Source organism: Amblyomma americanum, chromosome 1, assembly GCF_052857255.1.
Source record: "Amblyomma americanum isolate KBUSLIRL-KWMA chromosome 1, ASM5285725v1, whole genome shotgun sequence".
NCBI classification, from domain to species: Eukaryota; Metazoa; Arthropoda; class Arachnida; order Ixodida; family Ixodidae; genus Amblyomma; species Amblyomma americanum.
In genome coordinates this window covers 103,551,480-103,695,658 of record NC_135497.1, presented here as the reverse complement: position 1 = coordinate 103,695,658, position 144,179 = coordinate 103,551,480, and the positions used below count along the sequence as shown (strand labels likewise).

The 144,179-nt window shown below is 47.5% G+C and overlaps 1 protein-coding gene and 1 pseudogene across 2 annotated transcripts; one reads left to right on the top strand and one right to left on the bottom strand.

The window, feature by feature from the left end:
* Window positions 1-38,476: 38,476 nt before the first annotated feature.
* LOC144113379 (uncharacterized) lies at window positions 38,477-125,948 on the bottom strand. 2 transcript variants are annotated; one of them, XM_077646427.1, is made up of 12 exons: window positions 125,658-125,948; window positions 114,934-115,051; window positions 109,204-109,438; window positions 104,622-104,768; window positions 90,556-90,789; window positions 89,567-89,734; window positions 80,728-80,883; window positions 74,528-74,683; window positions 67,855-68,106; window positions 56,550-56,760; window positions 45,849-46,015; window positions 38,477-39,379 (listed from the first exon to the last, which is right to left on the bottom strand). In XM_077646427.1, exons 1-12 carry the CDS (start codon window positions 125,869-125,871, stop codon window positions 38,768-38,770), a joined length of 2,670 nt encoding a protein of 889 aa, XP_077502553.1. In that variant the 5' UTR covers window positions 125,872-125,948; the 3' UTR covers window positions 38,477-38,767. The 2 variants fall into 2 exon arrangements, with proteins under 2 accessions (XP_077502553.1, XP_077502554.1); XM_077646428.1 differs by lacking the exon at window positions 125,658-125,948 and adding an exon at window positions 124,405-124,486.
* On the top strand, window positions 39,394-41,487 carry LOC144113380 (uncharacterized; annotated as a pseudogene).
* Window positions 125,949-144,179: the final 18,231 nt, after the last annotated feature.

The window sequence follows — 144,179 nt, the reverse complement described above, 5'->3', positions numbered from 1 at the left end:
GTAGGCAGGCACGTGCTCTTTCCTTTTCCTACTTCCTCTCAGAAACATCAGTCACTCCGTCAGTAGACTGTCGGAGACTAGAAACGGTTGCCTACCCGCACCTGCAGAAACTAACCAAGATTTTCTGTACACAATATGTAGACGAATAACCGTGGTGCCAGGGTAAACCTACACTTGAGCATGCGACATGGACTTGCCGTAAGGCAGACTTAGAGCCTCGAATACACCACCCGGTGTGACGCAGTGGGAGCACTTCCTCGCCAGCCAGGACATGGAAGCGCAACGATTTCTCGTACGCCGATCCACGATGGCAGCTGTTGAGTGCGGCATCCTGGACCAAGGATCGACCAAAGCGCCCAGTGGTCCGCAACGGTCAAGAACACTTTAAATTTTCAGAAATAAAGTTTTTTCCATCCATTCATTCATCCCTTTCGGCGGACACCTGAACCACGCTGGAAGAGAATACATAAAGGGGGGACTAAAAAAGAAAGGAAGAAAGGGGTGTAGTAGTGGAGGGCTCCGGAATAATTTCGACCGCCTGGGGATCTTTGACGTGCACTGACATCGCACAGCACACAGGCGCCTTTGCGTTTCGCCTTCCTCTATAACATGGGTAATTGCGAGGAAAAGGAAAAGAAAGGCATGAGGCGAAAAAGTAGATTACCGAAATGGAATAAACTAGAAAAAAGAAAAAATAATTGCAGAAAATACAAAACATAAAGCAATTTTGAAGTTGCACAAATAAAAAAACATACGCTTAAGCACGGGGAGGAATTTTGAATGAGGTAACAAGATAGCTTTCCAGGTGCAATAATGTTGTCGTCGAGGGTTCCGCAAATCCTCAACGCGAATCCCTTGGCGCTCGCATCGAGGGAGAGAACAGAGAAACACAAGAAGTCAACCTTAAAACAAAGATCTCCAGATATTTTTTCTCATTAGTGCGAACCGCCGCAAGAGGAGAAAATGTTCTATTGATTCAACTTCCCCTGATGTACCACAAATGTATGCCGCAGCGAACCCGCATCTGCACAAATACAAATGTAGGTGGGGATTTTATGTTGCAGAAGAGTCATTGCAGCACTCCACATTTATTTATTATTCTATATCTGTACTATCAGCAACGACTGAAACGCCGACAAGAAAACTGAGGTGGCAAGAAAAAAACAGCAACAAGCCCTCCACTACAGCACCTTTTTCTTCCTTCTTTCGCTAACTCTTTTGTCCCTTCCCTTAAGGCGTGGTTCAGGTTTCCGCCGAGATGTGAGAGAGATGCTGTGCCGTCTATTTTCCTCAACAACCAGCAACCAATTAGATCCTGGAGAGCAAATGTTAGATATTGAAACTTTTGAATAGTGCTTGCATTTTCCAAGCGAAGTCGCCCTCTGCAAGTACTGAGCTTCCCCCGGCTAAGAGCTTCTTATTTTGCTGTTCGGGGCTCAGTGCACTGCTCGCGTTTGATTTTTTGCTGATTGTACATAAACAGTGTGTATTACCCCCTATCCCTATCCTTTCTTACTATCTCTCCCCCTTTCTTTCCCTCTCCCTGTCCTTTTATTCCCGCTAGGATGGATAATAATAATAATAATTGGTTTTTGAGGAAAGGAAATGGTGCAGTACCTGTCTCATATATCGTTGAACACCTGAACCGCGCCGTAAGGAAAGGAATAAATGAGGCAGTGAAAAAAGAAAGGAAGCATGAGGTGCCATAGTAGAGGGCTCCGGAATAATTTCGACCACCTGGGGATCTTTATAACGTTCAGTGACATCGCACAGCACACGGGCGCCTTAGTGTTTTTCCTTCATAGAGACGCAGCCGCCGCGGTCGGGTTCGAACCCGGGAACTCCGGATCAGTAGTCGAGCGCCCTAACCACTGAGCCACCGCGGCGGGTAACCTCTAGGATGGATGGGAACAACTTTTATTAGAAAAAAAAGGAAAGAAAAATATTTTTAAGTGTGGTCTCCTACTGGTCCAGGAGTTCACGGGCTTGTGCCTCACATAAGGCCCAATCCAACATCCATTCCTGGCCGGCGGGCTGAGCGGTCCGTAAAGAAGCCTTCAAGGAAGAATAAGTGGGATTGGGGATGTGGGGTAATGCCTGTGGGAAAGGATATTCCCAAAGTTAGTGGAAAAGTGTGGATCTGGGCACGCCACCAGTGTTACAATGAGGAGGAAAGGTGGGGTGAAAGCATGAGAGACGGCAGGATGAAATAAAGCAGCCCGTCTGTAATTGTCGCCATGTCACGCAGGATAAGGGCGACAAAGTATTGGTGGAGGTAGTAATGTCATGCGGCTGAGTTTGTAGAATACGGAAATTTTATGATATGTATAAAGGACCGATGGGGCCACTTGCGCAGGGTTGGGTGCCTGATCTTCCGGGGTCCGGGAGGAGAGTTCTCGGGCCAGCGCATGAACGCGCTCATTACCGAGGATCGAGGCATGCCCAGGGACCCACGACAGAGTAACCGTTCGGTCGAGAGAGGTTGTTGCGGCAAGAATACGATAGTGGCGGTTTGCGGCCTGGGAATCTGTGCAAATTTCTGTTATGTTCTTGCCAATGGTAGAGTGGGCCAGCGCAAGTGCGATGACAGCTCCTTCCTCCTCTGCAGGTGAATTAGTTCGGATAGTGGCGGTAACCTCCAAGGTGCCGTCTTCATAGGCTGCGGCTGGCTTGAAGAATCCTACTTTAGAATTTTCTTCCATGTCGACATAAAGCATATCGGAGCGGTTGCTGTATGTTTTGGTGTAATAGCTCTCTCGAGCCTGCCGCCTACCCTGATGGAGGTTAGCGCTCACACTTCGCGGTAAGGGCTTCTGATATTTGTGATCCTGCGTGGGCAGAGAAATCGTGTAAGGTGTAGGACTAGTTGGGGTGGTAATGGGTGGATTGAGACGGAGCTGTCACAGTAGGCATTGTCATGTTTCCGTGCGACTCAGGCGGACTAATTGGTTGGTGAGTTGAGCCTCTATGAATTCGATCACGGTATTGTGGGTACCAGTGGCCAGGAGACGTTTCGTGCTAAGCGTCCGTGGAAGACGTAGGGCGGAGGTGACAGCCGTGCGTATTAGGATGTCTGCCTGTTGTGCTTGGCGCTGAGGGAGTATGCGGTATGGGAGGTGGTATGTAACGCGGCTGATGATTAATGCATTAGTCATATTGAGGATCTCGCGTTCAGACAGCCCATGATTGCGGGATGCCACCCGCTTGATTCGTTCAGCCACCTGTTTGGACTGTCTTTGCAAGAGCTGAAGGGTGGCGGTAGCATCGAGTGTGTTGTTTATGAGAAGGCCGAGAATCTTCACCAGAGACACAATGGACACCGGTTTCCCGTACATGTGCAGTTCAATGGGGGGGGGGGTGTCACGGAGCAGGGGTTTCAGCTGCAAGAATTCCAATTTATTTGGAGATCAACGGAGGCCTGTGTTTGCTAATTGGGTGGTGGTGACGTCTATGACAGATTGCAGGATATCCTGGGCTGTTCCAATGGATCCTCCCGTTGTCCAGAGGGTTATATCATATATGGCTGCGTATATGGCTGTGTGGAGCCCTGGGATAGCAGCAAGGGCCTTCGCCAGTGGCGCTAGGGCAATGCTAAAAAGTAAAGGTGATAGGACCGCCCCTTGTGGGGTTCCCCGGTTAGGCAGGAGGAAAGGCTGGGAGGCGACATCTCCAAGATACAGCTTTGCCGTGCGTCCCTGAAGGAAGGCCCGATCATATTGCTATATGCGGATGCCACAGCGGGTGGTGGCTAATGTCGTCTGGATATGGTCATGGCTTATTGTCTCGAAAGCTTTATGAATATCCAGGGCCAGTATGGCTCGCGTAGCGGCTGTACGGCGCTTGGTGTAAAAGGGAGACTCTTTCAGGGCGAGAAGTACGTCTTGCGCCGAGATGTTTGGACGGAAGCCAAGTTGAACGTTGGAGAGGTAGCCTGTTGTTTCTAGGAACGGTTGCAGGCGGTTGTGAATAACATGCTCGAAGAGCTTGCCGACACAGCTCGTTAAGGAGATGGGGCGCAAATTTTGAAGGATGAGGGGTTTGCCCGGATTGGGTATAAATCGCATGCTGGCGTGGGTCCAGTCTGACGGGAGCGTCCCAGCGGGCATTGGGTATAAATCGCATGCTGGCGTGGGTCCAGGCTGACGGGAGCGTCCCAGCGTGCCAGTGGTTATTAAAGAGTTCCGTGAGTTCCTGAAGCGAGACATCGTCCAAGTTGAGTAATGCCTTGTACGTTATGCCATCCGGCCCTGGCGCCGTAGAGCGGTGAATACTAAAGAGTGCTCGGCTGACTTCGGTTAAGGTAATGTCGGCATAGAGGTCCGGGTTAGGTGGAGGTAGATTGGGTGGATCTGCTGACTGAAGGGATGGGGGTATATAAGTGTCCCGTAGTTGGCCAATTACGTATGTGCCCTTTTGATGCTCTAGTTGTATTAAACGTTTTGTGCTTACTTGTGTATCAGATTTAGTGGTTTTTGGATTTATGAGAGCGCGTAGGAGGGACCACATGCGTTTAGTGCTTAATGTACCCTTGAGGTCGTTACAAAAGGTTGCCCAGTTTGCGCGGGCTAAGGTGGTTGCGTATTCTTCTGCCTCACGAGTGAGGGCGGCTATGCGGAGTCTCAATTTACAATTGTGTCGCTGATGACCCCAGCGCCTGAGAAGTCCCTGTCGGGCCTCCCATAGATGGGCCAGATGCGGATCAACCTGTGGTACCGCAGGGGTGTTTTTAATGCGTTTGCTGTTCGCCTGGATAGCCTCCACCAAACGGTCTGTCCAGTAGGTGACAGTACGGGGTTGGATAGAATGAGCTGTCAAGTATGAGCACAATTTATCCCAGTCAGTGAGGAGTGGTGAACGAGGGCTGAAAATCTTGGAATCGTAAGCAATAGTAGTGGAGACTGGAAAGTGGTCACTCCCAAGGATGTCTTGGAGCACCGTGTGAGATTTAACGATTATGTTCGGTGTGGCCCATGTGAGATCGAGTGTGGTGTCGCGTGTGCCAATGCGAGTGGGTACGGTAGGGTTTGTGATCAGGCCAAGGTTGCAATCAGCCGTTGCGGTAGAAATGAGGTTAACTTTGAGGGTATCCGAAGTGTATCCCCAGTGAGTGTGACGTGCATTAAAATCACCCACCACAGAGAGCTTTGAGGAACAAAAGAAGCCCAGGATGCCCGGAATACGTCTGCCTTTATCTTTGGGATTGCTGTGTATGTTAAAAATAGTGAAGCCATATGTGTGCCCGGGTGAGCTGAGCTCTATCGCGGTATACTGAGTGTCCGTGCTTGCGGGCGTGTTTGTCGGTGTGCGGTCTAGCACCGGCATGTATGCGAGTGTAAAGATTGCTGCATGTGGCGTAAGGGCTGCCGTGTGATAACCGCGGATATGAATGCGATTTGTTTCCGTTTCTTGCAGAGCGATGACATGGGGGGGACTAGGGGAGTTTGCAATATATGGTGCTAGTTGCGCTTGTTTTCGGCGTATGCTGCGACAGTTCCATTGCCATGTAATTGTTTCTTTTGGTGTAGTGGACTGGCGTCGCCGCCGACCTTTTCGCGTGCTATTGTTCTGTGCCATGTTGCTGGTCTAGAGATACTGGATCAGGACAGGCAGCGGGTTGAACTGCGCGTTGCTTGCGAGGCAATTCGTCATGAGGTATAAGTTCGGAAAGCTTATTGATGCCGGCTTCATGTTTTTCCAAGCGTGTGTTGATCGTAACTTCTATTCTGTCCGTCATGGACTGTATCAAGTGTGCCTGGGATTGCATGAGCTGTTGCTGCATCGCCCCGAGTTGTTCAGCAGCTATAGTGCTGATTATGCTAGTGATTTCTGAACTAATTTCAGCGAAACGTATGTATTGCTTTACCGCATCTTGAAGTGTAATAGGGGGTCAGGGGTTGGGTGAGGGGTACTAGGGGAGGCTGCTTGGATGGACCACTCACCCTTTTTAGCAGGGCCGGCTCCTTTATCAGGTGTAGCGTTCCGGAGTGACTGCGCCTCCCTAGTCTCCTGGATGCGGGTTGCGGATTTTCATTTTCGCTCTCAGCGCAACACGAACGAGACACAAGACGAAGGACTAGCACAAACAGGCGCTGACTATCAACTGGTTTTTTTATTGAAGAACCAAAGGCGTATAAATACAAACAGTGAACTAAGTAGAGAAGCCTTCGAGACCTTGCTGCAACGCGCGGATCCTACCATCCAGCGACGCACCATCCATCTGGCGGAAGAGGCCGCAACAAGACAAGGGCTCCCTGCCAGCCTCTAATCCGCGCGCGCACGACTCCCAGTCTTCCCAGATCTGCGTGCCAGGGGCGAGGAGGGAGGCGCCTTTTTTCTGATGAAAATAAAAGTTGTTTCAATCTATCGCAGCAGAATTGACATCTGAGCTAGTTGGTTTTTCATTTTCAAATCCAATCTATCCATCGATCGATCGATCAATCGATCAATAAATCAATCAATCAATCAATCTTCTTTTCCTGCGAAAATATCAAAACACAATCTGTAGCGAGCCATGACGGCCGCTGCGCCTTTTCGTTAGTGGCGCATGTCCTTTGACTCCTCTCGCCGGCACTCACTCGCCGGTGTCAGCGTTCCCGTCACCATCAACTGGTGCAATGCTCCCGAGCTTCACCCCAGCGGCTGCTTCCAAGCTGCTGCTCATGCGGGCCCCCGGAAGGCACAGCAGACGCCGTGACGTGGCACTCCCGCCGGCCCGCCGATCTCGAGCCACACGAACGAGACGACGGCGGCGACGACTCACCGGCGCTGCAAGGCCCGTTCGTTGGCCCACTGGTTCCTTGGGTTCGTTCGGAGCGCCGTTGATTTGGACGCACTCGACGCAGATCCCGAGCCGGCGCTCGCGTCACTGGTGCTGCCTGGCGACTTGACGACTCGCTGGCAGCACCAAACTAGAACTGGGAAATTGTCGGCGAGCTTTTCTTACACGTCGGGTATTCTGACAGCTGCTTGCGGGACCGAAACTTTTGCCCGTGCGGGCTGAAGATGTACACGTCGTACATTCCAACTGTTAGGCCACTCTTACGCTGGTGAACTTTTCGACTCCACCTTTCGGGAATGGGTGGCTCATCGGACATGGCTTCGGCTGGCTACGATGCAGGGAATGGAACAAAACGGGGGATGGAGTTCACGGCTGGCGACACAAAACGGCGGGCAGTGCACAACACGGGCTGTCCAACCGAAGCGATGTCTTCTTCTTCGTCTTTCATCGGCGCTTCGTCAGCTATCTCCTAGTCAGCATCAGGCGCGGCCGTCATGGTTTGCTACAAATCAAACAAAAAGAAGAAACTCATATTCTCAATCGCAAGAAATGCTACAACGCTTCTTTTCTTTAACCAATTTTTTTCGTTTGGCCATAACCAATTTTTTTTTTGTCGTAAGAACTTAGAAATGGCATGTGAAGAAACGACACACTTCAAGAGCGTCCGCTTGAAGCTAGAAGAAGGTGAATGCAACCCAGCTGGCAAATTTCCTGCTATTTTACAGATTTCTTCTAGCCTTAACAAGCTCAATCTTCAAATTCATCCGTATTTAAAAAAGAAATTCAAATAACTTCAAGGCCACGCCAATTATCGGTGTAGGAAAACAATCCTTAATTCACTTCCTTTTCCTTAGCAGGGATATCGAATATTCCTCAAAGACGGTTCTACCCAGACACATCGTTCCTCGAGATGGCCCATTGTTCCCGAAGAGATGGAGCAGTTCGTTTCCAAACGATTTCTCTCGCTGGGTTGCTAAATCCGCAAAGTGAACTAATGCGGCTTATTTAGCTCACTCTTGATATTTTTTTCTTTATCAATGGTTCATTGCAGAGAGTGTAAGAAGTCTTTTGATGGTCACAGACACCGAAGCACTGAGAAAAAGTAGAGTAACAGAAACAAAATGGCGAACGAAGGCGCGAAATCGCCCAAGTGTGCGTTATTTCAATGGGTTACTGCCCTATATGGAGCATCACGCTCTATTATCTGCAAAGCAGGAAAAAAGAAATATAAATATATAAAAAATATAAAAAGTTGAGGGAGGAATAGGCAATATGCCTTGCTCTCAGAACTGTTTTCTCTGGTCATGAGCAAGAAAGAATGGCAGGGGGAGGAGAAGGGCGCATGTGGAAGCAAGCACGCAAATTGGCATGACCTCAGGCGATGCAGTCGGGGTGCTGTGAATTTCAGTAGGGCTAGGACTATGATCTCTGATGTGTGGAGAGAGTACCAGGGTTTTCATTTATACCGGCCTGCACAGTATTAAACTGATATATAAAGTATGACTCTTGTTGCTCACGCTCACGGATATTTTGGAAGCCGCTCTGTAGCAGCGTAACTTTTAGTTTGTGAAACTCGTGACCTTCCTGGGAAAAATGTTTCGACAGGGGCAGGAGAGAAATAGATCTGGTGTGCGCGCGGTGGTTGTTGAATCTAATTCGGAAAGAATTCTCTGTTTGGCCAATGTATTGCATCTGACAATCGCCACACTCGAGCATGCATACTACGTTACTACTGTCACAGTTTAAGTTTTCACGGATGGAGTGTGTGCTTTGAGCTAGTGTTGTTGTCCGCATGTGCTGGCAAACTTGACAGCGATTCTTCCTGCATGTTTTTTGGTAGTCTGTAGGTAACCTGTAGAACTGTTTGAAAATTTTTTGACAGTCGATCGTTTTGTTCGATTATGTTGAAATGTTTTTTTAGAGTTTTGTTGACATTAGGAAGGTTGTTTGCGAAGGTTAAGACGAGATTAGAGCGGTGTTCATTTGCAGTTGCTAATGGGGGATCCCCAAACATTTCATTACGATCTGTTGCTTCCGCTTTCGTAACGGCATCATCAATAATAGAGGCCGGACAGCATTGGTCCCTCAGAACCTCCCGCATACGGCTAGAATTTTCTTCGAAGTCTTCTGGTCGTGAGCAGATCCGTTTGAATCTGATGGCTTGGGAATATGGAATTGAAGTTTTGCAGTGGCGTGAGTGGCAGCTCTTCTAATGAAGGTACTGTTGCCTATCCGTGGGCTTTCTATAGACACTGGTGATTAAGGTACCCTTCTCCATTCCAATTGAGACGTCCAAGAAATTAATTTGACTGGTGGATTAAGGGTGTGTGAAACAGATGTTTGGATGTGCGTTGTTAAATGCTGAAATAAACTGGATGAATTGGTCCTCTGTTTTCGTCTATACCATGAATATTGTGTCTAGGAAGCGGTTGTAAAAAGCCGTTTTTGTTGGGTATGAGCGGATAAACTCCGATTCACTGCTATGCATATATATGTTGGCATAGTTTGGCGCCATTTTCGTTCCCATAGCGGTACCACTCGTTTGTGGGTAAAATGAGTTGTTGAATTCAAAAAAGTGGAGCTTGAGGACCAGATCAGTAAGTGCAGCGATGGTACTTTGGCTAGGAGCATCAGCGTTTTTGTGTTTTCTATAGGATGCGACCAGAGCTCGGATGCCATAATCATGCGGTTTGTTGCTGTACATAGACACTACATCATGGGTAACTAAATATATATATGCAAAGTTGAGAGACGCATCATTTAGACAGATCTATTTTGAGTCGACGTTTCGGACAGAGCATGTCCTTTCTAAAGACTGAAGTTACAGCGATCTTCCTCCCGTTCTTGAGGAGTTGTAATTGGCACACATGTCCGCCACATGAAAATAGCAACAAGCAATCGGGTGCTGGAAAGAAGATGGACAGAAAAGAAAAATACTAGAAAAGGGAGAAAGAGCAATAAATAGAAAAAGAAAACGCTCTGTCGCACCCTGTCCACCGAAAAGCCGCTGGGATCGTGCAGAAAAAAAAAGAGAAAGAAAAAAGGAAAACGAGGAGCGGGAGGGGAGAGAGCCGGGTGTTGGACGGTGCTGACGTGTTCTTGCTGGTGCTTGGCTTCGAGCTCAACTGTGGTGTCCTGGTGGTGCCTACGTGGTCATCTCTGGTGAGGCCGTTCTGCGTGGGGGATTTGGCCAGGTCTCAGGTAAGGTCTGTAGGCCAGGTTAATGTGCATTTGAGGGTGCGTTTGGCTCAGGTATGTCGCTGACCTCCCCGGGTGGAGGTTCGGCAACCTGGTTTGCCAGCTTGCCCACCCAAAGCTCGCCGCTAGAAAATTTTCGTAAAAATGGAATTGACATCATCCCTGTGGCTCTCGTGCCGATCGGTGAGGGAACAATCAAGATGAAAAGCTCCAAGGTCCTTCAGCAGGAGCTAAGATCTCTCACTACCCACTACCTCCAGATCTCTGAGGTGCGACCGTTCGGCCGGAGAGGCATTGTTTGCAGGTCCGCTGACATTTATTGTGTCACAGACCTGCTCCAGTGCAAATTTTTTCAGTCATTAGCGGTTAAAGCCTTCATCCCGGAACAGCTCGCATGTTCCAAAGGTATTGTTCGTGGCGTGGACCCAGCATCTTCCCCGCAGGATATACTGGAGGAGTTTCAGGATGCAGGTGTGGGGATTCTTTCTGTCTACCGGTGCAGTAGAGAATTCAATGGTGTGCGTGTTGCGACAGAGTCAGTTATCACTACGTTTGCTGGTTCCTCCTGTCCTTCTGAACTCAAGGTTTGGCCGATAGTGTATCGTGTGGACCCTCTGCAGCCCCGTCCTCTTCAGTGCAACAACTGTTGGCGTTTCGGTCACAGTGGTAAAGCGTGTAAGTCGGCGACCCGCTGCCGTGTTTGTGGAGAAGGGCATTCAGATGACAGCTGCGCCTCTGATCAGCCCCAGTGTTGCCTATGCAAGGGCAACCACTCAGCTGATGATGTCAACTGCTCGAAACGAGCCGACTAACAAAGCCTGCTCGATATCATTCAAGCGAAACGATGTTCGAGAGCAGATGCTTATGCACTTCTGGATCGGAGGGATACTACATATGCCAGCCGTGCGCGAAGCTCTGTTGCTGATATACCGTCAAGTTTGACTACTTCAATAGTGTCCTCAGTAGAACAGGCTCTTTCTGTGGTGGTCGAGCGAATGCTGGGCAGTTTCACCGAGGCTCTATCTCAACTTGTCGCTGGCCAATCTCTGCCTACTGAATCACATGTTTCGGCGGCTACGCCGGCATCACTCCCAAGTGCTGCTAGTAAGAGTCATTCCATGTCGCCTCCTACCGTGCCCCAAGTACCGTACCGCCTGCCAACAGCGCTCCTGACAGTGTCGCTCACGTAGATACTTGTAGCATGGACGTTGAAATGCTCACCACTTCCCAGAAGCGTCGAGCTTCTTCCTCACCCTCGAAGTCAGCTGTTCCGCAAGTCAAAGCAAAGAAAGGACCCCCCAAATTAATTCCCCAGACTGATGTGCTGAAGGAGGCTGTTGCTGCCTCTTTAACCAGTCGATAATCATGGCGGGTCTAAACGTTATGCAGTGGAATTGTCGCTCCGTACTTTCTTCTTTACCGGATCTTGAATTACTTCTTCATAAACATAATCCAGATATTGTGATTTTACAAGAAACGTGGCTCTCTCCACTTAAATCATTCACATTAAAAAAATTTCGTGTTTTCAGGGTAGATCGCGTTAATGGCAGGGGTGGTGGGTTAATAGCTATGATCTCTACGAAAATATGTCACCGGGCATCAATCTCGCAGTTATGCGCCCTGACTGTGAGTTGTTGGCGGTTGAAATCTCCCTTCCACAGTGCGCCAAAGTCACTATTGCTAACGTCTACTTCCCAATCGGTGTTCACAGGACAGACTGTTTGGATACCTTACTGAACGGCGCAAGCAGCACAGTCATTGCAGGAGATTTTAATTCGCACCACAGTGTCTGGGATAGTCACTCTGACTCCTGCGGCCAGCTTCTGTGGTCCTGGATGTCAATGAATGCAGTGCGCTGCTGTAATTCCGGAGCAGTAACCTTTATGCGAGGAGGATCCCGTTCAATCATAGATTTAACATTAGCATCTCGTGGGGTTGGCGTATCTGCATGGTCAACTGAAGACTCAGGTACATCTAGTGACCACTTTCCAATAACCTTTTCTATTATTTCCTCGCCTATCAGAAAAGGTGGTGCAACCATGAAATTTGTAAACCACATTATGTACAAAAAATTGATATCTGCCTCACTCCCCTCCATAGTTAGCTCCGGTCGAGCACAAAGAGCTCAGCGGACAATTACCTTTATGCAAGATGCTGCTGAGAGCTCTGTATTCTCGGTGTGCACTACTGCTCCTGCCAGACAGCCGTCTCCTTGGTGGAGGGAGGAGTGTGAGAAAGCTTATTGTCGTAGAAAAGCAGCCTGGAAAACCCTTTCCTATAATCAGAGCCCAGCTAATTGGATAAATTATAAGTTCTTCTCTGCATGTTTCAAAAGAACTGTTAAATAGGCAAAGGAGGATTATAATCAAAATTTAAACACGTATCTCTCAAAACCCCAGAATAAGAAGGCTCTCTATAGATTCATGGCGCAGAATAACCGCTCTCCGGCCTCCAATCGCATAAGGTCAATGGTAATGTCTCCGCAGGAGGCTAAGCAAAACCTTGAACGCATCGCGCAGGGGCTGGACTTACGTTTCCAGGTACAGAAAGCAGAACCTTTGCACACTCTCACCCCCAGCTCGGACTATCCTGAGGTCGACGTGTCGGAGCTCCTGCAAATTGTTTCCTCGATGCACTCTGCTGCTCCGTGTTGCAAATGGGTTGCAAGCCCCAAGGGTAGCGTTGGCCTGGTGGCCTGGGGCAAAGCTGGAAACATCCGAAGGTCCCGGCAAAGGATGAGTCGACTGGCAACAGAACAACTTGTTTATTCTGGCATCGCAAAAGAGCAGCCGGTCAGAGCGACCACGTTACTCGAAGGAAGAAATCGAAGTCTCTTTGGCGTCCGGGGCAGCGGCTTTTTATACCCTCGGAGTCGAGGGCAAGAAGGAACGGCTTGGGATGAGGCTCCCTATACGGCGACGCTCAGACATGTTCAGACGTGACGTGCGCGTCCGCCGGGCCGGCGCCGGTCAGACCTCCTCGCCTCCCAGTTGGGGAGCTCCTCTCCCCGGCTGCCGCGCTTTGACAAGCGTGGGCACCAACATGCACACACACACACGCACACACGACGACACGTGGCATTGAAACCTGCCTGGACGCGCTTGGCGAGAGGCGTTACGGCAGCACTGAACGGGCCCAAAATGACCGCCACATTGAACGAAGCCGCGGCGTCCGTTGCATCCGCGCCGGCTATACCGCGCGTCGTAGGCGAAACGTAACAGACCGCCCCGCCAGGAGAAGGAGATCCCGATGGTCAGGGGACTGCATCCGCTGTCCAGAGGGATGTCGCTCGATGACGCTCGTAATCAAAACCGGTCGTCCCTCGACGTTGCTTGAGCGCAGCGCACAGAGAAGGCCTCGTTCTCAGGTTCAGGATCACACAGGACACTGCAAAGTGACTTCGGGAGAGTTGCCATTTTTGTGCTCGTTCCCAGCAAGCGTTAGAACTACGCCGAAACGCAACCGCTCAGTCAGCAAGCACGAGACAACCCTCACTAAGCTCTGCCAGGCTCTTTCCCCTTTTATACTACTGCCTAGTTCCTTACAGTAGTCAAGCAGCACTCAGAACGCGTCCACAAATTGGAAAATTGCACTAGAAAGCACATAATAACTTTGAAACACTAAACAAAAGCAATGTTAAAAATCCTGCCTCAGGAAGAAAACATCAGTAACAAACAACTTTGAGGTGGATTCCCACGTTAGGGGCTTCGACTTAAGCCATCGGCGTTACCGTTGAGACTCCCCTTTTTGTAACGCACCTCAAAGGAATATTGTTGCAAAGCGAGGCTCCAGCGCAGGAGGCGGCCATTTTTGGGAGAGATGGTCTGCAGCCATTGGAGAGGGCAGTGATCCGTCTCAATGACAAACCTCGAGCCGGCTAGGTAGCATGACAATTTCTGAACGGCCCACACGAGACACGCACACTCTTTCTCGGTGGCGCTGTACGCCTGCTCACGACAGGTCAGCTTACGACTAGCATACAGGACGGGGTGTTCCACTTCTCCATTGTCCCTTTGGCACAGTACAACGCCCATGCCTCGCTCACGAGCATCGCACTGAACAACGAACCCTTTTGTGTAGTCTGGCGATCGTAGCACAGGCTGGCTTGTTAGGGCGCTCTTTAGGGCGCTAAAAGCTCTTTCCTTTGTCTCGCTCCAGACGACTGTTTGGGGCTCTGTTTTTCTTAGAGCATCCGTCAGGGGAGCCGCGATATCGGAGTACCTGGGGATGTACCTCTGATAGTAGCCGGCGACACCTAAGAACGACCAAATATCGGTCTTCGTGCGCGGTTGCGGGAAGTCTCGCACAGCGGCCACTTTTATTTCAGAGGGGCGGCGACGACCCTGTCCAATCACGTGACCGAGGTAGACAACCTCGGCCTGTGCTAATTGGCACTTGGGAGCCTTGACTGTCAAGCCAGCTTCGCGCAGGCGGGTTAGCACTGCCCGCAAGTGTGCCATATGCTCAGACCAGGATGCGGAGAATATCGCTACGTCGTCTTAATACGGTAAAGCGAATTCTTCCTGTCCCCGCAACACTTTGTCCATGAGGCTTGAAAAGCAGTATGGCGCGTTCTTCAAACCAAAACTCAAAACTTTAGGAAGTGGAACCTGCCAATAACCCCTGACAAGATCTAGGGTGGAAATAAACTGAGCGCTACTAACTTTCTCAAGGCGCTCCTCGATGTTAGGGATCGGATAAATTTGATCCTTAGTGATGGAATTAAGCCTGCGGTAGTCGACGCAAGGACGAGGTTCCTTGCCCGGTACCTCAACTAAAATCAAAGGGGAGGTATAATCATTCTCACCCACCTCAATAACACCGAGCTGTAGCATTTTCTTTACCTCAGCCTCCATAATATCGCGCTGGCGGGGTGACACCCGGTACGCCTTGGATCGTACTGGCTCTGGGGAGGTAAGTTCTATATCATGAGTAAGGACAGAAGTCCTACCAGGCCTCTCAGAGAACTCACCTTGAAACTCTTGTAAGAGTTGGTGTAGTTCGGTTTTCTGCTCAGCCGACAGCGGTGCTTTAATGATTAAGTCACTAATGACCTGATCAGTGTCTTCCCTGTTCGTCACTGCGCCTATTCCCGGAAGCTCGACCGGAAGCTCTTCTAACTTGCCCGTGTCGGGCATTTCCTCTCCAGTACCTGGTGCCTTCAACGCTACAGGCTCAATTTTATTCAGTTCGGACGTGCTCTGAATATCAGCTTGTTGCGCCTCCGACCCTTTCTCATTGTTCGACAACGTCGGCCCTGCAACTACCGCCTTTGCAGCGAGCTCCCGAACTCTCGATCTGGTTAAGCCCTGAACGCTAGCCTCACCAAACAAAAGCCCCTTCTCGCGCAGGAGGTGATCGGACCTGTTCGAAAATAGGTACGGGTACTGGGGGGGCAGCATAGATGACACTACGGCCTCCGTCTCAAGTGCTCCGAAAGGTCCTTCAATAAGCACTTTTGCTACGGGCAGACACACGCTATGAGCTTCCAAGGCTTGCTTGATCCATGCGCACTCGCCCGTGAACATATCGGGTTCTACGTAAGAGGGGTGAACTACATCCATTGTAGCTGCGGAATCACGAAGCACTCGGCACTCTTTCCCGTTCACGAGGAAGTCTCGCATGTAAGGCTCGAGAAGCTTCATGTTCTCGTCAGTGCTACATAATGACAAACACACGACTTCTCTTTTTGTTTCTGGACACTGCGCCGAAAAGTGACCCGGCTTCTGGCACGTATAACACACGCGCGCTTGCCTCGTCTCGAACCGCTTTCTGCGTTCGGCTTCGGCTGCCGCCGTCTCCTTACGTTCGGTCGGACTGCATTCACTCGCATCCGCACTACGTGTGTCCCCCCTTGCTCTCATGGGTGTAAACTTCGGCCTCTCAGACTTGGAGCCAAATTCACCCTTTTGACCGTCCTTAGCTCCGCGAGCCCGACGCGTCACAAACTCCTCGGCTAGCTCGGCGGCTTTAGCCACTGTACTAACGTCTGGCCTATCCAAGACCCAGTACCGCACGTTCTCAGGTAACCGACTATAAAACTGTTCCAGCCCGAAACACTGCAGAATTTTCTCGTGGTCACCAAACGCTTTCTCTTCTTTGAGCCACTCCTGCATGTTTGACATAAGCCTGTAGGCAAACTCTGTATATGACTCACTTCTGCCTTTTTCATTTTCCCGAAACTTCCGACGGAACGCCTCCGCTGACAGCCTGTACTTTTTTAGCAGACTCGATTTCACTTGGTCGAAATCCTCTGCCTCCTCTCTCTTCAAGCGAGCGACTACGTCGGCCGCCTCGCCGGGTAACAAAGTGAGCAAGCGCTGTGGCCACGTTTCCCGAGAGAACCCCTGCTTCTCGCACGTTCGCTCAAAGTTAACCAGGAACAAACCAATGTCCTCTCCAAGCTTAAACGGCCGCATCAGGTCAGTCATTTTGAACGATACTCGTTCTCCTGCACCGTGTGCCTGACTTCCATTACGAGCGCGTTCCATCTCTACCTCGAGACGCTTCATTTCCAAAGCGTGTTGGCGGTCGCGCTCTTCTTTCTCTTTTACGTTCGCGCTCGTCTTTCTCTATTTGCTCGTTACGTTCGCGCTCGTCTTTCTCTTTTTGCTCTTTACGTTCGCGCTCGTCTTTCTCTTTTTGCTCTTTACGTTCGCGCTCCTCTTTTTGCTCTTTACGTTCGCGCTCGTCTTTCTCTTTTTGCTCCCTCTCCTCAATGGTCTCAAGGCATTCCGACAGCTCGTCATCCTCAGCCTCCAACTCAAGAATAGCCCTTAGCAGTTCTGGTTTTCTGAGTTTGTCTGAGACATCCAGACCCAACTCTCTTGCAAGCTCCAGCAATTTCGGTTTGCGCAACGACTTCAAATCAATGGCTGCTCCGAATGCTGCTTTCTCTACTGCCTACTATTGTCATGCCGCAAACTAACCCGGCAGCAACGACAACCACAATTACCAGCTCTGTTTCTGACACTAACAAAAGCCTGGCAAAACTCAGAAGAAGAAAGTCCCGCACTCACCAAACCTCGCAGCCAAGAATTCAGCGCAGTCGTTCCGCTGCAGGCAGCCAGTCATCACACAGGGCTCGTTGCACTGCTCCCGGATGGTCGTTGTGCTGCTCAGCATACAGTTTACCGCATATCTTCGCTGCTGGCCTCCGTTGTCGGGATCCCACCGCTGGCAACCAGTTGTTGCAAATGGGTTGCAAGCCCCAAGGGTAGCGTTGGCCTGGCGGCCTGGGGCAAAGCTGGAAACATCCGAAGGTCCCGGCAAAGGATGAGTCGACTGGCAACAGAACAACTTGTTTATTCTGGCATCGCAAAAGAGCAGCCGGTCAGGGCGACCACGTTACTCGAAGGAAGAAATCGAAGTCTTTGGCGTCCGGGGCAGCGGCTTTTTATACCCTCGGAGTCGAGGGCAAGAAGGAACGGCTTGGGATGAGGCGCCCGATACGGCGACGCTCAGACATGTTCAGACGTGACGTGCGCGTCCGCCGGGCCGGCGCCGGTCAGACCTCCTCGCCTCCCAGTTGGGGAGCTCCTCTCCCCGGCTGCCGCACTTTGACAAGCGTGGGCACCAACATGCACACACACACACACACACGACGACACGTGGCATTGAAACCTGCCTGGACGCGCTTGGCGAGAGGCGTTACGGCAGCACTGAAGGGGCGCAAAATGACCGCCACTTTGAACGAAGCCGCGGTGTCCGTTGCATCCGCGCCGGCTATACCGCGCGTCGTAGGCGAAACGTAACATCCGGGATCTGACGGGATTACTGTGGGCATGTTAAAGATTTTAGCGCACGACTTTCCAACTCACCTTCTAGATATTGTAAATGCGTCATTGGAAACCTCTTGGATTCCTCACAGTTGGAAAATTGCGAAAATAATTTTACTTTTAAAAAATGCAGACAATGGATTTCAATTAGACAATATTCGGCCGATTGCTTTAACCTCAAATTTAGTAAAGCTAATAGAAAGAGTAGTACACAGTCGCCTCACAAAGCATGTTCATCATATTAACGGCCTCAGCCCCGCACAGATTGGCTTTCGTCGCGGTTGTTCCATATGGTCCGCGCATGTGGATCTCGAGAGCCGAATACGACTCTCAATGCGCCAGAGAGAAGTTTCGGCCTTGGTGACGCTTGACGTTGCGAAGGCCTATGACAGCGTGGAGCACACAGTCCTCATTAACAATCTTGCTCAACTACAACCACCGCATTACCTCTACGCCTGGATTTGTGAATTTCTAAAAGATAGATTTTTCTTCTGTACAGACGGATCTTTTTGTTCTAATACCTATGGTCAATCAAGAGGTGTGCCGCAAGGCTCTGTTCTTTCTCCGCTGCTTTTCAACATATTAGTTCGGGACATCCCCATTCATCCTAACGTTACACTTTATGTATACGCAGATGATATAACTTTTTTCGCATCAGCAAAGGATATTCATGTGCTCTACGGGTATTTGCAGGCACACCTGAATGCTCTTGAAGTCTGGTTGGACCAAATCAATTTATCACTTAATGTCAGCAAATGTGGCGTGGTGGTATTTCCACCCGACGCTCCTATGTACATCTCGCTAGCCTACCGCTCCACTCCAATTCCGCAGGTGGAGTCGGTTAAATACCTAGGTGTTACTTATGACCAAAATTTGGACTGGCGACACCATATTAAGAATAATGTTATTAAAGGCGAACGTCCACTGGGCCGTTTGACCCGAGTTGGCAATAAAAAGTTTGGCATGCGTCGTGACACGCTACTGTTGCTCTATAAGGCTTATATGAGACCGATTCTGGAATTTGGTTGCCCCTTGTTCTCTGGTAGCGCGAACTACAAGCTGCAGCCATTAGCCTTACTGGAAAGGCGTGCCCTGCGGCTGTGCCTCAGGCTCCCAAAATCAGCTTCCAACGCTGTCCTTTATCTGGAAGCCCGTATCCCCAACCTCTATCCCCGCTTCCAACTTCTAACAGTGCGTACTTTCCTCAAGTCTTTTGACCCGGCCCCAGGCGTTAGTATTCCAATTTTTGTATCCCAACCACACCTTTTTTTGACTAATCACTGGCCACGTTATCAGCTTCCGCAAGTTAGGTTCACGCAGAATCTGTTAGCTCCGCTTCAGGTTGATCTGATCTCCTTGCAACGAGTTGCTGACACGCAGGCTGATCCCGTCTTCTATTACGACTTTATTTTCCCGTCCCATGCGAAGCATATGCCCGCACATACCCTAAATGGTCTTCTCTCTGAACACCTACAGAATTTTCCACATCATACTGTTCTCTCCACTGATGCCTCCGGCAGCTGTGAGAAGGCGGCGATTGGCATATATTCGCAGGATCTAGCTTGGAGCTACTCCATTCGTATCCGTGATTATACTCCTATATTCTTCGCAGAGTTTTTGGCCATTGGTTTGGCTCTTCTCAAAATTCCCAGACATGTCGCACGGGTTCTCATTCTTACAGACTGCCTTTCAGTTATTGTCTCTCTCCAAAATTCGGAAAAATCTTTCTTGACTCGTTCACTTAGGTTTTTTGTTCCGAGCACAGTGCGCGAGATCCGTTTGGTCTGGGTACCTGGGCATTCAGGCGTCTATTTTAACGAGGTGGCTGATTTATTGGCAAGGTCAGCTCTCAGCGCACCTGTAATATATCCCGTCCCTCACCTCATTCTGTTAGCAGCTTCACGTTTCCAGCGGTTCCAACATATTTCAGCCACTTTGAGTGATCCGTTGCTCAATACCGTGGACTTTCAACACCTAAAGTACCCATGGAATATCCGGTGGTGTAAGTCAAGGCTTTGTGAAGTGTCCATGACGCTCCTGCGATGTAGAATCCCTCACTTAAACTTGTACTTATGCAGGTGCGGGTTCGCTGCGTCAAACCTTTGTGTATCATGTGGGCAAGTTGAATCAATCGATCATTTTCTCCTCTCTTGCCGGCGGTTCGCGGTTCAGAGAAAGCAATATCTGGAGGTTCCTCTTTCGAGACTAGGACTGCCTCTGTCTCTTACAGTTCTTCTATCGTTCGGTGCGAGCGCCAAGGGATTCCCGTTAAGCAGTGTATGCGGCTACCTTCACGATTACATAAGTGCAACTAATCGATTATCTTTTAGCTATATACAAAATTCTTTCGCATGTCCAAAAAAGGCTAGATTGATTCTATTCCGGATGACTCATACCTCTTGAATTCATTTTATTTTTTCAATTTTTTTTATCTTGATTCTGTCTTCTGACGTTTCCTTCCCCGCGCAAATGCTTCATTGGCATTCTACTCTATACCTTGGCCAATCCCCCCCACGTGGGTATGTGCCATATTACTTGAGGAGAAGGAGAAGAAGAAGAAGAGAATGGTCGCCCCTTAAGGCCGAGCGGCGGCGAGTACAGAAACAGACGGTGGCGGATTCGCGGAGATGCGTGTACTCGCGTGCCCCTGGCCAAAACGAGTAAAAAAAAACAATAAAGCGCAGACATGGCAGGACACTTCCCTGGAGCCTCTTCGGCAGGAATACTCAATGCGGAATCAGCGGCGCAGTTAGCTTAAGTAGAGACACGTGCACTGTGCATGCAAACACAAACACAAAATAAAAATAAAAAAGGCGACAAAACATCCGAGTTCGGGAAAGTGTCGTGGGGGGGGGGGGTGTAGGCGGGGGGTAAACGTGAATGGCGGGAGCATTTAGGCAAGGGTTCTTCAACTGCACCCCGCTCGGCAAAGTGGTCGAACTGGGTGGGGTGGACGTAAAGATGCGCTTCTTTATCCCGCGCACGCTGTCACAAACGTGGGGAATTCCGAGAAAACTCTAGAGAAAATGTCTGTCCCAAACCGGACATGACGTCATTAAAAGTCACGTGACCATGACGTTACAGGCGTGACGTCATTTTTTTGGGCCAATCAGCGTTTCCAGCCTACCGACCCGCAATCGCTTGTTTGCTCGCTCCGGCCCCCAAGGGACGCTCGGGCCGCCGCTAGAGGCGCCCGCGTCGGCGCAGGAGTTACATCTGCAGGGTGCCTATAGTCGCGAGTAAAAAAGATTAGCACTAGTGAAGTGCCACCGCAGCAGCAGATAGCAACGCTCGGCGCTGCGGTTACGAACACGCCGGTAACAAATGTGCCAGGTGTGTTCGCAAAGCACGCGCTGCGCCAGCCGCACGTTGCGATTTGCGTCCCTCCAGTGACGTCATTCTGGTAACCTTTTTTCCTCGCGACTGTACTATTCCAGTAGTAGCAACCCCGAGCAGAAATCCTGTGTTGTGTGTCTTGCCTTGGTCGCGAGAAATTGCTCGGGAAGACCAACGTGGGTCGCACAGACCCCACCGGTGGCTGTGGCAGAAACAGCCACCTTCCACTGCAGTGGCGCGTCTCTTAACTGCTGCGCTGGCAGTGGCATGAGGACTCGCCGCCTTCTATGAATGTGAAGTACACAATGACCAATTTTGCATATATGGGCGTTAACCCACTAAAGATATCGCGTCATACTCTTAAGGCGGTTAAGAATCAGTAACCGATATCAACTGTCTCACTAATTAATGTTAAACACAACGTAAACACTAGTTAAACAATGTTTGGTTTGGTTTATGGGGGTTTAACGTCTCAAAGCGACTCAGGCTATGAGGGACACCGTAGTGGAGGGCTCCGGAAATTCCACCACCTGGGGTTCTTTAACGTGCACTGACCTCGTACTGTACACAGACCTCTAGAATTTCTCCTCCATTTCGACCGCCGCGGCCGAGATCGAACCCGCGTCTTTCGGGCCAGCTGCCGAGCGCCATAACCACTGAGCCACCGCGGCGGCTAGTTAAACAATGTGCTAAACCAGTGCTTTCACGCGGTGTAATCAGTATAACGAAGTTAATCCTGGCTAATATTTTTTAGCATTTTCACGTCTCATGTCACAAATTTATGCCGTAGTAAATTCAGCACCGTACCGACGTGCAGATAAAGCTACAGCACTGATATTCGTGTCAGTATATTCCTTACAGAGCCGCCGCGGTGGCTCTGTGCTTACGGCACACAGCTGCTGACGCAAAAGACGCGGCTTCCATTCCGGCCGCGGCAGTATAATTTCGATGGAGGCGAAATTCTAGAGTCCCGTGTACTGTGCAATGTCAGTGCATGTTAAAGAACCCCAGGCGGTCGAATATTTTGAAGCCCTTAACTACGGCGTCTCTCATAGCCTGAGTCGCATTGGGACGTTAAACGCCGTTAACCAACTATATTCCTTGCAGGCAGCGTTTCGAAATGAAAACGCAAAACGCCACCGCCGCTAAACTGTGTGGAGAGAAGAGAAGAATATATGGCAGGGATGAGATAGAGAGGAGCGCATGTAGGACTTCTAGCCAGCGTTTTATTACTGGTCATTTCCCGCTTTTGATGAAATCTTTGGGGGAAACCAATGACAAGATGATCAGCGAAAATAAATTGCTGACAGCTGCTTTCTGATTGCACAATGCCGCTGTCTCTACACGGCGTTCCAAACGCTTGTTTGTTATTCATGCTCCTCCGCTTATGGTCTCTCACGAATTTGCGACAGGGGACATTTGAGGCCTTAAGTTTCTCTTCGGAACGGTATACTGAAACGTACGGCTCTGGAGGTCTGTGAAGAATCAGTAAATACAGTTTGGCTGTTTGGTCAGGTGTCCAGCGAAACAAGCCACCGTCATACCTCTTCACCTCGACAGGTGCTTCGTCACAAATGTAATGTCATCAGATTTCCCGGCGCTGTGCATAGAGGCATCAAATTGCACAGAAACACTCAGGTAGAAATATAAAATTTCAGAGAAAATTTGAAAGCGAATGAAATGCTAGATAAGCTAGTGATAGAGCTCCGTACGATGTTTAAAGATAAAAAGTTTTTTTAAAGAAAATGCAAGAAGGCGACAACGTTTGGAAGCTATGGACTAGCTGCTTGCTGCACGAAATGTTGCCGACAAAAATTTTATGGCATAATCTATTCTTTATTTTTCACTGTATGCTGAACATGGGAATGAGAGAGCATATTCTTATTCAGTTTAAGGCCACAGAACTCTACGTACATGATGCCAGCCCTAAATTCTGATTTCTTCTGGGTTTACAAAATAACCTATTGTAATTATTTTCTGAAATCGGTCATTAAACAGAGAGTAGGTATTTAGAGATTGAGAAGCTGGAGTTGAGGTTCCTTACCGAGGTAGCGTGATCATCAGTATGGACTGGAAGGAAGCATAATAAAAGTTGCTTCAACTATCATCGCACTAATACAGACTGTTTGCTACCAATAATATATTACATATATATGTTCATTTAGGTGGGCATAGACAATTAGAGGTAAAATAAGGCCCTGGCCACACCGTCTGTAACGTGTCCCATTGGTTTCTTCGGCATTCAAAGAGAAATAAAAACGCTGGGCCAAGCCAGCACTATTGCATATAGACATGTTACGGGGGCTCTAAATAGAAAGAGAATTAAAAGAACCTTGCCTGCAAACACTTCAGTGCAAAATGGGCTGCTATTACATGCACAGCAAGGCCTCAATCACAGTGGCTATTAGAGAAAACAGTATTGCTTTTATTCAAACCGCAAATAGACAGTTCTTGATGTTTCACTTTGCTCAAATATTCAGTATGTCGCCATTGATAGATAACGTGCTCATTTTGGCAGAGCTAGTCTCTCGAAGTGCTCTGAGTGAGACTTGGGCTGCAACGCACAGATGTGAGCAGAAATGGAGAGACGACGGGAGAGGTGACAGAACTGCCCCTCAACGCTATCGAACGAAACGTGTCTGTTCTCGACGAGGACGACAACGAGCACGAGCGACAGCGAGAGCACGCGTTTTCGAGGCTCACTTAGTCGCCTCACACTCAACCCAACCGCCGGAAAGTAAGACCTGTGCCAAAGCAACGCGGGAAAGACGGGGTAGTGTTTCTGCATCACGTCAACGCGCAGTCACTGGGCACAAGCAACAGTAGTAGAGTCAGAACCTCCTCGCCTGTTCCGGGAAACGATGCCTCGAATGGGGGAGCGGGGAGATGCGTTAAATGTTCGGTAGAGAGCTTCACATGTCAACGAGGGGTTCCCCACAGTGGGTGTGAGGACCTGTTCTCCGTTTGGAGGAAGGGGTTGGGGAGGGACAGGACGTGCAAAGGTCGACAGAATAACCATAGGAAGCCGCCGCAGTGGCTCAGTTGTTATGGTGCTTGGCTGCTGACCCGATGGACGCCGGTTTGACCCCGACTGCGGCGTTCGCATTTCGATGGAGGCGGAATGCTAGAGGCCCGTGTGCTGTGCGATGTCAGTGCACGTTAAAGAACCCCAGGTTGTCGATATTTCCAGAGCCCTCCACTACGGTATCCCTCATAGCCTGAGTCGGTTTGAACTTTAACGTGCACTGACATCGCACAATCCACAGGCCTCTACCAGCTCGCCTGCGTCGAAAAGCGTCCGCCGCAATCTTGATCGAACCCGCGTTTTTCGAGTGAGCTGCCGAGGTACATGACACTGAGGCACCACGGCAGCCGGAGAAAGAAAGGTGACGGTACACATAAGCCCTGCCTCACAAGTCGTGTTTTCATTGCTGATACTACCAATATAAAGCCTCAAAGAAGATTTCGGGAATTCTGAAAATAATGGCTACAGACTACACCAAATACACAGGTTAGAAAATAAATGACAGCAATAACTGCTGAAAAATGTTATGACATCCTATGTTTTTTCATGCACGAGGTTACTGCATCATTAAGATATTAATAATCATACGTCAGTACGCTACGATATCTTACATCATTTATCTATGATATCATGCATCAACAAGCTATTATGTCATACATCGTTGAGCTACGATGTCATTAAGCATGGTCTATGACAAATCATTCATCGTTAAAAATGCTGTCATTCAACAGAAATATATGCATCACTGCTCAGCTACAATTTAATATACCATGATACATTGATATGAATTGATGTGCTTGCACCAGAAATGCGCTGTCGCCAACTGTAAGGAAAGGCACGTATTATGTTCAGATTGGCTAATAATGTACAGTCATGACAAAATATTACTAGATGCGATATTGTGACTAAAATTGCAATCAAAAAGTGCAGTCAGGCAAAGAAAGATAATGAAAAGCAATGTAGCATGAGGACGCATGCATCCTCCATATTCCGGTATCCTGAAAAATAGCAGCGTACTGACCAGTAAGGAGGCCACAAAAAAAACAATTTTTCAGCGAATCGCACTGTACAAACTTTGGTTCACGACTTCACATGCATAATGAGCTTCCAAATGATCATAGCATTTGAAATTTCAGCCCTTTATGGTATTTAACTAACATCCCGCAGCAAGCGTGCAGTATACTTGTTCATGCTTCACAGTCTGTCTTCGTCTGCCAGATTTGCAACTGGGACTGGCTGATGTAAACGACTACGTGAAAACAGTTTTGGTTACTCATCAAGTACGGAGACAAGGGAAATCACTTAAATCATTATCATCACCATTGGTTGCCCTTTCTGCCCGGTGCAATTATCCTGCTTATCCGTGTTCATGGCGGCAGTATAGCTGCAACATTATATTTGAAGTGTGAAAAGGTGAGAGCAAGCTATCGCTTTCAAAACCTGCAACGCTACGCACGTTTGGCGCCGGAGCACACGTGCTCGCGACTGATCGGGAACGGGCGCGATTCGTACGGACGTGCACACATAAACGCCACAAAGGAACCGAACGCGCCACTTATAGCTCGTAAAAAAGCGGGCAAACAATGCAGAATTGTGTGCTATGTACTCAAGCTATGTATCCCTTTGCTGTGTACTTACCATTTGTATGTAAAGTGCTTTATTGCATTTTTAACTAACGTACGTAAAGATTATGTATAGTACTGTTTTATGCCCCCTCCCATGTAATGCCGGCTTGGGCCTTTAGGTATTTAAATAAAGGATATATAATTGTATCTTTGTACCTAATGGTTCAATGCTAGAAATTATTCACTGTTGCGCGAATGAATGGCAAAAATCTGAAGTCAGCTTGTGGTAAAGCTGCAATGCCCTTGATCCCCTGCTATCTTTGATAACATATGACCGGGAAAGAAAGAGGGGAAAATTATATATTTTCTTTCGAGAGCGACCCTCTCAATTCAACAGCGCAGCTGCAATGTCCCGCGCACGGCAGACCAGCAGAATCCGATGACTGGGCAAGGGAGGGTGCAGCCAGTGCTTCTTGATGTTCCAATGAGGTCGCAGAGTTCGCAGCTGGATTCAAGAGCGTTTCAGTTGCGTCATTATTTTGCGCATGCTACCATTGCCGTTAGGTAAGAAACCAGCGCGAGAATTAATTCCACCGCAGAAAAAGAATCCAACAAACATATTTTCGTGGCAACTGCACACCGCATGGTCGCGGTGTCATTGAAGTTGGCAAGGCCGCATACATCGTCAGCAACGCAATGCGTGAAATTTTACAGGCCTGAACTGAACCAGCACGACGCCAGACACCCATGGTGGATGCGGTACTCACCTGACGTGTTGGCGCCATTGGTCCACCCTCTGGATTGAGGAGACGTGCAAATGGGGTTACAGCGTCGGCACGACAACAGTCAGGCCCGAGGTAGCGCTTCGTTTTAATGCCGAAGCCGGGAGGTATGCAGGATTGAGCTGCATGCAGCTGAAGTCGAAGTGCAGCGAGCACATGGCATTCAACTTGCCCGGTGTCCAACAGTGGCGCCCACACAAAGGCTACACACGATTGCCTCTACGCGGCATCGGGAGGAAACTTAATTGTGCAAAGCCACTTGTGTACCCGTCTCGCTGAAGTCCAGGACGCAGGAAACGGCGGTCATTCCGATTAGTCTCTCGAAGCCACTGAAACCTCCTAACACGCTGCACAGTGAAGCCAGCATACCCTGAGCTTTCAGCAGTTGGCGTTTGTCCACGGAAGGCGCGAAAAGAAAACAGTGCTCTGCAACTGGCAGGCGCACCACTACACCGTGCCGCTAGTGGGTGAGTGTCGTGCATGGTTCGTGTGGTGCTCTGTGCCGCCCGCGTAATGAGTCGTACCAGGCTGAAAAAGGCAAACGGGTAGACCGTAGAGGCATGGTGCTGGCCCTTGGTAGACGATGCTCGACCCGAACAGAGGAGCGTCAAGGCAACGCGCCAAGCACACTTGTCAACACGTCGCTTCGTATGTCTCAATTCTGCGCAGTGACGTCACTGATACTATACTTTTTTCGCCAGCTTCCTACGTCACGGCCTTCCTGCGCTGGCGATGGGTCCTGTTGTAAGAACGAGCATATGGGCAAACTTTAAAATTCGAATAAAATATATTCTATTCCTCACTTCAATTCAATACTTGCCTGCGATTACCTTTACGTAAAGAGGAAGCATACAAAAGACTTTGCACAGCGTTGGAATTTGGTGTTTCTACACCTTAAGAAATCCCAAAGAAAGTGCGTGGAATTCAAAATGTACTGCATAACAGTGGTGCTACTTGACCGCCCCAGATAAAAATTCGCTTATCATGTATCCAGCGACCCGTGCAAACACAAAGCTCCCTCACATTACCGTTTAGCTGGAACCCCTGGTATATGGCCAAATGAAATAAAACCCTCGGACACTCTGTTTTCTGGCAGCGGGCGCTTTTCGGGCGTAAGACTTGTGGGCATCTCACGACGGAGAAAACTTCGTGCCCGCGCCGTCATGCACCCGCACAATGCCGTCAAAGCCGCGACGCTCGCCAGCGCCATCTCTCGACCGCAGTATTCAAGCCATGGGTCACGTGAAGCGAGCTCGCGCTGTGACTGGCGCGTTCTCCATGGGGAGGTGCTCCGTCGCCCCCGCTTGACAGAAACCCAGGGCCCAGCTCGAATGTTTCTAGGGGCCCTACCAGCGCGTGCCCACCGGCTCCGGCCGCCTTATCTCGTGGAGCAAGCGGCCCAAAAACACCCCCTTGCCTTGCCTTTGTCCCACCTTTGTTGCGCTGTTCACCCACCATGAATGTTTACCAACTAGCCTAAATTTCAGCACCCTCGGTCAGTTGCCGGTGAGACGGAGCAAGGGAAAAAGCGGTTATGAGAATGTGTCCATACACGTAATATCCGGCAAAATTGCCTCACTACGCGACATGCCGGCATGCGCACGCAACATCTCCTACACACATTTACAGCAATAGCTATACTCGATGCAAAAGTCGATCTCCGCGATGTGCACAAGTTTGACATTGGTGTAACCTTGCGAGCAACAACTTTTGGCCCGGGCCATCCCCGAAATTTTATCTTGGCCGATTCCGATCGAAATTGATGTCCAACCACAACTGACTGTGCCCGACACGACGACCTCCAAATTTGGCCTAGGCTACACCAGAAATTTGACCTTGGTCACCCGCCGCGATTGCTCAGCCGGTTAAGACGCTCGTCTACTGAGCCGTAGTACTCGGTTTCCAGCCCGAACCCGTTTCGATGGAGGCGAAACGCAAAAGGCGCCCATGTGCAGTGCGATGCAAGTTCGCGTTATAGATCCCGAGGTGGTCGAAATTACTCCGGAGACCTCTACCACTGCACTTCTTCTTTAACTCCCTCCTTTATCCCGTCCCTTACGGCGCGTTTCGGGTGTCCTGTAACTGGGTGGATAACCCAGTTACTCGGTCATTCTTTTCTCAAAACCAACTTTCATTTTAAAATTTGGACGAAAATCGATGTCCAAGCATCGTGCCCGACATGATGACGACCTCCAAATTTGGCTGGGTCATTTCCATGATTTGGCCCGGACGTCTCCCGAAATTTGACCCTGCCCGATTTGGATCAAAATCGATGTCCAACCATAATTAAGCGAGCCCGACACGACGGCGACCTCAAAATTTCGCCCCAGCCATTGCCAAAATTTGACCTTGGCGATTTTGGCACGCTAAAAATTAATAGGCAGAAAACCTAAGTAATGTTCATGTCTTTCTAGGGAACAGCTAACAGTTCAAAAATGACAGCGAGGTGCTGGAAGCGGTAAAGGTCTACTTAGGGCAGGTTAGGTTTACTGACAGCGTATCCGGATCGTGAGGGAAGTAACCAAAAGGATAAGAATGGAGTAGAGCGCGTATGGCAGGTTCTCTCAAATCATGAATGGCAGTTTACCAATATATCCCCCTAGAGAAAACTGTACAAACGCTGCATCTTGCCAGTACTCACCTACGCAGCAGAAACGTGGAGGCTAACGCAAAGGATTCTTAAAAGGGCTGTGAAAAGGGGTCTCAACAAAGATATGCGATATGCCTAGGCTAAAGGACGCCGCTTCACGAATATCCTCTAGCAAGCATTTTTCAGATGCGCTTCGTAGAAGCTGAGTTATCTGTAACCAAAATCTGAATTTCCGCGTCTCTGCGTCTTTCCCTCTCCTCTCGTCACTTTTTTGCACGCTGAAAATGTCGGCGCTCCACCGCCGGCCCCTCGCGCTCGCCCCTCCGTCGGCTGCCGAAGTGGGCGAAAGCAGTCCGCTACTAACGTAACGACCGCTACATGACGTAACGAGCGCGGATTAGGGCGAAAGCCCAGCACCGCATATCGCCGTTAGGCGCGGAAGCGGTAGTATTTAAAACTGTATTCTAAATTATTGGCTACATCTGTCAGGCGGAGACAGATCACTACAAGACTCGGTCCAAGGGCGTTCGGAGGCAAGGCGAGCGCACGCGCTTCACATGCGCTCCGCAAACTTTGTCCTTTACGACCGGATTTACTCATTCTAGCCGTCTGAAACTAGTGTCACCAGCCTCCGCTTCTCGTCAGGAATCTGCCGATACCAACCTTTCCCGATTTGGACCTCCACATTAAGAGGCAAGTCCAAATCTTTTCATCACCCCGCTGCGCTGAGGCTAAGCCTCGCGGCGCAGCAGCCGCCGATACCGAACGCCGCTAGAGACGCAGCTCGCAACACCGGCGCGTCGGCGCCTCGACGGCGGCATGGAAACCATTGTAGTAGAGGGAGAAGACGTATCACCCTCGGAACTTACCTCTACTAACGGCTGGCAGTCAGCGCACGACAGGTGAAGCTCTAATCGCAAATCGCCTCCCACCGTTACTCCGAATCTTCCTCAAGCCCCGGCCGGGCGCAGGCCCCGGCCGCCCCAACTGTCTTCCCTACGCCACCCCAAGCTCCCCATCGACGACCACAAGATCATCCTCCGTCCCCGTGGTGGCCTCAACATTCCGACCGTGAGCGGCGTTGTGCTTCGCGATGCCATTCTGCAAGCAGCCCGCCTCGGACATCAAGAGGCCAAGCCCGACACAGTCATCAACACCCTCCAACATCTCATCCTCATCAACACTCCCGACCCGCAGCGCAGATTCCGCTACCTCAAAATCAAGTCCGTAATGATCAAAGGCATTGCCTATGACATATACTCCTACCAAGCGGCACCGGAGGACTGCGCCCGCGGCGTGGTTCACGGGGTCCCTCTGGACCACTCATACGAAGACATCAAGGACCTTCTCAGTCACGAGCGGAACCCTCCCATCCTGGACTTCAGACGCATGGGCTCGACAGAGTCCATCATCTTCCTCTTCGAACAAGACTGGGTGCCCAAGCACATCTACTACTCCTCTGTACTTTATAGGTGCTACCTCTTCAAAAGGAAGATCGAGCACTGCCGTAACTGCGGCGCACTTGGCCACCGTGCGGATGTGTGCCCGGCTCCCAAGCAACGCCGCTGTCCTGGCTGCGACCAAGTCGAACCCCCTGAGGACCACTCCTGCACGCCGCAGTGCAATGTCTGCGGTAAAGCCCACCTGACGGCGGACAAAACGTGCAAGGCGCGCTTCCGCACGCCATACCTCGTCAAAAAGAGGTACTGGGATGCTAAGCGAGCCACCGAGGCAAACGCCAGCCAGACTCCCATCAGTCAGGCTCCACCCCAACACCGCAGCCGCTCCTCGACACGCAAGCCCCAGGCCCCGCAGCTCACATCGAAGTCCTTTCCGGTGTTGCAGCCTGCCGCACCAAAACAGCTGTCCACCCCTCACAAGCCCAAGGCCCGGACCCGCTCCTGGACTGGAACCAGGCCACCACCACCTCCAGTCCTACCGAGACCACCTGCCCAGGGCTCCGCCAACCCCCTCTATGAAGAGCTGCTGCGTGTCCGCGCGCAGCTCGCCTCCCTCCAAACCACCAACCACCGCTCCCAGGCACAGCTGCATGCCCACCAGCAGGCCCAAACCCCTACCCCGGCACCAGCGGCCCCGGCCGCTCCTACCCCCACTCTTCCACAGCCACCTCTCCCTACTCGCGAACAGCCGGCCAAGAAGCGGTCCGCAACACCCACTACCTCCCTGACCACACCAACCCCGACCGAGGGAACGCCAGCCCTGCCTCCCAATTTCGAACAACTCATAGAGGCGAGAATTCAGGCCGCGGTATACAGACGGCCATCCAACCCTTCACAAATCAATTCGCCAACCTCACTACCCGTCTAGACGAATTTGCTCGCCAAACTGATGAGCGATTTAAGGAGCAAGAGTCTCGCCACGCGACAGCCTGTGCTGCCGTGCGGCCTAAAAAGAAAGCCCGGCTCCACAACGTCTCCAACTCCTACACTGCAAACGAAAGCTTCAGTGATGGCAAGACCACGCACTATCCTAACCATCTGGCAGTGGAACTGTCGAGGGTTTGGTTCCAAGCGGGGGCTGCTTCACCAGTTCCTTGCTCGGGCAGACGGCCCCGACGTGCTCGCGCTGCAATTAAGAGCCTTCCAATCCCCTCACCGTACCCAGCTACGTGCCCATCGTCTTCTTTTCTCCTACACCCCCTCGGGTTGCATTTCTTGTACGCCGTGCGCTCACTACTATCTCCCAACCCTTAGACGTCCCCGAAATAGATCATCTCCTCATCGAACTCGTGCCGCAGCGCGCTCGGGATACTGGTCTCTTCATCATCAACGTATACAGCCACCCGAAGTGCCTGCGGCATGACTTCGACCGACTATTCACGCTTGCTAAGCGAGCCGCACACAAATGGCCCCTTCTGATTGTAGGGGATTTCGACGCCCCGCACACGGCCTGGGGCTACACAGCCGACACCCCCAAGGGGCGCAGGGTATGGCTCGCAGCTCAGCAGGCCGGCTTCTCTCTTCTCACAGACCCCACCAACCCTACTCGCACCGGGAACAGCGTCTGCGCAGGCACTACTCCTGACCTCACCTTCACCCACCGCCTATCTCACGCTGCGTGGTGTAACACCCAGGAGAATTTGGGTAGTGATCACTACATTATCGAGATTCTCCTACAAGCAGGCCGAACACGTAGACCCTCTCGTGATGCTACCATCACGAAGTGGGACTCGCTCCGCACCTCCAGAGCAGCCCGCACTCTACACACAATCTCAGACATAGCCACTTGGTGCGACAAACTCCAGTGTGACGTCCGCGCCGTGAGTCGCCAACTACCAGAGGCTGCCCTGCAGACGCGATGGATTCCCATCTTAATAATAATAATAATTGGTTTTTGGTGGAAAGGAAATGGCGCAGTATCTGTCTCATATATCGTTGGACACCTGAACCGCGCCGTAAGGGAAGGGATAAAGGAGGGAGTGAAAGAAGAGAGGAACAAATAGGTCCGTAGTGGAGGGCTCCGGAATAATTTCGACCACCTGGGGATCTTTAACGTGCACTGACATCGCACAGCACACGGGCGCCTTGGCGTTTTTCCTCCATAAAAACGCAGCCGCCGCGGTCGGGTTCGAACCCGGGAACTTGTGCACCTATGGGACGCCAAGGCGGGTCTCGAAGGGAGATGGCGGCGTCAGCGCTGGAATAGAACACTCAGGCGCCGACTGGCCCGGCTCAACAAGGAGATTGAGACGCATGCTGTAACTCTGTCTCGCCAAATTTGGGAATCTCTCTGTAACAAGCTGGACGGCAACATGAGCCTGCCCCAGACCTGGAACCTATTCCGCCATCTCATTGATTCGACTCAGTCCAAGACACACCAGAAACACAACCTCATAAAACTCATACACACATCCGAGGCCTCCCCGCAGGAACTTCTCGAGGAGCTTCGTGATCTCTACTTCCCGGCATATCCCTCCGCAAACCACCCTGACTACACAGGCTCCCCCAACGACCTTCTCGACCAACCGATCACCGAGGCGGAAGTGAAGGCAGAACTTCAGCGCCTCAACGCGTCCTCAGCTCCTGGCCCCGACGGAGTGCACAACAAGGCACTCCGCAACCTCGATTCCCCCTCCGTCAAAGCCCTAACCGACTACTTCAACGAATGCTGGCTGCGCGCCGCCCTCCCACCTCAGTGGAAAGATGCCAAAGTAGTCTTTATTCCCAAATCCGGCAAACCACTTCTCCCCGCTAACCTCCGTCCCATCTGTTTTACGTCGTGTGTGGGCAAGCTCATGGAGCGCGTTCTCCAGACCAGACTCAACCGGTATTTGGAGAACAAAAACCTTATGCCGTTTCCGCCCGGGCTTGTCCACTCAGGACGTCTTTCTACAGCTCAAGCACCACATCCTTGACTCCCGCGCGGGCGACACCAAGGCTATCTTCGGCGTCGACCTAACAAAAGCTTTCGATAACGTTACCCACGCAGCCATCCTAGAGGGCCTCCACGCCCAAGGTGTAGGCCCGCGGATGTACAATTACGTCCGCAATTTCCTGTCTGAACGAACAGACACACTCACCATGGGCGACCACCGGCTGTCCGGTGTCTCACTGGGAGCACGGGGAACCCCTCAGGGTGCTGTACTGTCTACTATCCTCTTTAATGTAGCCCTTCTCCAACTCCCCCACCAACTCGCCCAAATACCCGACATACATTTCAGCCTCTATGCTGACGACATCACTATCTGGGCTAATCGAGGCAGTGATGCCGACATGGAAAAAAACCTACAGTCGGCCCTCAACATCATCGACTCATACGCTCGCGCGCGCGGCCTAGCCTGCTCCCCTTCTAAATCAGAACTCTTCTTCTACCGTCCCAGGCCGCACGAACCCGCCAACCCTCCCATCTCACTCTAGGAAACCACCCCATTCCCCTGGTCTCCAAAATTCGCATCATGGGCCTCGTCCTTCACTCCCACGGCGCGCATATGGCAACGCCATCCAAACTCTCCAGACCCAAGCCCAGCAAGCCACCCGTCTCATTCGGCGCGTGGCGAACCGGCGCGCGGGTCTGCGAGAGCGGAACACTCTCCGCCTCACCCAAGCTTACATCACGAGCCGCACGGCGTACTCATTCCCCTACCTCCCCCTAAAGCAGAAGGAGCGGGACCGCATAACGCGCTCCTCAGGAGCTGCACGAAGGTTGCCCTCAGCCTACCCCCCAGCATCTCTACTACCCGGCTGCTCAACCTCGGTACCCATAACACGTTTGAGGAGCTGGCAGAAGCCACCCTAACAGCACAACTGACTCGCCTGTCCAGTACCGCGGCAGGCCGCACTCTACTCTGTCAGCTAGGCATCACCCCGATCACCCATCCTACCGAGGGGTTCCCATACCTCCAGACCTACGCTCCCATCTCATCATCCTTCCAATCCCTAAGAACATGCACCCCGAGCACGACAGAGAACGCAGGACAGCCCGCGCCAAAGCCCTGCACAAGCTCTACGGCAACAGTCCCGAGGTAGCCCACGTGGACGCGGCAGCGTACTCGTCGGGCTTCCGCATGGTTCTCGCCGTCGCTAATTCTCAGGCCCGACTAATCGCATCAGGATCCGTCACCACAGACTCATCGGAAATTGCAGAGGAAGCGGCCATTGCACTTGCCTCCACCTCTGCCACCAAAATTATCTCCGACTCAAAATCCGCCCTATTCAATTTCGCCAAAGGCCTGATATCCCGCACCGCGACTCGGCTTCTACGCTTCTGGCACCCCACCCACCCCGTAACCCTCATCTGGACCCCCGCACACGCAGGCCTCCCGGGTAACAAGGAGGTCCACTCCCTCGCCGGAGGTCTCACTTTCCGGGCCGGAGTTGGACCTCCTCCACCATCCCGAGAGCGTCTGCTTACGTTCAAAGATGTTCTTGCCTACTACCGAGATACCCTCCATCCCCCACCACGGCGGAGTCATACTGGGAGACTCTCCTGGCCAGCTCTGCTGCTGCTGACCAGCGCCGGATAATTACTGACGCCCTGAAGCGGATAGCCCTCCAAGGACTGTCCTTTGCCCTGTAAGGGCAGCCCCCTAAGGGTTGCCTCGTGCCATGTTAGGGGGTTTGCCCCCTCGGTATTTGGCAATAAATGTTTCCACCACCACCACTACAAGACTCTCCGCGGTCTCCGCTGCTGAGAGCAGGGTGGGGGCACCCCTCCTAATTGCTGCGCCCAGACCGTGAGGCCCCAGGATGACGAAATAAATTTCATTTATTCATTCCTTCATTCACTCCTTTCTGGGGTCGTTTACGCGGCATGACCGCTCGTTGGCCTGTACTCTACATAATGTGAGCATTTTGTAGACGACCTATAATTATAATTGGTTTTGGGGGAAAGGAAATGCCGCAGTATGTCTCATATATAGTTGGACACCTGAACCGCGCCGTAAGGGAAGGGATAAAGGAGGGAGTGAAAGAAGAAAGGAAGAAAGAGGTGCCGTAGTGGAGGGCTCCGGGATAATTTCGACCACCTGGGGATCTTTATCGTGCACTGACATCGCACAGCACACGGGCGCCTTAGCGTTTTTCCTCCATAAAAACGCAGCCGCCCTCAAAAACCCTTTTAACGCGACATCGTTAAGGAGCCCGTGTCGCAGAAAAGCCGGTGTCGTCGGCGTCTTTGGCCGTGAGCGAAAAATGGCGCATCTCAGTGGACACTTGATCGCGCCGTAAGGGAAGGGATTTTCCTTCTCTCTTAAGGCGCGGTACGGGTGTGCAAAGGGAATGGTGAGACAGGCCTCATTTCCTTTTCTTAAAACCAATTCTCATTTCAATTTCTCTCCCTTACAGCCCGCTTCGGGTGTCCACCGAGATATCTGAGACACGCGTCCTTTCTTTAAATTGTCCAACGGGCCACGCGTCGCGCCGAAGGGGCGTTGGTGTTCCGTGCACCCCTTGGCAGCGCTGCAAATCGCTGTCGCGTCTCACTCTTAAAGACGAAGTGTGCTCCAAATTTTTCAGGGACCTTCTAAGCTAAGGACAATGCAGCGAGCCACGGAAAGAAAAATTATAGGTCCCACGTTAAGAGACCCGAAGCGGGCAGAGTGGGTGAGGGAACAAACGCGGGTTAATGACATCATAGTCGAAATCAAGAGGAAGACATGGACTTGGGCAGGGTACGTGATGCGAAGGCAAGATAACCACTGGTCCTTAAGGGTGACTGAGTGGAATCCAGGAGAAGGCAAGCGTAGCAGGGGGCGGCAGAAGGTTAGGTGGGTAGATGAGATTAAGAAGTTTGCAGGCATAGGGTGTGCGCAGCTGGCAAAGGATACGGTTAATTGGAGCTACATGGGAGAAGCCTTTGCCCTGCAGTGGGTGCAGTCAGGCTGATGATGATGGTTAAGCTTCAAGGCCTCGATTTTCAGTGAACAGGGTCCAAGAGCCATGGTCTCACTTGACAAGTGATGCACCTCATGTAGCACAAACTGAGATATAAGACATCTTCAAAGCCACTACCCGAGGCAAAACAAACGGCAAGAGAACATGCATGGAAAATTTGTTTTCAGCTGGTTAAGGTCTTAAATTAGTCATATAGCTCAGGGTCAAAAGACATTTCAAAATCCGTCTTCTAGCCAAGTCAAGAAACTTATTAAAGTGGTCTATCGAATACCAGTTTTAAACGTTGTAATAGAACATCTATAAATGAGCAACATGAAGACATTTCCCAGACGAATGTAAGCAGTTTATAAGATGTTTGCAATATGATTTGTTTGCCCCCATTTAATTTGTTCCCGCAAAACTTGTGCGTTTTCTCCAGCAAAAGGGGAGCTAGCGAACTGCGGGTCTACATCAAGCTTGCACTGTGCACAGCACAACCCTGCTGCACATGCTGCAAGCGTGATGCTGGTGTGAACAGCCGCTATTACGCGTAAATGAAGAGAAAAATATCAAACCAACGCTATTTATAATGATAAATAAAAGATCTTATCAAAAACAAGCGGCACAAGCAGCACCTGAGCAGGTTGAACTAAATGGGGTAGCGGAGAGAAAAGAGCACGCCTGGAATAAGTTATATCACCAAGATCTGATGAGATGAATGGTGCATCAGAAAAAAACCAAGAATTATGACACAAGCAGCTAAGACACCATTCAAAATCTTCTGCGATGTACAACTTTACTTTGTCGCGGTGACATGCACATGTACGACCGCGCTTGTTATGTCGCGAAACATTCCTTATATGGTGGACAGACCAAGAAAAAGTAAAAATAAAAATGCTTCGACGAGGAACTGTTCGGTCAAGCTCAGTTGTGCTGATTATATAGTGTCCGCACGCACCTAGATGACTGGAAGAGAGTGCACACATTTTAAATGGCTTAAAAGGGGGCCATAGAGCCTTACAAACTATGTTAGTAACTCTGCACATCTCCAACCGAAGGTTCCAAAGGTTGGAGATTTGCAGTTTATTATACGCCTTCAAAACCAACAAGACAGGCAAATCTGTCAATATGTTCAGTTTCCAACCTATAAACTCTGCCCACAAACTTTTTCATTCAAACGCTTAATTGTAACAAGAGCTGTGGTTCTCCAACAAGCTTGGAGTTTTGCAACGTAGTTTTACGACATGCAAAGCACAGCGTTCTAATCAGTTATATATTTTCTTGCGATAAGCTTTCAAAGAACCCGAAGTGATGGAAATTTATCCATAGCCTTCCGCTATGCTACCTTTTCTGTCTACCTTTACTCCCCATTTATGCCGAATTGGTTTTTGGTTTTGAAGAACTTTCTCGTTTCTGGGTGGACACCTCGATCACTCTGTGAGCAAAAGTGGGAGTGAAAAAGAATGAGGTGCAGTAGTGATTGATTTCTGCATAATTTCTACCACCTGGGGACCTTTAATGTGCGCTGACACCACACAGCACATGGCTTCTTTTTGAGTTTCATGTCCATCGAAACCTGGCTGTCACAGCCGGGTTCGAACCTACCTGGGGTAGTGCAGTATTGGGCTCTCGCAGTCCGACCTACCTGCCCTTGCTAGTCGTCGCCACAATGCTAGTGTGTTTGCTTCTTAAGCTACAACCGGAACTTTACATCTGCGCACCCTCACCACGCGTCTCCCTCTGCACCTGTCATGAGCAGTAGGTATCACAACCTCAAGCCCACACAACTACATTCTCTACGTCATTCTTCCACCAGACGGCCAGCAACTGGAATGGCGTTCCCTGAGAACTTGCTGCTATCACCTGTCCATCTATGTTTCTTGTCTGGAGTGCACATGTAGTTGCACAAAGAAAATCTTTACTTTGTATAACTTGCTTAAGAATTATCTTTACTTGTTTTGTATTTGTGCCCTGCATCACTTATGTAATCTTTAAGGTAATAAAAATGAAAATCCCCTGTGTAGTGATGCCACATCATCACTGATATCTATATAGGGGATGTGTGCCCTTATGACAGCAGTTTCCAACACCAGTCTTGAAACAACATTTTTTATTTTCCCATACTTGCACAGAACATACAAAACTATTACGCCAAAAGACCTATGGCAATGGCTGGTAAAAATAAATATTCCATGGTAGTATAAAGAGTAAAGCTATGGGTGCTAATGCTTTATGCGCAAACAATAATATTATACTATAATATTATACTATAATTTTCTTTCCATCTATGATGGAGAACACTGCGGATAAATCCTGCTTGCGGACCAAATGACCTGACTTAATTCGAAAGCCTCTAAGCAGGACAGCATCTCAGAGGTAGATACTCAAGTCATGCCATTGGTCAAAGAGCTCTCGCCCCAGGATGCGCTTGGCACGGCTCCATCTGCACTGCTTTCAGCAATGGCCGTGTCGCCATCGCGCTCCTCCTGCCCTCTTTCTTGGGACCCGTTGCCAGACATGGCAGCTGCTGCTTCCGCAGCTAGCCGCTTGCGCTTTGCCCATGCCGCCTTTACCCATGGCTTCTTCACTTTCTTCGGGGTGTAGTAAGACTTGGCACGTTTGGGATGAGTGCATGGAGGAAGTGCCACAGTGTCGATAACATTCTGTTCATCCACCAACAGTGGCCAAAGAAAGAATGAGAGAAAGCGACCGCACAACAGATCGTATTTTTTTCGAGTGTCTCGTAGCTGTTCACACCGACGGCAGGCATGCTGGTACAAGTCCGGTGCCCACTCTCGGCTGGCAAAGGAGCAGAGCTCATCCTCTGAAAGAGCTCTCGAGTGGCAATAAGTGCAGCGAATGCTGTCAATGTTTACTGCGTCAAGGGCCTCGCAGAGTTCCGGAAAGGCAGAGCCGTCACATAGGTAAAGCCAAGAGTCTGCGTGCTCTCCGTCTGCAAAACGATCCACGAGACGTCCAAACGTAGCCATGGTTGTCTGAAAAAAAACAAGGGTGGCCCCAAACATTTACATTTTGACATAAAGCTCACAAACTTAATGATAAAGAGGTTAAAATCAAACAAGACAACAAAGTCACGCAAAGAAACAGGAAACCACTCAGTGCCTACTTGCTGCCGACAGAAGTGACAGTCCACTCACTGTAGCAGAGAAGTAAAACTTGCGCAAAAGTTAATCAATACATATGCATTTATTTTTTTGGTAGGCCAATGTTGCCTATGAACCAACCACACATTTTTCTTTCCTGCTATTAACAAGCTTTTCCCTTCAACATTACCTACAAGGTAGGCTTACTTCATTGTGATGCAACGTGCCGACATACGCAGCATCAGAGTGCGCTGCTAAACCTTGTTAGTTTTGACTAGCATATTTCAAATCACTTACAATATTCTCATGGTAACATTTAAGCAACAAGGCACGTTTGCATCCAAATACACAGAAGTAGCCTCTTATATCTTGAGTGTTTTGGTAACCACTTTCTGAAGTTTAAAGTTAGGGTGCTTGGAAAAACAATGTTTTCAGGGAAAATCTAAGCTGTGACGAACATTAGTGACTTCGAAAATCATGCTTAACTGAAAGCTAAGCAGCTAAATTTTAACAACACTTTAATTACTCCAGCTTCGAGGTCAGTTTGTCATCTTCGCAGCCGCAGATATGATAAGCCATATCGCTTTGTAAAACAGAAAATATCATTCTCTAAAACCCTCTACCCCAAGGAAACCTTACGCTTCTTTCTGCACAAAACTGGAACACACCAAACAAGGTGCGTATGTACCCATTGGTGACAGGTTGCAATCTGAACTGCGCACAATTCGAATCATCTGCATTATTAGGTATACAGCGGCATACGGTTTCTTTTCTTTAGTCACATGGTACAGATAAATAGATTCATCATCGCAGCTGTAGTGTTTGTAATTGGCATTAAGCTGAATGTCAATATTAAGATGGCAACTAAGGTCAATAAAAACATGGCAGCTTAACGAACAAGCTCGCATCATCTGCATCCTGCTCAGTCTAGACAATCAGACCCACTCCTGGTCTATAGGAACACTAAAATGGTGTCAGAAGTGTTCTTTAACCTCGTGTGAACATCAAATCGACAGCCATTCCGTCGTAGCATCCCCCAGAAGCAAGCAGCAACCAGTAGTCACAGCCATGGCGCATGTGCTCCCACCCTTCCCAAGTTTCGACCCTCGTGCGACCGACGCCAAAAACATAGGTCACGAGTCAACGAAGTGGATAGCAAGAATTGAGAACTTTCTTTTAGCGTGTGATATCACGACAGATGCGTGAAAGAAAGTGTTCCTCCTGCAGTATGTCTGTGAAGAAGTCTTCGACATTTTTTGCTCACTCCCTGACAGCGCTAAACAAGCTGCAACGGCAATAAGCACGACCCAGGCCACGCAGAGCACATCGGCGCCAGAATACGATGCCGCACGAGCGAAACTGAACTCCTATTTTGCTCCACGAGTGAACTCAACATTTGCAATTTACAAATTCTGTCAAGCTCAGCAGAACGCTGGTGAGTCACTGGACGCCTTCTACGCGCGCCTCCGTCAGCTTTCTCGCCACTGTAACTACGAAAATGTCCACGCTGAAGTGCAGAACCAAATCATCCTCGCCACAACATTGTCTCACCTCCATAAATATGCGATGCTCCATTCCCTCACTTTACCGGACTTACTTAACCAAGGAAGAATGTTCGAGGATGTCGAACGGGATGTGTCCGAAATCGAAAAGAACGTCGAAAGCAATGCGGCGGTATTTGCAATGCACAAGGAAGGACAGCACCATGGTCAACACCAAAGAAAGGATCAGCAGATGCCACGACAGACCTTCGCACCGCAACGGCCTCGTGTTTCATTAGCAAGTTGTCACAACTGTGGTGGCAAGTGACCTCAACAAGGCGGACGATTAAGCTGGCCCGCATGGGGCAAGACATGCAAGGCATGTAACAAGATTGGTCACTTTGCATGATTCTGCCGTTCAACGACGAGAATGGTACAAGCAGTGGACTATGACAGTGGTCCAAACAGAAACTGGTAGGCAGCCTGCAGTAGGAAGAATTCGAGTACTAAAGAGCATGCAGCCACCTGTGACACCAGTTCAAGCAGCGACGAATATGTTTTTGCTGCTACGACTTCCCTTCACGCAAGCCCGTCTCCAAAAGCTATTAGCACTGTCAACAATGTACCGGTCACTTTCGTAATTGACACAGGTGCAACAGTGTAACTGACACAAGTGCAACAGTGTTAACTGTTGCTCAAAATAACTTCAAGAGCTATCGCCTCAATGTGAATCTCCAGGAAACATCCACCAGAGTGTTCCCACACAAAGCAACATATCCCCTTGATCTTCTAGGCAAAGTCTCTGTCACAATGAGGTACAAAGGTAAGTGCAATAAAGAAGACATCTTGGTCATTCCAGGAAACTGTGCGCCACTCTTAACCTTCACAGCAGCATCCAACCAGGGTCTTGTCAAGACCACGTACCAAGTTCACAAGCAACCAGGTGACAAGTCGATCGTGGAAGCATTCCCAAAGTTGTTTAGTGGAGTTGGAAAACTCAAAAACCAACAGATCCACCTTTTCATGGACGACACTGTCCCACCCGTTGCACAGCCACATAGGCATATTCCATTTGCCTTACCTGATGCCACAGAAAAAGAACGTGAACACCTCAAGTCAGAAGACATCATTGAGCCAGCCATTGGACCTACACCCTGGGTGTCCCCTGTGGGCTTTGTGCCTAATTGTGCCTAAACCACATCAGCCTGATGAAATTCGAATCTGCATTGACGTGCGTGTTGTGAACACTGCCAATCAACGTGAACGACATTTGTCTCCAACAGTGGATGACACCATTGTTGCCTTGAATGGATCAACAGTATTCTCCAACCTTGATCTCAAGAATGGGTATCATCAGTTGGAACTTGACACATCTTCAAGGCAGCTCACAACATTCTCAACACATGTTGGCTTGTTTCGCTACAAACGCCTAAACTCTGGCATCAGCAGTGCAGCTGAAATCTTTCAGAACACCATCCGCCACGTGCTGAATGGCATCCCCAAAGTCCTAAATTTTAGTGATGACATTCTTGTCTTTGGACAAACAAAACAGCAGCACGACGCCTCTTTAGAAGCCGTTCTGCATCGACTCCAAGAAGCTGGATTGACACTCAATGAAAGAAGTGTCACTTTCATCAACGAGAACTGAACTTCTTTGTACTTATTTTTTCAACTGATGGTGCACGTCCTGATCCCAAGAAAGTAGCAGCCTTTCTGCAAACCAAAACACCGGAGTCACCTCAAGAACTGAACAGCCTGCTAGGAATGGTCAACTACTCAGGAAAATTTCTAAGAAATCTAGCCAACCTCACACAGCCCTTACGTGAACTGACAATGAAGAATGTTTCATGGGAGTGGACAGAACAATGTCAGAACGCCCTTGAGAGCATGAAGCAAGCCATGTCCAATGCCTCCAACCACCTTGCTTACTTTGACCCATCCAAACCGACACAACTGGTAGTAGACGCAAGTCCACATGGACTAGGTTCAATCCTCACACAGCGTGTCACGGAACACGCTGCAGTGACTGCTTTAGCAAGCAGAGCACTTACACAAGTTGAAAGCCGTTACTCCCAAATAGAACGTGAAATGCTCGCAGCTGTATGGGCCATGGAACACTTCCGCCTTTATCTTTGTGGAGTTCACTTCCTTTTGCTGACTGATCACAAGCCTTTAGTGAACATATAAGGAAATCCACGATCATCACCATCTGCCCGCATTGAGCGCCTCGCTTTATGTATTCAACAGTACAAGTTCGATGTGCAACACACTGCTGGAAGCAGCAACCCTTCCGATTATCTTTCCAGGCATCCGGTTTCTGAGATGCAGATGTGTGCCCTCATCAACAAGGTGCCCAAGGAGTGTGTTAACATTATCCAGCGCCACAGCATCCCAAATTCCTTCTCGGCTTAAGTCGCTGAAGAAACTAAAGCCAACAGCTACAGTTGCTTACCAGTGCTATCCAGCACCCCACACTCAACAGCTGGGTCTCAAACGAACTGAAGCCATTTGCACCTGTAAAGGCAGAGCTAACAACAACACCTGAAAGCATCATTCTTCGAGGAACACGCCTAGTTCTTCCCAATAGCCTGCAGAAACAAGCAGTGCTGCTGGCCCACAAAGGCCATCAAGGGATCGTCAAAACAAAACAACTGTTGAGGGAAAAGGTCTGATTTCCAGATATGGACAAGCTCGCGCGCACTTTGAGTAAAAGCTGCCTACCATGTCAAGCAGCTGTTCGCCGAGCAAAGATAGAACCACTTGCCATCACTGAACCACCCAATGGTCCCAGGAAGGAAGTGTCGGTTGACTTTTGTGGTCCTTTCCCAGATGGAAAATATGCCATGGTGGTAATAGATGACTTTTCACGATATCCAGTACTGCAAGTCATACACTCCACAAGTGCAAACAACGTATTTCCTGCCCTGCGACAAGTGTTCTGCCAGTTCAGAATCCCAGCACAGGTGAAAAGCGACAATGGACCACCATTCCAAGGAATAATGTTTGCTGCCTTCTCAAAGGAGCTGGGATTTCGACAGCATCGAGTCCACACCTTTGTGGCCTCTGGCTAATGGTGAAGTTGAACGGTTTATGAGCATGTTCACACATTCAGCTTGAGAACACAGATTGGAAAGTAGAACTCGACTCTTTCCTCTTAACATACAGGTCTTCGAAACACCTCACAACAGGAAGATTACCATATGAACTGCTGTCCGGCCGACCGATGAGACATCTTCTGCCTTGCTACACTGAAGCTCCTTTGGAAACTGAAGACTTGAAGTTGAAAGTAACTGTGCTCAAGAAAAACACTTACAACAAACATCACGCTGATACACGAAGGCATGCTCAACCACATCGCTTCTGTGTTGGTGAAAGAGTCTTGTGTAAGCAGGACAGATACGACAAGTTCACTCCGTACTATGATCCAGACCATTATACCATTGTCAGCGTTCATGGATCACAAATCAAGGAATCGAGAGGAAATAGAGTGATAACGTGCAATTCAAGCTTTTTCAAAGATGCCTCTGGCCTTTGAGAAGCACCAGCCACACCACTCGACTGTGATATCGTATATCCACCACCTACTTCAGTGCCAGGTACTGCACCACCTGTATTGCACCAGAGTTCTCTAATGCAGCGCTACCCAAAGAGAAACAGAAAGCCTCCTCGTCATCTGTCAGACTTCACAACATGACTTTGTGACTGTTAGTTGCCAGGAGACATTCACGATCTTTCTGCAGTGAACTGTTTTTACACCTTGTGCACATTCAGTCAACATTCCCCAAGGAGGGTAGTGTAGTGTTTTTAATTGGCATTTAGCCGAATGTTAATATTGTGTTGGCAACTAAGGTCAATAAAAACATGGCAACTTAACGAACAAGCTCGCATCATCTGCGTCCCACTCAATCTAGACAATCGACCCACTCCTGGTCCACGGGAACACTAAACCCGCCTCCACAGCAGTCATTTTCAAGAGCATTACATTTATGTAACCATGATACCTCACTAGGGCACTCTCCAAAAAAGCATTTGCCACCAAAATACTGCACCTCTCTTGTTATGAATTTGCACAGGCCTACAATCCGCAACAACTATCCTTGGCAACAGATTAAAGCACCCAGGGCCGAAACACACCCTCTCTTCCTACACAGCGAAATACAGTTTTAGGTTGCAGCTAATACTTTGCAGTTCAAATAGAGTGCATAGTGGAAATACCGATGATTTCAGACATATTTCTGACATAACTGCAGTTTCAGCATTACAGAGTCACAACAGAAACAACTTTTTTGATCACAGCAAATTTTCTTAGGATCCTGAGGTTAAGAGATGCTTCCATAGATGGCACGAGTTTTACCAGCAACGAAAGAAAGCAACCACGCAGCTGAAACAGTTGTAGATGCTCCGGCCCTGCAGCATTATCTTCACTGTCAAGAAGAGTTGTCACGGAGCATAAAGAGACAGAAAGCTGGGGGAAATGCGGTGTGGAGAGACGAACAGCCTTCACAAAGGAAATAGCCACGATGCAATTCCAAGCCGGTTCTGTTTGTCTCCATTTGTTTCTCCCTCCTCACTTCCACAATTGCTGAGTTATTGAAATGCCCTACGGCTGAGCTCGATTCGTGCAACCGTGTTGCTGTGCATGTTGTCAAACGAAGACAGCCTCAAGCTCTGCACAAGTAGCCAACTGTATCTGTGCGCCATCTTTTTATCCCTGCTTCCATTTGCTGCAGTGCAAGGCTGGTGCCTACCCTTGGCTAACCTCCTTGCTGCTCCTCCTCTGCTCTCTCTCTCACCATTAATACCAGTTACTGACGTTCTCACCACCCCGCACAAGGCAGCAGGCTGAGGTATATATGTTAGAGCAAAGCGGCAGTATCCACCTCATTTGGCGAAAGCAAGGGAGCCAGGTGGCTACTCCCCACGTGGTAGTCTGCGGGCACGACCAGCACGCTCATGCAGAAGAATTCCTCGAACGCAGGAAGGGTGCCCACTTCCTCAACCTCAGGGTCTCCCGGTGGTCTCTCCAGGCCGTATATGTCGTGAAGAACTGCAAGAGAGAGAGGTGTAAATTTCGATTCAGATGCACCCATGTATGGCACATATATCGATAAACTAGCACACAATCTGCTTCTGTGACAACATTCACGTGCCAGAGTCGCTGAATCTTTGACACACACCTGCGAGTACAGACGAAAGTGTGCAGTACGATAAGCGGATGGTGATGAGCTGGTGCAATTGGCAGCACGATGCTCGCCACATAATGAGAGCCCAGCAGCCGCGATTATGCAAGAATGCCAGAACCACAAGAGAGTATTAAATCTCAACTCTAGCCCCCTTTCATGAGCCAACCAGGTCGCCATTAAGAACATCCCACACACCTGCCACTTAACTCCCTGAGTGATTCACTAATGCATTCACTGCTTCACTCATCCGTTTATCGATCCCTGTATGCATATCTATTCACATATTTATCTGTTTATGTGCTCATTTACTTAGCTGGACAACACTGCCAGCCGCCTTTTGGCAACCAAGGCAGAGGTGTTCAAGAGAGGTATTTGTATGTTGCCTCAGGATTGCACACCTCAACATGGGAGCCAGAGACAAAATGACAACATAAGGCTATGTGCACCAGAACTGCCCTTTACATTCTCTCGGTGCAACACCTACTCGATGGCTGCTGCACCATATGTGGGCACAACCCGCGAATATGACACAGCTCTCGCCTTGCTCACACAGCAGACCTGCGCTGACTGCCTCCAGCTTGCGGAACATCGAAGCTACCTCTGTAGCTACCTGACATCAGCTTCAGCAGCATCTGCTGCTGATCAGCATAAAGCAATGAAAATGAGCACCCGTACAGATGTTATCAGTTCCCAAGAACGATTCGGGGTGCTCAGTACACTGCAGCATTGTCCCTCAGCATGGCGCCTTAGCAAGGGGCTTTCCATTCGTGTTCATGGAAATGCTCAGAATCATGTCAGGCAGCAGAAGAGGTGCAAGGCATGCGAGCTGGAAACCTACTCAGGGGCTTATTTTCCTCGCTTCCAATGAAACTTCAACGCTAGCGCAAGTGTGCGCAAGTTTGGAATGACTTTCAAAGCAGCAAATATGCCAGTTCCAAGCAACCACTAGCATTTTTGGCGAACATAGCAAAATACACCAGAGTGCAACATGGATCTGCAAGCATCATTGAAGTGACTAAACAATATTAGTCAAATCTCAATTATGCAGGCTCGAAAAGGATCAGATTATTTTTTTCAAATGTAAGCATAATTCAATCCAAAGATGGCCCAATAAAATGACAGAATGATGATATGCATTGTGTGAGCACCTGCTCCAGAGAAGCATCTGCTCTTTCTGTAACCTATTCGAGTATATTTGACCACTCAACACTGAGGATAGCTGATGAATCTGCAGTGGCCTTCACTCGTCATGACCCTGCCCGAGCCACTCAGCTGCCTCTTCCTCACAGCCACCACAGTTCGCAAGGTTCCTTCCTCGAAAGGTGCGTGCAAAGAAAACTGGACAGACGCCCATGTACGACCTCAACTTCAACACAAGAACTACGTATCTCAAGCTACGAAGTCTCAACACAACATTATGACTTACATCAGGCCGCCATAGACAGCAAACCACACTGTACGGCTTTTTGACAAAGGTTCTCAGACCAGACCAAGTGCCACACACATGTACATGTTGTTTGAATTAACAAATTTTTTTTGTTATGGCAGCATAACTACTACAGCACAAATCGTCGGCTCCAATAAATCTAGTAATTAGGCTTAACCCAGTAAACCAGATTTCACTGCAAAAGGCAATATCCATGCACTGAGCAATTAAACAACTGTAGGCCAGTTGCCTGAAATGAGAAAGAAAATCACAGCATCACCACAAGCAAGAGCACACATTTTGGGCATATCCTGCTAGATGTTGTTCAACTTCCACCGAGTGGAGAGACGAGTGATTAATTGTGCTGGAGATGCGCCCAAAGCACCAGGTATCTCGGAAAGTGAGAAGGGCCAGGTACGGATCGGAGCTTTTCTCAAGCAGGTCCTTCACTGTCCGCACCATACGCTCAGCCTCTCCGTTACTCTGGGGGTAATGAGGGCTGCTTGTCTCAAGACGGAATCCATAAGATTGAGCAAACTTGACGATATCATTGGATACGAACCGAGGACCATTGTCTGTCCGCACGACGTCGGGAATCCCGAAGTGAGCAAAGCAACTCTTCACAGCAGCAATAAACGCCGTAGCAGTTATAGTCCACAGTGTGATCACTTCAGGGAATTAGAGTAGTAATCGACAATCAGAACATAGTCACATCCTTTAAACTAGAACAGGTCGATACCGAGGTGTTGCCATGGCCTCTCCGGTGTGGGAGTTGACATCAGTGGCTCTGAACGTACGACTCGAGTCTCGACACATTTCGGACACTGGGCCACAAGGTGTTCAAAATGCAGGTTGCAATTTGGCCACCAAACGCACTCTCGGGCGCGTTCTTGACAGCGGCGTATCCTTTGATGCCCTTCGTGCAGCAGTGCGAGAATGTCGAAATGACAGAATGACGATACAGCGATCCAACAGAAGCAGACCCTCGTACACACTCAGTCTGTCTCTCTCCTTCCAGTATGGTGCTATGTGGGTTGGTACTCTGTTCTTGGAAGGCCAGCCTCTCGCAGAGTAAGTCATGACTGAGGAACACTCCCCATCTTGAGCTTGCTGTCGGTGAACATCATCTAGCCAACTTTGCACTCAAGGAGGTAGATCCTTCAAGACCTCACTGATGAAGATTTCCAGGCTGTTAACGGCTTTCGAGGTTGGCGAGCCACAGGGTGCTCGTGATAGAGTGTCGGCCGTAGCTACGAGTTTCCCCGGTACATATTTGACAGTGTACTGATAGCGCATCAGCTTTATCCGCATTCGCTGTACTCGAAGTGGCAAGATTTCAAGATCCTTGCTCGCAAAGAGGGATACGAGAGGAAGATGATCCATCTCGACCTCAGAGCTTAGACCGCGAAAATACTGGTCAAACCTAGCCACGGCGCATGTAACTGCCAGAGATTCTTTTTCCGTCTAACTGTAGCATCCCTCTGTAGGAGTGAGGGATCTAGAAGCGTAGGCCACAACACACTGAAGTCCTGAAGGCTGATCTTGGACCAAGATGGCCCCCAGACCGTGAGAGCGTGCATCAGCTGATACTACAGTCTGGTAATGCGGGTGGTACTTTGCCATACACGTTTCCGAGCTGAGCGACAACTTGATGCGAGTGAAAGCTTCCCCAAATCCAGGTGCTGTTCTTGTTCAAGAGAGAACGAATGGGTGTCGTGATATCAGACAGGTTTGGAATGAAGCAAAGCTATTACAGGGGCTAGATGGCTGATCATACTGAGAACAAATGCGCTACAAGCGACACAAAAGGACACATACACACGGCACAAGCGCAAACTAACAACTGTTTATTCCATACGGAAGGTGCGTTTATATACGCAGCGTCAGTTTTTGAAAGAAGCAACCATCCCATCATCAAACACATGACCATCACCACGACACAGCATCTGCACTTATCAAGTCAATCTCAGTTTTTGTAAGTGCAATAGAAGGAGTGCTTACACAATTTCCATTTTCCACCTTTTTGATTAAAAATGCTTCGACTATCTCTCTTTCAATCCTTTCTTTCTGTTTTCCTCCAATTGTGGTCCTGTGGAAAATTGGTGCGCACTTCTTCTTACACCTGCAGCAATGTTGCGCTAGATTTCCCGGGTGGTTAATTTTGTTGCAGTCATTGTGATGCTCCAAAAGTCGCGTGTTGACACATCTTCCCGATTGTCCAAAGTATTGTTTTCCGCATGATATTGGTATTCTATATATGATGTTCTTCTGGCATGGTACGAACCTTTCCCTGTGGGCAATGTCACATTCCTTGCGCTTGTCACTCTTTCCTTTTGCGTTTACCTTGTTGCACAGGCTTATCAACTTTTTTGGTGCGCTGAATACAACTTTCACTTGGTGTTTGTTCGCCACCTTCTTCAATCCGTGCGATACCTTATGTATATACGGTATAACAACCATTCCTTCTCTATTACTCTGTTCTTTTGACTTCTTTTTTTCTTTCCTCGTCAGAGATTTCAGCACTTTTTCGCCCACTGACGCGATCATGTTGTCAGGGAACCCACTATCGGTCAGCCGACTTATTTGCATGCTGATGCTCTCAGTCATTTTGTGCTCGCAGGACTTCGTCAGGCTCTGCATCATACACGATTGGGCAACACTCCTTTTGACAAGCTTAGACTTGCTGGAATCATATCGCATGATGCTTTTTTTCACTTTTTGTATGCTACCACGTATGGACAGGGGTTTCCTGTATTTGTAGATCAAGGAATCTTATCATCCCTTTTTCCGGGAGTTCATACGTGAAGTCAGGGCCATCAAATATGCGTTTATAAAGCGTGACCATCGCCTACGCGTCAACCGCGCCTGCTTTTTCCGCACTAAAACAGAGCAAGAAATCGTCTACATACCGAAAGCATGCCAACACGTTCCTGCCTTCGAGCTCTGGTTTGAGGGTGCGATCACCCTTTGCCATGTACAGGTTCGAAAGCACAGGGGCCAGACACGAACCAATGCTTATGCTGCCTCTCTGTGCGTACACTTTTCCTTCATACTGCACGTAAAGGGATCTTAAATATACCCAAAGTAGTTCAAGGAACCCACTGACGCTCGTCCCACATTCATTCTGAAAACTTCGTCGCTCCGTAGCTGTCAATACTTTCCTCTACTGCAGAAATCGCACCGTCTTGAGGGATTGAATAAAGCATGTCTTTAACGTCCACAGACAAGCAAGTCACCGGTGTCCCATTCTTCAAGAAGCAGATGACCTGCTCTGATCCTTTCACCATGTATGGGTCATCACAAGTCAGTTTAGACAGTTGGACCTGCATGTATCTAGCAACATGACTTTGCCATGTGCTCTTGTCCTCAACGATCATCCTGAAGGGGTTACCTTCTTTGTGGGTTTTGACCGAAAAGAATGGCCGCAGTGTGAGCCCCTTGCTTCCTTTGACCGCGTTCGAGAGCTTTTCCAAACCAAGCCGGGCACATGATTTGGCCGCTTCCAATCTCATTTTCTTCAGATCTTTTTCCTCCACATTCAATTCATCGAAATTCTTTCGAATGGCATCAATAGCTTTTCTCTCATGTTCTTCTCTTTTCATAACCACGAATTGACCGGTTTTGTCCGAAATTTGAAGCGTAAGTGCGTGGTCGATTAAAAATTCAAGTCTTTTTGATTGAAAAACGCTCCTTTCTTGGTTGTGGCAGTTTTTTGACGCAATTTACACCTCCAGCAACGCAGGCAGCTTTCTCCAGCCCAGGGGCCCTACTGGCAATGGTGTGTACCATTCCTAACAGCTGTACTGCAGTGGCTTTGACCGCAACGGCAAACTTGGGACCTCTGTCTAACATGGACTGTACCTTGCTTGGTAGATGGCTCCCAGACAAGTCGATGTGACCTTTTCTCTCACTTGGCCGATGCTGCTTCTTTGGTAATGAAGCGAAAGTCCTCTTCGACTTCTCTTCTCCAATTGACCCTGCCAACTCAAGGAAGTATTTCACCATCACCCTAGTTCCTTCTTTGTCGAGCGTTTGAGCGCAGGTCGATTCGATGTGGAGACGGTATAACCCAATCTGCCTCCAGCTTTCTGCTCGGACGATTTTGCATATTCTTCGAGCCGTCCTCTCTCTGGGCGCCATAGCTCCCAACACAGTCTTGATTGCAGCACTCGTCAGGCCGTGGTTCAGGGCATACGTGAGAGTTCGGGTCCTGGTCCTTTCCTCCGCAATGCAGTTCACGAGGTAGTAAACACGATGTAATGGTTGCAGGTGTGGAACATAGAAGCCCGTTGTACTTGAAATAGAGGCCAGCAAAGCTATTACAGGGGCTAGTTGGTTGATCATACTGGTAACAAATGCGCTAGTATATCGTCGATCATATTGTCAACTCCGGAAGTGCATTCTAACAGTCTTGACATGAAGTGCTGGAAGTATTCAGGCGCCGTCACGAGGCCAAATGGAAGACGCCTGTAAAAGTAGCGGCCAAAGGGAGTGATAAACGTCGTCAGTTCTTCACTCTCACAACTTAATTTGATTTGGTGGAAGCTGGACCTTGCGTCGAGCTTGGAAAGGACTTGTGCCCCATTAAGTTGGCCTAAGATGTCTTCCACTGTTGGCAAGACGTAGCACTCCCCCGCTGGATGACCTTGTTAAGCTTCGTTAGGTCGACACAGAGCCGGTACCCCCCAGACGGCTTCGGCACAATGACAAGGGCCGAACACCATGCAGTTGGCGTATCCACTTTCCGGATGGCCCCTTGGGTTTTCATGTTGTCCAGTTCTTTCTTCATGCTCTCGAGCAGAGGAAGGGGTATTCGGCTTTGGACGCCCAGTGAAAAGGAACAAGCATCAGGACAGAGGTGGATGTGGTATTTCTCTTGTGCTTCCCCCAGCCCACGAAAGATATTGAGCTCTCGACTCAGTGCACAAACTGAACGATGCCTGAGTCTTCGATTGCCGGTAGTCCAAGAAGGTGGGTAGTCTGATTCTTGATGACATACAATGTCTGGTCACAGTCACTCTGTTGCGCCACTCCAGGTTAGCAGGGAAAGTTCCCAGCACGCCCGACCGATAATTCCGTGACCAGATACCTCGGCTTCTGCTTCATTCAGCACATGAGGCAATCCTGGGAAAGAAAGCGAAACTACCGTTACCTCTGCTCACGAGTCTATTTTGAACTTTGCAAGGTGGCCATTCACGCGTAGGTCGGTGTACCTTGCCCGATGCGTACTGAGCGCATCAAGTTTCATAGAACCGAGCAGCTCTTTTCGTTGCTTTGCCTAGCAAACTTCTACAAAATGACCCTGCTTTCTGCAGAAATGGCACGTAGCCTTGCGTGCGAGGCATTCGTTTCGCGGGTGGATACTACGGCCGCAATAACTGCAAGCTGACCCATTTAGCAGCACTGGCTTGCCACTGCGTGACGATGCGCATGCCGTCGTTATTGCGTCGCACCACGTCGACGTTCAGACTATCGAAAGCAGTGCTGTCACGTGAGCTTGCGCGGGAGAGACGCTCTTTTTCAGCGTCCTCACGCAGACGTGCTTGACACAGTGCTTCTTCTGCCATGAGTTTTGTGCAGCAGCACAACTGGTCAGATAGCTTTTCATCCCGCAATCCCATGACAAACTTGTCCCAAACTAGGCGGTCTTCCACTTCGGGGCTTTTGTATCTGCAACGTTTTATGAGATTGCGAAGCACCATGAAGAGGTCATCGACTGACTCACCCTGCTGCTGTGTTTGGCGATGGAACTGACGGCTTCCGTAAATCTCGTTGATGGGGTGCACGAAATGCAAGGCAAGCTTATCCTTGACAACCGAAAACGAGAGGGTTTCCGGAGTTGAGTCTCCGAAAGACGACAAGACGCTGCGTGCTCGAGGCCCGATACAATACAGAAGCGTGCGCACCTGCACGTCGTCGGTGGCTGTATTCAGACCAGTGGCGAAGGCGTAGTCTTCGTATGTCGCTACCCATGTTGGCCACTCTCCTGGGCTTGTAAAGGTGAATGGTGGAGGGGGTTGAAGTCCGGGCGAACCGACACGCACGACGTTGACCTTGGAGGCACAGGCCTTGTGGTCAGAGCACCTCCGCTTGCCGCTCTAGTGCCATTGCATTCAATCCGGTCATACCGATTCCTCGAATAACCACCACAACGTGTCTTTTCCGAAACAGGATTAGCAACGACAGAGCTTGTCAGGCACGTCAAGCAAGCCATGCTCCATAAATTGGCAACGTTGACACCAGTTTGCCATGTGGCAGCATGGGCATTAGACGATTCATTCAAGTAAGTGGCACCATGGGACTGTTCCTGCCAAGACCAATGTGACATCAACCCTCATGGCCAACGTCATCAGCCATGACCTATATGGCATAGGACCAAATAAAATCAAAATGAAATAAGTTGCCAGAAACTCATACCAGTGGGATTACGATAACACTCTGCAACCGAGACTGCTTGCTAATCTCATTCATTCCCATTATTGCACCCATAAATCTCCATTAACCCACAAATCACTCATTAATCCCTGCTTATCACTTTCATCCACCCATTAATCCACCCTAATCCATTATCAGGGGTGGACCAACTTTAAAATTCTATCCCATTTGCTTTTTTAAGAATGTGGTTAAAAAGGGCCCCCAGATTTTCATATCACTCACCATTACACAAAGGGAGGGTCACTCAGTATCTCAAGACTTTTGTAGCGATAGCTACATAACGGTAGCATTTCGAGCCTTCAGCGTGGCGGTTCCGCCACCCTGTGGCTGCACCGCCACCCTGTGGTTGTGCTGCCATGCTGTCACGTGGTTGGTCACATGGTGCGGAGCAGCTGTTGGCGGCGCAGTGCCGTGGCTGATCACGTGGTTTGTCACATGGTTGGTGATGTCACCAGCCGTGTGGTGCGGAGCAGCTGCTGCTGGTGGCGGCACAGCGCGCCGGCGAAACCGAGCTGCACCAGCGGTGAGCGTGCGCCGTGTCAAGTGGGACGAAGATGAAGGAACACCCAGCGAAATGGACCAGTGAAACACTGACTTAAATTATAAACAAGTTCCACCCGGCCAGCTGTAGATATAACGTCACTCTAGGTTTAATCACAGCTAAACCACTGCCAATTTCTTTTTAAACCCCAATCACCCCCCAATATGGCAACAGATGGAATCAACAATCAAGATTATCTGCCACCGCTCTGCCTCCATCCCTATAAAATTCCTCCTCATCGGCCCAGCAGGAATAAAAAGTCCATAGTCCAGGCCTCTCATAAACCTTATTATTACAGCTCTTTCTCTTCATTAGCAATGCTTGCCCAGCAAGAAAACACGCGAGTAATTACTAGTAGACTCGTGATAATTCAAACTCTGTTAATCCAAACAAATTTTAGAATTTTGTTTGGCTGGCTATATATTCAATGCATTTTAAAGGCACTTAATTCATACCGCGATTTCTCTTCAAATCGGTTAATTCAAACTTTTTTAAGGTTTATGGTTTATTGGGGTTTAACGTCCCAAAGCGACTCGGGCTATGAGGGATGCCACAGTGGAGAGCTCCGGAACTTTCGACCACCTGGGGTTCTTTAACATGCACTGACATCACACAATACATGGGCCTCTAGAATTCTGCCTCCATCGAAAGTCGACTGCAGCGGCCGGGATCGAACCCATTCAAACTTAGTGTTGCTGACGATGCTCTCGGTGTGCGAAATGGCAGCGACTGAGGTAGGATGAGTCAGGTTTGAGGCGTGTGTGAACTGAAAATCCGGCCCCTCCAACCGGTTGGCTCTGACGCGAAGGAGGGTTGAGTAGGTCGGAGGTGCCCCTTAGCTACACAGTTTCCATTTTTGAGCTCGTGAGGCAGAAAAGCCGGCTGCCCGCCTGCCGCGGCTCCGTCACATCGCTCCAGCAATGCGCAGAACCGGCATCCCACTCTCCAAGGGCGGCTGCTGATAAGCGGCGGCGGCCCGATAACACTGTCGTGTTCTGCTATTAAAAACGAAGCTTAAGCGTCCTCCAAGTCTTTTTTTCTTCTTTCTTCTGGAAGGCACCTGGCTGTTCCAGCACAAATGTGCATTTCCCTCGCATCCGTCCGCGTGGTCCTGTGCGTCGATAATTCACGCTTGTTATGAGCTGCTCGTTGTGTGGTGAAGCCTCTTTACATGGACACCGATACATGTGAGGAAGCTCCATTCCTACTGCATCGCTCCTGTGAAGAAGACTGCGGAAAGCCAAACTGTTTTGGAGCAGTTGTGCTTTGATATTTTCAACAGTGGGCATGCACTACAAAATGACAGTATTGGCGAAAAACCACCATTGCACTGCTGCGCACTTTTTCACTTAAAGTGCGAAACAGTTTCAGGAATTTTTTTTTTCTAGCCAATCAACTTTTCCACCTTCCGATGATTCGGACCTTTTTTTTTTGTCCCATGAAGTTTTTATTTTTTCTCTAACGTGAAACCAAACCATTATTGACAACTTACTTTTGATCACACTTCAGTAAACCAACTTATCACTGCTTTCTACTCATATTTTATGTTGTGCTAAAGCATTTAGCTACATTTGCATAGACAAACATTCAAAATACTATTTGTATACATAGATATTGATACCGTGAATTACAATCAGTCTTGCATCATACTGAGGTGCACTTATGTTAATTCAAACTTACTGATAACTGAAAAAAAAACGCTAGTTTGTTGAAGTTTGAATTAACGAGAGTCTATTGTGTTTACCTTTCTCATGTAGTAATTCTTCTTTTTAACAGCCCTTCCAATGGCCGCAGCACTATAGTATCACTGTTTATCTTATTTTATTTTCTACAATGCAAAGTAATTCTGTACCTGTTATTTTTGGACTGCTAATTAGATTAAGTTCGTAACAATTAGTGGTACCCCAGGACACAATTTTCTCAGTATTTTTTAATAGCCCCACCAGAGTATCAAGCCGTCCAGCGGGCAAGCTGCTCAGCGCGTGGACGCACGCACCATTTTTCACGGCCTGCCACTCCTGGCGCTCGTAGGCGCCCAGGTTGGGCGCGATGGTCCGCTGCCCTGGCTGCGCATATTGGGCAATCTCCTTGTTCAGGGCCTTGGCCTGGGCAAGCTCATAGTTGAGGGGGCGGCCATTCAGGAACAGGTAGCGCATCCGCTGGTACAACCGCAGGCAGGCTTCTCGGTCCAGGTTCTGGCCCTCGCCCTGCAGCGTATTTTCACAATATAACACCTGGCACCACTCCTGGCCTCAGTGTGCCTTGCATTTCAGGCACACTTTGGATCATATGGTGGCCCCAGTACATTACAGACAGAACGATACTCAGGATGAATTGAAGTTTGACAGTACGAAAATACGTATTACCTAGTTCTCGTGAGCAAGAGGCCATTTTCGCTAAAAACAGAATGCTCTTAGGCTAGAAAAGAACAAAATTAAGAAGGGCACTTACGGAACTTGCATGGGAGTAATGCAAAAGCATTCCAATTCTAATCAAACTCTATTCCAATTACATTCTAAATCTATTCCAATTACTTGCTATTCCTTTGGGGCAGTTCTAGTTCTGTACTGGCTAACATTTCGTATTTTCCCACCTTTGATGATGTGACACCATTTCGACCAACCGTGAGTTTTATAACGTAACTTTTTGGGTGACGCTGGATTTTCGTGTCGTTATGCCATCTAATGCTGTCATACAGAAATATAATGTACAGGTGTCGCCGCTGCAGGCTTTCTTGAAGAGCAGTTTGTCGAGAAGTAAAGGTAGCTTTTACAGGCGTAGCGATAAGCCAAGGATACACGATCATTCACTACTAAAAAGGTGACCTCTCAAATCCTATTTAATGCTGGCATCAGTAGCTTCTAATGACTGGCATGAAAACCAATAATTCTATTATGCAATGCGCTTTTGACAGCAATAAATCTGTATTTTGCTGCCGAACAAACCTGACAGTCACAAAAAACAAACACATATATTTATTTTCTCGAAACAAAGATATGCTCTTATTTTTCAAAAGGTGATCATCGGAATTATTTTAAGCCCCAATATATTGAAGCCGAGGGTTGGACGTAAATGCGTCTGGTCGGAGGTGTACATGAAGAAGAAGGCAGAACATAGACCAAAATAAAAAATGAACTTTTAAATGACATCTCGGCTCCAAACATCTCAAAAAGAGCCGAAATGTCAATTAAAAGCTCATTTTTCATTTTTATTTTGGTCGGCGTTCTGCCTTCTTCTTTGCCCCAATATACTGATTTTACAAAAGCAAGCATTTTCTCATTGCACGCAGTTCTTCATTACATGCAGTCTTTGCATCAAGACCCGAGGCTATTAGCGATTATACCCATTGCAATACGATGAGCACTAGCTGTTCTTTTTGTGCTTTTACAACTGCTGCATCTGCCATGCGTGAATTTGTAAAGATTGCATTCCCTTGTGGGAGTATTCGCGCAAGGTGCTAGGCATGAGCTGTCCACAGAGACGACACGTTATCGTGCCTCCGCAGAGGGGCACCCCACATCTGCCTTCCAGTCAAGCTAGGATTCATGGACGATGGATAAACACGGCAACTAATATGTTTCAGCCAGGAAACTTGCTATAACAGCTAGCGCTGTAAAAATCAGGCATGGACCGTACAGAAGGTACATTTATCTTCTACACTATTTTTCGATACATTTCGTGTACCGTTATTAGGTATTGCTTGAAAAAAGCGAAAGCATTGCAGTATTAGCATCAAAAATAAATTTTCAGTGTATCATGTATTTTAGCCATACTAGATACTCAAAAATAAAATGTGCCGCAGATTTTGAAATCACCAAGTTGGACACTGGGCCAGCGGTGCTCACTCAGGTGGTAGCATACTGAGAAAAGGAATGAAGTGCAATTAGAGAGACAGAATGCCAATGCCGTCAACCAAGCCAGTCTTATTTCGTCCTACATTTGTTGTATGGCAGGCAGATGAGATATACCATACGCCTCTGCACACTCGGTGACAGAGGGACTAGGAGACATGCTCTGTGTTGTGGCAGAAACAGCAGCCCTTCATTCTTATTTCAGGTTGCAGTTGTTGCCAACAAAAACAGACAACTTGTGCCACCATGGTCAGGAGTTTACAGAAGATTTGTTGTTAACTTTGTCAGCACAATAAAAGTGCACAGATGGGTCAGTGGGGTCATCGGCGCTGGCAGCGTCAAATGGATCAGCTGGAGCATTCCTTTCTTTTGAAGAAGAAGGTGCTACAACAAGCCATAGTTCTCAAGAGGCACGAGCGAAACTTGAGTTTCTTAGCCACAACCATCAAGTCGACCTGGCTATTTGCGTCACTCTCATTCTTTGATAGAAAGCACCTTCATAAAGAACAACATGGCAACGAGCTTGTCTATTTCTGCAAAGAGGATCTTTTCATTTTTGCTGCATGGCCGCATCATGGGGCTTTCTCGAACCGGCGGTGCGAGAAAATGCTGTTACTTAAAACTGTTATGTAAAAATAGCACCTAAATAACAAGATTAGCAAGACCTATTGTGCCTAATAGAAACTTTCAATCCATTTATTTTTGTCCCTTTCCTTCCACATTTCAACCAAGGGTGTTCAGCTTCAGAAGTCTGTTGAACAGAGTGCTGGAGAAATAACTTTGGTTCTCCGCACCTTTTAGCACAGGGCAAAGGCAGAGGCAACTCAGTAAATACTGCAGTAAGAAACAAAAACAATGATAGTCGATTTCCATAGTTATGCCAGATGTAAATTAGATGCACTAGCACTACGTGGTCAATGTTTTGCATAACAGTCGAGCCCACATATAACGGCCCCACTTAAGACAAATTTTCGCTTAAAACGAATGAGACCTGCGTGATTGTCAAAATATAGATTGTTTCAATGGCACAAAATCACATGCATAACGAATGTCATTAAGCAGTGCTGATCGGTTATAGCGAACGGACGGCACAAACCCGGCGCCTCGATGCGAGATAACCTGCCTCTGACCGCCTTGCGCACCCGGCACACGGCATGTTTCCCAAGCCTCATCGCAGGCCAACTGCCCGCCCCGTTTCGCGCTGCTCTTGAGCAAGCTACCCTTCCCCGCCGATGCGACTTCCAACATCGCCCTCCCGGCCCCCTCTTCGCAACTCCGCTTCCCTTTCCTCACTCTCGCAAATCCGCACGTGGCCTCTGCGATCAACCGAAGGAGGCCTTCCGTGGGAGCCAAGAGGTGGCCGCACTGGCGCTCATGGACGCCCCTCACTGGTCTCTCCGCTGGCGCTGTGCTTCTGCATCTTTAGCTTGGCTGGCTTGATTGCCGCCTGCGTACGTTGCACGTCTACCCTATCAGGCACTTTTGTCACCTTTGTTGCGGTGCGGACATTTCGTTGGCTTCGTTCAAATCTCGGGGCCCTGGTTGTAATTCAGGATGGCGGACGGGAACACGGTGCCCATTTCCATTGTATTCATCGGTAGAGATCATGAAAATGGCCTGGACGGACGTGACGGCCACTGGCGAGCGGAGCTGCTTCCGCAAGGCCGGCATCGTCGACGCAGTGTCTGATGCCGAGCCTGATGCTTCGCAAGATGACCAACCTGGCGGCAATTTGTGGCAGTGCGTCGTCGACTCTGACATGGGGGGGTCATGACTTTGGTTGGAATGATTTTATTTCTGTCGATGACGATGCCAACACCGTGGAACCGTGCATGGACGAGGGCATCGTTTCTGAAGTGTCAGATGAAGTTGAAACTTCAGAGCCAGCACCCATAAGCGTTCCTGTAGCAGTGAGCTACATAGAGAGCCTCAGACAACTTGTCTATGCCAAGGGCCTCGGCTATAGCACGCTTCTGCTTTAAATAAACTGGAAACCTCACTCATTGGATCTGCGCTGCCGAAATAGACGTTCATCACGGACTTCTTCGCAAAGAAAAAAAATTTGTGTTTTGACAAGCAACTGTTTCTAAAGCTGTGGTCCACTTACTACGAACTTCGGGATATAACGAACGGACTCCGCGTGACGCTCATGTTCGTTATAAGCGGTCTCGACTGTATCATAATTATGCTCTGTTATGCAATATGATATTGATGTGGGAATAAAGTTTCATATCAGCCAACGCGGTGGCTCAGTGGTTATGGTGGTCAGCTGCTGACCCAAAAGATTAGAGTTCGATTCCGCCTGTGGCAGTCGAATTTCGATGGAGGTGAAATTTTAGAGGCCTATGTACTGTGCTATGTCTGTGCACATTAAAGAACCCCAGGTGGTCAGAACTTCCAGAGTCCTTCACTACGACATCTCGTTAAAACACCACAAACTGTAAGGTGTAAAACTTTCAGAAAACAGTGTGCTATGTTGAATAAACCAAAGATTCCAGAAATCATAGACCTTAAAGGGGCCCCGAAACACATTTTCAGTGCATTCTTTTGCCTGTTGGTTGCATAGAATGTGTTATAGTGATGGTATTAGCACTGGTCGTACAGCGTATACTGCAGTTTTAAATATTTTAATTAGCTTGCAAAAACAAATTCTTGGTGCTGACAGTGTCACCATACAGTGGCGGTATTTAGCAGTGGATATGACATCACTTAGTGGGAGCTTGATGATTGGATAAAGAGTAAATATAGTGCAAAATGTGTTAATAACTAGAGGTACGTTTTGTCAATTTTTTGTGTTTTATATTACATTAATAAAACCAACTTGTTTGCCCTAGATAAAAGCACTGTAAATAAAGCAAAACAAAAATACACCACCAAACGCTCTGGCTACTTTTTGCATCGAAGAACTTTGCGCCTCTCTGTAAACATCCTACGGCCTAGCACTCAATACTTACATACATACATACATACATCTTTATTTTCCAGAAGACAACTGGATGGTCTCTTGGGCTAAAAGCTACACAAAAGCTTGACGAGGCCCAAGAGACCATTACAAGGCAGCAGCGTAAAGAATAGAAACATAATAGATGAATAGTACATAGGTAGACAGTAATAGGGAAATAATAAAACAGTTACTGTGACAGGTAATAATGATGTCAATCACATAAAGCTACCAGTAATGAACTGAAACCAAAATAAAACAACTGAAAAGCACATACGCGGAAACAACAAACAAAAATAATGGATCACAACTGCACAAAACAGGAATGTAATTGTTTTTTGTTCAAGCCCACTGTGTGTCTATATTTGTTTAGTATTGTAGGGAGGTTATGGGTAAGTGACTGATATTTATAAAATCGCTACTCTCTATGTATCCGAGGGCGGCTTTGCAGAATCGATCCAATTAAGCCATTGCACTTTAAAAGCGTTCGTTTCGGTTCGAAGGAAGGATGCGTTCGTTTCACATTTAGCAGGCAGTGCGCATCGTCAGCTTGTGGAGGATCACTAGCTGGCGGCACCAGATGGCGCCACGTTCCCATCAACAGCGCGCGCTGGTTGCTCGCCGTGACCAACCAGCGCGCTAGGAGCGATGAGCGATGGTTGGCGGTAAGCACTAGTGGTACGCACTATGCTAAATGTGTCTGATATTTTGCGCAGGCTGTCACACCGTTGCAGTATCTTGCGCTCGAGTTCGGATCCATAAGTAAGGGAACATCACTGATCAGTGTTCACTTCTGCGCCGTCGACGTGACGGTGAAGCATCGCTGGGTCAGCTGGGCGTTCACGTGGTTGTTGTAACCATGCAAGCGGCGCTGCCAGCCTTGGCATGAATGAATGGGAGAGTGAAATGGGAATGGGAAGCTTCGCGAAAATCGAGTAGAGGGCAGCACTGTTTGCTTGTATTTCGAAATTTCTTCATTGAATAACTCCCATTCCTATGCATCGATTCTAGTAATTCTTTTTGAGTCAGCATCCGTGTGACATTAAGAATCCATCTGAAGCACAACTGGCATCTGTTCAAGCGGTGTTTCGCAGCCCCTTTAAGAAAGTTCTCCACTTACCTAATCATATTGCCAGCATTATTAATACTAGTGAATACAGTGATGTATCGAAGTACTGAAGACACAGTATCAATTATCTATATCGGAAATCAATTTCGGTTATGTATCTTGTATCACTATTAGAAATGCAATTTTTCAGGGTACTGGGTATCGGTATCGTGTATAGTTTTGTGAAGTGTCGTGCCCAGCCCTGGTAAAAATCATAATCAGAAGCCAACTCAGGTGAAATCCAGCAAACCTTCATGGAAAGCCTCCATATTTTTTGGGGCCCTAAAAGTATTGACAGGATTAAAATTCATTGACAGCTATTAAGGTATTTATACTTTATGATATACTGCGGTAGAGAATATGAGAGTGACTTCACATATGCCTGGCTATAGGGCACTCTTTTTAGTTTTTCACACAGTCGTTTTTCGTCCAGGTCTCCTCTCCAGTCCGCTGCTCTAGAAGCACAGCACCGCCGATGATCCTTCCTTCGGGCAGCATGTTTCGCAGCAGCTGCTGCAGGTGGATCGTGCTACATTCCTCTGCTCTCGCCTTACACTCATCCTCTTTCCATGGTAACCATGTTCCGGATGGTTACTGTAGCAGGCCTTCCTACATTCTCTATATATCCTTCTTCACTCATCGTGCCCTCCTACTCCTTCTAGGGTAACTACTCTTCAGCTAGTTCCTGTGGCACCAGGTTGCGCCTTGTAACTCTCTCGCCATACCCACCTCCTGAAATGGCTATCATCCTCTGGTTGGGAATTTTTCTGCTCTCCCGATACCCTCCGCCTACCACGGTAATAACCCTCCGGATGGTTCCTGCCGTAACCACCCACCAGTTAACAATTTCGCTGCTGATGTCATTTTCCTCCTTGCATGATAGGCACCTTCTGTGAGGTTTCCATGGTAATGCACCCACCAGTCATGCCAACGATTATAACATAATACTGCTACTACTACAATGTGAAACCCAAAAATCAGTGCTTAACAGCTATTGCTGTAACACATAGAAATATTCCCAGATAAGTGTAGATTGAAGATGGGCAAAGTACCAATTGTATCGGACATGTGTAGCAATTGTATCGGACACGTGTAGCGATTGTATTGGACACGTGTAGCGATTGTATCAGCGCAGATGTGTATCAGTGATGCGCAGTATGTACAGCGTGCTAGCTCGTACCTTAATAAGTTGTGCCCTCAATAAACATACATTTCATTTTTGCACAGACTATGTTGCTGTAAGCATGGTCCCACATGCCTGATACTTGCCCACTGATACTTGCTGATATTTGATACTGCCCGGGTCGAAAGCTGCGCAACGTGCAGAAAATACGCATGCAGACAAGCACAGGAACCACTTCTAATGCGACCAGTTCCCAAATGTGCTTGGTACAGGGTTGGAGTGGTTATCTTTCTTATGCGGCAAAATCATATGTGTTTGGCTGTGGTGCCTTTTCTAATTTTCCCGAGGTCGACAACCTGGAAGACACAACTGTGGAAACCACGATTGCAGCCCTTAGCGCCATGTTTGCCAGGTATGGTGTATCAGTGGAAGTCTGCACAGATAACGAACCCAGTTGTCGAGCCACGAATTTGCCACCTTTGCCAAAACGTACAGCTTCTATCATAAAGCCTTGAGCACCCGTTATCGACACTCGAACTGCAGATTTTGAAAAATACCCTCGAGGCACGGGAGGATTTCTGGCTTGGTCTTCTAGCATATCTCTACACCTCTTGAAGATGGGCACTCTCCGGGTGAGCTTCTTCAGAGGAGGCAACTTCGTTCTCACCTTCCCGGCTTTGGAAGGGTGTCCGGGACCAAAGTGAGGAAACACCACCAAGCCAGGGCTGGAAAGCCTTCGGCAGTACTATACAGAGGCAAAAAGGTGCGGCTTCACAATGCTGCGGGTTGGTCACGGAATGCGACGATCATAGCTGAAAGCGCTCCCCTATCTACTTGGTACAAACCCAAGATCATCGTGTGCTGCGGTGAAACTGCCGGCACCTACCTAGGATGGAGGAGCGATATAGCAGTGACAGCGATGACAATGACGAGGAGAGTCTCAAGGGGTTCCCACTCCCACACACAACAGTGTACGACACCAACGGAACTAACTGCGCAAGCCTGTCGAGTAACTTCATGAAACAGCGAGGGATTGATGCTACCAGTAAGTGGCCGCGATCCTCCACCGAGCATCCCATCGCAGCCCCCTGTGAGAAGGTCAACTCGTAGCAACCAGCCCCCACAGAGTTAAGTTATGACAAACACAAGTACCAATTAAGTGCCTTAGCTATGACTGATAGTTATATTTATCTATGTGTTTAATTTTGTTCATTCCCGAGGGAGGATGTATCGGACACATGTAGTGATTGTATCAGCGGAGATTCGCATCAGTGATGCGCAGTATGTACAGCGCGCTAGCTCGTGCTTTCACATGTTGTGCCCTCAATAAACATGCATTCCATTCTTGCTCGGGCCATGTTGCTGTAAGCGTCGTCCCAACTGCCTGATACCGCAATATGTTCAGTCTACTGCCAGCCTTCAAGGCTTTTATCAGCAGGCTTTATTTTCATCAAGTGCATTCCACTAAACAACTCGAACAAAAATCAGTGCAGCACTGAACACAGCAAGGTAAGCAACGCTGCCGAGAGAAAGGAGCATGCGTAAATTTGACTACAGCAGCAGTGGCCAATATGTCTGCCACTGTTCGAACGATGCTGCTAACCGTGGGGTTGGAGTACCAGGCAGGAAGAGGAGGCGGAGAAGTCGGAGAATGCCACCTTTCTCCTGTATGCACCCTCCCATCCGTCGACTCTGAAACGAACTCGCTCCTCGCTTCGCGTCCGCACTCCCGGCAATCGTAGTATGCTGGCGCCATAATTTCGCAAATAACCCATACTGCTAGCACTGTGTGAAGGCTATGCCTTGTTGTTTTGCGCCACCCTTGTACCCAGACTGTTGGAACACCTCTTGATGTGTCACTACAGAAGCAAAAGCTGTGGAGACTGCTACATTCGCCACAAGGTAGTGCTTGTGGCACACAAACACAGCATATTGTGTTTCTACATGGCTCAATGAGATCGTAAGTAGATTTTTTTCTTATGGCCATTCAAGTCGTATCATTATTTTTGTTATTATGTTATTATCGTTATGGTTTGGTCAAATTTCTAGCAACACTGCATTAGCTATAAATGTTTGGCAGGGTGCGTTTGCTACATTAAGGTCAACTGCCGCAGCGCTTCTGTAACATGTACACAAACTTCCATGAAAGCCATGTTCGATATTCGAGAAGCTTCGCAATATCGAGATTCCCTACAAGGAGGGTCAACTATACATACAGGTTTAATAGCACTACATTGCCTATGTGCTGTAATCAGTCTTCTGTCCCTGTATAAAAGAGCCTGCGAATAGCTGCACACCCTGGAAAAGATGGCTTCAATAGTGCAGACTTGTTCCTTTGCGCCAGACATTCTGAATTTCGTTCTACTGCTCTGGTCAGAAAGGAATGCAATCCTTTGCATCAACTGTTCCCAGTTAATGGCGTGTAAAAGAAAAATCCAGCCAATTTTTGTTTTTTGCACTTGCTCTGAAGTTATGAAATGCCCTTGCTCACATGCAAAGCAGTCTTATGGGCTAGCAGGTTGAAGCGAAAATGACGATGATGACACGTTTTAAGGCGATAGCCTTTAATGGCTCATACTCGCGGTGACCGTCCGTCTGTTACATCACCCATGTGACCTTGTGATGTCACATGATCTTAAGGTCACGTAATCTATAATTTGGGTCAAAATTGCAAATCAGTGCGATGAGTCACAAACAGTTTTCACCTTCCTGCAGTTAAGAGATTATTAAGTGCCTCCCACGAATTTATGTTAGGTGTGGAACAACAGCGAAGTGCACTGTAACAAGACTAGATGGGCCAAACAAGCGATCTCCCCACTCTGCGAGTGGCCTCGTTGCTGTTGTGTGTTGTGTAGCTTTGGCAGTGGCCAGCTCTGGACTAACTCGTGGCATGAGGGCATTCAGTTCCTTTTTACGCGATAGTGTATACAGCTCATTTGGTTGGAAAGCCATCAGTGTAGTAGTAGTCGGCACCGCGTGTCGGAAATAATCGGGGGCGACGTAAAAATATCGTATCATGGTAATTTGTGGTTCTAGAGGCTGACGAGTGATTGCTGTGTGATAGGCGATGAAGTGTTAATTAAATCGTTCTAACTGATTAACTAAAGAAATAAAAAATGGAAAAATTGTTCAAAGGTGTAAAAATGCTAAGAATTAAAAGCCAATGCTTGACAATGCTAATTAAGAAAATTTAGAGTGTAATTGCTCAATTATTTCATTAAAGAATTGAAAAAGAAAAAGAAAATTACATTCAAAGATGTCAAACTGCTCCAAATGGAAAGCCTACCCCACTACGCTTTTGCGTCGATGCGGAGCATAAGTGTCTTTTCCAATCCAATTTTTTCTTCAAGTCTTTATGTAATGCTCCCGACTTTTTATTTTTCTATATCTTAGTTTTTAAAAAACACATTATTAATTATTATTGCAGAGAATAAAAGTTCCGACCACCACTGACAACAGGAATAAAAAAATGGTTGCCTGCTACAGATTCATCCAGTCCTTATATTGTAGCACAGGGGGTCTCCGATCCCTTGTCAGTACTGATGGGGAGGTCTGAGCACCCTCGAGAGCCCCCTGATTATAAGCACTGAATTAATCTACCAAACCAGTGAGCATGGTAGCACGTCCTCCGCCATTTTCTCACAGACATATTTTGCCAGCAGCACTAATGTAATTTTTTTACTGCGGAATTTCTAACGTCATGTGCACATTCTAAGCATTCAGTAAAAACTCTGATATGCGAGATAACTAGGTGTGAAATATGACACCACACAAAGTGCCAATTTACAATTCAGCACAACTCAGAGCTCACCTTGTACGTGGTAAAGGAAGTAGCTTGGCCCACTTAATTCCTAAGGTCTCACTCTCCTTCTACAACGAACAAAACTCACTAGATATTTCTTTGCTAGCAATGCACACAGAGCAACTCTATGCCAGGCTGTCCTCGTTACAAACTTGCAGTGTGCCCCCTTAATCTCACACCATCATTTTGTAAAACACTGTGAGACTTCACCACACCAACTGCCCAACCATATATCATGATCGCACTAAAAGCTTTTCACGTTCTTTCATCTTCCCCACAGAGTGACAAATTACAACAATTCAATCCAAATAAGTCCCTGCAGTCATCATTGTTGAATGGTTCAATGTGACCTTTTTCTTGTACTCACACTTACCATCTCCGCTTCATTTACAAATACCGTCACTCTCTTGAAACCTTGACAAAGCACTTTGTGCAAAACAAAAAACAGCTCCATGCAAGGAACAAACAGGACAAACCTTGCACAGCTTCAGCGCAACCTCCCTCTGCGTTGACGTGGTGATCATACGGCAGATACGCCGAAACACATCATACCGCCGGTCCATCGCCGAAGTCATGCCACGGCGGTCCCTCGCCACCTTGTCACCGGATGTCGCGTAGTACTTTTGCAGGTCAGCCACTGTGACTTCATCCTTCTCCATCAGCTGCTTGAGCCGCTTGTAGCGCAACAACACTGAGCCGGGTGTCCGCCAGGGCATATCTTTGGAGACCTGAACATACATGTATCACGCCAACTGGCCCACTGCAGCAGCGCAACGTGCCAACTATGCATAGATTTTAATGGCGCAAGGACGGCATAGCAAGACAACAGGCCGGCACCTTGGTAGTTAGTAATCAAATAGTGATTATTTTAGCTTATGCAAGAAAAAACTTGACCACGTACGTGTAGGCAAGCCCAAATCTAACAGCCCGACTTAAAACAAATGCTTCCATAGTACAAGTGAAACTAATGTGACCATTACGATCCACATATGGGCTATGTTACCGAGCATCAATAATAGCGAACACTTGTAGACATGGGACTTGGTTCTAGCAAGCAGACAGGAACCACAAACTTGTGGAGGATGGAGGAGCATTGAAAGTTCAACCGAAGAATCAAAACCTCATCGGGGGACAATTTCAACTTGATAAACTTGTCAAAAACGTCGGAAGCATAACAGACAGATGCCAACAAGCCCTGCCACTTGTGCACAACGCCACCGTAGCCTACTTCGATGGCAACGTATGGCTTGCCTGCAGATGGAAGCAACCTTGTGGCAAGCAAGGAATAGGCGCAATGTTTACACATGGGAAAACGCTAGCTGCACTTCGTCCGCCCAAACACAGGCCTGCAATTTTATGACAGAAGAGACGGCAACGCACCACGACCAAACAACGGGAAAATCATGTGAACCCCGCTTACTTTTTCACACATTGGCCCATATATGCACTGAGCAAGTAAGACTGCCAATCCAAGAGTCACCCATAAATTCGCCCCTGTAGGCAGAACAAGATGGGAGAAGTTCTCCAAAATAGCTGCCACCTGAACTGCTTCGTGCATCATCATCATCATCATCAAGCCTTACTACACCCACTGCAGGGCAAAGGCCTCTCCCATGTCTCTCCAATTAACCCTATCCTTTGCCAGCTGCATCCACCCTTTGCCTGCAAAATTCTTAATCTCATCCTCCCACTTAACCTTCTGCCGCCCCCTGCTACGCTTACTTTCTCTTGGAATCTACTCCGTTACCCTTAAGGACCAACGGTTATCTTGCCTTCGCATTACATGCCCTGCCCAAGTCCATTTCTTTCTCTTGATTTCAACTAGGATGTCATTAACCCGTGTTTGTTCCCTCACCCACTCTGCCCGCTTCCGGTCTCTTAACATTACACCTACCATTTTTCTTTCCATGGCTCGCTGCGTTGTCCTTAACTTAAGCTGAACTCTTTTCGTTAGCCTCCACGGTTCTGCCCCGTAGGTGAGTACCGGTAAGATTGAGCTGTTATACACTTTCCTCTTGAGAAAAATTGGTAAACTACCACTCATGATCTGTGAGAATTTGCCATATGCGCTCCACCCCATTCTTATCCTTCTAGTTATCTCCCTCTCATGATCCGGATCAGCTGTCACTACCTGCCCTAAGTAGACGTATTCCATCACAACTTCTAGGCTTCCAGCCGCGGCAGCGCACTTTGATGCAGGAAGAAGAATGCTAGAGGCCTGTGTCCTGTGAGATGTCAGGGCACGTTGAAGAACCACAGGTGGTCAGAATTATGTAGAGCCATCCACTACGATGTCCCTCATTGTCTTAGTCACTTTGGGACGCTAGTCTCCATAAACCAAATATGACATTTCACGCAAGATGAGCATGAGACCCGCTGGCTTAGCCCGACCCACAGAGCAAGATAGGCAGGAGTGCCGACTCCTCAGATAAGAGGAGATCACTTTTGCTACATCTCAGAAAGCTTGGTGGGGAAACTGTGAGATGGTGCTGGGACTTGGGCTCTGCACTCAGGGGAAAAATTTTCAGGGTAGCACAATCCACCTCTCCCCACATTCAGACTTGGAGGGTATATGGATGTCGCTGCCTGATGCTCCTAGCATGACAGTCACGTACGTGGTGCCCTGTGTATCTGCCTCTGATGTGTCGTTATTATAAATGACAAACTTCTGCGTAGTTGGTAGAGCCAGCTTCAATGACATCAGGAACAAATGCTCACAGGAAATTGCAAAAAATAATCTTTGTCACTCGTTTAAGCAGCACTTCACGCATGTTTGCAGGCCCCAAAGGTGAAATCAGGCTGAAAAGCCGCCATTCTATACGATTACCTGCAAGTTTTCGTATTCAGCCTTCTGGCAACATTTAGCCACAGTGGCCATGTTCCTCCTAAGTCCGGCCGTGTGGGGAAAAGGTACATGATGCTCTGAAAATTTTCATACTGGAGCTGCACAGAACTACCGCCGAGCCACCGCTACGGTGGTTCCGGGATCCATGGTAGAGACACTTCGTTCCCTTTATTTAACAAGCATGCGCATGCAGCGTAAGATTCATTGCAGTTGTCTGCTTCATGTCGCTGCAATAGCTGTGCTTACATGAATGTGACAAAATGCGACAGTAGCGCATCACGGGCAATGTGATGCACCAGCGTTTACATGAAGCGCATTATCTCTGGCGCGATGGTGGCAGCACACAGTGTCGCATGTCGAAGGCAAAGCAGTGCTGCCGGTGAAGCTGGTTTCCACTTCTTTTTGACACTTCCTGCCTGCCTTGTCAGCTGCTGTGGCGTTGAACTCCCGATTCTGTCATGTCCTTAAATGCAACACTGCATGCATACGTTGTGCTGCTTTGTCGGTGCTGACGAAGTTTCACGTCCCTCTTTTCACTATAGCTTGCATGCAGCATCCGTGGCGTCACCACCAGATAAGGTTAGCTTACTGCTAAGAATGTCTGCATGCAACAGTAGTAGCGGCAAGTTCGACCATAATAAACTGGGCTGTTATACAAGGTGAGAACATACAACTAACACTCACAGACCGACGAAGAAAATGCATTTTAAAACGCCCAAAGTCTTCGCTGGCTAAGCGTGCTCTTGGAGAAAAATACACCTGTGTAGCGCATCTTGTGGAGGGATCCGGTGCCACCATCGAAAGCACCATTTTATCACCGTTTTCTCTCCCGGAACTCGGGGAGCGCACCAGACTCGTAACAAATTCTCTTCTGACAATTCCTAATGCGCTGCAATCTTGTTTGCAAGCGGTGCAAAAGTCGACTTACTCGTCTCAATCCACCTGTCTGGCAAAATGATGTGGCGCGCTTTCCTAGTGTATCCTAGTGTATTATCGCTGTTTAGATGAATGCGATGCGCTAGAAACTTTATGCGATGCGATGTGCCAGTTGTGGAATTCATGTAAACACTGCTAATGATGCGTCACCGCATTTGTCATCTGCTCCTGCTTGCTTCATGTAGCTCACCTGTCACATTGCGCTGGATCCTACATGCGCACGCTCTTCATGCAGAAGTGTTTCGCGCCTGTTTTTTCAGTCTTTTCTCTTGCGTTCCAATGACGACCTTGTAGTGAGTATTAGTACTGCATCATGAAAATGGCAAGGTATATGCCAGATTTAATGGCCGATATCTGCACATGGGCTAACGGAGAGAGCGCACTGGAAGCTTTCAGAATAATTTCAGCCCCTGGAGTACTGTAATGTGCATTCATAGGTGAAAATTTCCTTTTGGGAATCTGCTGGTTTGTGTTCATTTTAGTTGGTCCCAATAGAAACCTTGCTGGTTTTGTGCTGGGCCTGCTGGTCCCAACAGCAACACTTGCTGGTTTCAGTTGATCCCAACTGAGAATCTGCTGGTTTTTAGCTGGTTGACATCGCACAGGACTCACATAATGTGCATTTTTAGGAACTTTATGCAACTCAACTTAGAAGCAGCAGCACCGGCGTCAAAGCGGCTCTTCACTGCCATGCGAACAACTTTCCTTCTTCATATCCTGGTACAGCCAACGACGAAACAGTTCATTGTCTACTCTCTATGTACGCAGCACCAGTATTCATATAATGCTGCACAGTAAGCGCTTCTCACATTTGTCGCGCCGTCTGTATACCGGCCCTCTTGTAGGTCTGTCGTCTGCGTGCCCCTCGAGCTATGTTCACAGGCCCAGTACACCCAGATGACAGTCCCAAAATTACAAGGGCAGTGCTCAGACAACCTGGCATCATGTGAGATGAGCCTGCTTCTTCCTTCATTGAACATGCATATTGAAGAGGGGGCTCCAATTTACGTAACATCATCAAGAGATGAAACTCAAATAAGAGAACTACCATATTTACACGATTGTAAGTCAACTCGAATGTAAGTCAACCTCCCCAAATCACATTTCCGAAAAATAAAAAAACTTCCGAGGTTGTTTAAGCTTGGCCTTGAATAGTTGAATGCGATAGCATTATCCAGCGGCCGTTGTTTATCGCCAGCCGCAATCGGCTGCTGCACGCGGGTGTGCCCGTGGGCACATTCCAAAACGAAAATGTATTAGTCACTGGACTACTCATCCACACTTGCGCCATTGTCCTCACTAGCACTGCCGTTGTGATCGCTACTGTGGTCCCACAGCACGTCGTTCTGATGTTGTCGTGCAGTGAAATCCTGCACTTCGCAAACAGCCACATCCTGACATCGCGTGGAACAGCTGAAAATTTTCCTCGCTGCGGCTGCCACACCTCTACATCCATTGCGAACGTCGAACTTGTGGCCTGGCGTGCGGCTGTTCGTTTCTTCGGTGTAAAAAATGGCAGCAATCTTGAATGTAGCCATGAATGAGCGCCGGTCGCTTGCCGGACCTGGAACACAAATGATGACTGACGAAGCCCTACATCAAAAACTTGTGAAACGCGGCCAGCTGTAGTCAAATGCATCAGAGCCAAAAAGAAACTACGTGTGAATGGCGTCGGGTCTTCCAGTCGACTTCTGACACTCCCTGGCGCTGCTGCCATTCCGAGTAGGGGTGTCGGCCTCGATTGGAACAGCGGCCCTTCCATCAACTACCAACGCTCCCTCGAAAGCCGAGCGCACATAAGAAAACTTGTTTTGGGTGCTTGAGCTTCCCTTAGAACGCGATCGCATTATCGGGCCGCCACCGTTTATCAGCAACCGCAGTCAGCAGCCACGTGTGAGGTGCCAGTTTGGTGCTTATCGATAGCCGTCATTGGCTGCTGCCCGCAGGCCCGGGGAGGGGATGACAGTTCTGTGCATTGGCATAGCAGCTGCTCAAGGCCACCATCAAGAGCGATGCGATGCAGCCACGCAGCAAAAATGCAACCACGCTCTAGCATGCGTGACATCTCATTTGTCTCACCTTTACTTATAGTGCAGTGTTTTCATTTCGACTGTAAGTCGACCCCCCACTTAAGATTTCCAATTTAAAAAAAAAATAGGTCAACTTACAATCGTGTAAATATGGTAATATACAGACACATAAAACCATGTAAGCTCCTCGAGGGGAAACGGAAGCGAGTTTGATTAACACTTCTAAGCAACATTCTTTGGACCTTCCAAGCAGAATTAGCCTGCAATAGTACTGAGCTTCTCACTGCTAAGATCATCTCATTTTAGTGTTTGTGTTTCAACTGTTTTGCTCGCATTCTATTTGACACTGATGATACATCAGCAGATCCATCAATGCAAAATCGGTTGTGTATGCACAACGATAAGCCTGATTCCCCCTGTGCATTTCCCGGCTAGCACAAGCTACTGCTACTATATATGGGAGCATAGACAGGAACACTAGCTATTTCTAGAGCCACCAGAAGCTTTGCTAGAGTACCGCACTCTTCCTCACCATGCCTGCTGATCAGAAGGGTATATGTGGCAGCAGCTGCCAAGTGTATCCAGTACAAAAGTCATCTTTGTGGTGCTAAGTTTATGTGCCCTCTTAAATGTAATCATTTCCAGTGATAATTTAAAATGCTGTCCAGTTGTCACAGCTCAAACTGGCGATATCATGAACCAACACTTACAATTAAGGAACAGGAAACGAGAATTGCTGCAACTGGTGCACTTATGCAGGCTCCAGAGGACAGTCCAGAGCTGTTGGAAGGGTGCTGCTCCATGCAATTGACCTGCTATGGTTCGTTTCACTCTTTCTGGCAACACTCCATGGGCTGTAGTAGCCAACCTTCCAAGCCCTGGTGGCACGAGGCATACGAGCACGATACTCTGGAAATTTTAGGAGTAACTATTTCTACAAGGACGATAGTGAGCACAGGAAGGCATGCACAAAGCCACGCTGATAAGCAAAGGGGAGTGGAAAGAGAGTACAGCGCAAAGTTGAGCCCCGGTCACGTGCTGGGCGTTTGTGTAGCAAAATCGCTCCTGCTGAGTGCATGCACTGCCACGTGTAAGGGTCGGTGTTCCAGTCTACCTCACTCCATGGCACGGCCGGAGCACACAGCACAAGTGAATGAAACACACATTCGGGGCAAGTGTTCTCCACCAGATTTAGACACTCCGTTTTTTAGAGGGCAGACCGTTCCTGGCTTGCAGTTAGGATTCACGAGCAAGGTTGAATAATCCTTGCTGCTCCAGTGGCTTTTCTGGCTCTACTGTGCACCTGCAGTATCATGCCCCTGCCCCAGCATCACTCACCGCAGACCAGCATCCCTGTCCGTGCTTGTCCACCAGCTCCACCAGGGTCTGGTCCTCGCAGGGAGTGTATGGGCCCGAGACGACTTGGTATTCAAAGAAGTTGAGGAAGTGCTCCCGGCACTGATTGTTTGTCCGGCTCGGCAGGAGGGTGGCCACCTAGGGACAGAATTACAACACCAAGATGGCACAGACAGTTCTGTCCACTGCGATGGTAGCACAAACTTCCACCTCCCCATCATCCTGGGGTCACGTAATGTAGCCTAACTATTTTTCCAACTACAACGTAAGGCGAGGAAAGGAGAGGGGGAGTGTAAAAACACAGTGGACTCCCATTAAAACAAACTCAGTTAAGACCAAGTTCCAGATATAAAACCTAAGAACATTAGGTTGGTTTCTCATGGGCTCAGTGTAAAAAAAAAAATTCTCTTATGGCTAAATCTTCGCATATTGTTTGGTTAAAACAAACTAACGCAGCGACTAAAAATGAAACGGCACTAGCGGAGCACCTGCAAGGCATTCTCAAAGCAAGAATTGATTAAAAAAAAATGAAATAGCTTGCCCGCAAAAACACTCAAAGGCACGGGGAAGCTCTGTTGCGGTGATATGTTCATGTATAGTGGGGCATTTTCTTCTGTGGGGATGTGTGGGGCAGCAACATGCAAGATCTCGGCTTGATGCACGCGTCGATTGCTGCGTGTTGCCTCTGCCAAACGAAAAGGCATCTAGTACGTGCGGAGTGCACTTGCTACCTTACTTTAGGCTTATCGGGATGCAAAGCTGACCAAAACGTGCTACGAGATTATGGCAGAAATGAGATCTTGCCTCATATTGTAACAATGGGTGCTGCAGTGTTGAAGAAACAAGGATTTATAATTTTATTTTGCACTACAAATTAAATAAAACAACTTGTGGCACCATATCCAGCTGTGAAATTTCGTCATTAGCATATCCCAACACATGACCACATTTTGGTAAACTATCACTGATTTTTATTACATGCGTAGTATTTCTTATTGCGACCAAAGCAGAAGCCCCAGTCAAAAAATCTGTCCGTTCGTCTGTCTCAAGCCTCAGTTGGAATGTGGCAAGCTGGAGAGAGGGAAATCCCCTCTCATTTTCAGAGTACAGGGGAGCAAGAGGAAACCAAATGAAACCAAACCGCAGACAGCAAGTTTACTGTTGCGCAAAAAAAAAAGAAAAACTGAGTGGTTATTGAAATTGAGCTTCGTTCCCTGTAAACAGTTGGATAGGAGCCCAAATTTTATTTGCAGGGTGTCGCATCCGGGGACGTTGCATGCCGTAACCAAAAATTTCCTTACATAAATCTAAACTTCCCAACTTGGAGCAATTTTTTCCTGCAGGAGAGAGAGTGTGTATTGTGTGTGTTTTATGGTGCATAAGCAGCTCTGGCTATCATGCACCAAACACAGGGTTAGTAGGATCTCACTGTTGGGCAGGCGGACAACTAGTTCATAAAAAAATTACAATTTGCTGATGAGGAAATATCCCTCTTTTACAAATCTAACTACTCGTGATAAGTTTACTATTGCATTCTCTCCTAAAAGCAAGCTGGGGTGGAAAGGGACGTGTTTATAGTAAAATATTGAGAAATGCTTTTTTCATATTTTATAAGTTTCCTGCAATGAAAACAAAGTATGGTTTACTGTGACCACTTCGCCACATCCAGAAAGGGGATTTCCTTGTTTAATTAGTATGAAGATATGTGTTAGATGCCTATGTCCAATGCAAAGGGACACAAGATAACTCCAATAAGGTGTTCTTGGTGTTGGCACGACTTCCATTCACCAAGGATCGGATTCACCAGCTGCAGTTTGTTGTTGATTTCATCATTCCATGCAGACTGCCAGTCCGAAAAATCCCCACATTTATGCCCGAAATATCTTATAAAATTCTTTCCAACAATTCCTGCTGTTCGTCGCTTTTAATTTAAAGAGCAGGAATTTGTAAAACATTGCTCATTGCAAGCGAGTTATTTTCTTGTGTTTTCTCAGCTGTGTACTTCATGCAAGAGCCACCCAAGAGATAAGTTAGCCACCATCATTGCCCGAGGCTGTACGTGTTAAAGGAAAAGGCAGGGCAGAATCTGATGAGAAAGTAGAACGCATATAATGAAAGGTCAAATGAAAAGCGGGATCAAAAGAAAACCAGAATAAAAATTACATTCAATGAGAACGTATTTTTTGATGGAAACAAGAAAAAAAAGCACATAGTAAATAAACTTGCATCTCGTACGTGACTTTTATACCTAGGCAACCACCAGCTCAACGTGACTACTGCAACTGCACCGAAATTAGCATATCTGTTGCATGTATCGACAATTAAACTTCTGGAAAAACTAGAAAAACATAGAGTTGGGGGTGAAGTTTCGTATGTAGGTTGGCTAACGGAAGTTCAAGCCGCCAACATGCAAATAAGCTGGCTGGCACAGAGTATGGCTCATTGCTGCACAGCAGCATGCAATGAGGAAAGCGTCCCCGGAGACACCCTGAGCCCAAAGACAAACGAAAGACACGATCATAGGAGAGCACGAGAGAAGGTGCAGGATGGAACCACGCCTTCTTTATTGTTTTTTCTAATTCTAATAATGCTCGGCAGAAAGCCTCAACATCATCAGTAACATCAATGTCGTACATTAAAAGCAGTTTTTATCTAACAACGGAGGACCAATAGTGCGAACGCACCATAGGTAAGGCAACGGCAATGTGAGGCTCAGTGCCACAGTCGTGTGGGTCTTACCCAGAAACGTTTATTGCGGCTCTTTTGGGAAAAAAAATATACGCGTGGGAAACAGCTCAGTAGCAGTAGTGGCAATCATTGTATTCTGAGAAGGCACGATGTTAGTGGTATGAGCAAAGGCTGTCAACGGCTTCTCAACTGTGGCTTTGGCTCCCTTTCTGAGCTAAAACTACTATAAATCTCACTCACCACATAGTAATAGCGAAAACACTACTTAACACAGTCTCAACCAAGAATCTTATATGAAGCCTTGGAAGTAACTTGGGTAAGCTTGAGGGGGACCTTGGCCAAATATAGCATAGCAACAGCCCATGCAGAAATAAAACAAATATTGCCACGAATGGGTTTTAAGCCACCATCGCGTGAACAGAGCAGCTTTGCTGGCCACTGAGCGAGGGCACCATGATATTGCCACAGCTAATCATGCTTTGCGTTGAACTGCAACACACTCTCAAGCTGTGTATTGCGTATGGCATTGTATTCCTTAACTTCTATCTGCAGCCCATACAGATCAGAGCAGCTTAACCTGATTCTAATATCGTCGCCCGGTGTGCAAACAACCAAGCAAAGCACAAAGACAACCAAGCTAAACACGTGCTTTTACACACCTACTCAATTTAACTAAGTTAAAACCTTGCCAACTTTTTAGTATAATGTCCATTTTAGTTTCCACACCCAAAGCTGTTATGGCACTGTCATGTATGGCTTGTCCAAGAAAGCTTTAGTTGACCATATTTGCTGCTCCATCAAAGAAATTCAAAACACTGCGGTGCCATCTAGTTACAACAGCTAAAGCGCATGGTAGACAATGCAATGGCATCATTGTTTTCCATTGAAGGTCACACTGGAGAGAGTGTTAGCTATAACATGACATGACAAACACTCCTGAAATTTTTGAAAACAGTGTGCACTTAAAACCAATACAGTCAACGACCGATTTTTCGGACTCTCTAGGGACCGCGAAAACGACCGAAAAGTCAGGCAGTCCAGAAAATCAAATTTCACCGAAAAAATCGCGGACTTATTACCAATATGCCGAAGGAAGGCGTCAGTTGTATTGCTCATATTCTAAACCTCCTCATGACTAAATTTCGCCCCGCGACATGTGTACGGACGAGGACAGCGACCGCTTTCATGAGCGCGGCCTGGCTGTGCTGCCCGCGGCATGTCGCCGAAGAATGCAGGGGTTGGGATAAAGTCTAAATTGGGAAGCAAACACGCGACTGCGGGAACTGCCTTGCACCTGCAGTACGATGAACCTGGAACGAGAACGCAAAGAGGGCAAAACAATAAGAACCGAGAAACAGCCGAAGCTAGCGCTCCATCGGCGTTGGCCTTCGTCATTAGCCCTAGCGAGTAGAGCCGAAATTGGCATCGTATCCGGCGATATGCGCTCTGCGGTGGCGTCTTGCCTGTCGTCGAAACGGCAGTTGTTTACGGTTTTACGATAGAAAAGTCAGGGTTGCGGTGCGTTTTGCTGCGGGTACGCTGACCTCGCTTTGAGATGCACCACCATTTCCTCCTGCGCTCGCCGTTTCCGTGGAGCCGTACGTCTCCCAGGCGCTTCGCTGCTACCTCTTTCCGTATCCAGGACAAAAGACTCGGCACAGATGAGTCCCGCAAACTCTGACTACAATCAAGAACAGTACGAATTCAAAACCATGCGGGCGCAATGTACAAACTCGCGCAGAATTTCCGCATCTGATGTTAAAAGCTTCCTTTAAGCTTGAATTTAGTTTTGTTTGATCAAGTTTTCGATCTCTCCTCCAGTTTGAATTAATGAGGTTCCACTGTACGCATTACCATATTTACTCGCGGTGTGAGTCCATTCGCATATTGAACCGCCCCACTTTTGTCGGTCAGAATTTACTTTTTTTTTTTCAGTCTTTAGCTTTTCGTAGCTGGTTCCTCAGTTTTCGCGCGGTCCGCAGCGCAGACCTTGGCAGCACACCAAAATGCTCCTGGCCGCTGATAATATCACTTGTTTATCTTTTCAATGCTGCCCGCCGCCGACAACACCACCACTTGTTTATTTTTTGAGGAGAGCTACTGTCAGAGGGGTGGCAGAGGGGAGGGGGAGAGCGCGGCACGCTCAGCGAACTTGGCAGAGCGCCAAGGCAGAGTCATTCGTATTATGCACTCGTCACCATCCTGTGTTTTTTCTTTAACCTCGCTCAAAAAACGCGTGCCTGACCTTCAGGACCGGTGTTCGGCATGTTCACGTTATCTCGATGACGCGAATGGCCGGCGCCGTGGGCTACCACTAAATTGCCGGATCGCGTCAAAGTGAACGATGCTTAATAGCAGCGGCACGAACACAAACCCGTCTGACCGCGCGCATTTGTTGATGGTGGAAGGACGGACGGAGGGACCGACCGACGGAGGTACGATATGACATATCGACCCTTCGAAAAAAATCTGTTAAAACTTTTTTTCCTGCGTAATGAACCCTCCTCCCAAACTGATGTCAACTTTTCTGGAAGAAATGTGGGTTCAATACGCGAGTAAATACGGTATATGGCAGCTTGGGTATTGGCAGCGAGTGCGAACAAGATATCGAGCAGTCAGTTCCGGTGTGTCCAAAATTTCAAGCGCTCTTACACATTGGCTCTATGGGCCATGTCGCGGTGCCGCGAAAAAGTCCGAATAATCAAGGATGACCGAATAATCAGGTGTCCGAATTTTCGGTCGTCGACTGTAATTAATATTTTATCGAGATGTGGCCACATTGTAGAATACACTGATAGTGGTGGGTTTCACAGCAAGATGGCTTTTTATTGATTTTAAATGACCAAATTAAAATTATATATACTTTTAAAATATATATACTTTGATATTGCAGTGCTCAATTCTTACAATACGAAGCACAATTTTTTCATTTCCACCATGATCTCATAACATGTTTCGGTCAGTAGTCAGTCCCTTTACAAGCGCAATGCAACAGCGTCAGATTTCACATCTGTTGCAGCTTCTGTTGCAATTTGTGTGCACCTTTGCATCAGTTTCTTTGCAGCTGTCGGCACATCAAACACCATACTTGGACAGCTAGCTGCAGAAGCAGATATCCACTATGCTGTGACAGTGCCAACATTTGCATAGATCACACTGTTTTTTTGATTTCGATTCTGTATCTTGGTTACTGTCTAGAAGCCAGGTTTCTCACAACCCAGTAATCAGATTGTGACGACGTCACAAGGTCGCATGACCTCTCTCAACCAACCATAAATTTAATTTCCCCCTGCCACAGTGGGAAGGCTGCGATGACGTCGCAAGCTATCATGGCATCTCTCAACCAATAAGGGCAGACTGTGCTGGCGTCGCAAGGGCACATCACCTCGCTTGACCGATCAGCGAATTCTGTGACACCGGACGTTGGTGGGGTTTAGGTTGGATGACAACTCTAATGCTCTCGCGTTAACAAAAGCGCAACAAATAAGTCCTGCCTTGCTCCAGTTATCACATCCATACAGCTTGACGGCCACAAGGAGCATCATGTCTTCTTCCGCCGCCCAGTGACCGTGCAGCACCTGCGGGTCCAGAGACCGCTGGTAGCGGTTCATCAGCTGCTTCTTGGACCGCCAATTCATGATGTGCGCCACCTGCAGAAAGTCAGCAGCACGAATCAATTGGAGCGAAGAAAGAGTATCTCCGTGGCGAAGGTTCAGTGACTACACACAATAGTCAGACATTTAAATGCAGTGCACATGACAACCACATACAAAGACTACAAAAGCTGCCGCAAACCATTATATTCAACGAAAATCGTCGTGGCACAACAGGCTGCACACTTGAGAAATGGAAGGAATTTATTACATGAATCTTTGCACAACAATCCACTCAATAGTTTGAAGCACCTTTGGAACACCTATGCAGTTTTCGCATTCGCCAACAATCCAAGCTCTCAATCCTTAGCTGCTCCAATAAAATTTCCGGGATTAATGTGAGTCGTTCTTTCTGCCACTTCAAACGACAAGATACCATCGCCCAATGTTAATTGCAAGCCCCTGCTGTTTGAACAGTGAAAAATGCTGCTGATTTTTGAATTACAATGAAACATACTGTCAGCCAATTGCTGTAATACTGAAAGACATGCACAATGGATATAGCAGAAGGAGTTTACAGGAAGACTCGTACAAGAGTTCAGAGGAAGTGCAGTTTTGAGCATATTTGCCCAATTTTTTTTTATTCCAGCTGATTTTCATGGGCTTAGTCAAGCTTCTAGTCAGTATTTTAATTTTACTGGCTGATTGTACATTCTACTCATAAAGGTTCAGCTCTGCATTTCAGTCAGAGCCTCCGTTTATGCAATTTATTATGACAGTGTCTGTAGTAAGATAAAACTTAAAAATGCAGCAGAACCACGTTCGGCGGTGTCCTGTAATACTTCGCTAGCCAATCACAACGGTAAATCAGCTGCTTAATGTTTAACTTCATTCAACATGCCAGGTATCAACATTCTTGAGCTTATAATTTTCTTTCTTGTGATTAACTTCTTTTTTAGGTAACAATTAAGAGAAGCTTAAACGGACTACTTTTTTTGATGTGGAGGAATTCTAGCTGCATTCGACTCAGTGCTGGTTCACGGCACCAATTCTGAAAAAGTGCCACTGATGCCAGTGCAGTGCAGAACCAGTTCAGTGGTGCAGGTGCAGTGCGTCAGCAGCGCCACACCTCATAGATACGACAATTTTCAATCGATCTAGTGCAGGCAAGTTTTGTCGTCTGCTCGCCGTGGAGGTGTTCAGTTCTCTCATGTGTTTTTTGTGTGCGGTCGCTTTCGTGCCCAACGACATTTGAGTCGGCCATGGATTTGGCCAAGGTCGAAGACGACATCGCAGAGTTTCTTCTTATGGAGTAGTTCTGCCCTTCCCAAAGTGCATATGAGGAAACAGACTTCGTGCTGTCTTTTGCCGCAACTCGCTTGCACCGACGGCAGTCGAATTCCGAAGTGCTATAAAAACGTGGTTGCAAGCTACTTCAATTATGAATTCATGAGGCTCTTCAGACACTTAGAGACGTTCGTAGAACTTTGAGCGCTCTTCAAGGCCCCTGCATATTTTCCGACGCCTAGGGGAGGGCACCCGGAAATCACCGCCGAGAACCTGCCTCGCTCATTTAGACCTTCATAAACAGTGAAAAAAAAACAGCTTGGCAGCACCAGAGGGCTTCCTCGCTGCTTTGCACGTGCCCCGGCGTGCCTGTAGCCGCAGCAGAATGGCCAGACAGCAGCGAATCAGCATCTGCAGCCTGCATGCTTAGCACAGCAGGCACAGGTACTGGTGCCGGTTGTAGCAAAACACGCTTGGATTTTCCCTGCCCGCAGTTTGCCAACAGCCAACACACCGTTGTTGCGCCGTAAGTTTCTCGTGCACTCGCACACGCACTGACGGCCTGTCACAATTAACAAAGCAGCTACAGCACAAAACACAGAAGGTTGCCTGCTGTGGCATAGGTTTCAGCGCAATTTTCTCGCACAATGACATCGAATCCGTCGATGACAGCGAGAACATCACTCAATTCACGTTCAATATTTACGAGCTAACATGCGTCGTCCGCTGAAAGTTGTCAGCACGCGCACAACTTCTTCGCATGGCGGCTGGCGCCGTGGTTCCTTGCACCAAAGCGGCACCAAGGCTGCACCCGAAGCAATCGCGGACGGTGGTTCAGAGAGCGCAATGAATCGAGGGCTTTGGAGCAGTGCACCATGAACCAGTGCAGGCGGTGCAGTGAACCACAAGTGAATCGAATGCAGCTTCTGTGCGGCAGTCCTGAATGTGCGCAGAGTTTCACTACAGACTTAAGCTGCATCTGACTAAAGAGTATTTTCTTAAAGCATCCCGACTAAAAGTTAAATCCACTGTCCAACACTAGCTGATGCCCACTTTCCAAGACTATACGACACTGCTCAGCCATCTAGTGTGCCGAGCAACTCTCATGCCACACAACAGCCATAAGAAAAGCCTTATATTAAAGCTAAGAGTAGCTGTTCATGTGTTATATGCCCTCCAAAAATGCGAATTTATCACTGCAAAAAAGCAGAGCTAAGCTCTTCACCTCTTGCAAATATTCAGGAAGCAAAAACTGGAGGGGACATTCAAGGTCTGCCTTGAGGATATGACCTGATAGGTTTAATGGGTTTAATGGCCATGTATGCGGAATTGGTCATTTCCTACTTTACATTCATAGATCCAAAGGAGACTTCATACCATTTTTTTGCACAGTGGTGCCACAGTTAAACAATGCACCACTGCAGGCCCTGCGATGGCAAGTACTGCCACCTGTGGGACTTGTGGAACCCAGTTTGCTCTTCCCGAGCAAGCTCTCGCCGCTAATTGTTAACTGCCACTCACCACAGTAGGCAGGTTGTGATGACGCTACAAAGTCACGTGGCCCACCTCGGTTGCTTCTCTACGGATTTTTCATGCATTTTTTACTCACGATGAAAGACACTGACACCGACAACGAACGCCGACACCAATGCCTGCTTTTCTGCGAAATAGGCCCCTTAATGCTATCGCGCTATTATGCTAGTGTTTCACCTCACACATCTGTACTAACTGCTGTCGGTATGCGCACACTGTGGCATTATCCTTCCTGGCACAAATATTTCTGATATATCAGCTAAATATCTGCTTCTTCAAAAGTCAGAATGGCGGTAGCTTATCAGGCTGTTTTTGTGAGTGAAAAAGTACTTCAAACGGAATGCCACGCAACAAGAGAGAAAGAGGTGCAAGACTGGGACATAACGCATGCAAGTTAAGCTCCAGATATTGCACAAAAAGATTGAAAAACATCTTCTCGAACAGCACTCAGGAAGGAACTGGCTCTGTTGAGTAAATCGAAAATGCTGTAGAACAGTGGTTTTGTGGCAACGTAACAGAACGTGTGACTGATGCAGATTAGCTCATACGCTCAAGGTGCGCTCATGTGAGGCTTGTTTGTTCACAGAGTAGGCGCCCCAAACATTCATTGTTATTTCTGTTGAATGACGTGCACTGCAGTAAATACGGACTGACACAAAGATTTCGCCGAAGCTTGGTCAGTAATGCATTGTTAATTTTTTTTGTGGACTCCATTTTGCACTCAAAGTAGCCCAAAAAATGCAAGAAGAAATTTCCGTGCAATATTCTAGCAGGAGCAGACCAGAAATACACAGCGGAACCTAAATACCTCACGGGATCACGAGTACCATTCATATTTCGATTGATAGGAGAAAAAAAAAATCCGGATGCTGAATCGCTGGAAATGCATAGAGCAAATCTATTTATGTCCGTAACGTGTGATTGGCAACTGCAACATTGGCAGTGCATAGGCAATGGTGCTGCTTGCAAGTGCAGTCACCCCCCCAAGGGCGCAGAGTGTTCAAAGCACCCAATGTTTTGTACATTGTGCCCAATAGACTTCAGCCAGCAAACCTCATGAATTCGTATCTACCGAAATTCATACTATTCATGATAGTACAGTAAAAGCTCGTTATTTCAAACTTCACGGGACCGGGAAAAAAGTTTTAATTATCCTATGTTCGAATTATCAAACGGCCTCGAAAAAACTGACAAGAACCATATGCATTACTGTATATGTAGCATATTTATTCGTGTAACGAACCCACTCGCATAATTAACCGACCCATCCCCGATTTTCGCCTAAAAATTTTAAAGAAAAAAAAGCGGCAGTCGTTAACGCTTCCCTCCGTTTCGCACCGTCACACAGTCTACAACGCACTTCTTGGCAGTGAGCCAAGATGTTGCGCAGCGATAACATCACGGCGTGTTTACCTTCTGATGTTAGCTCTAGCAAGGGGGGAGGAGTGAACTTTGCAGAGTGCCAGTGCTTGTCCGGTTGTGCCAGCCTCGTTCTCAGTACGTTCGCCTCAAGGGCGACCCACATGAAGCGAACTTGCACTGCGAATTTTCAGCAGCGCGACGCAAAACGTGCAGCTGCCACCAGTCCACTGCCGCCAGGATTGAGAAACGGCGTGGTTCCATACGCTTAGTAAAATGCTGAAATGAACAGCTGTGCATTTACAATTAAACTATTATTTACTCAATGACCATAAAGAGGACGAATTATCCTTTGCGACCCCTTTCTGAACCAAAATAGTTAACCTGTTTGAACCTCCTGTGCTTACTGACGTCAACCGATGCGTAGTGGCTAAGCCTAGTAGCTTTGAGAATCTAGAAGCATTCTAAAAATCTGGCGCGTTTCATCGCTAAAATTTTGTGCTGCGAGCATATTCAGACAAAGCAAAAGCTTCGTGCGACTTTTGTTTGCCGCGAACATGAGTCACAGTGTAGCGGCAATGATGGGTTCGTGGTGAAGCGAGAGTGCAGTGAACTAGAATACTGGGTAGTGTGCTCACTGCACCGCGGTTCCATAGACCGAGGTGAAGCCGCCGATGCCGACATTTTTTAGTTTCCCGCTTGTCCGCTAGGTGCCGCCGCCGTTCCGAACACTGTAGTCACCACTGCACAAGTAGGCGCAGTAACACACTTGGGAGTCATTTTTCAGTCATTGCTGCGTGTTGTACTCAGTTTGTGGTTGCTTTTGAGGATTCAGCGGCGTGCTTAGATCATTATTTCGTCTCCCACGAACCTGCAATGCAAGGATGTAGCATCCTGGACAGATTGAGAGAGTGTTCTGTAAAGATAAAAAAATGCCTGGTCGCCTGCAGAACCATTGCTTCGCGCTGGGTTTCGATACTGGCTATGCCTACAGGAAAGATGGCCCGAAGGCAGCCCTCTTCAGTGTGCGGAGTTTTTAATTACAGTGTAAATAATCATAATCACAGTTTTTAATCATAGTAAACTGTCTTTCATTTTTGGTTTGGTGAAATGCATTTCTCAGGGAAACTGCGAAGATTCTATCTATATTGGCCTCCTTGCTTGATTCGGAAGATAAAGACGCTGCTGAAATATCTGAACTCCGCATGCCAGCCGGAATGATAATGAAGTTGCCGGTTGATCAGGCTGGAGTGTGTCGTGGTCGTAGTCAGCATGTAGCCAAGAGTGACTCACAACTAGTCTTTCACACTGCAAGCTATGTAGCACGAAAATATGTCGTAAAGGCAAAGTGTGAAATAGGCATTGGCCTCCTAACTATATCAGCCACTGATGACAGTTTTCGACTTGCAAGGTACGCAAAATATTGCTACAAGGTAGGATTCATCTAACCTTCCGCACAGCTCTGATTCTGAGCTGTAGCTTGAGAACCTTTTCACAGAATGCTGCAGGCAAAGCCAACTCCATTCAGAAAGCATCTTTGATGTGCTGGATGTGGTCAGGGCAAGGCTGTGTAAAGAGGCCAGTTGCCATCTTCACGCAGATATTCTTTCCAAGTTAATTTTAAAATTTTACATCGCAGTCAGGCTTCGCTTTTTTGTGAAAGGAGTGAACACTGAGCGGCCCGGCATACGTGAACGGGCCAAGCACCTGAAGTTGAGCCGTAGCTGAACCATTGCGACACTTGCTTTCTCTGCGCACTTATCTCAAACAATACAAATAAATTTGTCTTTGCCCCATGTGAAGATGAAGGGTTTCATGTACTGTTTAATTCCAAATTTTCAAAAAACGCAGGTTCGATACAGGCTGCGGCGGTCGAAGGCGGAATTCTAGAGGCCCGGGTATGTGTGATGTCACTGCACCTTAAAGAATCACAGGTGGTCTAAATTTTCGTAGCCCTTCACCAAGGCATCCCTCACAGCCTGAGTTGCTTTGGGACGTTAAACCCCCATAAACTATAATTTTAAATCTTCTGAACACGTTTACGCTGATGCTATGGCAAAGGAGTTACAGCATGCAAGTTCAATGTGATGGGTGGGTACAGGCAATCAAAAAGAGCGAGCGAGTCCCGAAATGAACTGCATGGTAGTGGAACGCCAACGTTAATCAGCGAGCATGCGTGAGCTTTCACAGCCAAAAATTAGCATTGATCAGAAGCGATCTTTGTCTACTTTAAAATTGGGAATAAAGCGACACGCCGTAGCTGAACTGGTGTGCTCAAAGCATATGCTCGCGTTGGTCGGACGATGCGGGGCGTCGAGTCCGCAATTTCAGCTGATGTGCTCTTGGAATTGCAAAGTAGCGGCCGCTGTGTACCTGCGCTCCATGCGCTTGACTCTGCCCTGCCTTCGAGCGAATGAGAATATTATTAAACCTTCATCCGCTAATGTTGAACGACACACATGATGCAAACTAGTTTAGTTTGCACAGGCACGATCTTTTGGCAGTAACACGGCATTTTATCCGTATACGCCTGGATCGCTTTTTCTGCCTTCCTACAATGAACATGACAGCAGTGCCGCCACAGCGCCGCCGTCATTTTGCAACAGCGGCTTTACTCCAGCCCGGCCAGAAAGCACACTACCCCTATTCTAGTTCACTGTAGCAAGAGGCCGCATTGGCAGGCGCGGCCATGTTGTAGAAGCGGGCGAAATCAGACGCGGTCGCACCCCGATTGGTCCGCGCTGACAGCCGACGTTGGCCGCTTCCGGGCAGTGGCTGACTACCAGGCGATGCTAAAAGCCGGCGTCATGATCGCGGCTGACCGCGTGCTTCCAGTTTTTCGCATGTAATTTGTAGCGCCCGTCCGAAGTCATAGCCTTTCATGGGCGTTGGGTGGGACCGCGCCGACAGCACTTATCCGCATTTCTGAATTAACAGGGCTCGAATTAACGAGTATTTAGTTGCGAGTTTCGTGAGGCAGCCGCCACCGCGGCCGCCAACCCTTACCCTCCGACACCGCCGGCCACCGCGCCGGTGATGGCGCCATTTAGGCTTTGCCCACTCTTCCACGGTTTTATCTAGTTCCATCTTCTGTCCCCAATTAGGTCGTGCGCAGCCTCTAACTCTGCAGAGGTGTTTTCTTTTTGGCCACGTGCTGTATGCCAAGCCGCCCAGACGTGGCGGAGCGTAGTTCGAATTATCAGTAGCGGAATTGACTCGCTTTCGAATTAACGGGCTTTTTATCCACAGATCTCCATGGAGCTTGGCCGGAGCAAGTAGTGTAGTTCGAATTATCCGAAAATGCAAATTATCGAGGTTCAAATTAACGAGCTTTCACTGCATCACCGAAATTCTACTGCAGAGGAAAAAAGAAATGTGCACTCAGCGACAGCGACCATAACTGCCATTCTACCAAACAGTTAAGATCCATGGTGGTGCACTTGGCAGCCTGGCGCATTGCTTTTTCCACGGTAGCTTCATTCCAGTGCTGATAGAGCTGGTGCCATCTGTAGCAGGTTCTTGTAACTAGACAAGCCTAGCAAATTTGTTGTAATAATAATTTCCTTGACTTTCTAAAGCTGAAAGCTGGCAGTAGCTGGTATTAGGAATATGCCTCAAACAACAAATATAGGCCATATATTGGGTTCTAAGAGAAAACTACTAGTAACTTCTAATACGGACTATATTCGGCTGCGTGGAAGGAGACGGTGTGTGTTTGTGATCTGTAGCTTCTGCTCCATTCCCAGAAAAAGTTGTCAGTAAGTGTAACAACTGCCAGGATCATAAGTTAGTGCGCACGAGAAAAGATTCACAGGCGCCCTCTTCGGCTAAAAGATACCCAGTCACTCCAGCTCGCAGTGCAGCCAGTACTGAGACAGCTGCCTCAGTACTTGCGTAGAAACAGCCCAAAGCCAAAAGTGTCTGCTGAGAAGGCTGAAGATCTGGCACTAAGAAGGAATGAAAGCTGGGAGTTTGTGCCGCCGTACTGCCTAGCCTCGCCAACACCTCCTCTGTTTCAATGCCAGCCACATCGTCATAGCATTGCAGTGGCACCCTTTGTATATCTGCTTTCGTTTACTCGCAGCATCGTGGCACCACTAATGCATAGAACTGATGCGGTGTAGCAGAGTTTGCTCAGTAGCTCGGGTGCTCGGCTAACAGCTGAGCCAAATTACGGTTTGAACCTGGCCGCAGCGGCTGCGTTTTGATGGAGGCGAAACGCAGAAGGCGCCCGTATGCAGTGCACTGCACATTAAAGGTCTAAGGTAATCTGGGGTCCTTCCCTACAGCACCTCTTTCTTCTTTCACCCCCTCCTTCCCTTCCCTCACAGTGCGGTCGAGGTGTCCACAGGGAAGGCAGACAGTTACTGTGCCTTTGATTTTAAAAAAAAGAGGCTAGCGAATGGGGGTGCCTAAGAAGAAGGTATGATCTGGCAAAACCAGCTTCTCTGGCGGCCACCTAATTCAAGAAGGCATTGGCATCATGTGACCCTGAACTGCGAAACACCAAGAGTTGCCACACTGATTATGTAGTTGCACCACAACAGAAACCAGTACATGCCTCAAACCAGTTAACGCTTTTCCCATTTCTGTAGCGGCTGACCAGCGTCTTCAGCTGTTCATCCTCCTCAGCGGAGAAGGGGCCGGAGTTGAAGCGCACTGCGTGGTGCCTGAAGTAGCGCACCGCACACTGGTATGCACTGCGCCCAGTATTCAACTCTTCTGCCACCTGCGAGACACACACACACAAAGAGCTTTCACAGTCCACACTCTGTGAGAGTGAGGAGAAAGCTCTACACCACAACCCAATGCACTGGGGTGCAATAAGAAACACTGAGAGCTAATTCAGTTGCTGCATGCATTGTTTTGTTTATAGGGGTTTAATGTCCATAATCAACTCAGGCTATCAGACACACCGTAGTGAAGGGCTCCGAAAATTTTGACCACCTGGGGTTCTTTACGTGCACTGATATCGCACAGTACATGGGCCTCTAGAATTTTGCCTACAACGAAATTCGATCGCCACGGCCGGCATCAAGCCCACGTCTTTGGTGTGTTGTTTAGAGCCAATGACAATCTGCTGAACTTGCCTTGAGGTTTCAACCCTGTTGTGCAGCGCAAGAAAAAGGGACAATGAAAATGCACGCTTTAACATAGGATGTAGTTTGCCAAAAATTGACTAAAATTTAATTGGAATTTTTTTAAACGGCTGAGAGGACACATACTTTTTCGTTATACAGTTGTGAAAAGACAGTAATCAGCACCCACCACTTGTATTCAGTACAAATTATTAGCTGGCCACAAGGCACACTGCACAATAGAGGGCCCACAAGAAGGTTCACCCACACAGTAACAAAGCGAGCACAAGGAATTGAACCTGCGAAACTTATGCCGACAACATCCAAAACACCACATCCTCTGAGCCATCATGTTGCCAGCAGTGACTCAAGCAATTGCCTCTAAACGACTTCCAAAGATAGCTGGCAAGATCATGAGACTTCATCTCCCCCTCCCTGACCTCGCCAGTGGCAGATGCACACCTGTACACACCTCATCCCAGCAGTGCTTGTCATACTTGGCAGCCAATTCACAGAGCCGACTATCCTCAGTTGGAGTCCAGGGGTCCTGGTTGAGGCGTACATCCAAGAGGTGATGCCAGTGCATTTCGCAGTCAAGCGCAGTTCGGTTTGAACGCATGTCCTTAGCCTCAATGCGCCGCCAGTCCACGGGCCGTGTCGAACTCTCCAGCAGCTCCACCAGGCTCAGGTCAGGCATGTCACACACCTGCACTCGTCGCGCCAAGCACAAATACACTCGGGCTTGGCAGGAGCAGGTTCACGTAAATTTAGAAACTTTTTTTTTCTGCAGTGTTCATTGCCTCAGGTCATAGCAAGGAAATTGATGTATGAATAATACAGGTAGGATTAGATATCTCTTGTCAATACATATAAAAATTATGTTATACAACAGACTTCTCTGCTTAAACGTTAATTATTGTCATTTAGTTTTGACAACAGCGTGTTTCTCAAACGTGCAGCACATTCACTTCCTGCAGAAGTAGTACGTCCCACACATCTACAATAAACCAACTGAATCTGCTACCAGGAATCTTTCCTGTATATCTCACATAATAAAAATGATTTATCAATATAAATAGTCTCAAAGCGAAATTTAAATCTGAGGTACAGAAAAAACAATCTAATCTTCAAATTTAGCTCTCGCACTACTGCACCGTAAAACAACGCATTATCCAACACGATCTCCAGAGGAATGGGTTAAGCCTACGATTTGTCTCAGTTCTGGCAAACAACAGCTGTGCTGTATGCTAACTTCAGTGTTAAGTAATTACCTAACGAATGACATAAATACATATGCTCCCTCTTATAACGAAATTCAATGTCTATATTGTTCGATGTGCGACACATAGCTGCGTAATCTCGCTTCTGCTCATGTTCTGTAAATTTTTTTGCTTTTCTTTCTCCTTTGTGTTTCCACTAGTTTGTACGCAATTCCTGCAATGTGTGCTGTAATATGTAATCTTCATTCATATTATATATCCGCTGCTGTTAAAACGACTGGGTTAGTGGCCAGTCAAGCTGCCAAAGGGCAGCTTTTTTCCTGCAGCCCTTTCATGTACTTGTGCATACATAAAAATAAAAATCTGATTTGATTTGATTTGAATGAAACAAGGGACATATGATTATACAAGTTAAAAAGGTTTCATGTGTCTGAATCTAAACAAGTCTATGATATGTAGACCAGTGGTGCGGTCCCTGCTTCCAAGAATCTCGAGTGCAAACGGCCCGCCGCGACCATGGTCGGGTTTCTTTAGCGATTCCTCCATGTTCTTCGAGCCCAACAAAAACAGATTATATGCTTGTTTTATCCTACACAAGTGGCAACAGTCAGCAAGAGCAAGTGGAAACGCTGCCTGTTATTCAAATACAGTCGAACCCACCTATAATGGTCGCAGTTATACGAGTGTGCTGCTGCTGCCGGAATATTCATTAGGGCAATGACACTGCATCTCAGATAAGACAAACAGTCGTGGCCACACCATACAGTCTGAGCGAACACGAGGAGCATCATTAACTTGCCTGTCCCCCTCTCACCGTTGCAAAACACACGCTTCCCGCAAACCCAGGAGGCAAAGAGCGCCCCCCCCCCCAATAAAAAGAAAACACTCTGTGATCACTACTTGGAAGTGAACGGCGATGTACCTTAGCCTCTGAGATGCACGGCATGACCTGACGTCACTGCAGCTTATTGGCGAAAACAACCAGCAGCTTGAAACCTGTGTCTCGGCTTTGTCCTTTTCTATGTTACCAAAGCTCCTCTTTGTCACTGAGACACTGAACCGTAACGATAGAGGCAAAATTAATTTTGCCCTCTGTGTTCGTTTACAGCTGCAGGGGGGACCAGGAGGGGCACTGCCATCACAACAACTACTACCCCTGAAAATATACTCCCGATCACTGGTGAAAATAAATGCCTTTGAGGTGATTGCTACTCAGTGCAGCTCCAATTCATTTGTGGCATTATGCAGTTTCCTTCACTCGTTAAAAATAATGAGGGACTATTCCATAAGCAGCACACCTCTGAGTTACTGCAGGCACAACAGATCTTTACAACTGCTTCGATCTGCTGGTTCAGGACATCGCGGAAGCAGTTGCCCACATGACTGAGACAAAAGGTAAGGGGCCCTTTTGCACTGCAGCTATTCATGCCTTGCACCAGCTGCAGCCACGGCTGGTTAAACTTAGCAAAAGTTCCCAGCCACATTGCTCCATCAGATTCTATGCCCCTGCATTTGTTCTACTTTTTCCATTCCTTCATCTAGCTGTGTCCCATCACTAAACAACCACTTGCCATCCGTTTCACACACCACATGTGCTGCTGAAGTCTGCTTAGAGTAATTTCAGGACAATGCGGCAAATCATGAAAACGATAATGATAGCCGTAATGCTAAAGAGACAGGAACAGAGCAGAGTGGGAGGGAACAAATGTGGGTTAGTGAAATCCTAGTTGAAATCAAGAAGATGAAATGGGCATGGAAAGGACATATAATACAGAGAACATATATTTGTTTGCCCCTCAAGGTAACAAAGTTGTTGCCATGGAAGGTAAGTGTAGTAAGGGTGACAGTCTGGTGGGCAGATATGTGATTAGGATATAGAAACACATTAAATGGAGAAATATGGGGAGGCCTTTGCCTTGGAGTGGGCATAGTCAGGTTGCTGTTGCTGATGACGATGAATTGGAGGTTAGTGGGAGAGGCCTTTGTCCTGCAGTAGACACAGTTGCTGATGATGATGAAGGCACTAAAAGTAACAGCTTGAACACCCAGATATTGAGTGAGCAAAGAAATGATGGCCTACAGGAGCATCGCAGGTCCTTAGCCTCTCACATTGTACAGTAAAACCTCGCTAATTCGAAATCGCTTAATTCGAACTTCCGGTTAATTCGAACTGACGGCCGGGTCCCGGCAAAGCCCTGTGTATTTCAATGGGTCAAAACTCCCGATAATTCGAATATGCCGGTATCCACGTCGGTTAATTCGAACTAGGCGTCGATGGCTGGCATTGCTCCTCGCATATAGAAGTCACCTCGTAGCAAATACAATGCGCTGAAAATTTTTAAAAAATGCAGAATGATGAGAAAAAAAAAAGCCAGCACGCACGAGGTGAGACGTGAATTTCGTTGCCCGAACCAACCCTCCGGTGCCTGCCGTAGCAGGTTTTCGCTGCCGGAGCGTCGAAGCATTGGCTTGTCTATTTTTGGCTGACGCGCGGTCACGCGGGTAGCCACCCTACCGCGGGCGCCGCCTATGCTCCGGCCAAGGTGGCTCCGGCGCAAGCCGTTGCAGGTTTCCGCTGCGCCGAGGCGGTCGTGACCATTGGAGACGCACGCGACCATGGAGGATGGAAGTACTCGGGAGAGGCGGTTACGTCACATTTTTTTGAAGCCGCGCTTTTTTTCTGATGGAAATAAACGTTTCAATCAAGCGGGCCTCCCCTCCCCGTTCCCCCGCTTCCCTCTACTTGGGCGCCGTCCCAGCGTGCCTGCTCATGCAGCAGACGACGCCGCTGCGCCCAGCGTTCTATTGGCTGCGCCGTCGGCTAAACTCTCCCAGTAGCCCTTGCGAGAACGCGTGACTTCCGGTACCCTTTTATTGTGCAGCTCGGGAAGCGAAGACTCTTTCCTTTCCTTCATCCTGCACGCAGCACCCGGCCCCTCTTGTGCCTAGTCTTTGTTGCCGCGGTGTCTAGCGAAGTTTGTGTTGCGTGATATTCCTCGTTTGTTTGGTATCTCGCTGGTGACGTCTCATCGACTGTGGCAATCATGGCAAACCGAGGAAAGTACTTCGCAAAGGATTTGAAGACGAAGGTGGAGATATTACAGGAGGTCGAACGTGGTCTCCTAACAAAGACAGCGATCGCAGAGAAGTTTGCAGTCAAGAAAAGCACGCTGTCCACATACCTCAAGAACAAGGACTCGATCTTCAATGCGTATCAAAAGGAGATGGAGCCCTCGCGGAAACGACTAAGAACATCGGCTCATCCAGAGATGGAGGATGCCGTAATGGCATGGATTAAGGACGTTCGCAGCAGGAACATTCCGCTAAGTGGACCAATAATTGCCGCAAAGGCAGTGGACTTCGCCAAGCCAGATGGGCATAAGTGACTTCAGCGCGTCGGAAGGCTGGTTGTCGCGTTTCAAGGCCCGTCACGGACTTACGTTTAAAAGCGTTTGTGGAGAGGCAGCCGCAGTCGATAAAGAAACGTGTCAAAATTGGATCTCAGGTCAACTAAAGAACTACCTTGCCGATTACTCGCTCAGCGATGTGTTCAATGCAGATGAAACCGCGCTTTATTTTAAGTTGCTGCCGAACAAGACTGTCAGTTACAAAGGCGACACGTGTTCAGGCGGGAAGAGAAGCAAGGAAAGAGTGACGGTGTTGGTGTGCGCAAACGCGACTGGCACGGAACGGTGCCGCTTGCTAGTTATAGGCAAAGCAGCGAAGCCTCGCTGCTTTAAAGGGCTAAAAACTCTCCCTGTTGATTATACTTTCAACAGAAAGTCGTGGATGACGCGAGCAATTTTCACGGATTGGCTGCGCACACTCGACAGGAAGTTCGCGGCACAGAACAGGAATGTTCTGTTGTTCGTCGACAACTGTTCAGCCCATTGCGACATCAGCGGACTGAAGGCGATCCGTCTGGCATTTCTGCCGAAAAACACTACGGCTGTGCTGCAGCCTATGGACCTTTGGGTTATTAAAAACCTCAAAACACTGTACAGGCGCCACCTCCTAGAGCGGATTCTTGTGTGTATGGACAGCGGCAAATCGTACGACGTTAATCTCCTCGGAGCCTGCCACATGCTGGCAACATCGTGGAATGCTGTCAAGGCGGACACAGTCGCGAACTGTTACCGAAAGTGCGGCTTCATTGAAGGCCCAGAAGCCTGCAGCACGGCAGAGCTGGATGCTCAGTGTGATGACTCCGTCGCGCTGCACCCTGCCTACGCTGCTTTATCGGAGGGTGTTGACTTCCAGAGCTTCGTAGACGTTGACAGCGGCGTGGAGACATCGGGGCCGTTAAGCGATGCCGAGATTATTGAAGCGGCCTGCGGTGACCAGATGCCGCACAACTCGGGCGCGGCGAGCACATCTGACAGCGACGACGAGTCCGACGGAGGCGACGATCCATTGCCACCCCCGAGTGCATGTGAAACAGCGTCAGCACTCGACCTGGCTGCACGCTACTTCTCCGCCGATGATAATTCGGACGCTGCGTTGGAGCTGTTGGGCAACTTGCAGACGATGCTTGTCGAGTCACGGCAAAGAAAACGAAAACAAATGCGCATCACCGATTATTTTTCTCTTTGATATGCTTTGCCAATCTGCTGTTAATAAACATGTTTTTGAAGCATAGTGTCATATTTAATCATTAAGCTTGCTGCTTACGCGAATGCATTTTGAAGTTAGCTCCAACTGCATAAACAAATTAACTTTATTTCCTTCGACATTCGGGCTCTATGATTTTAATTCGCGCAATCGCCCGCCGCAAATGTGTAGTAGCGCGTAGATAACGATCTCGTAGATAACGAGCGCGTAGAGCGCGTAGATAACGATCTCAGATATGCCTGTTTTAGCTTCGGCCCGTGCTGCCGGGCGTGATGGCCGCTTTTTTTAGCGCCCGCTCGTTAATTCAAACTCCGCTTAATTCGAACAATTTTCCGGTCCCCCTCGAGTTCGAATTAACAAGGTTTTACTGTAATAGGTAAATTATATGACTTTCTAATGTGATAGTATTACAAGCCTCATTGGAAAGAAATTGTGCCATAAGCAGAAAATTTGCTGACTGTCTGGAAAGAGGGGATGTCACCAGGCCAAAGCATTCCCATTGGCAAATGGAAGCTGGAGGCAAGATGCCAGCTCCGGTAAATGCATCAGCAACTGCGAATGTTATCACACTGCCAACACATAGTTCACTTAAGTGTCCCTGTGAATTTTTTATCATGAAGCCATATCCACGTCAAAACAAATCGAGAAACTAGCAAAAGTCTTGTACATACACACACTGGTTAAAAATTCAGAGGATACGAATCGCGGAGATACGAATCTCACGGGGTCGCGATAAAATTCTTATGCAGAAGCATGAAAAATGCCTTCACACAGATGTTTACGGCTTATGGAATTTATTCACCGCTGTATGGCCACAGCTCGCTACTCCCAGCGAGTACCGCATGACGTTCGTGATGTCGGCAATGGGCGGGCCGCGCAGACCGCCGATCGATCACTGCCTGCGGTGCGTGCTGCGCGATCAACGACAGCTATGTCGGTGATGTGCAGGCCGCAGACCTCCGCTCACTGCATACGGTGCATGCTGCGCGATTAGCGACAGCAACGTCGGTGATGTGCAGGCTGCGCGGACCAACGATCACTCCTTGCGGTGCATGCTGAGTGATTCGGGATCGCGACGTCGGAGATGTGCAGACCACGTGGACTGCTGATCACTGCTTGCGATGCGTGCTGCGCGATTAGCGATCGCGACGTCAGCGATCAGCGTAATTTGTGCTCGAGCGTGCGGTCACCGCTCGCGCATTTGTATCATCCTTAGAGGCGAAGGAAAGAGTTGTGCACATTATACACAATTAACTCAGGCCGGGGAATTTTACGAATTCGTATCATCGCGAAATTTGCATCAACCGTGCTCGTATCACCAATTGAGATTCTACTGTATTTTGCAATATGTTACTGAAATATATACAGCTGAACCCTGTTATAACGAAGTCGAGAAGTCTGGCGATTACATTCATTATAGCCGTATATCTTCATTATAGCGTGTGTAGAAAGAGCTCCAAGGATAATTCCATCATACCTTCATTATATCCATTGTCTTAATTGTTATAAACAGTTTCGTTATACTAGGTTCGACTGTGCAGTGAACTACCACCTCACAAAGCAAACATTACGAGGGCATTTTTGCAGTAACTTAATGTAAATAATTGGATACGGCTCTTGCAGGTGTTAAGCAGCTCAATTCGACAATTTTATTCTGAATTTTTCACTTCAGCCAACCTCTGCTTCCTGCAAAAAGGAAAGAATTCATGAGCATAGACTTCTGCTTTTGACAATTTTGGCAACCTAAGACGTAATCTAGCTAGGAGCAGATTTAACTTCAGTGGCTCATGAAGCACTTCACCGATTTCATACAAACCGAGCTAGGTTCGCAAAGTGAGCCTCTCATCCTTGCAGCATGCTCAGCAGTATGCATGCCTGTTTTGTTATTCGTTTTCATCCTCATGAAATTAAAAAACAATGCATCAAAAATACTCTTCTGATATGTTGCCTGAAGAACATTCGTAACTATGTTATCCAGGGCTTGAAGCTTCAATGTTTTTTTTTGCATCCTTCTTGTATGTTTCTGGCAGGCCTACAGATCTCCTCCCATCTTAAATTAGGCACACCCATCTTAAGCGTGAACTTCGGCACTGCACCAAATCTTTTAATCTAGGGGTTCTCAATATTTTAGCCTCAGGAAGCGCTCACCCCTCTTGCAAAAAGGAGAACGCATGACACACAGCTCTCCTCAACCCTTTCCCCCTGCACAAAAACATCTGAAAGTCAGGTAATAATGACTGGCTGTATACTGTGCTGCAAGCACCTACAGTATAATTGATGCCAAAATAAAGTGGTTAAAGCTAAGATAGGGTTTGAGCCAGGTGTGGATTCTCTGCTCGGGAAGCCCAAAAGCAACCAAAACAGCACAAAGGTTGCACTGAGCCCAGCCCGTCTAAAGTCCGCCACTCTAGGCGCGCAGCACCACCAATGACCCTCTCCTCGGGCAGCACGTTTCAAAGCAGCTGCCATAATGGACTGTGCTATATTCCTCTGCTCACGCCATACTGTCCGTCCTCCTTCCACTGTTACCAGCCTCCAGATCGTTCCTGTGACAACCAACCTCCCGTTACGCTTTCCTACGAGCTAGCCATACTTCTTCCTTCCATGCTAACCCTCTTCTTTCCAAGGTAACTACCCTCCGCATGGCTCATGTGGCTACGGCCTCCAGTTGCACCTTTTATCAATCTCGCCACATACTCTTTCTTCCACAGTAACCACCGTCCAATTGGGGATTCCTCCACTCTTACGATACCCTCAGCTTTCCACAGTAATTGTTCTCCGGATGATTCCGGTGGCAACACACCCAGCAGTTACGCCAACTGCTATAACTGCTACTGCTACGACAATGTGAAACACAGGAACAGGCACTTAACAGCTAAGCTGTAAATATTCAAATCGGAGAGAGTGCAACAGTACAAGATTGTAGGTGGGTAGCCACCTAGAAAGTGAAAAATAACATAAGGAAAATAAAAAGTAAAAGAATGAAAGAAGCAAGGATGAAAAGGAGGCAGATAGGATACAAGAGGGTGGCCACATATGACGCTGCCTGCTGACTCCCCAACCCGTGAGCGCCCCAAGAAATCTGCGAGACACAAAATTCCATTTATTTTCGGAACACTGGCCCCAGCAGCCTTTGTGTTTGCACTGGGCACGAGATATCAGATAAGTGGACTTTCTTCTTTAAGATCGCGTCTGGGGCGCTCAAGCAGAACCACTGTAAAGTGGCTAGTTTTGGATCCCGCGAGTTATTTTTAGGGCCGATATAAAAAGCTTCATAAACAGTACCTCGCTACTACCATTTTGGCTGGCTTTCAAACTCACTTTTTTTTAAAAGCAAATATTTAAAAACTTTGCAAGTTCAAACCAATGAACTATAGTCGGATACAACTTAAGTCTGCAGTGAAGCTCTGCCCATATTTAGGACCGATGCACAGAATTCCTTCATGACAAAAACATAGGCTGTTGTTAAAACTTCTCTTGTCACCTAAACACTGAGCTAGTCATGAGAAAACTGTCATAAGCTCTAGAATTTTTTTACCTGGCTTGTTTCAGTCAAACAATAAAATGATGATTTTATGTACTTTTGTGACTTGCTAGCGGAGTAATACAGTACGCCGCGGACCAAGGCATAATGTTAACAACTGCTGTTTTTTTTAGTTGTATCCTACTATAGCATTGCGGAACAACAAATGCTGCAGACTAGTCGACACGACCGTCAACAGCACTGTGTTGTTTACACTTGCCTAGGGCACTCCCGTCTTTGCTAAAACCTTTGTTACACTGAGATGGGACACGTGGTATATGCCTATATCCCCTTCAGGTGCCAATTAATTCTGCTGAAAGGAAACATCTTTTTTTTTTTGTATAAATCATGACCAAAAAGAAATGAAGTGCAAAAAAATTGTGCAAAAATTTTCACATTTGAGCATATTTTCTGCTCAAATATAAAAACTGCAATATTTGCTTGGCTTTTTTAACTGATTGTAACATATGATAAATGTTTAGCTGTGGGAATAAAAGCTTCAGAGAATTAGTTTTTAGTTCATGACCTAAAAAACAGCTAAGAAGAGTCATTCTGTGATGACAGGCAGAAGAAAATTCAACATTTCCGGCACCGAGAGCGGCTTTTAGATGTGTAGCCTTCACATTCACAACGTTGTGTAATTAATATGTTCAGAAGTTGGGACCAATGATTGCTTCCAATATAGCCACTGCTTAAAGTCTGGCTCAGTCGAACGGGTCTTGAGTGATCTGAGCGCAGGTGGAGAAAAAGAGAGAGAAAGCACCTTGCAGCCTGTTTTACCCACCATTTTTACAAAAAGGGGAAATCATTTTTAAAGGTTGTTGTTCACTCAATTTATGTCAGGGACTTCAAGCAAACTATCCCCACGCTCTACCAGTGTGCTGATTGTTTCGCTGCCTCAGAGCTGAGCGGCCAGCTCTGAACTGACTCATGGCATGCGGGCATAGGCTTCCCTTCTTCATCCTTTTTGTGTAAAGCTGCCACTCCATCTTAGGCTTTGTAAAACATTGTAATGACTCCTGCTAAAAACCCCAGCAAAATTTTCAAAACAATACAGAAAAAATGTTGTGACCATCACAAATGAAAGCATAAAAAAATGGTTTCTTGCTTCGGATTCAACAGCCTACATTCTAGCATGGGAGATCCCAGACCCCTTTTCAATACTGGTGGGGGTCTCAGACCATCTGAGACACCCATGACGTTAGGCACTGATCATAGCGCACTGTGTTCGTCAGCAGTGGCTCAGCGTAGTGGCGGTCCTTTGCGACCACCTGTGGGTCTTCATTGCTCGTTCGGCCGCGTTTCTTTGGAGGTGCTTCTCCATTGGCTATTTTCATAAACAATGCTGCAGCGGCCAAGTCATCCACCATTCCCCTGTAGAAGCGTAATTTTCAACACCTGTAAGTAAGCCGATTTCGTACCACACTTGCCCAAAAAAACGCCGCATAGTGGACAGAAAACGCCGCTTTGATATTTTCTAGCCATCATGTCCACGTTCGTGGATCTGCCGCTCTGAACTCCCACCGCAGCAATTTTTCTTGGTCTGCGAAAATTAAAACTGGCATGCAGTTTATGCATTACCCTATTGATGCATTCTAATGGTAAACTGCATCATTCATAACCATTTGAAATGATAGGATGCCAAAATAAAAGCAATCTACTCGCCAAGCCAAAGAACGTCGTGGTGTCCAACTGTTCGTGTTATGTACAAACACATTTTATGGTAGCTGCAACAGATGGCGCCACAAAGTTGCCAGGGAGTCAAAATGGTAAGGGCGCAGAATTCTAAGGTTGCATCCACATATGTGAACACAGCGCCTGAAGATATACACACTATAACGATGCTCTTTGAGGCACTTGCTGTTGTAAAACCACCTCAAGAACGAATCTGGAATGCATCTCAAAACAGGCCCTTCAGCCAATGGCAGCTATTGATTATCACGACCTCCCAGTTAATTCATAGCTATATCCCCTGCTGAGCTAGCATGACAGGGGATTCAATTGGTGCAATTTGGAACCGACCCCAAGTTAACCCCGACGTTGTGAGAATCGGTCAACGTCAATGGCTGAAGGGCCTTCTTTCAGGAGCATTTACCGCATTGTTCTTGAGTTATATCCAATTGTAGAGCAACCATCGCATGATCCTCCCACCTTAAAAATCAGTCAATGCATTGGGCACTGACTGCGTATGCAAGGAACATCAGAAGAAAATCAAAATTTGTGACAGAGTGACTGAAAACTGAACCTGGCAACATTTAAAGCTAGAACCTTATCCAGTGAGGCTAGCCTAGCAGCTCTGTTCGAGGAACTAGCGGGTATTATTAAGATTCCACTGGGCTTAGTGAGGTTAGAAGGACAGATGAGGCGTATACAGTACCAAGGGGCGAGCATATATACTGTGCTATCGTGGATCAGCGGACAGACGAGAACTAGGTGTGGGATTCCTCATCAATCAAGACATAGCCGGCAACTTACAGTTCTACAGTATTAAAGAGGGGTGGCAAGCTATTGTAATTAGGCTTAATAAGAGGAACCAGCTAAAGGTTGTGCAGGCCTATGCACCTACTTCCAGCCAAGGTGACCAGATCGTTGAAAGCTTCTATGAAGACATGGAATCAGCAATTAGCAAAGTAAAATCACAGTACATTGTAGTGAAGAGCGACTTCAATGTGAAGGTAGGCAAGAAGCAGGTTGGAAACGAAGCAGTAGGCGACTATGGCATAGGCACCAGGCATAGCAGGGGGAGTTATTAGTAGAGTTCGCAGAAAAAAATCAATTACAGATCATGAATGCCTTAACGAGAGGACAGGAAGCAGACATGAAAAAACCCCAATGGTGACGCTAAAAATGATATAGATTTCATACTAGGCGCTTATCCTTGCATCGTGCAGGATGTGGAGGTCTTCGGATAGGTGCATTGTAGCGAACACAAAATGGTAAGGTCTCGTATTAGCTTAGACTTGAAGAGGGAATGAAAGAAATTAATGATGTGGAAGCCCCTTAACTAGTTAGTAATAAACGGTAAAGTAAAGGAATTCAGGATATCGCTGCAGAACAGATATTCAGCTTTAACTGAGGAGGACGATCTTAATGTTCAAACCACGAATGATAATCTCAAAGCTATCATCACAGAGTGTGCAGTAGATAAAGGCCACGTGATAATGGCAAGCTATCGCAGGAGACTACAGATCTGATTAAGAACCGCCAAAGCATAAAAGCGTCTAAGCCTACAGACAGAATAGAACTGGTAGAACTGAAAAAGTTCATGTGCAAGGTAGCCAACATAAGGAAGTTTAAAATGGAGAGAATTGAGCATGCTCTAAGGAATGGAAGTGGCCTAAAGGTGATGAAACAAAGAAGGCAATTTCATTAGCAATGTGTATAATAAAAGCAGAGTAACCAAAGAGTTGTAAACAAATCTACACAGTAGCTAATGAGATTAGTATGCTAATGAGACAGGCAATAGCACTGAGCAATGGGCAATCCTGCCAGTAATGAAATAGAAAGTAAAGAAAGCCTTCGGAGCAATGCAAAGGGGAAAAGCAGCTGGCAAGGATCAGGAAACAGCAGATCTGTTGAAGGATGGAGGGGAGATTGTGCTAGACAAACTAGCCACCCTGTATATGCAATGCCTTATGACCTCAACTGTACCAGAAGCTTTGAAAAATGCAAACATAATCTACAATTCATAAGAAAGGAAACATCAAGGACTTCAAGAAGAATTGACCGATCAGCTTACTGTCCGTTGCCTACAAGGTATTTACTAATGTAATCACTGATAAAAACAGGATAACGATAACCTTAGAATTCAATCAACTAAATGATCAATGAGGCTTTAGTAAAGGATATTTCACACTAGACCATATATTCACACCATGAATCAGGTGATACAGAAATGCACAGAATATAACCAACCTCTATATATAGCCTTCATTGATTACGAGAAAGCATTTGACTCAGTGGAAACCTCAGCAGTCATGCAGGCATTGTAGAATCCGTGTAGAAGAGTCTTACATGAAAATACTGAAAGATAGTATCTATAAGGACTGCACAGCTACCATAGTCCTCCATAAAGTCAGGCACAATCTCGCCAACGCTATTCACCACCTGCTTACAGGAGGTGTTACAAGGCCTGGATTGGGAACAGTTGGGGGATAAGAGTTAACAAAAGAATACTTAAGTAATTTGCGATTTGCTGATGTCATTGCCTTGCTGAGTCACTCAGGAGATGAACTGCAAAGCACGATCAAGGAGCAGAACAGTGGGTCTAAAATTTAACATGCAGAGAACCAAAATAATGTTCAACAGCCAAGCAAGGGAACAGCAGTTCACAATTGGCAGCGAGGTGCTGGAAGTGATAAACCAATACGCCTATTTAGGGCAGGTAGTGACCACTGATCCGGATCATGAGAGAGAAATAACTAGAAGAATAAGAATTGGGTGGAGCACATACGGCAGGTTCTCTCAGATCATGTATGGCAGTTTACCAATATTTCTCAAAAGAAAAGTATACAACAGCTGTATATTACCAGTACTCACCTATGGAGCAGAAATGTGGAGGCTAACGAAAAGCATTCTGCTCAAGTTGAAAACACTGCAGCGAGCTATGGAAAGAAAACTGATAGGTGTAATGTTAAGAGACCAGAAGCAGGCAGAGTGGGTGAGGGAACACACACGTGTTAATGACATCCTAGTCGAAATCAAGAAAAAGATATGGACTTGGGCAGAGCGTCTAATGCAAAGGCAAGATAACCGATGGTCCTTAAGGGTAATGGAGTAGATTCCAAGAGGAGGCAAGCGTAGCAGGCGGAAGAAGGAATTTACGTGGTCACCCAAGTTTACGGGGACACCGTAGTCACAGTTGGCAAAGGACAGGGTTAATTTGAGAGACATGGGAGAGGCCTTTGCCCTGCAGTGGGCGTAGCCAGGCAGATGATGAAGCTAATATTGCGCGTGCAATGAAAGTATGTAGGAACAGGAACATTCAACAGAGCACAGAGGCTGCCCAAATGGTCATCTGGTCTCCGTGAATACGCGTCTGCCTTCCTTCACAGAACCGCTTTCTCGTCGAAGAGCTCCAGTCATCACCACACCGCAGGCTTTGCCACTCTCCCCACGTGTGGCCCAAGTGGTCGGAGACTTTCCTCCCACGGGCAAACAGCGCCCAAGCGTGGCCAGACGCACCTCCTTGTCCAGCTGGGCCTTGCGCTCGCTCAGCTCAGCGTGCTGCTTCGGATCTTTGGTTGTCAGCAGTCGTTCAGCCAGCACCTCCGAGCGATTCTGCACGGCCTCCATGTTTTGCTGCAGCAGGTTGCTCTGGACTGCATCCACCTGGACACAGACACAAGGCAAACAGCAGCAACTGCTCTGTAACTATGAGGGACGTGCGAATGTGCGGGAGTCGAACTCGGCAATTTTGAACAGCATGGAAGTGCAAATGCTCTCCGTTTTTTTTTTTTTGCACCAGAGCAAGTAGTCTACTTTACCCTTTTGAAGCAAACAGGTTCACCAGACCAGAGGAGTGGAACTCATCACAGTTCCAGTTTTGCTGCTATGGCAACGACAGGCAGTTATTCACAGTTTTTATAGCTCGTAAGATTGCTTCAAGTTACTGATGTATGACATTTAGAGTATGGCATCCAATTGCACAAATGGTTCTTTTGGAGTGAGAGCTCCACTTTTTGCATGCAAAGCTGGAGTTCATGCCGCATTGAAAAAATGACCTTCAAAGAAGCACAGCTGGTTGATATGCGTCGTACCAAGTGACTCGCCGGGCTTTGCTACCGCGCCTGCGACGCACTGGCTTACTCGGCAGGTGCGCCTAATCACGTGACTCGTCAGTGGTTCATAGGTGCGCACTCACTTCACCTCACAGCCGAGCCTAACCACGTGACTCACATTTGTCTAAATATAAGTGCGGGCACTGCTTGGTGTTTCACAGAGCCATGAAAAAACGAAGGGGGGGGGGGGATTTCCCAGCCGTGCGACTGTATCGACGACGACAGGTAGAGTCGCACTACCCGGCAGATTCTCGGTGCCGAGAACTGTGTCTAACCATGCTCAACCGAGCTTTCACTCCCTACAACCAGGTTCAGTCAGCCATTTTTTAAACGACTTTTAAGTAGAGAGAAGATGGGGTGCTTAGGCAATGGTTTGACAAGAGGACTTGTCTTTGTCTGGGTGAAGACGAGTCCTCTTGCCTAAACGTTGCCAAAACCACCTGAGGCTCCCCTCTCCCTTGTTCACTTCGTGTTGTCTGGAAATCTATCTACCTGCCCTCTCTTGACCATCGACTTCAGGTTGCATCGGCACTCATTCTGAGAGTGAATGCCACAGCAATTCAGGTCACATGCATGGCATCTTCTCAAGCGGTATCTTTAATGCAGAAATGTACGCATTTAATGCCCCTAACAACTAACACCGACGTCTGCCATATTCACAGTTTGAGCCCAACAGTTTCCCAGATCAAGGCGCACCTTACAGAAGGACACCAATGAGCATCAACACTAATGAGAGTTGAAAATGGCTGACGTCGCCATTTAAACTCCACGTCCTGAATCCTTCAATTGAATCTTTATTGAGTAAAAAGGAAAATGCTCCACTCTGCTCCCTTGACCCAATCATTGAGTAAAGCACACGATTGTCCTCTTCAGAACCACCATTCTCAAGTCAGGCTGCTTGTTATCACCACTCCCCCATGCAAAAGAATATAGGGGGAAACCAGCTGGTGAGGATAAGGTAACAGCAGATCTGTTGAAGAATGGAGGGGAGATTGTGCTAGAAAAACTAGCCACCCTGTATAGACAACGCCTTATGACCTTGAGCGTACCAGAAGCTTAGAAGAACGCTAACATTATCTTAGTTCATAAGAAACGAGACGCCAAGGGCTTGTGCTGCTTCCTGTCCATTTCTGTCTCTGAGGAGGACACATAAAGAGGACACATGAGGACACATAAAGAGGGAGCAAACATTTCCCTCTCCACAGAAATGCAGCACAAACATGGCGTTACTCCCTTTCACCTAAAGAACTCCATTTTTAAGGAGAGTAAATGGAATACTCAACATAGATGTGTATATAAAGAAATACATAGGAGTTATATACGGTAAATAAAGCTATGAAGGAACTTGGATATTTAAAGAGAACCCTTTTTAAATCCTCAACAGAAATCAAACTACTTGCATACAAATCTTTCATTAGACCAGTTTTAGAATATGCGGCAGTTGTTTGGGATCCGCACACCAAAATCAATATCACCGGACTTAAGAATGTCCAGCACAAATGTGGAAGGTTCATATACAATTGTTATAGCTGGAAAACATCCCCAACATACCTTTCGCAAACAGCTAATTTAGAAACCCTGCAGGCAAGACGATGCCAAGGAAGATTAAAACTGTTCTATTAGGTCTACCCGTAACCAACTTGGAATAAACAGAAATGCACATTTTCATTTAGTTACCCAGTGACAAACCCATTCTTTTCATTCAAAGGAGGTGAGCAATTTTTTTTGTGCAGAACAAATGTGTTCACAGCCTCATTTTTTTCCTACAACTATATATCTATACTTGGAACCACCTACCTGCAAATTTGGTTGAGTGTTCGACGCTATCTTCTTTCTTGAGTGCATTCCGTAATAGATAGCGGTGTTTCATACTGTCGTATCATAGTGTACGTTTACACTTTTTTTTCCTTTGTACATGCTATACATGTTCTTTTCGTTGTCGTCCTTCGCAAGACTGAATGTACATTGTATTCTTGTAAACTGTATTGCTCTGTACCCCCCACGCCTGCCTAAAGCCTCACTTTCAGGCTGGCAGTATGCTATAAATAAAAACCCCATATGGGCATGCACTAGATAAGAAGTCATTTAGTTCCATTTGGGCTCAATTTTGCTAACAGTGTCAACAAAGAGGATACTATTAACAAAATGCATGGGCTTCTATAAGACATCCCATTCCATTACACATGGACTACTATATTAACGAAGAAATGCATTCAATGCCCACATTCACCAAGATTATGAGGAGAGGAAAAAGTGCTGTTGGGCAATCAAACTTAGTCGCACGCACCAGTAGAAGAAAGGGATGTTACGAAAGAAAGCTTACGGGCGACCATTGAATTGATGCGGCAAACGCTTCAACAGCAGTCGCCTCAGCAGCTATAGCTCAGCGCAGCTGTGCGCCAGGCTGACATGGGGTTAAAGCAAGACCGGACATTTTACACATCTGAAATTCCACTGCCCGAGGAGAACTATAGTCTAGTGCACGGCGCCGTTGATGTTGCAAGAGCGCTTGACTATTTTTGTGTCAGTGGCATGATCCGTCTGACCAGCCTTGAACGTTAGAGGATGAAACTTCTATGGTAGAAGCTGACGCAGTTGGTGTTAAGCCGATAAGACAAGCATGCAGCATCTTCTAGAAACAGCAAGCGCGGCTCGAGTGCAAGATCGCTACCAAGTTTTGTTCTTTCTCTGGGCAGTACCATCAACTCAGCTAAATGTGCACTGTGAGCTGGTACAAGCTCTCACCAGGAGTCTCACAGGCATATTTGCTGTTATTTTCCTTGGCAACCTCCATAGTCATGACACGTGAGCAAGAACTTCAAAACAAAAGCAGTGATAGCACTGCAGCCCATTCACGGCAGCATCAGTGATACTAAAAGATTCCCCAGATATTTCATACTACCTTCCTAGGCAAAGCAGCAGATGCAAAAGTTGTGCCACATGGCAAACCACAACACCACTGCTGACGCTAACTGGATAACATGTGACCACCACAGATAACGTATTTTCCACAGTGCTTGCTTCACAGCTTACCCCAGTGCAAAGGCCCAAGCTCACCTTAACAGTGTCCTCCTTACCCAACCCAAGAATACAACAGTTTTCGGTAACGATGTACAAAAATGATGCTACTGACTCGAGAGGAAGTCCCACATATAGCTGTACCAGTAGACACTCACTCTGATACAAGTCAAGAAAAAAGCGGCTTTTCATCATCAAAGGGCCCCTTTCCAGTCAATGGACACAGCAGATTCTCATGAACCTGCATCGCACACTCTGTGGGGGTGAGGTTCCTGAAGTGAAGGCCGAAGTTGTCAGGATCGGGAATAGGATCCCTAACAAGGCAGGTGCAAGCAAACCAATGCCTGATAAAAACTGCCTGCTATGCCCAGCCGGTGGTAGCTTTCATTTCGTGTGTTGCTATACTCCCCACTCATCGCCACCATGCACAGAGTCTGCGTTTATGTCATTTTTCGGTGATTACATCATCAGAGAGGCCCAAGTTTGACACTGAGCAGAAGGAGAAACTTTTCCAACTTCAAACCCTAACCTCGCAGTAATAAATCCATCTTTCACTACCACAGAAGTGGCAACCAAGCCACAAAACGCCGAACTATCGAATTTCGCTGACAACAAAAATTTTATAAAGTTTTCCTGAGCATCTCTTTAAATCTGACAAAATCCAAATGATGATCTACATCGCCTTACAATGTGCAGAGCAATTTTCGTGCCATGCATAAGTAAGGTATGGCAGTTCAGGTCTCGAGCCAACCTGAATATACCATATACTTACAGATGATCAAACACATAAGCCGCACTTCATCTTGAAGCGGAAAGTCTCATGAATGCATAGAACTGGCCTTCCTTCACCCTTACTCTGCATTAAAACCAAAAGGTTGCACCGTATCATGGAAAAATCCGGTGACTTGAGCCAACTGGAAGCTCCCGTGCAAAGCTGAGAGCACTCAAAGCTGGCACGGGTGTCATACCAAGGAACGGTCCTCGTCGGCGGACCACGGCACGACTGGTGACATGTACGGGTCCAGCTCCTTGTTGGCCCGCTTGGTGAGCTCATCCTCATTGGGGGGTGCTGGCATGCCGTTCACGTCCCGAAAATATGGGTAGTGGAAGACCATGGAATGGTACCAGTTCTTGCGCACCTTGGGCTTTTTGCGGCGCACTGCCAGGTGCGTCAGCAGCATGGGCAGGTCTTTCTGCAGCTTCCTGCGCAGAGTAGCACCACACGTTGCCATGTGCTCAGGCCAGTCTCAACAAAACTGGGAACTGGTACAGTACACACACTGTCTAATAAACACAGCAGACTACATACTTTCCCAGCACTAGTTGTTGATCAATACAATCTCGCACCAACACTCCCTTGCCGTCCTAGTTAACCAAGTTGGTGGCGCGAGTACTCCATACTGGTCGCGGTCCCAAGCTCTAGTCCTAGATCAGGGCGAATTTTTGATCAACGGCAAAGTTTTTAAAAAGTTTCATTTTCCTTTCTAGCCCAAAGGTTGCACTCTGGTAGATGCTAATAAGTAATTACTCCAAGAAATGAGAACTGTAATAGGAACTGCAACTGCAACCTCCTCGGAAGAGAAAGCACAGATCTCATCATTCTATCAGGCTGGACAGAATCTGGACACTGAAAGCATATTGAAGTTGGCTTGCATTAACAGATTACCACGGTTTAATGACAATTAGGCGAAATTTTGTTTTAATATGTGGCTTTCAAGAGCAACAAAAGGCCGCAAAGTGAAATACAATTGTCACCACAGGCCGTTTTCGCTAGGGAACTGCAAAGACATAAAGATACCTTTTTCTTTTACGCCTAGATAACCAAGGTTAGGCTACACCAGCATTCACTTCCCAAATGCGATCACAGGTTCCTAAAAGCATTCCATTTTTAAATGCCATTTTCTTATCCATAAATGCATGTTTTGTTCCCAGACAAACATCAACATGCATAGCCAAAGAGTAAAAGACTCGCACAATAAAAACTTGATGGGTTGTTCTCGGTGTCCCTTTAAAGCTAAGACCACCACTTTTGGACAGGAAAATTCCCCATGCCACGGTCTAAACACGTGTGCTTTGCAGCATGCACTTGTGTCGCTGCAATAAACGCTGTCGACAGACATGACTACGTGCAACAAAGCCAACCCCTATCAAATGAGCGGCTTTGCAAAACTGAAGCAGTGGTTGCTGAACACCTTTCAGTCTTGGGAAGGACACTTGCTAACACAAGACCCACAAAATCAAAACTCTGTTCAGCTCCAAATAACACCAGTGCTCAAAGGGTTTCAACAATCGCTGTTTGTGATGCCATAAAAAAACTTACAATGCTGAAAGTATGCGTACAATGCCATTTTTCAACCACCAATGATAGCAGTTAGGCAAGTCGCTCATTAGTGTCATAAAGACTAGGAGAATGTTCGTGACAACAGTACTGTATTTATTAGAATCTAGGCTGACATCTTTTTTAAAACACGATTTTTAAAATCCGTTGTATTCATAAAATATGACGACAATGCATAAATGCATAACAAAAAATGCAACATGCCAGTGGCGGCCCCGCGAAACGCCAACAGAACACGGCACTATGACCATTACTATACATGCCAATGTCTATAAAAGCATACAAGATGCACACAAGCACTGGTTACCATTTTGACCACGTTTTTTGTGGTGGCATGGGCATGTTCCACAACAGTGCAAGTTTTTCACAGACTTCATTGCACCAAGCAGACAGTGTCATTATAGTGCCTCCTTCAAGCGAAAAGTTGTGCTTGCTACAGAGCAGTTCTGAAACCTGCAAGCTGGTCGGGACTTTGGCGTGGACGAAAAGAATGATCCCGGTTGGAGAGGGCAGCATGATGTACATTTTGCGTACACCACAATGAGGAGGGCTTTCATGGGCCCGAAGAAAGGGCACCATCACAAAACAGAATCAGCACTGGCAGAGTTTGTGAAATCGTGAGGTTCAGCTGCACTTCCAGTGACCAGCGAGGTCATCATCATCATCATCATCCTGACTACACTCACTACAGGGCAAAGGCCTCTCCCATGTCTCTCCAATTAAACCTGTTAAACCTGTCTTTTGCCAGCTGCGCCCACGATATGCCTGAAAAATTCCCAATCTCATCCGCCCACACAAACTTCTGCCGTCCCCTGCTACACTTGCCTTCTCTTGGAATCCACTCCGTTACCCTTAAGGACCAGCGGTTATCTTGCCTTCGCATTACATGTCCTGCCCAAGCCCATTTCTTGCTCTTGATTTCGACTAGGATATCAAAAACACGCGTTTCTTTTCTCAATCACTCTGCCCGCTTCCGGTGTTTTAACGTTACATCTATTTTATTCTTTCCATGGCTTGCCGCATTGTCCTTAACTTAAGCTGAACCCTTTTCATCAGCCTCCACGTTTCTGCCCCATAGGTGAGTAGCGGTAAGATACCGCTGTTGTACACGTTTCTCTTGAGGGATATTGGTAACCTGCTATTCATGATCTGAGGGAACCTGCCATATGCGCTCCACCCCGTTCTCACCCTTCTACTTATTTCCCTCTCAATATCCGGATAAGCTGTCACTGCCTGCCCAAAGTAGACTTATTCCTTTACCACTCCCAGCACCTCGCTGCCAATTGTGAACTGCTGTTCGCTTGCTAGACTGTTGAACATTGCTTTGTTTTTCTGCATGTTAATTTTTAGACCCACCGTTCTGCCTAGTTTGTCTAACTCATTGATCATGATTTGCAGTTCATCTCCCGAGTGAGTCAGCAAGGTAATGTCATCAGCGAATCGCAGATTAATAATTTAGGTATTCTCCATTAACTCTTATCCCAAACTTTTCCCAACTCAGGCCCCGGAATACCTCCTGCAAACAGGCGGTGTATAGCATTGGCAAGATCGCATCTCCTTACCTGAAGCCCTTCCATTGGAATTTTATTGCCGACTTTAAGGAGGACTATGGTAGCTATGCAGTTCCTATATATATCTTCCAGTAATTTGACATAAGGCTCATCTACACCCTGATTCCTCAATGCCTGTATGACTGCTGAGGTTTCCACTGTGTCAAATGCTTTCTCGTAATGAATGAAGGCTGTATATAGGGGTTGGTTATATTGTTATGAGGGGGCAAGCGAAGAACGGGACGAATTGATGACAGATGAAAATATCATTTAATGGCTGCGGGCCTAACGTGAGCGCTCCGTCCCACACCACTGCCCTCTTCTTCATCTTCGTAACATTACCCGGGCCCTCTGAGCAATCGTCCCAATCGATTGCTTCAATTCTGAAAGTTTAAGTGACGATGAGCATGGCCAGGAAGGATAGAAGAAGATGAAAGGCTTGCCACCAAAATAAAGGAGATGATATGACGAACGGTTGCCCCTGGAGCTTCAAATCCAGCAGTCGATCGCCCACATTCGAAGGTGAAGGGTTAAGGAATTGTCGGACAGCTTGGGCGGGGGTGGCATCTTGGTTCGGGTCGTCGTTGGGTCATAGTATGTCTGGTCCTGGTCGTCGTGTCTTATTGTCGGGGCTGGGGACGGGGCCGGGGAGAGCTGGTCGGTTCTGGTCAGGTCGAGCTGGGGTTGAACCGGGTGGCAGAGACCAGGTCCCATCAGCCGACGACGCAGGTGAGCAGAAGGCGGCGATGCTCCAGGGACCAGGATAACGATAGGAAACCGGCACCTCACACTAAATGTTACGAGGTGGCAAGCAAAGGGACGGGACAACTTGATGACAGATGAAAATATGATTTAATGGCTCAGGGCTTAGCTAGAGCGCCGCTTCGTTCCACACCACTGCCCTCTTCTTCGTCTTAGTAACAATATTCTGCACATTTCCCTATCACCTGATTGAGAGTGTGAATGTGATCTATTGTGGAATATCCTTTACGAAAGCCTGCCTGATCATTTGGTTAATTAAAGTCTAAGGTTGCCTTGACTCTATTAGCAATTACTTTAGTAAATATCTTGTAGGCAGTGGACAGTAAGCTGATCGGTCTGTAATTTTTCAAGTCTTTAGCATCTCCTTTCTAATGATTTAGGATTATGTTTGCCTTTTTCCAAGCTTCTGGTAAGGCTGAGGTCATAAGGCATTGCTTATACAGAGTGGCTAGTTTTTCTAGCACAATCTTTGCTCCGTCCTTCAACACAACTTTTACCTGACCCTCAGCAGCTGCTTTTCCCCTCTGCACTGCTCCTAAGGCTTTCTTTACTTACTCTTTCATTACTGGTGGGATGATTCATTGCTGTGCGCTACTGTCTCGATCATTAACGTTCTGATTACACTGGCCACTGTATAGATTTGTGTAGAACTCTTCGGCTGCTTTAACAATCTTATCCATAATGCTAAAGACATTGTTCTCCTTGTCTCTTAATGCATACATCTGGTTTTTACCTATGCCTAGTTTCCTCTTCACTGTTTTTAGGCTACCTCCGTTCTTTAGAGCATGCTCGATTCTCTCCATATTAAACTTCCTTATGTCGGCCACCCTGTGCTTATTTGTTAACTTCGATAGCTGTGCTAGTTCTATTCTGTCTGTAGGGTTAGACGCCCTCATGCTTTGACATTTCTTAATCAAATCTTTCGTCTCCTGAGAAAGCTTGCCGGCATCCTGTCGCACCGTCCTACTGCCTATTTCTACTGTGCACTCCGTAATGATAGCTGTCAGATTGTCGTTCATTGCATGAACATTAAGATCGTCTTCCTCAGTTAATGCTGAATACCTGTTCTGCAGCGATAACCTGAATTCCTCTATTTTTCCCTCTTACTGCTAGCTCGTTAAAGAACTGCCTCTTCACTAGCTTCTTCCGTTCCCTCTTCAAGTATAAGCTAATTCTAGACCTTACCATTATGTGGTTGCTACAACGTACCTTTCCGAGGACACCCACATCCTGAATGATGCCAGGTTGAGTGCATAGTATTAAGTCGATTTCATTTTTAATCTCACCATTGAGGCTCTTCCAGGTCCACTTCCTGTTCTCTCATTTGCAGAAGAAGGTATTCATGATCCGTAAATTATTTTTGTCTACGAACTCTACTAATAGCTCTCCCCTGCTATTCTTAGAACCTACCCCATAGTTGCCTACCACCTGATCGCCAGCCTGCTTCTTACCCACCTTCGCACCACAGAGGCGCTAGAGGCCAAAGCAAGAGAGATGGCAAGAAAGCGATGCAAGAGAGCGATGCAAGAGAGAGGCGTTCCGTGGGACCAGTGAAACAAGCGAGCTAATTCCAGCAGGCCGCATCAAGCGCACGTCACTAGGAGTTGTAGCTAGCTGAGTCACTGCAGCCTGTGATGACATCCCGGAAACCTTGGTTGCGCGCTCGTTCTGAAAGTGCAGCATTCCCAATGCACTTGACGGTTTCAATGCACCTGTGCGAACAAGACAGTATTAAGGAGACCAGCAATGTCGAGGATGAGTCAGCGGGAACAGGTTTGTGGTAATAAATGGCGTTTGCATGCTGTCCTTACTGTCATCCTCATTTTTTATTGCCTGGCTTACATTCAAGGAAAGCTCTGTTTTTTTCTTGGCCTTCAACTTTCAGGTGTTGGCTTAGAATAGAGGCATGGCCTAGATTTGAGTAAATACATTACTAATCACCCTAAAAATGGCACCTCGAGTGTTACACTGCCAAAAGGAGACTGACACCCACCAACCGGTGAGCATATTCAACACAAAACTCCTATGGACACCTAATAAGGCCTTACCTGTTCCTTTCAAGGGCTTCCGTGAGCTCCTGAATATTGATATGTACAAGTTCTTGATAAGAAGGCTTGGCCTTCAAGCACTCCTGCTGGCGAGACGGAGCTTCTGCACTACTCGAGCCTGAACAAAGAAGAAAATGCATACATTTCTTTTTAAGTCCATAAAAACAAAATGAAGCCAATGTAGAAACCCTCACACATAACTGTTTCCAGCTCCCTTCACACATCACACGGGACCCAAACCTCAATCCTCCTGAGCCAGGCTCAAGGCGCATATTGCACTTAGTGTCACAGTCTTCGGTCGCCAAAAGACGCAATGTGGTCGGCCATCAATTTGCAGGATCTGCATAGTTATTACAGCGCCGTCTGTCCTGTAGTAGCTAGGAAACAACTTTTAAAATCAATAGTTCATAACAATGGCCATAGATCACGGCATCTTGTATTATTCGACAAGTAAGCAAAATCAGTTTTGGCAAGCATCCCAAGTCTTTACCCTCCATTGTTCCCTTTCTGTGTGTTAAGAAACTACCTGCCTGCCCTCTCACTGCCATGACATTTTGTAATGTTAATGTGGATTTTTTTTTTGCACTTAATTTAACATCTTTCTTCCTTGCCAGCAGAAGCAATGAATGCTTTCAAGAGGGTGACAGCAGTCTAGCCATACATTCACAAATCTCAAACACATACATACAATTTCTCATACCTTTTTACTTTTCATGCTTCAATAATGCAAAAGCATTATATGTCATCATCATCAGCAGCCTGACTATGCCCACTGCAGGGCAAAGGCCTCTCCCATGTCTCTCTAATTAACCTGTCCTTTGCCAACTGCGGCCACCGTACCCCCGCAAACTTCTTAACCTCATCCACTCACATCAGATGTCGGTGTACAATGTCACTACACATGTAAGCAAACATGTACTCATGACAGATGAAATGCAACATAATGACATGAAATGACTCATGACTCATAGTCAATCAGCAACATATCATGACCCAGCACTATACAAGTAACCTGATGTAAGGTGTATAAAGTTGGTACAAAGTATGCGTAGTCATGACTTGTACCAATTCTGCAAAAGAGCATGAGTCAGCACTCAAAATGCTTTCGCATTCACATATATAAGCAGTCCTTTTTAGTGTGTATATGTTTTGTGCAAACCAGCTGTGCGGTATGTATGTAGCTGTGCGATACATAGTATCGAAATCGTCCTGTGAACTGTTTTCCTCTGCTTTAACCAGTGTCGATCTTCTACATCTCAATCGGACGTCAAGTATTTATCTGTGGTTAAGAGCAATCAGTGTTTATTTGCTTATCTGACTCCTCAAGGGTCTCATGTTGAGACATTACATAAGGGAGTGGGTGTTACAAGGCAAAAAAAAATTCAGTAAGAATCAAGATGAAATGTTCTCGATGAGCCGCCAGGACGCTAGTGGGTCGATGCTGGTGGCAACTTTGGTGGGAAGGCCATTCCAGTTTCATGCTGTGCGCAAGAAGAATGACTTCTGAAAAGTTCTGGTGGGGGCTTGTGGGGGATACACTGCATCACGGTGGATGGAGCAGGCGATGCGGTGGGCTCTTTTTACGTTCTGGTTATCAGAAGGTAAAGAGTGGAAAAATTTATAAAACGGGCTAAGACGTGCTATCCTACGACGTGAGGCTAGACAGGGTAAGTAGATTTCAGTATATAGTGCCGAGATGCTGGAATCGTAGGAATAATTGCACAAAATGAATTGTGTTGTGTGGTTCTGACCCGACTCGAGGGCATTAGTAAGGTTATTGCGGCAAGGTTTGTCCATTGTTTTGCATCGGCAAAGAGGAGCAAGGCACATCAAGGCACATGAGAGCAGTAGCGTTGTCATCTTCCTCCACATCTGAAGGTATTGTTTAATATCACGCACAAGCAGCTTCTCCCTTTCTCCCCTAGTCTAAACTCATTCACGGCCTAATGCAACTCTTTGTGAGGAAAGGAAAGGCACATAACTGGCCCACTTTGTTGGTGGACACCTGAATTTCACAGTAAGAAAAAAAGTGGCAGGGTTTTAAACATAGCTGAACTGAGCAGCGGTGAAAAACCTTGTGTTTAGCCCGGTTGGCTGACAGTTTTGCTTAGCTTGGTCATCGGCACATCTGGCGACAATATTAATTCCACTGAAGTTTTAGTTCATGAAGACAAAAATGTGCAATGCACACAGCACGAGAGTGTGTATAATAGCAAGAATACGTTGCAGCTGGTTTGAAACAAGGCGTGATCGGCTGCAGTGATAGTATAGTGCTCTCACTCATTGGCCAGCAAAGCTGATCTCTTTGCACCGCCGCGGGTTTGAATCCCAGCCATGAAATTATTTATGTATGGTTTGCCCAAGGTAACCCTCATGGCTAGGCTTCACACAAACTCGAGAGCCGGTAGACTGCGTGAAGTAGTCTTGCCAAAAGATCTTGCATCTGAAGCTTTTAGCCAACATAAGCATTTCTTTTTAATGCTATAGCAGTCATCAATCATCACCAGCCCGACTACACCTACTGCAAGGCAAAGACACCTCCCATATCTCTCGAATTAACCCTGTCCTGTGTCAGCTGCGACCACCATATCCCCACAAAGTTCTTATTCTCACCCACCCACCTAACTTTCTGCTACTCCCTGCTAGACTTACCTTCTCTTGGAGTCCGTTCCATTATTCTCAAGGATCATCGGTTATCCTGCCTTCGCATTACATACTCTGCCCCAGCCAATTTCTTCCTCTTGATTCCAACTAGGACGTCATTAACCTGCACTTGTTCCCTGACCCACTCTGCCCTCTCCCTTAGTTAAAGCCAAATATCTGTTCTAGAGCGATATCCTGAATTCCTCTACTTCACCTTTTACCACGAACTAATTATGGGGCTTCGCTTCCTTTGTTTCTTCCATTCCCTTTTCAAGTCTAAGCTAATATGAGACCTTACCATTCTGTGGTCGCTACAACGCACCTTTCCAAGGACCTCCACATCCTGCACAATGCCACGTTGAGTGCATAGTATGAAGACTATTTTAGTTTGTCTCACCAGTGCGGCTCTTGCATGTCCACATTTTGTTCTCTCATTTGCGGAACGTATCGCCTTACAGTGGCAGTAAAAAAAAATGCAAGCTGATGCAGATGCATTTCGTCAGGCAATAAAGCAGTTTTTGAGCACTTCGTAGCAGTCATGGTAGGGCAACTCATACAGGTAAGCGTCTTTGAAAAAAGTGACCGGGCATAGGTGGTTTGTTTCTTAGCTGCGTAGAGAAGCACTTATGGCAACTCTAAAGCTATGCATCTGTGTAAAGTGAGGTAAACCCTTTTCCTCACATTCTGACACGTTTCGATGTTTAGGCATGCTGTAAAACTGCTCCATTGAGAAGTAAAAACCTCTTGCCCAGTTAGCTTTGGCAAAGGGGGTACATTTGAACAAATATGGGGCTCTGATTTCTCTGTATTTTTCTGATTTCTCTGGCTTTTAACAAATTCCTGCACTTCAGGCCATACGTCTCATTCACCCAAACCCAGCTGTAAGTTCTTGCCACAGCTCTCCACAGCCTCTATAAGGCTGCTCTCTGTCAACCCAAACCACCTCCACTGACAAACTTTATGCCACTGGTCTCGTCCATCCTATTCACACTCTCTCTTCATCGCGACTGACAAGTGGCTTGCCTCTCCGGTACAGTACATGGCCGCTGACTTCTCGACCATGCTACTAGTCTTCCCATCAAGGCGGCTTCTTTTCTACTTCCTCCCTACCAGAAGCTTCTAACTACAGTATACTTCATTTTCCCTCCAATATGTCACCGGAAATGCATCTTGGCCACCGACATGCTACTGCCTGTCATTATAGTCCTGCCTTCCACCTCTGGAGTGGCCTACATGTATGCCTCTTACGCAGTTCCCCATGGCTCCAGTAGCCAGGTCCTCTCTGATCGTCTTCTCTCTGCCAGAGTCACTCGCACTAGCGGCCCATTCCAACACCCCCCACCCCTTCCCCTGGACACACATAAATGAGGTCCCTTCTATGATTAGGTTCATGCCACTCAATATTTTAATGCAGCAACGATAACGAGCTTGTGGTGCGGAAAATTTGGCATCATTGACCGTGAGTTAAAAATCAACAGAAAATCACCAGAAAAGCAACCTAGGAGGCTGCTGGCCCACCTATATCATGCAATCTTGTGGCACCATCACAACCTGTGGAAATATGGCAGGTGGCGGTAAAATTATTGAGTGATCATGCGAGGTTGCCCCACCGGTGGCATGCCATCCCAGTGCAGTGGAGCATCGCTTAACTGCTGCACCCCTGCACCAGGAGTGGTATGAGGAATCCCAGGGATCTTTGAATGTTAAGTAGAGGGAGACCAATTCTGCATATATGGGCATTAACTGATTAGCTATCGCGTCATACCCTTACGGCCGAGCGTATGTGTCCCCTCCAATTTTTTTTCATCCTCTCCCACCTGTGCTTCGTAATGCTATTTACACTACCTCCCAGGCGGCCATCCGTGACATGCAATATAAAACACCTCCCACTCATCCATCCACAGAGCTCGAGGTTGCACTTCGTTGCAGCAGCCTTGACTGTCTTTCTCAGTCAAGGCTCCTGGAAAGTCGAGGACCGATGGCAATGAGCTGGTTAACCAGTTGGCCTGTGAAATTCTTATCAGGGCACCGTTGATCCCTTGGTCCAGACCTTCGGAGGACAGATTGAGACTGCTCCATCGCGCAGCTATCAAAGAGTAAACTACAGTGCTCTCCGTTTTTATCGCAAACTGTACCCTGAATCCCATCGTGGTCATTCCATGCAGGAGGCTCACATCCTTTGACAGATTCAGCTCAACACTCTTGTCACACGTGCACAAACTCCGCTGCAATTCTTCATGTCCCAAATGCCCCGCCCCTTATGCCAGCTTCTTCCGTCGGCTATTCTCCTGCCCAGAAAGCTACGCAATCAGGTTTTTTTCCCACCTCCTCCCACACTGTTGGGACCTGGCTAGACTGGCTTGGAGCTGAGGGTGAGGAAGAACGGCGCCTGCTAGTGCAGCGGACTATCGACGTCCTACATGCCTAACTATTGTGCCCAAATAGTCTCCACTTCTACATCTATGACCAACCCATTTAGAGCTTTCTTAGATTACGAGAAAGCATTTGACTCAGTCCACAACTCAGCAGTCTTGCGGCACTGAAGATGAGGAACCAAGGTGAAGAAGAGGCATATGTAAAGATAGTGGAAAATATCTATCAGGGTTGCACAGCCACCACAGTCCAGTGACAAAAACCTAATCAGTAAAGGCATCAACCAGACAGACACGATCTCTCAAACGCTATTCACCGCGAGTTTACATGAGGTTCTTCGCAGAGAATTGGAGTGAGCAGAGCTTGGGTATACAATCTCTGAATACCTTAGTAAACTCCGATTTGCTGATGACGTTGCTTTGCTAAGTAACTCAGGGCAAAAATTGCAAATCGTTATCGAAAATCTACGAAAGCGAAGTTGTCCTAAAAACCATCAGAGTTAATCTAAAGTAATCTAAGTACATAACAGCTTACGATATCAAAGTCAGTTGCTGGGTGAGTTGGTATTTCATGCTTTCATTACATACAACGCGAAGACGAACACAGACAAGACGGGAGGCACCAGAGGGGTGGTGTCTCCCCTCTTATCCGTGTTTGTCTTCCCACTGTGTGAATGAAAGCTTACGATATGCAATGAAGCCCTCGAAGATTTCAGGGAATACGTCTACTAAGGATGGCTAGCAGCCGCTGACCCGAACCACGAAGGTGAAGTAACTAGGCCATTAAGTATGGGGTGGAGAGAATTTGGCAGGCACTCTTCAGTCACGAATAGCACCTTAACAGTATACGTCGAGAAGAAAGCGTATATTTGAATGTTGCCAGGCCTCACCTATGTGACAGAAACTTGTGGGTTAACGAAAAGTCTTGAAATTGAGGATAGCTCAGCGAGCTACGGAAAGAAAAATGACAGGTGCAACATTAAGAGACAGGAAGAGAGCTGAAATGATGAGGAAAAAAGCACAAGTCAATAATATCAAAGTTGAAATCCGGAAGAAGGAATGCACATAGGCAGAGCATGTCATGCGAAGGCAAGATAACCGATGGTCCAGTAAACAGACACTGAGGACAATGCTATGAAATTTTTTCTGTTAGTTCGGCATTTTAGTCGCTTTGTTGCCACTTGTCCAGCAACACAAGGTGCATTTACTGCCGAGAGATTCGGATTCGAAGTTGAAAAACTTTTTTCCCGCCGCTACGATTCAAATTTGGGACTCTGATGACGAAATAGGAGAAGAGTGACGTAAAGCAGTGAAACGAAAAGGAGGACTCCGTGATTGTAGGCAGCGAGCATGGCACTCCCGTCTAGTAGCAACAAAAGTGAATACTGCCGGCCAGAATTTGAAGGCTCCATCAGCCGTCACCACTTCGTTTACATTTTCACCAACGTTACAATATATTCTGTTCCTGATTCCGACAACAAAGTTCTTGCAAAAAACTGCAGCCTTCATTCAGTGAACTCAACCCCACACACCGGGCCATGCTTTTGAGGACTGAGGCAGCGGGTCTGGCAAGAAAATCCAAGCATCGATGAGTCGGCAGCGTCGCTGCTATCGCCGTGCCACCGTCGTGACTGATGTGTAGCAACCGGCAGGTGCGGGTGTATTTAAATTCTGTAATATTAGACCTGGTAGGGCTGGTTATGCAGCCTAGCATCTTGGAGCGTTGACGATGCGAACACGCTGAGTGGTGCGTTTGCTAACGTGGAGGCGCATCGAACATTGGCTATACGCAGCTTTTTCCTTGTTGCATTTGCATGCCGTTGCATGAACTTCATCCAAGGAGAACTTAGAGAGGCATGTGGAGGTCTGCTAATGCTCTGCTTTGTAAACCGAAACCATGCAGAAACCATGCGGGAACACAAAACGCATAGCCGCGAAGCACCCCAAAACATATCGAAACTCAGCTGGCCGCCTGCTGCGCTGCCAATAGCAGGTTTTCTTTGACTTCCAACATTCAGGTTGTCTTTTTTTCATTTTCCTTGTGTGACAAAAGTGCACTGGTGGTTTAAAAAAAAAACTTATATACTTCAATATCAATAAAGCACATAACCTTCATGCATGCTTGGCAGCCTCAAAGATCTGTGGTTTCTTTTCTCCTATTTCATCTTCACGATTGTGCTTGCGGGATTGGCCACTGGCAGCGATACCTGAATTTTAGTTCTTGCTCTTTTCTACCTTACAAGAGCTTTGTTTTCAGAAGGAGTGGTGCTTTTGTGTTTAGAAGCTGGTATTTTATCGATACAAGAAAACTTAAATTTTTCTCCCAAGTGTCCCTTTAAGGTAACGGAAGGGATTCCAAGAAAAAGCAACCTTAGCAGGGAGTGTTAGAGGGTTAGGTTTGCAGATAACATTAGGACGTTTGCATAGATAAGGTGGCCGTGGCTGACACAGGTCAGGATTAATTCGGCAGATATGGGCAGGCTTCTTATGCTACAGTGGATGTTGTTGGCTGCTGATAATGATGACTATGATTCTCGGTAATTGTATCATATAGGCGCCACCCACACAAACGCAAAGTACAGGCGTCGCCACGATGCAGCTGTGAAAGCAGCCGAACCAGAGGCCCAGTGCCGACGTCAGCAAGATAAGGCTGTGAAGGCCACTTCATTAACATAAAAATACACAAATGACAAGGCACGTCTTCATTCAATCATAGAAACCACCTTACAAGTGTGCTTTAAAAATGTATAACCAAGCATTGTAATCATGTTGCATGTTATTTTTTTGTACCCCACTGAAATTTACCATCTTTTTTGGAAATCTAGTACAAACATGGCTGAGTGCAGCTATGTTTCTTTTTTTAATTGGTAACAATTAAACTGTTACCCCTAGTTAGTAGAGTGCCCTGTGGTTATGATTGGTTTTGGTTTTAATTGCAACTAATTAACGCTAATTAATTTGGGTCACTAACTAGAGCAGTGCATTTAAACTTGACCTCAGCTTTCCAAAGGTATATGACTCGGTGCTATAGGGCAGTTCGGTAATGTTCAACAGCCTAGCAAGGGAACAGCAGTTCACAATTGGAAAAGGGGTGCTGGAAGTGGTAAAGCAATACGTCTACTTAGGGCAGGTAGTCACAGCTGATAAAGATCATGAGAGGGAAATAACTAGAAGGATAAGAATGCGGTGGAGCGCATATGGCAGGTTCTCTAAGATCATGAATAGCAGTTTACAAATATCCCTCAAGAGAAAAGTGTACAACAACTGTATCTTGCCGGTACTCACCTATAGAGAAGAAACGTGGAGGCTGATGAAAAGGGTTCAGCTTAAGTTAAGGACAACGCAGCAAGCCATGGGAAGAAAAACAATAGATGTAACGTTAAAAGACAGGAAGCGGGCGGAGTGGTTGAGGAAAGAAACGCGCGTTGACATCCTAGTCGAAATCAAGAGGAAGAAATGGGCTTGGGCAGGGCATGTGATGTGAAGGCAAGACAACCGCTGGTATTTAAGGCTAACAGAGTGGTATCCAAGAGAAGGCAAGCATAGCAGGGGGCGGCAGATGGTTAGGTTGGCGGATGAGATTAAGAAGTTCGCAAGCATAGGGTGGGCGCAGCTGGCAAAGGACAGGTTTAATTGGAGAGACATGGGAGCAGCTTTGCCCTGCAGTGGGTGTAGTCAGGCTGATAATGATGATGATTGTTTTAAGTGCAATTAACTAATTAACTGAAGTTAATTAATTCAGGTCACTAACTAGCACAACAAATTTGAACTCATTCTAGGCTGTAGTGCAGTTTAGCTTCAATTGCAATTAACTCATTAACGCTACTTAATGCGGGTCGCTAACATGAACAGCGCATTTGCACTCAGCCTATGCTTTCCAATGGTATACAACTCGATGCTATAGCACAGTTTGGTTTTAATTGTAATTAACAAATTATCACTAAGTCTCGTCGGCAACTAGCACAGTGAATTTACACTTGACCTAGTCTTTGCGATAGTATATGACTCGACACCATAGCGCAAACTTTTGTTTTAACTGCAATTAACTAATCAATGCTAATTATTTCGTTCCAGTAATTAGTAGACATACCTGCATGATTGACCAATTGTCCACACTCATGGTTGATCACGTACCTAAATTTTCTAACGGTATATGACTCGACGCAGTAGAGGAAAGTTTTGTTTTAGCTCCAATTAACTAATAATCAACGCTAATTAGTTCGGTCCAGTAATTAGTCAACGTAACTGCATGATAGACCAATAGTGCAAACTCATATGGTTGATCACGTGACATGTACTATATATAAGCTTAGACAAAGAGTATAGTAGCATTAAATAACAGTGACAAAAGGAGAGAAAACAAGCGCTAGTCTGTTCCTTGCACGGCTATTTAGCCCAGTTATTTAGCGCTACAACTATGTCCCTCTATCTAAACAGCAATCAGCCCAGCTTTTACCTTAAATCTTAGACGCAGCTGGACAGCGAAATCGACTTGGCTGTTTGGGCTTGCTGGTCAGTGATCATGGTCAAAGAACGCAGCGCGAAAAGACAAGGACAAACGAAGAAGTGGACAGGCTGCGCCAGTTCTGTCCATTTCTTCCTTTGTCCTTGTCTTTTAGCGCGCTGCATTCTTAAACCATTCTCAAAGTTGTGCCCGCAGGTTGCTGGCGAGTACAGCTACGCTCCAAAATCTTAGCTGCGTTCTTGCCCCAAAAGAGGCCGCAATAGCAGTTCCGCAAGGCTAAAACTGCTCTTACGTAACGCGAGTGACAGCAGTGCTGCTGCGACAGCAAAAGCGAAACTTTCACGTCCAAAACTCGGCAGTCAATATTGCACGCACCCTTTCAGCGTCCAGACTGTGGCTGTGCCGTGTAAGGAAAAGCATATAGTGACTTCTTCGACTCTCAAAAGCACATACATTAAGGGTAAGTCACACTTGCCACTTTACAATTTGTTACACAAAGGTAGGCGCGTACGTATGTACATGTGCTTATACATTCTATCTCTACATGGTCTCCTCCCTATGCACGTTCATCGGGCCGACCCGTCGCGCGGGATCAGCGCACGATGCCTGGCTACTGCGCTAGAGTACCCGAGTTGGAACGCGGCCGCGGCGACCGTGTTTCGATACACAAGACGCGCGTCTGGTTTCTGCACGTTGTTCATCCCACGAGCCTTCCACTAGAGCACCTTTCTCTCTCTTCTTTCACTCCCCCGAGTTCGAACGTGGCCGCGGCGACCGCGTTTCGATGGAGGCGAAACACAAGACGCGCGTCTGGTTTCTGTGCGTGTCAGTGCACGTTATTGACCCCATGTGGTCGAAATTATTCCGAAGCCTTCCACTAGAGCACCTTTCTCTCTCTTCTTTCACTCCGTCTGATCTGGTAAGTTGCTGCATAAACACTTTTAAACTTCAGTCCCTGTGGCCATGTTCAATGACAGCCCAAAACGAGTTCGCACCCCGCTTCATTATAAGCCCGCACCTCAGCACAGTCGCGGCAGAAAGCGACCGAGATGCGACATTGACACAATGCACACAAAGACGTGCCGTTACGCCATCACTCAAACCGAGAAAGGCCAGCCCCCGAGATATCCTTCATGCTTGCTAAATTTACTTAGAAATGGCCCTGCAGCTCACATGCGCACAGTGCTAGGCGGCCGGAACGCCGAACGCGCGGCTAGTTACGACAGCGTACAATGCATACGCACCGGGAAGAGGTTTCTCACAAACATTTTCTTCAAAGTGGCTGTAGGAGTCCGCAGGCGCCCCATGAACGGCTTTATCCTGGAATGCATACGTCTCGGACGCACCGACGTCAGACTCTTCTGTTTCACAGTCGTCCACGGTAAACGATACCGGACCCAAGTCGAGCTGCAGTTCACTGCTCGGACCGGGGTCCATTTCCAAGGAATCCTCCTCCATCGCGCTCTCGAAACGTTTCACAGTGGCGTTCGCCTACTGCCGAGCCAAGCGGGCAAGCGTCGCTCCGCGTCGCAGCTGCGTCGTCAGAGCAGCCAGTTGAACGTTTAGCCGCCAGGCGCCGCCACCGAAACAGATTCGCTGGTCCCACTGATCTCCACTAGGGGGCAGGATGCCGCATCGGGCGCTAAAGCCCCTTTCTCAAGGGGCTTTATCGGGCGCTAAGGTAAGCTGCCGCAGGTGGGCAGCTAAGGTATTTAAATACCTGTACAGAAAGAGCGTTGGCACACAGTGGCGGAAACGAACTAGAAAGCTGGCCAGTAAGTTTGCCAGAGACGAGGAAGGAGAAAGAAAGAGCATTAAACGACAGATTAAAAACGTCGTAGGTAAAGATTGGATAGATTCAATGGAAAATAAGCATAGTGTAGAACAATATCGATGCTGGAAAAGGCAGATCAGGAACGTTTTATGATAACTCAAGAGGCAGTGCCCTCCTCTTTGAAGTTAGGTCAGGGTGTCAGAACGCGCAGCTACAAAAAGAAATTTAACGAAGAAGATGGCACGTGCTGTGCGTGGTAAATCTGTAGAAACAATAGAACACCTCATCCTAAAATGTGATGGTATCCATCCCGATGTCGATGCAGGCACAGTCACTCTTCCTGAGGCCTTAGGGTTTAGAGATAACAATAGTCATGTAAATAAATCTGCGGTGGAAATTAGCAAAAAGCGATTGGAGGATTGGTGGCACAAAAGCAGAGAGGTGACATAAGTTTTATAGTGTAGGAAGACGTTTTTTAAAGAAAATGGCGAATTTTATTAACAACTTACAGCAGAGTTAAAGAAAAATGAAGGAAAAAAACTAAGCATAGTGGCAACAACCACTGCCCTGTTTCAAAGGGGACGCTTCTACCTTCCATCCATCCATCCATCGCTAGGGCATCTCGATGCTAGCGCCGGGTGGGGACAACTTCAGCGACGCCGCCATATTGAATCACAATGGCCTCTCCCATGTACCGCGAAATGCTCGACTGCTAGCCCAGTGTAGCTTTCGCTGCAAAAGGCCGTTCAAGTTAAAACACTTTGAAGCGCGCCGAGAGCATGAACGGCGCCGCTACAAACGCTAGCGCCGCTGATCCCGTGTGATTCAATATGGCGGCGCCGCTGAAGTTGTCTCCACCCTGGCGGCGCTGGATTCGAAGTATTCTTAAGGGTGTCTCGATACACTTCTCCGCTTTCAGGGTGAGGACACTGCCCACGACGGCAACATGTTGGGTTCCCACTCTCCCGTCGGCTGCATAGAGCGCAATGCGGCGACGGGTCGTTCGGAAGACAAAACTGCCACTACCGCGTGAAAATCCGCAAACCTGGTGTTCTAACAAGAAAGGGTGGTACCAGAGATGTTTCAAACAGTTAATCGGAGTTAGCTAAGCTAAAATATGTCATGTTTCGCAACTGATCTGCTGAGAAATTCGGCGCCTTGCGAGCATTCGTAACGTTCTCACAGCGGTTGTAACATTTCCAGCGCTATCTGTACACCCGGATACTCTACATCTCCATTGCTTTTTCAACAGTCAGAATTGCTTATTTAGAGCTGGAGTTTCATAATCCCCAAACACTGCCACTCGGGCAGTTCTAACGAGAATATCAAGCTTTCCTGTCAACGACAGTTTCGAGGATGTTTGGCATTAACTTGCTCTTCTGTTGCTACTTCGACAAAGCAGTGGCAGTATATAAGAGATAAATATATTAAAGCGTAACAACTGTCAGAAGATTTTAACATACACTGCTCACCTCGTGTTTGGGGTGTTGTTGAAACAGACCAGTGAACTGTGTAGGAGTCTCACTGTTTAATGGTAGCACAAAATTGACTCACGTTACTTTATAATTTGTCTTGCTTTCAAGAAATGTGTGAAACAGTCACATTTGTTGAATCTGCTACTGCGTGGTTTTCTTTCATAGTCTACAATTAACTTGTGCATGTGTATGATACACTTTGCACAAGAGCGTGATAGCCATAACCACTGCTTATTCGCCGTGAAATTTTTACTTCAGTTTTGGGAAGGTTGAAGGCTATGCCAGCTCGTAATGACCAGCCTGTTCACTTCAACAAAACCAAATTAAAAGATATATTTTGTGTGTCGCTACTCCAAGCCTCCGCACTTTTCGCCATCGGAAAACGGCGGACATCAAATGCTCTGACCATAGGAGTCGGTGTTGCTGAGTGAAACACAGCACGTAAATATCAGAACAGCAAAGAATAATCCATTTATTTAAAATATACATGATATTGAATGTATACATTCCGCTCTGCGTTCTAAAACAAAAGGCAACTTGTACTCACTGAAGACCTGCGCCTGCTACTGTTTTGCTTCCATAGGATCGATCAGGAAGTTCAGGTATGCTCAGCCATCGTGCGAAAGTACGAAGCCTAAGGGACACAAGACGGTTAACAAGTTTCTGAAACATTTCTGAGTGCTGTGTGCACGAAACTTATGGGAGGGCCACACTACTGATAATCATTGTCTTAGTGTCTTCATTGGGTTTTTGACACGACTAATATCCCTTGTTTCAAAAAAAAATTTCAAATGTCTTTTCGCGCTGCTCAGCAATTTTCAGAACTTCTTCGCGCGTAAGTTAAATTTTTCCCACCTTGTACAAACTCTTTCAGCTGAACGAGTTTGTGCTGTTCTCCGGGCTCTCCCGCGGTCAGCATGCGCATGCAGACCAAGCGATGTTCCACAGTAGACAAAATTGGCCTAAGAATCCTGCTAAATGAGAAAGTATGTCGCCCTCGATAGAAGACACTGGGTGCAGATCGACATCAATGACTTCTTTATTTTCGTCAGATTCGCACTGCCTCGCATGCTGTATTTCTGGAGAGAGAAAATCAACTAGATAATCACTGTCGTCAATTTCGTTGCCAGATTTTTTTGGAACTTTTAGAAACTGGCTCACTGACACAATTTTAAGGGCATTTTTTAGATCATATGAGCTGGGCACAGGCGCCGGCATTCGGATTACGGAAAATAAGTTCTCCAAGTAGTCTTGAACATGCCTGCCAGTCAGGACAAATTTGTACCCGCAGTCTTTCACGACATGACTACGCCTGACTGGCAGGGCTTCCAGATTTTTCGCACGCCAATGCTGAGTACCGAGACAGCTTCTGACGCAAGGTTCAAAACTGAAACTGCTCGCTCATACTTTTCTTTGTCAATCATGCTTAAGGCGACCAACGGATGGCAAGCTGTCATTATCGTGTACCACTTGAATAAAAGTTCAAAAAACCAAGCAGTGGTTTCAGCTTCTGATGGTAACGCTCCTTGATCTACAAGGTACCTAATTCCTGCAGGGACTTCTCTGAATAGCTGAACAGAGATTCCAACCTTCATTTTTGTGAAGTGACCATCTGAAAAATGAATTTCACCGAGGTGAGCTGTTCATCGTGCTGATGCTCAATCAAATTCTCAACATGCCCTATCAAAATTTCAGTGCTCGGCAAATTAAACCTTGACACAATCTTTTCACTAAGATGCATGACAACCTTCCTCACAAGATGTCCTCTAATATTCTTAAGTACATGAGCAGGGTCTGGCATAAACTAAAGCTCTCTTGCATCACAAGGGTGGGGAGCACTGCACACAGTCACCGAGTTAAGTGAGCTCGACAGACTTAAAGACCTCCACATGGCTCGGTTCGAGGCACCCATGTCACAGGTCACACAGACCATGCGAAGAGAGATATCTCCGAGCAGAGTCGTATGAGATGAAACACAAAATCTCTCAACGTGTCACCAACTTAAGCACCTGTAAAATGATAAGCTATCACTTGCTTCCAACAGCTGTTCATGCCTCCAACCATGAACACAAAGCATGATTAGCTGGTTGATCAGACTCCGGCAGAGTCGTCGTTCCAAGAAAAACATCAGAACTGCGATCTAACTCTAGCCCTTTTCTGATCTCCATTTCGTCCAGAAACAATATGCAGTCTTTTTCAATACCGGCCATCATGGATACCTTGGTCTTCATTATTTCAAATATTTCAGTGAGCACGCCTGGTTGAAATGGAAGATGTTGTAGCCTTCTGCTGAGTGTTCTCCTTGACGGCAGCGGATTGCCTTGCTCAAGCAGAACATCGTATCCTGTAGGGCCACAAGCAAACATCAGCTACAAAGCCTTCTTTACTGTCGCTGGGCTCCATGGACAGCCCTTTCTGTTGTGCTTCTGCAGGGCGACTTTTTGATCTTCTTTCAGGAAGCTGAGATTTGAGGTCAAAGTAGACATCTCTTTCTGAAGGCGTTTTGTAGTTCTAATTTTTCTTTCCGGCTTTTTTTTTTTAGTCAGAGAGCATCGTTTCCTCAAAATCGAGTTCTTATTCTGAAGGTCCTGTACTTGTTTCATGAGCTCAGTTGCGGACATAGAAAACAAATCTGCTGTTCGTGCTCCACTCTCCCTTGCGCATCTTGATGCTCTTCGCTCACATAATTGTCAGCGCTCTCAGAACAGCATTCTTCTGCGGCTGATGAGCTCTGGTCACTATCACTGACAATGGTAGCTGGGAACGTTCGTTGACGAGGCGGCTTTTTGTATTTAGGTCAAGCTGAAAATGTTAAAAACACACAAACAAGTTACATTGAGGACACGAAGCAGTGAACTTGTATTGAATTTCGCATATGCTTTTAAATGGTTCCCTTCATCAGATTTCGAACGACATGCATAAGCTAGCAAACACAGACCCGTGATCAGGGCCCCACATGCTTAATTCCGCCATCTGAACTGAAGGAACTATGGGGCATATCAGCGAATAAATGTCACTATTATTTCTTCCGACTTTTTATGCCACCAGCATTCGTAATAGAATCCTCTCGCAGTACATAAAGACATTGCTTGGAGAGTATTTAAATAGCATCAGCATAAGTAGAGGTTAGTGACCCGACGTTTCTGAGTCGAAATGTTTACGTTGGAGAAAGTATATATATTTCCTTACGCCTGAATTCAAAAATCGTCGGCACAGTTGTGGATTTAAGAAGGCGCCGTCCATCCTGCCGATTGGCTTCAAATTGGTCTTGGTCAAAATGAAGGTGAAATAAAGTAATGCATGATAATACGAGGAACTGGAGCCTTTCATCAGTCAGATGTAAAGCTCGTGGCGTCATCAGCTCGACAAAAAGCAGTGATACCCAACAGCAGTTGTGATAAATATAAATAATCTTAGGGTATCGTGCCAGAAGGCATGCAATAGTAAATTCATAAACAGTACGTTCACTATGAACACAGATATATGCCCCACCTTGACATGCTCGCAAAATTATATATATATATATATATATATATATATATATATATATATATATATATATATATATATAATTTATTTATTTATTTACGAGGACTTCATCCCCTGTTCTTTGCTTCATTCGCCAAGAAATGAAGACCGACAAGTCGCCTTTGACGACTGCTAATTTAAGTAATTATGAAGGTGCAACTTTTCAGTTGTGCATAATGCTTCCGCCCCAGCAAATATTCTGAAATGAAAGCGCTTCGCATGCCTTACCTCGCATACTTTTGAGTTGTCTGTTGGCTTCCAGCCGTCTCGTTTGACCTGCGTTTCCCACTTTTTTCTGCGCGCACTGTATCGAGGAAAGCGAAATAGCCGCTGTCCTTTTCTAGTGCTGGCAGAACCGGGAACACAACAGCCCGTCATAGCTTGATATGAGACTGCTTCATCACACACACAACACGAGCTCACTTCAACAGCCGGATCGGTAGTGCCACGAACAGAGCAAGACCCCATCGGCTGGCTCTTAAATAGACGTCTCCCAATTGCAAATAACGTGGCGCCAAAGGGGCGCGACATGACGCGCAAAATTTTTCACTACCGCCTTGGCTTAGCATGTTTGCAGCATTCCCCGCCGCCTTTATCCTCCCGATTAGAGACGCCTCGGTACAAAATGCACCTTCTACCCCACTTTTTCGGAACTCACTTTTTCGGGACCCCCCTCTCGCCCCATCTACTTCTTGGCGCCAGTTCACCCCGAATATCCCGGCGCCGTACCTACCTTAAGCGCGTCAGTAAGCAAGAGAGCATGCGTGACGAATTACACTGTCGTCAAGAAGAGGTGCCTTATTTTTGGTATCGCTTTTCAGTAAATCCCTACTGGGGAAAATATGCTACTTTGGTTACGTCACGTATAGCCACGAGATAAGTAAAATTCGTCACGCGTGCTTCTGGGCAGGCATGTCCTGGAGCTTACTTTTTTTCTTGATGACAGCAGCGGGGATGAGAGCTTGCCTGCCGCGCGTCTTTCTGCTCAACATGAGTCAAATCCTCTTCTCCTGTCCCTTCACCTCTTTCATTTCATTTCTCCATCCTGTCTGCTATCCTTTATTTCCGCTGCCCCAGCTCAGGTGCTTCCGTATCGATGGCAGATGCCGGGGCTAGCAGAAATCTTTTCCTTCCTTTTTTATTATTTTAATAAAACCACTAACTACAACTAGCCCGGACCAGTACCAAATGAGAGGTCTACTGCCTTGGCCAGCGACTATGGAGTAAGGCGGCAAGCCAGCGTCTTTTGGCAACTGGAGCAGACAATTCCGCTGAAGTGAGAAAGGCGGCCTGTGTTGCTCCGACTCCCCTTAGTTGAGTTTGGCGTGAATAGTAGCATTGAAATGAAGACGTAATCTAGAGTTGGATTTTTCAGGTTTATTTGTGAATAGGTCGCTTTTATTTTTTTTCCTTCATGCTTTGAACAGAATGAAAAATTAACGTTTTTGTATAGTGTACTGAAATTTGTTGTTGCTATGCTGCCTTATTCAATTAAAAATTTCATTGAATTGTTTATTTTTAATTCTTTCAAAGAAAAACCAATAAAAAGACAGATGTCTTGCTGAATAATCAGCAAGGTGTCGCATCGTACTATCAATCAACATCTATTCAACACTATTCAGAGGGAAACTCTGACCATATGCATAATTTTTTGCGGAACAAGTCTTTAGCAAACGAGAAAATATGAACGTATTGTTTCAGACATGTCCTCAATTATCCGCCCCAGAAGAGTGTGGTGACGGATCGTTTGGAAAAGAAATTTCTTATTACTGCTTGGAATCCTATACGTATGGCGGAATAATAAGACAAAGTCATCCCAGTAAATGTTGGACAAGCGGGTGATAACCACGCAACAAATAGTTATGTTCGGCAAATCATCCTCTGCACTGCTGGCATACCCGAGAAACTTGGGATCTAGTAAACAGTTTTTACGTTAGAACAGCAAATGTAGCATAATCCAACAGCATTCGGTGACCCTGATACTGTAAATTATGACTGCGAAGGAGGCGCCAATAACCGCAGGCTCTTTTTCAGTGTAGCCAGTGAGTGGGGAACGCGGCGGCCAGTAATAACTTTGCGATCGGCGTGCATTCGCAGCGAGTGCATCATGTAAAAAACATTCAAAACTGGCAGAACATTGCTGCCACGAGCGAAACAAGCATGTAGCGTCAATATCCAGTTTATTCGCATCATTGAGTCGCCACGCAAACGCACAAAAACGACGCCACATGCATAGCGCGCAGTATACGCGACCGGCACGTGTGACACAACATGCCGCTGCGCGGGGGAAACGGCGGCGCGGGGTGCTACAAAAGGTGTCCTCACCCTGAAAGCGGAGGCGAGGGATAAAGGAGGGAGTGAAAGAAGAGAGGAACAAATAGGTCCGTAGTGGAGGGCTCCGGAATAATTTCGACCACCTGGGGATCTTTAACGTGCACTGACATCGCACAGCACACGGGCGCCTTAGCGTTTTTCCTCCATAAAAACGCAGCCGACCGCGGCGGCTGCGTTTACATAGAGGAAAAACGCTAAGGCGCCCGTGTGCTGTGCGATGTCAGTGGACGTTAAAGATCCCCAGGTGGTCGAAATTATTCCGGAGCCCTCCACTACGGACCTATTCGTTCCTACCTTCTTTCACTCCCTCCTTTATCCCTTCCCTTACGGCGCGGTTCAGGTGTCCAACGATATATGAGACAGATACTGCGCCATTTCCTTTCCACCAAAAACCAATTATTATTATTATTATTAAGCGGGCATCGAGGCACCCTATCGGGCGCCCGAAAGTGACGTCACCGGAAGTTGGCCAGCATGTCCCAAAAGTCAGCCTTTGGCAGTGCATGAAATCGGAACTCAGCACAGTTTTTCTAGGTCTCCCTACCCCCACCGACCTTCCCCCATTCAGAGAATCTCAATTTCTAGGTCTCCTCGATTTGGCTGCACTTTCCGCACCAGTTCAGGAAGTGCAGCACTCTCGCACTCGATTTGACGGTGCAGCTAGCGCCACCTGCACTTCGGTACTCGATTTGACTTCGTGCTGCACGAGTTCTGCACTGCTGCACTAGCCTCCGGGCGAGTTCTCTTCTCGTGCAAGTAGTGCAAGGTGCTTGGCGCGCTTCGTAGCAGACGGCTCCGCGGCCTTGCTTGTTTTGGTGAGCGGCGTTGAGACCATGGTTGAGACGGCCGCGGCATCGGCGCCATGCCCTCACCAAACAGCTGAAATGCCAGTGCGCGTACGTGTGTGCATGTGCGCGTGTGTCTGTGTACGCGCGTAAGCGACTGGCTGGTTCTCATCTTTCTGTCCAGCCTCGCACATCGCTTACACCATTTCTCTTTTGTGTGCAATTATTATTATAAACGCAGCACGGTGGGGCGCTTCCATAAGAGGCAGATGGTGAGATGTTTTATAATACGTGCGCGATTGCAACGTTTGTGACTCGCTGCGACATCAGTACCTCAGCTTAAGACAGCGACTGGGCTTGAGCTCGCCGTCTGTCCGCACCTTCGCCTGCCAGTTAGCCTCTGACAGTCACGTCACCATCCGCCGAAAGTGAACGCGATCTAGTTGAGTTTAAATATAGATCAGGCAACTGTTGGCGGACATGCGCAGTCATTTTTCGATAGAACGGAAGCAGTCCAAATCACGCGTATGAACTGTAAAAGATCGTCTCGAGCGGTAGTCTGAATAATCTCTCGAATTCAATGTTTGTTGCCTCTTCAAAATATCCGTCAAATCAGTGACGGTCGACCGGCCTGCGCTACATTGTACAACACAACGGAAAGAACGGTGTCAAATTCTTCACCACTTTCGGAATTACCAAATTTCATAGCCGCTCCACGAGATGTGCCACTTCGAGGAAATGCACAGCGTTCAATGCAGCTAGCACAATCTCGCGCATATGTCAAACGACGCAACAAACAACTACACATAGCCTCAGCAGACGAAAGTTTCTGCTCTTTTGCACTCGATTTGGCCACTGCACCGACAGCACTAGTGTCAGGCTACACTCGCGCCGCAAGAACTGGCGCTGCACTGGCACGGCACTTTTGTGAACTAGTGCAGAAAGTGCAGACAAATCGAGGGGACCTTCTGTTTTAGTTTTCGTTTTCCACTTAGCATCTAGTCTTTTCGACGTTCTCGTCTTTTTTCATGACAATGCCTACCTGTTGCGCCGTCAACTGCATGAGGAGAGCAGCAAAGTCCTCGGGAAAGACGTTTGAAAAGTAAGGGTCCATTGCATCGCTATGGGAAGACACTAGCAGACGACAGAACGTCGCTACACACAGTACGTACGGAGCCTCGTCTGCTCAGCTCTGTGTCGTCCCGTTGCGCTAGCGTCGCCAGCTCTGCTCTTTGTTGTGATGCACGTCGTCGCGCTCTAAGGCCAAGTTATACCGTCAATGGAGAATAAATTTAACAAAGAATAGGTGCAAACCTTCATTAGGCAGCCGACTTTGCAATGACCATTTTACCGAATTATGCTTAGACCGAACCGGCGCGAGGGCCGCAATCTGGTGAGGTGCCGACGGTGCTCTGCTAGTTCACATTAACGAGTCCAAAAGGTATATGGTGCTGCTGTTTCGACGGAGCGTATCAAGTACTGTTTCGTACTGTAGCAAATTATGCCTGAATGGGCTTTTATAGGTGATGCCTGGTGCAGTTGACTTCTAACAGCGCTTGTCACATGCACTGCTGCATTCGTCTTTCTCATCAGTCGTTTCTCTCGTGCTGTGTAGATGAAACGTGGCTGTGCTATAAAGTTAGATTGAAAGCACGTCTGGAAGGTAAATGACACACTAAAGCAATAAACATCACCTGTCATTGATGAGAAGCGACATCGCCCGCCACCAACCGGAAACTGAAACAGCGGCAGATCGAGTTTCAGGATTTTCGCGCTATTTCCTTTTCTTTGCAACACTAAAATTTGTTTTTAAGATGACCTAGACTCCGCGCCATTCCACTACTTCCCTTAATTACGCCCGGAAGACAAGAACCAGATCAGAAAATAGCGTTTAATGCATGTATACCCCATTGCCATGGCATGGTGAGACCTGCATGCCTGTATACCTCGGTTTCTCTGAAATTACAGGGTTCCCCAAACAATGCACACGTTTCTCACGTTGAGCTTGCTTATTCCTTTGATATTACAGTAGACGTTACACGAAAACAACGCGAAAAACTGAGAACGGAAGGGCGAAAGAGGCGACTTTTTGCATTGAGGTACTCAGCAGACACCGAACTTTCGGGACATGCAACCGAACTTCCGGTGGCTTCACTTCAGTGGTTAGGGCGCTCGGCTACCGATCCGGTGTTCCCGGGTTCGAACCCGACCGCGGCGGCTGCGTTTTTATGGAGGAAAAACGCTAAGGCGCCCGTGTGGTGTGCGATGTCAGTGCACGTTAAAGATCCCCAGGTGGTCGAAATTATTCCGGAGCCCTCCACTACGGCACCTCTCTCTTCCTTTCCTTTCACTCCCTCCTTTACCCTTCCCTTACGGCGCGGTTCAGGTGTCCAACGATATATGAGACAGATACTGCGCCATTTCCTTTCCCCCAAAAACCAATTATTATTATTATTATTATTATTATTATTATTATTATTATCACCTAGTGGAGATCAGTGGCTGACCCAGTCATAATAATAATAATAATTGGTTTTGGGGGGAAAGGAAATGGCGCAGTATGTCTCATATATCGCTGGACACCCGAAGCGCGGCGTAAGGGAAGGGATAAAGGAGGGAAAGAAGAAATGAAGGAAAAGGTGCCGTAGTGGAGGGCTCCGGAATAATATCGATCACCTGGGGATCTTTAACGTGCACTGACATCGCATAGCACACGGGCGCCTTAGCGTTTTGCCTCCATAAAAACGCAGCCGCCGCAATCGGGTTCGAACCCGGGAACACCGGATCGGTAGCCGAGCGCCCTAACCACTGAGCCACCGCGGCGGGTGCTTCGGTCGGGGTCGAAGGCAGGTACTCTGGCTCAGTATACGAGCGCCTTAACCACTAAGTCACCACGGCATATATCTGTATGGACAAGGATGATCTGACCCATTATCCTATCCCACTATCATCCCTCCTTCCCCGCTACTCTCTGCACCCCTTGCCCAGAACCATTCGCCTCTTCCCTCCACATTCTCTCCCTCTGCCCGGCGGACCCTCCGACGCGGGGCCTAGAGCACCTGCGTGCTTCAAGACCTGGGAGGACTGGGAGGCCATGCTGCGCTCGGAGGACCCGGCCGTAGAGACCATCGCCATCGGCCGGGCCGCCAGTGTTACGGATCCTAGGAGCATAAACACTTTAGTGCAGTAGGGCGTACGGATACACAGGGGCCTGAATTCCCTGAATTCCTTCGTTGCAATCAAGTTTCTATTTCCCTCGCTCTATCTCTCAAGCTTAAGAAGAAAATGGGAGGTTTAGGTGAGGACACCGGACGTTGAAACGCAGTACTGCTTGGCGTCGTCCATGGGGTCCGTCCAGTTTTCGTATACGTGGAGGGCAGAAGTGTAGCGGTCAGGAGGCTCGCCGTGCCGGGGCAAGTCTGGATGAGGTGCCGTAAATCGACTTTGCAGTCAGCAATGCAACTGTGGCAGCCGATCCTAGTTCGGCGCCATCGACTCGGGATGACCGGTGTGCACGATGCACCTTTAATTGCTTCTTCTAAGGGGGCGTCCCTCCCGGCGAATAAAATAGAATGATTGCAAGTATGCCAGCAAATCACAACAGCAGATTTATAAATTCCAGGGTTAGTGCCGCCTCAAAGTTGCCGCTATCTTGTGGACAATTTTAGGTCGACCAAACTGGCCGATGGGTAAATGATCGGCTGTACGAGTAATATCGTATTCGGGATGAGGACTTTCTGACAATTTGAGGGCGTCCTCAGGATGTTTGGCGTTGTCTGGGCTTGCACGGGCATCGCGATCAGATAACACGTGAAGTTGCCGAAGCCTCCAGACTGTTTGCTGCAAAGCTCTATTGCAAAAAAAAAAATTCAATGCCTTAGCTCGGCTATGCCAGGTACGTATCCCTGGCTGAGCTTGTTGCGGTCACTGTATGTTTAGCAATGAGAGACATTGGGCTCCATTTCGGCGGCTATGCGCCGTCTATTACGCTCGGCAGTCAGGCATCTCCGTTTGGCAAGGTGTGCCTCTCTCTGCTTGGCCGTCTCCGCTGCTCTTTTCGCCTTCTGACGCTCATTCTCTCTTTGTTGAATAGCCAAGTGCCAGGCAACATCATCAGGATCGGAAGAGTTAATCTTCTCTTGTCTATACCGCCGTTTAGCAGCGGCTTGACTCCCCTTCTCTGCATGCATGTCAAACGTTGTGATACAGACGCCCATTGCATCTCCGCCTTTTATACGCAATGCTGCGCATGCGACGCGCAGTTCGGCGGATATAGCGGCGAGGCGGCGACGAAGAACGCGACGTATCTGTGGGGTCTCTGGTTACCATGGTATAGGCGCATGTGCACAACTGCCCACCTGCGTGACGTCACGCTCGGCTCCGAAAGTGGAGCGGGAGCGGCGATGGGCAAGCGCACGCCGCACCTTTCTTCTGTCTGGTTGCCATAGTAACGGCGCATGTGCACAGCTGGCCTCTCTCATGCACCGTCAAACGCTCGACTGGTAGCCCAGTGCAGATCTCGCTACAAAAGAAATCGAAATTCCAAGCCTTTTATCTTGCTATCTGTGCCTCTCCGCCATCCTTCTCATCAGATTCCAAAAGCGAGAGCTGGCGAAGATGAACCCTATTCGAAATATGATATGCAGCATGCATATATTGAACTATTGAACCGAAGACATCTCGCTCTTGGAATGTGACGAAGGCTTCCTTGGCGGACGTGCGCGGATAGCTTTTGCTACCTTTCTTTTTCAGGTTTATCCTAAAACACGCGCGCATGCCAGTCTCAGCGTGTATAAATTTGGTTGCCTCATATTAAAAGGTCCGTTTTAACGCGAGAGCTTTAAGAAACTCGTGTCGCATAAAATCCGGCGTCGTTGACCGCGAGCTTTCGAAAAATTTATGAAAAATCCTGAGAAACGACCTAGGAGGCAAGTGGGTCACCCAGGTCACGTGACCGAACCGCGTCGTCATAACCTGGCTACCGTGGCAGCCATGGCAGTTGAGTAATGAGCCGCTGCGGTGGCTCAGTGGTTATGGCGCTCGGCTGCTGACCCGAAAGACGCGGGTTCGATACCGGCCGCAGCGGTCGTATTTCCATGGAGGCGGAATTCTAGAGGCCCGAGTATGTGCGATGTAAGTGCACATTAAAGAACCCCAGGTGGTCGAAACTTCCGGAGCCCTTCACTACGGTGTCCCTCATAGCCTGAGTCGCTTTGGGACGTTAAACCCTCTTATACCCTAAACCGTAAGTTAATGAGTGGTCGCTCGGGAAGAGCAACCAGCCATGGGTCGCGCAAGCCATACCTGTGACAGCATCTGCCATCGCAGGGCAGTGGCGTATCGTTTAACCGCTGCACCACTGCGCCAGGAGTGGTGCGCGGACTCTGAGAGTCTTATGCAAATATAAATAATGACCAATTCTGTATATATATGGGAATTAACCCATAAAGCTATCTCGTCGTACCCTTCAGGCCGAGCGTATCTTAAGTGTCCCCTCCTTTTTCTTTCTTTTTTGTAGAAGTGGGCAAATGCTCTCATTCTTGCCTTTCCTCCATCTACCTCACCATTGAATCCTTGGCCCTCTATCAACCCCACCCTCATTTTTTTAAATTTCCTGATTCTCCCCCTATCCTCTCTTCCTGCCCCTCACCTCTCATTTCAGTTCTCCATTCTGCCTGCTATCCTTTATTTCCGCTGCACCAGCTCAGGTGCCGGGGCTAGCAAAAATCTTTTACATCCGTTTCATTATTATTTTAATAAAATCACCTACTACTACCTCATCCTGGAACCCGACCGCGGCGGCAGCATTTCGATGGAGGCGAGGCGCAAAGGCGCCCGTGTGCTGTGCGATGTCAATGCAGGCTAAAGCTAATAATAATATTAATAGTGTAATAATTGGTTTTTGGGGAAAGGAAATGGCGCAGTATGTCTCAGATATCGTTGGACACCTGAACTGTGCCATAAGGGAAGGGATAAAAGAGGGAGTGAAAGAAGAAAGGAAGAAAGAGGTGCCGTAGTGGAGGGCTCCGGAACAATTTCGACCACCTGTGGATCTTTAACGTGCACTGACATCACACATCACACGGGCACCTTAGCGTTTTGCCTCCATAAAATGCAGCCGCCGCGGTCGGCTTCGAACCCGGGAACTCCGGATCAGTAGCCGAGCGCCCTAACCACTGAGCCCCCGCGGCGGGTGGTTAGATCCCCACGTGATCAAATTATTCCGGAGCCCTTCACTACGGCACCTCTTTATTGCTTTCTTCTTCACGGATCCCTCTTTTATCCCTTACGGCGTAGTTCAGGTGTCAGCCGATATGTGAGACAGATATTAAGCCATTTCCTTTCCCCCCCAAAAAAATTTTCAATTAAATTTTTCTTCACCCTCGCCTTCACTTCCGAAAATTCCTTGGCCCTCCTTTGTCGACCAACGCTCGCCCTCACGATCAGCACTTTTACCAAATAGTTATTTTTTCCTTGGTGCAGACATGTGCCGGAACTACAGACGCGAAATATTCACTGCGACCGGTCTCGGCTAAGTCGAGCCGCATATGGATCTTGCTTAGCACTCCGAAGTTTTCAGTAGCCAATAATGGCCGGAAAAAAATTCTTAGGCAATTCTCAGTGTATCCTTTGAATGTGTTCGCAGCCGAAACGTATACACGTTCTATCCGAGATTGACGCCCTAAAGTTCGTTATATCCGAGGTAAACACACTTATTTGGTCACATCATAGGTCCAGACACATTTCTGCATACCGTAGGTTAACACCTCAGGTATTAACCTCGGGTTAATACAAAGTTCATTATATTCGAGGTGGCATATACTAAGGTTCATTATATCCAAGGTTGTATACCATGTCAGTGTGTGTGTGTATATATATATATATACACACACACACTACGTTCGTAGCCCGCTGGGCAGGTTTCCGCCTGCCACATGGTTAATTACAGACTGCTTTCGCCATTTCCGCGTGCATATAGATCGTTCTAATGCTAACACATTAATGATTACTCATAGACTGTGCTCATGTTGTAGTGGATACTTCCGGCAACGGCAAAAATTAACTGTGCCAGGAGAATCGGGGCTGTGAAAAGTGCAGAAAAATCCTTCTCGCGACGCCCTATGTAGCCAATCAGAAGCAAGTGCCGAAAGTCTCCCGGCTGCCGGTACAATATACACTGCCATAACTAATCGGGCCGACCGAGCGACGCACACTCCTTAATTGGTTGGTTTTAGAGGGAAAGGAAATGGCGCAGTATCTGTCTCATATATCGTTGGACACCTGAACCGCACCGTAAGGGAAGGGATAAAGGAGGGAGTGAAAGAAGACACTCCTTAAGCTTTAAGGGGGCGGAGCGACAAATCAGTTAACGGAAAAAGAGATTTGGACTGCTGACCGAAGACAGGGGTAATGGCCGACTATGTCCGCTGCCCGTAGCTGTTCACGGGAGTTGGGACAAGTCTTCACCGAATGGACATAAGAGCGACTGCATCAGTCAAGCTCTGCACGGGCTCAGGCCTACACCGAAAGCTCGGACCTGTCAAAACTCGATATAACACGGATGTTACGAATTATTGGATGTATCGAAATCTTCCTAAATATTTTTAACAAACCTGTGGAATTCGTACTTTATATACGTAACGAAGTTGGACATAGATACATGGATCCCCCTGCACCAATTCAGCAGCGCCCACTCAGATGGCAGGCGGCAGACTTCGCCGCACAACACAAGTAAATGGTGCTGGTGCGACAAGTGTTCGCGCATTTGTCTCGCAATAGTGCTTTAGAGCGAACGCTCTACTACTCCCGTGCAGAGCTGAAGGTCATATGGCTATGAAATTTGACGTTCAAACCGGGAGGAGCAGAGTCTTGGCTCTGACGTCATGCCACGTGACTCACCGCAGCTGCGTATAGGGAGCAGACGGCACTCTCGCAACTGGCGGAAATCGCGTGACACGCCGTTCGCTATATAAAAGCTTGTGGCGTGTGCTTATCTTCATTCACACAAAGCCATGCATGAGCACAGTGCTGCAACTAGTGCTTCGACGATGTATCGTCGCCGTCAGGGGGAATCTGATGATTTTTACGATATGGAAAGGCGTCATGGTTGGAAAACTTGAAGACCAGAGCTTTCGATGGTCTTACTAGGTTCAGCCGGGTTGAACCACAGCTATTTTTTTTTAAGCTCGCACTCGCCAACAGTGCTAACATGCTTTCGCGCCTCTCGCCGACAGCGCCCCCTTAGCAGAGGCAGACGGCTGTAGCCTAGCAGCAGCCATCACAGCTGCGTTCATGTCGACTGCTCCCGAGGAGGTCGAAACGGCGATAGCCTTCATTCTGACGTACCATTTTCACTAGACACTAGTGCTGCGCGGAAGAAACCGTAGCTGGTGCTTAGCCTGCTACCGCTGCGTTAGCGGTGCTGTGCGGGGAAACCAACCTGACTGGCGGGCACGGTTTTCGTGGACTCCGGGATCGATACGGCGTTCAAATATCGGAAAAGGTCTCATATTTTCTCCATTACGGATGGCCGGAGCAGTCTTGTACACATTGCATTACCGATTACAATTACTTTATCTGAAATGCGACTGATTGCAGCAATCATTCAATTAGAGCACTAAAAAAGTAACTCGTTACTGTTGTGTAACTCTCCTTCCAACATTTATTGCTTTAACACAAATATACCCAAACTGCATATGAACTACTATAGCTTGTTTGATAGATTGTTAGACGTTAATTTTCAAAGAAGCTACCTCTCAGTTTTATTCACTAATTTTCCCACATTTCCTCGTGAAGAGAACAGCAGCTACACTGAACACCCTCTCAATGTATGTGCTGGAGCAAAGGGCTTTAGTGTCCAAGTCCTCTATGCAGCGTCGCGTTTTGTTGTTGCTCCATGCTGTGTGTGCATGCCTGCGAGTTCAGTGTAGTGGGAAGCAAGTTGTGGCACCATCTGACAAGACAGGGTCCCTACCACGGTCTCTACACAGTGGTCCCATGATGTTTCTCACGACGAGAACTGCCATAGAGGATAGCAGTGATCCGGTTGTGGGCCGGACATGATCGCATGTCATGGTTTTTGACAGGTGGTCTGTTGTCGCTCTGTCATGAAGGAAACATTCCTATTAGCACCAGTGTTTGTCATCAGGTTGAGGTTCTCAATGCTGCACTGTCGGTTACAACTTTTTGGAAAAAAAAATAACTGTATACCAGTAACCAACTGCAGAAAAAAGTGCATTAATTACCCGGAACATTATTGTTTGAAAAGTAATCTATTAGTTACAAAATTAAAAGAAAATGTAACTGATCACATGTATCCAATTATACTTGTAACACGTTACGTACAACTCTGTGCCCTAGTTTCTGTCCCATCACCGATTAAATTGCGCTGCTCACGCGTGCGTTTTTTTACTAAATTTTATATTACGATTTTCAGCAATATCAAACTTTTACGATTTTTTACCTGTTCTCTATACCAAGGTTCGATTGCATAATCATCGCACACAGCTTATCCGAGATATTTTCGTGCATCGCATTTACAACCTGTGAGCCTGCAACCTTCGTTAGGTTTCCTAAACGATTTCTAATAAGCCTTTCCTTTTGACCCTTACTTCTCAGGACACATTAGGTTTAAAGCAGCTTTCTTGACATTTCCAATGACCAGTTCAGAGCAGTGCCATGTCATTTCTTAAAGCACACGAGGAATTTACCTCAATGTAATTTTCAGTCATGCGTTAGATTCGAAAATTGTGAGGGTAGACACCTGTATACCTTTTTTGTTTGTGGGACGCAAGGTCTGTAGGCAAGCTACTATATGTGCACTTGTTGATTTATTCTTAGAGCCGCTTTTACAATGTTTTAGTGTCCACT

Bases quoted from the DNA above. Each gene is read 5' to 3' on its own strand.
- LOC144113379 (XM_077646427.1), bottom strand. From the start codon at position 125,871: ATGGAGGAGGATTCCTTGGAAATGGACCCCGGTCCGAGCAGTGAACTG. The intron at 115,052-125,657 runs GTGCGTATGCAT...TTCTTTGTTCAG, and splicing joins TTGTGAGAAACCTCTTCCCG to GCTCGAGTAGTGCAGAAGCT. The intron at 74,684-80,727 runs GCAGGACTTATT...TTCTGTCCCTAG, and splicing joins GATGTGATAACTGGAGCAAG to GTGGCCACCCTCCTGCCGAG.